General features: G+C 38.8%; 3 protein-coding genes across 8 annotated transcripts in view; 1 reads left to right on the forward strand and 2 right to left on the reverse strand.

The window, feature by feature from the left end:
* The window catches only part of CHST13 (carbohydrate sulfotransferase 13), a 56,921-nt gene extending 53,067 nt beyond the window's left edge, over positions 1–3,854 (forward strand). The window contains exon 3 of the mRNA XM_051983055.1: positions 2,449–3,854. Within this exon, the coding sequence (XP_051839015.1) occupies positions 2,449–3,297 (849 nt within the window). The 3' untranslated portion in view covers positions 3,298–3,854. The remainder of the gene's footprint in view (positions 1–2,448) is intronic.
* Positions 3,855–15,651: 11,797 nt separating this feature from the next.
* On the reverse strand, positions 15,652–57,512 carry C1H3orf22 (chromosome 1 C3orf22 homolog). 5 transcript variants are annotated; one of them, XM_051983058.1, is made up of 9 exons: positions 56,836–57,512; positions 53,876–53,927; positions 48,685–48,808; positions 44,578–44,609; positions 41,927–41,949; positions 35,838–35,980; positions 32,287–32,413; positions 21,499–21,633; positions 15,652–16,150 (listed from the first exon to the last, which is right to left on the reverse strand). In XM_051983058.1, the coding sequence occupies exons 5-9, from the start codon at positions 41,944–41,946 to the stop codon at positions 15,895–15,897; spliced, it is 681 nt and encodes a 226-aa protein (XP_051839018.1). In that variant the 5' UTR covers positions 41,947–41,949; positions 44,578–44,609; positions 48,685–48,808; positions 53,876–53,927; positions 56,836–57,512; the 3' UTR covers positions 15,652–15,894. The 5 variants fall into 5 exon arrangements, 4 of the variants coding, with proteins under 4 accessions (XP_051839018.1, XP_051839016.1, XP_051839017.1 ...); XM_051983056.1 differs by lacking the exon at positions 48,685–48,808; XM_051983057.1 differs by lacking the exons at positions 48,685–48,808; positions 53,876–53,927.
* A 6,908-nt stretch (positions 57,513–64,420) lies between these two features.
* TXNRD3 (thioredoxin reductase 3) lies at positions 64,421–98,403 on the reverse strand. 2 transcript variants are annotated; one of them, XM_051983062.1, is made up of 16 exons: positions 97,570–98,403; positions 93,418–93,478; positions 92,507–92,616; positions 88,855–88,962; positions 88,536–88,608; positions 83,226–83,345; positions 79,775–79,917; positions 78,579–78,694; positions 78,230–78,455; positions 77,856–77,948; positions 75,931–76,007; positions 74,887–75,043; positions 74,024–74,131; positions 69,925–70,020; positions 66,001–66,135; positions 64,421–65,793 (listed from the first exon to the last, which is right to left on the reverse strand). In XM_051983062.1, exons 1-16 carry the CDS (start codon positions 97,696–97,698, stop codon positions 65,731–65,733), a joined length of 1,815 nt encoding a protein of 604 aa, XP_051839022.1. In that variant the 5' UTR covers positions 97,699–98,403; the 3' UTR covers positions 64,421–65,730. The 2 variants fall into 2 exon arrangements, with proteins under 2 accessions (XP_051839022.1, XP_051839030.1); XM_051983070.1 differs by lacking the exon at positions 97,570–98,403 and adding an exon at positions 96,575–97,102.
* Positions 98,404–144,179: the final 45,776 nt, after the last annotated feature.

The following is a 144,179-nucleotide window of genomic DNA, read 5'->3' on the forward strand; positions in this document are numbered from 1 at the left end:
GGGGGGTGTCTACCAGAGCAGGAGGAGGAGTGGACTCAGCCATATCATCCCAAACTTCTGTTTGAAATCCCAGATTCTCTTTTTCCCCTCTATGGTGCTGCTAGAGGAGATAATGATATTAACATCTCCCTAGGTAAGATCAAATTGGAGGGAGATGGTTTTAAAGCCTCATTTAGTGAGATCCTCAGAGTAATGGCCAAGTTTTTCCTTAATCTGGGAAAGGTCTGACATTGAAAAAGGCACATGTACCCTGAGTGTTCCACGCCAAGAGTTTGCTACTTCTCTCAATGGGCAGAATGTTGGAGGGGTGGATGAATCAGGATCCTGAGAGAGACAAAAAGGAGTCCTTCTCCTTGCAGGGAAGGGACTGAGGAGAGGGGGCTGGGAGGTTTCAGAATGCAGCTGAAGAAGTGACGGTCCAGGATCACGGAAAGGGGACTGAGTTGAAAAACCATTGCTGGACCTAAGGTCTGGATCTTGATAAAAGCGTGGTCCTAGAAGGGATTCTTGCACCTCTTGATAAGGACTGCATAAGAGGACAAACAAGGGATCCTGTGTCTCTGGAGGAATGGAAAGGAGTGAGTCATCCAGGAGGTCATTGTCTACTTTCAATTCCCCTCCAATAAATTTTACTAGCAACATCCTGCTGCAGTGCTGTCTTAATTTAGGATATAGGGACAAGGCCATAAGGGCTTGGATTTATGGAACCTCAGTCCACTTCCCTTGTCTGTGGCAAAATAAATGAAGCTGCAGGATAATGTTATAGTTAATGAATCCATTAATGGGCCATTTTCCTTCATCCTCTAAGGTATATTGAGGCCAGACAGTATTGAAAAAGAAAAGTTTCTTAACTTTTAGACTTTTTAAGCCAGATGTGTGTCTATTTTTTAAGACACAGCCTAAAGAAGAATACTTAGGGATAGGGATAGAGGTGGACTATCCCATTTTTGCCATGAGCCTTAGAATTCCTAGTCTTATAGCTCCTCACCTCTTCTGGAGTCCCAGGAAGCATGAAAAGGTAGCAGATATTCTCTAATATCTGTGCCGAGGATTTAAGAAATTCCAAGTACAGTGTCCCCAGTCAAGGAAAGTTTGCTGAGTGTGGAGCTTCTGACACTCCAACAAGCCTTCCTAGGTGCTTGGTGTCCCAGCTATAGGACAGGAGTGAAAAGAGGTTTACCTTAACAAGGAGGACATGAAACTCTGGGTCCCTCAATGGGCCACCAATGTTGAGGCATGACAACCCCAACAATGTTAGGGTCCCCAGGTTGGTGTCACAGATATAGTAAAAGAATTCACAAATTCAGTTTGTCTCCAAGTTAGAGGACAAAGATTTATTATGCTGCTAACACAGGTTAAGTTCCAAAAGCATTGAGCAAAGAACTAGGAGCAAAAAGATAGATTTTGGAGCAAAGAACTAGGAGCAAGAACATAGATTTATAGGAAAAAGTTAGAGAGTGTTTCTTGTCACTGATAAGCTAATTTTATAGCTTAGAGGTAGAATGGAGGAGTGGTTTTAGAGATGGAGTTAAGGAGTGGTCTAGTATGCACCTCATTACTGTCTCAGAAATGGCACAGAATTGGAATGCAAGACTTGAATTCCAGCCCAAAATCATTTACTAACTTATTAGAAATAGGGGTCAGACCCAATTCCACCAAGAAACAAAATGGCACAGTATTCAAAGCACAGAATTGGAAGACAAGATTTGAATTCCAGCCCCAAATCATTTACTGACTAAATGTGTTACTACAACTAGGGATCGGACCCAACTCCACCAAGAAACAATAGGGCATCTTGGTTAAAGCTCAGAAGCACCAAATGAGCAGCCCCTGGCAAGTCTGGGAGTATCATAAAGATAATGGGTGGCACAAGGTGGGAGGAAACCAGATTTCATTGTTGCATTTTGTTTTTCCAAGAACAAACTTTGATTCCCACCCTTCATCCTCTCCCCCTTGGTATACTTAATCCCACTGGGTTAGATTAGGCCTGGAAATAGGTGTTGGACCCAATTCCACCAAGACACATGGTGTAGTGGTTAAAGCACAGAATTGGAAGGCAAGACTTGAATTCCAGACCCGAATCATTTACTAAATGTGTTACCTTGGGCAAGCATCATTTTTGGGGAGGCTCTGAGTCTGTTTCTCCATCTATAAAATAAAGGGATTGGACTAAATCAATGAAAAAAAAATTGGCTTTATTCTGTTTTAGGCACTATGCTTAGCACTAGAGATATAAAAACAAAAATTAAACAGTCTTTAACTTCAAGGAGTTTCCTATCAGAAGGGTTGAGCACATCCAAAACTCCAGAGTTTCCATTCTATCAGAAGGATTGATGATGACATTGAAAATTCCTTTTGTCTTAAAGATGAAGTCTCAGAAAATGGGAGTAATATCCATTCTGGACTTGCGCTGTGGCCACTTTTAACCGTTTCTCTTCCTTTTCATAGCTCCAGCACTCCCCCCTCCACTTGGTCCACCAGAGACGGAGGGAGCTTCTGAGTCAAGTGTGCAACCGCTATACCCGTAAGCGGCGCCTGCTGAGCCCCGAGGATTTGCGCCACCTGGTAGTGGATGACGAACACGGCTTGCTGTATTGCTATGTGCCCAAGGTAGCCTGTACCAACTGGAAGCGAGTAATGATGGTGCTCACAGGAGGTGGCAAGTACAGAGACCCACTGGAGATCCCAGCCCACGAGGCCCACGTGCCAACCAACCTGAAGACACTGGCGGAGTACAGCCCAGCCGAGATCAACAGGCGGCTGCGGACCTACCTCAAGTTCCTATTTGTTCGCGAACCCTTCGAACGGCTCGTCTCGGCTTACCGCAACAAGTTCACCCGTAACTATAACACAGCCTTCCACAGGCGGTACGGCACCAAAATCATTCGGCGCCATCGGCAGCATCCCAGTCCCGAAGCCCTGGCCCGGGGGGACGACGTCCGCTTCGAGGAATTTGTCTATTACCTGATAGACCCCCGCACACGGAAGGAAGAACCTTTCAATGAACACTGGGAGCGGGCCCACTCCCTCTGCCACCCCTGCCTCGTCCACTATGATGTTGTGGGCAAGTATGAAACTCTGGAAGAGGACGCAGCCTATGTGCTGAGCCTCACAGGGGCCGACCAAGCTGGCGTGCACTTCCCATCCTCCTCCAAGGTCACGCGCACCACGGGCAGTGAGACAGCCCACTTCTTCGAGGGGATCAGGCCCTTCTACCAAAGAAGACTCTTTAATTTATACAAGATGGACTACCTCCTGTTTAACTACTCCATCCCTTCCTATCTACAGCTCCAATAACAGCCAAGGAGGTCTCAGGGGCTTGGGGGGAGGTCTCGTTTTTGCCTTTCAGTCCTCACCTAAGACTGCTGGGAACAATTGGTTCCACCATGTTCCCCCTCTCACCTGCTGCTCTTTTCCACTCTTTTCCATGCCCATGCCATGGACTGTGTCCCCACTGACTAAGGGAGACCAAGACAGTTCCTACTGAATGATGGGAGGGAGATCATCACTGGGCCATATCTTTCCTGCATCCTTTTTCCCAGATTGAACATTAGGGATTAAGTAGGCCCATTTCTTCTGTAGCCAATCAGTGACTTTGCTGCAGACTCTAATCATGGAGCCCTCGTTATGGCTACAGAGGGGTTGCTTGGAAGGTGCTCCCAGTCCATCTTCACTCTGACTCCCTGCCATTACCACCTCTGCTAGTAAATGCTCTTCTGGCCTTCTTTCTGTGGTTGGGTTGTAGGTGATGAAACTGAAGAGTGAAATACTGGGGAAGGTTTCTTTTTTTATAAGATATCTTAAGGTGCTGGAGTAACTTTTTTAAACAAAAGTAAATTTATTTCTTTACCATTTGTCTTGTTGGCATTTCTTCAGTCAGTCAATAAGCATTTATTAAGCACTTACTATGTCCCAGACATTGTGCTTAGTATTGGGGTAAATAAAGTAAAAACACAGTTCCTCCCCTACCACATGGTAATGGGAAGAAACATGCAAACAATAATATATATATACAGGATGTGTGTGTTTGTGTGCATATCACACACACATGTATATATAATTTAAATATAACACATGTATATATCATATGTACATGTGTATGAATTTAATGGATGCCACATTAGCATTATGATGTAATAGAATATATTATATATAATAATATAGATTTAATCTCAGAGGAAAGACACTGGAGAGGAACAAGGAGGAGGGGATAGGTCTAGGAAAGGCTCATGCAGAAGATGGATGGAAGGAGAAACAGCATTCCAAGTATGGGAAAGAGCCAGTTCAAAGGCTTGGGGGCTGGAGAGTTGGACTATCTATTCAAAGAACAACAAATAGACTACTTTATCTGGATAATAGAATATGTGGAAAGATGTGAGGAAGGCTGGAAAGGTCAGAGACAAGTTATGAAAGACTTAAGTATCAAACAAAGCACTTTCTTTTTACATCCTGGGGGTTTCTGGGGTCCCTGGAGTTTATGGAATAAGATTGGCAGGTGAAGGGGAAGGTGACACAGTCAGTCTAGTGATTTAATAATGGATGATTAAAATAACTGGACTAAAAAAAAAACAACAGGGAAAGAATACTTCATTTGATAGTTCAGTGAGACGAATGGAATAATACTTTGTTAAAGGATTGTGAATGAACTTGAGGATTTCATTATAATCAATTTGACAGGTGAGTGGAGGATAAAACTTCTTATCATCATGTCTATCTCTGTGACCATCCCTAAACAGCAAGGTAAAAAGGATAGGGAGGAGAATGGAGGTCTAAAGGGTGAAGCATAAGGTTTTGCCTACCATTGAGATATGGATCCAGGTTTAAATCTCAAATTTGTTATTAGCTCTGTATGATCTTAAGCAAGTCCTTTCACTTTTATATGCTTCAATTTCCTCATCTGTAAAGTGAAATTAGACTAAATCGGAGGTGTCAAACTCATTGCACCCTGGCCTCAAATGCCTACAGAAACACACCTACATATATATACCAGATTAAAATTTGAGAAATGTTTAACAAATTGAGTAAAACTGTAATATTATGTTACTTTGTGGTTTTCTAGGTCAATATAACGTGCCTCCACCCATCCCCACCAAGGATCCCTTTCTGAATCTGATGCCACCAGATTATATGACCACTGAAGTCCCTTCTAGAGCTAAGTCTCTGATCCTGTGAGTGGTCAAAAAGGAGGCAGTTTCTCTTTCCTCCTTTCCACTATTCCATTGACTTGACCCAGAACTAGTCAGTTGTCCTTTCTGCACCTCAATTTCCTTGTCTATGACATGGTGATAATCCCAGCAGTATTTAGCTTAAAGGGTGATGAGAAGGATCCAATGGGATGAAAAATGTGAAAGGACCTTGGAAAATTTTTTTAAATACAGCACATATGTAATGGATTATTTTCATATGTAATGTTTCCAGACTTGTGGCAATAACTGGGGGACTTGCAGTGATACAAATAGAGGAAACCATTCAGTCCTAGTCGGACCCATCAAGATCCAGCTGGCAAAATGCCCTTCTTAGTGAAAGGGCAAGGTCTTACATTTGAGTTCATCCATAAATAATAGTAGTTTGCATTTATTTAATGCTTTTTAAGTCTTTTTTCAATGAGTTACTACATCTTTGACTTTAATTTATCTTGTAAATGCTCTGGGGTACATATAGCATACAGTAGCATTCCTATAGGATCCTTGGCAGGTCTGTCAAATGATTTGTCCAGGGTCACAGCTGCCAGAGAGGTATCCTCCCTCATTCAAATCCAATTCACTTGCATATCATGGCATCACTTCCCTGATGTCATGGTGACCTTCAAGAACAAAGGACAAACAGCAACAGAAGAGCTGAATGTATTTCTTTTTTTCTCCTTCTGGGATCCTTCAGTAAATATAATGAAATGCAGATGTGCTACCTAGATGCCCCCAGATACACAAATAGTTAATGAGTAATCAGAATTCCTGTTCTGTTCTTCTGGGGGAGAGTTAAGGTTCAGCTGACCTTCAGTTGACCATTGAATCTATTTTCTATGGGACTAAGACATTGCCCTGGGGCAAGTACCTTGAGACCCTTTCCTCAAATATAGGTCTGTGACTGATATTTGCATATATGTATGTCTTTATGAAAGAAATCTTTATCACTTGTTTAATCACGACTTCATCTAACTATAAAGCTGAAAGGTAATTTCCTTATTCTTCTTATTTATGATTTACTTTTTATATATCATAAATGCATCTGGAGCTTATCTTGCTGTCTGGTATGAAATGTTTGTCTAAATCTATTTTCTGCCAGATTACTTTCCAGTTTTCTTATTCCCCCTCTCCTCCAAATAGTGAGACTTTCTTCTAAGTCTAGGGTCTTTGCATTTATCAAAGACTATTTTACTTAGATTGTTTCCATGTGCTGCAATCCCCTGATTGAACTCTTTTCAACCAGCACCAAATTGTTTTAGTGATTATTCCTTTATAGTTCAGTTTGACATTTTATACTATTAGGTAGAAAGAGACAGAGAAAGAGAGAACACAAGTATTGGAAAGAAGACTAGATAATTTTAAAAAAGAGAGAGAGAAAGAATACTTTATTTTATAGTTCAGTGAGAAGAATGGAATAATACTTTGTTAAAGGACTGTGAATGGACTTGAGGATCTCATTATAAGCATTCTTACTCATGATGAGGGCAGGGTATTGTTATAGGGATAAACTATTTTTAATGCACTTTGTGAACCTTAAAGCACTAGAGAAAAAGAGAGAGAGAGAGAGAGAGAGAGAGAGAGAGAGAGAGAGAGAGAGAGAGAGAGAGAGAGAGAGAGAGAGATGTGTATATAGTACTAGTTGTTATGAATACTGTTACTCGCCACTAATTTCTAGTCCCTCCATTCCTGTTCTTTTGATCTATAACCCATATTCTGGCTTCATTTTTCCTCTCTTATCAGTCTTGATCCTGCAATGGACCAATTGAGTTACATGCTCACAAATTTCCTCTTCTGAATCCCCTATCTCTTATTCTACTGCCATTTGGAATCTATCTCCATACTGGTTCACCCCCATCACCTACCTTTCCTGTTCTTCTCTCTTATCTTGAGAGAAAAATAATCACATCAACAACTCCCCATCTCCATCAGTGTTTAATGATGGCAGATTAACCTTCTGCCTCTGCCTGGCCAAAAGTTATCAAACTCAGCTAACTGCAGAGGAAATGTTTTTCTGTAGTAAGATGCTACAATATATCCAAACTCTGTTCAACTTATTTTCTAATAATTTCATTATTTAAAACTCAGCTTAAAAATATACTCTGAACAAATTAATGAATAATTATTCTAAAATAATTTTGCATTAAAAATGAAATGAAACTTTCTTTGGAAATTCTGAAGCATAATTTAAAGGAGGTGAACCACATAGAACAGGAAGGGCTATCATGGGGAAAGAGGGATTAAAATAGTTGTTCTTGGTTATATAGCTACAGAGTAAAGAAAATTGGCACTAGAGTCAAGATCCAGAGTTTGAATTCTATCTCTGATTCTTATGCTCTGCATGAACTTAGTCAAATCACTTAGTATTGGTGGACCTCAGTTTCCTCATTTGTAGTTGATCTCAGAGATCCCTTCCATATTCAGATCACTGAAATTAGCACTAATCTATCCGATCCTAGACAAGACTTAGTCCTTCTTGTCCTCAATTTCCTCATCTGTTAAATGAGAGATTTTCGCTAAAAGGCCTTTGAGGTCTCTTCTCACTAACTATGCTCCTGTGGAAGATGACTAAATTCCTGATACCAGTTTTCCATCTTTCCCTTCTAATTATTGTCAAGTTGGGGGTTCTGACTAATGATCAGGGTTCATTGATTCAATATTCAACTGCACTTAGAGGTGGTATGCCAATGGATGGAGAGTCTACTTCCAAAGCTATAAGGAGGTTATTTTCCATTCATTGTAAGGATTAACTTTTTAACAATTAGGACTGTACAAAAGGAATGGCTTGTCATGGTAGTGAGCTCCCTATCACAAAAGGTAAGAAAAACACTGAATCCAAGGTTCTGCTGGAAGCCTGGACTACTGCCCTCAGCCAATCCTACCATCTCATGACTTTAGTTAGGACTGCTCCAGAATATTGAGACATACAGGTCTCCTGATAAAGCCAAGAACCCCAAATTAGGGCAGGGTTCCAGGCCATTTACATCTAAGGCAGATGGCAGGCTGGTAAATCATGGTGGATAAGCAGAGAGGGGATTCACTCCTTGCCATCAGGATCAAGCAAGAAGCAGGTTGGTCATCTGTTGCCAATCAGGCAGTATGGAGATCCACTCCTATGTTTATTTTCCTAGGGAATGTCAGAGAAAATCAATGGATTTTGCAATTAGCTATAGCTGGGGCCAGAGTCCAAAGTTAAGGTCCCCATATTGATGGGTCAGATTTAGTTTTCAAGGATATAACTGAGTCAAAAGTCAGTCACTTGACCTCTCTTTCAGCACTGGGCACTTTATCTGTAAAATGGGGGTAAAAGTAGCATCTACTCTCAAATGAGTGTTGTAAGGATCAGATGCAATAACAAGTTAAATACTTTGCATACCATAAAATGCTACATAAATGTTAGCTGCTATTATTCTCAAAAGCTGGATTCAAATCTAGGTCCTCTGATTCTAGAGCTAGAACTCATTCCACTTGGTCATGTTACCTGCCCTCTTTTTCAACTTTTAAAATCTTCCTGGTTCCATCCTTGGGTTTTCTAAACTCAAGCAGGAATCCTGCCCTAACTCCAGACCCTGAAAGAAAAGATTATTAGCTGTGTATGTACAAATGGCACACCTGTTCCACCCATCACCACCATGGACAAATCTGTTTTACAGTCTTATGATTAATTAGAATAAATGATTAAAACCAGATGATTTTTAGAGATCATATAATTCAATCCCACTTCACAATGAGAAACAGACTTTAAAGGGAAATCTCTCACTGAAGATCACACAGCAAAGCCAAAATATGCTTTTTAATACACTACTCGAGGGCAATTTCTTTCTCTATGGCTTCTCACCAAGACAAACAAATGAAAAAAAAATCTCAGGAGAAAATCAGGATTTGAACTCTGGTCTCATCTTCAAAAGACAGATCCTAACAATTATTTCCCTTCCTATACTTTGGGTTTCTATTTTTCCCTTCTGATGAAAGGCAGTCTGATATAATGGACAGAAAGCCAGCCTCAGAATTAGGAATGCCTGTACTCAAGTCACATACATATTGAGCTCAGGAACCCAGGTCAGTCCCCAAATCTCTCAGTGCCCCAAGATCTCTCTAACCAGATTGATAGAGAAAGTATCCACAATGGGAATTATAATCAATCACAGAATCTGGTCCAAAAAGACAGGAATATTACCAATGGCCCCTCCCACTTCCCAGTATGCTGATTAGACTCAGGAGAATCATTTCCCTGCCTCCCTTCAGGAGCATGTGATCGCTGTTGAGTAAAATATATTAAGAATTCTAGTTTCTAAAGGTTCCATAAGAGGTGGTCCATTTGAATAAAGGCAGAAGAAACAAAGCTATAATTAACAATTTACCTTCAATAGTTCCCCACAGCTGGCAACTTAAAATTCTCGATTATTTAATCTGGAACTGAAAGCCTTCCACAACATTTTCCATGATACCTTTCCATCCTTCTCTTTTATTATTCCTCTTTATACGCTCTGTAACCCAGTCAAAATGGACTACCATACTGTTCCATGAACATGTACAGTTGCTTTTTCCAACTCTCTACCTTCTCGGACTTGTACCTGAAATGCTCACCTGCCTCCTCTTCCTCACCCCCTCCAACTATTTAATTTCAGATAATATCTAATATCCCATTCCTCAAGACCTCACTCGAATTTCACCTCCCTTATCTTTCCAGTAAAATATTGACTTCTCCCTTTTCTGATGCCGAGGAACTGTAAAATCTCTCTTTTATTGTGTTGTCACACTTTTTACAAAAATTATGATTAATGTCCTTGTTTTTTCTCTCTTATTGAACTACAAAGTTCCTAAGGTCAGGGCTCTGTATCCCCAAGAAATGTAATGCAGGATCCTCCACAGAAGCAGCATTCATGAATGAATGAGAATCAGACTTCCAGATTCCTTCCCTTAGTTAGGGGAGAACTCAGCAGAGCTAATTCAGTCCTTATTGGAACAGATGCCAAAGGTGGAGCCAACAACAAGGTGTCTCACCAGAGCTCTAAAGGAAGAAGTCTCTCCCTATCTCCCCCTCTACTTTTGCTGGCTCCAGATCCCACTTGGAAAGTGTAATGTTTAATTCAGATCATCAGTCCTCATGATCTCCTTATAAGTTCTGCTCTGGGTAATTGAGATTTTCCCAGAAGATGGAAAATTTCTTCAATTGTTCAGAAAATTCTGGGCTTCCTGAAAGTTTGCATTTCTAACAAAAACTTTCAAACATCATTGGCTTTCCGGCCTACTTGTTGGAGACCATCCAGCTCTAAGACTTGGGGGGATATAAGGAAATTAATGATAAGGGCATCAGGGGAGATGAATGGGGATGGGAGTGAATGAGGGAAGGGAGAAGGAATGGGAAATGGAGATCAAGGAGAACAGCTTTACTGGCCCCTGGTGCTTGAAGATTGGAGAGACAGCCTCTCTTGACACATGGAAATCGTATAGCAGAAAAGCAAGCAAACAGGAAATGCACTCAACCACTAACATCCAACCTGATCTTCCACCTCAGAGTCACTTTACTTAAACCTTTGGGTACTTACATGTCTAATACAAGACAGGCCCCTTGAGACAGGGGTTCTGTTTAGTCATCTTCCACAGGAGCAGATTCTGACTTTTGACTCAGTTATATACTAGGGCTCTCTGGGGATTATTTTTAGACCATCCAACACAAAGTGAATGTTTAATAGACCTGCAAATGTGGGAGATGTGACTATAAAAGACAACATTGGTTGTTGGTGGGGGTTTTACTAATAACTCACACATCCAAATGGCAGCTATTCCTTTCAAATTCATCTTATTTTAATTCACTTATTTGAGGACCATTTGCAGGAATGTTGTCAACAGGATCCGTGGGCTGAGAAGGTGGACGCAAGGTAGTCACCTGGAGAGGCAACTGAACTCATTTCTATCCCAATGACATTGGGGGACCTCCCTCACTGGAAATGAGTCATGTGTTCTTGAGAATCTTTTCAGCATTGAACATCCTCTGAAGATGGATTTAATTTATGGAATGGGAATAATCCCAGGTAATTTAGTGCCAAATCTGATTAGTAAAGTGGATATCACTATTATTAAGAGTAGGAATAGGGACTCATTTATTAAGGGAACTTCAGATGAGGAAACTTCCTTATTTCTCTCAATGCTGGTTGGCATTTTCTTGGCAACCTAGAGAATCCTAGAGCTAAAAGAGGTTGTTAATTAACTTGCCCAGGACCACACACATCCTGTACTGAGACTTAAACGCAAGTCTTCCTATTTCTGAAGGCAGCTAACTATCCACTTTGTCACCCTAATACTACTAGTAAATATACAACACCTTAAGACATGTAATGATATATTCTGTCTCATGTCTTCAGAATAATCCAGTGAGGCAGGTACTTTAAGTAGTATGGCATAATAGATGGAACACTGACCTTGCAGTCAGGAAGCCCGGTGTTCAGATTTACCTTAGATATTATATTCACTGACTCTAGATCCATCTAGATCCACAAGACTGCCAGAGGCTCAAGTACTTAAGAGTACTTAAAGTGCTCTGTGAATTTTAAAGCTATGAAAAATGTGAGTTATTACCTCAACTTTAGTGATGAGGAAACTGAGAAAGTTTCAGAGAAAGTTAGTGGCTTGCTTATGGTTCCATATGAAATCATACAAAGTCTGCATCCAGGTCTCCTGATTTTAAATCCACGTTCTACCCATTCTCCCAAGATGCCTCCTGTCAAGCTGGGAACTAAGAACAAAATTCTTTCTAATGAAACTGGCCAAATTGAGAACACATTTTAAATCCATGTTCTACCCATTCTCCCAAGATGCCTCTTGTCAAGCTAGAAACTAAGAGGAAAGTTCTTTCTAATAAAACTGGCCAAATTGAGAACAGATTGAGGGCAGGAGGATTCCATTCCATGAGTGGCAGGGACAGAGAGAATAATGTCTCACAAGAGGTTCTGCTCTTGGGAAAGTCACATTTCTGGTCAACAACATGATCCTTGGGAAGGGGAAAAGCACTGTCAGGGTTGGGGTTGTGTGTGTCCTCTGGGTCACAGGACTAGGGAGTATTACAACTAATGAGGACTCTCTCATTACAACCTAAACTTCTACATTTCATAATGGAATTTATTCCATTCTTTAGTGAAACTATTTTGGTTAAAAACAACATATGAATACAAAAGAGATTGTTATAGAATCATTCTTTCATAGGTAATGGATATGGAGCTGAATTTACATTAGAGGCCACTGAATCCAATCTCTCATTTTCCAGTTGCAGAAACTGACAAAGAAATTAAGTTGCCCAAGGTAACTAGGACTAGGAAATGTTTTAAGCAGAATTTGAATTCAGGTTTTCAACTCCAAATTTATCACCCAGTTCACTATCCCATTCTCTTGAGCTATTTCTAAATCAGTTTTGAAGGCAGTTTCCAAAGAAGAGTTCCAGCAATAGCAGCCTCACTGAAATAAGTTCATTACCTCCCTAGGGGACTGCTCTGAATGGGTCAGAAATCATTTGGATGTATGAGGTCTGTTCTGTTTTAAAAAAAAAAAAGGAAAAAACAAAGCTGGTCACTTTGTCCTTTTAGTTATTCTCTTCACGCTGTAATTCAAATCTGATTACCAAAGAGTCTCCTTGCAAATATTATTCAGGGACTTGCTTTCCATAAAGAGATACAGATGTTTTATAATCAATGTGGGGAGCAGAATGGATTCAATGCAATGGTTATTTACTAAACATTTACTGTGTGCAAACTGGTTTGATCAATTCATGATGATATAGAGATAAACATAAAGAGTCCTGTCTTCAAAAAGCTTACAATCTTCTAGCAGGAGAATAGAACAATAGCAGCTAAGGGAAGATTGCTAAAGCAATAGCACACTTCAAGGTTGTGGGGGGAGGACCCCGGGATCACAGATTCCAAAGCCGAATACTTTAGAATCACTGGTAGATTGTTAGGTCAAAAGCACCCCAAGGTCAGGGAGATCTCCCTACTACTGTCTTCCCTTGAAGCTATACTCCTTTCCACAATCACTGGAAGTTTGTAGAAGGGAGAATGATTTGTGCTTTAGGAAAATTATTTGGGCAGCTATGAGAGATGAGGAGGGAGACTAGAAGCAGGAAAACAAATTCGGAAGCTTTTATAATAATGAAGTCAAGAGGAAGCAGGGATAAGAACTACAGGGATGTTACTATGAATAGAGAACAAGGGAGGGGTGTGAGATGTTCTGGGAGTGAAACAAAGCTTAGAAATTCTTTTGATGTAGAGATGGAGTGAGGGAGAAGAGTCTGTGAATGATTGAGGTCACAAACATGGGGATTGGAAAGATGGTGGTTGCCTCCAGAGGAATAGTGAAATTGGGAGGAGATGGTGGTTTAGGGGGAAGAGGAATTCAGTCTTGAATGCGTCACATTTGAGATACTGATAGAATATCTCAGAGGCATCAGGCAGGTATTTGGTAGATAAAGACCAGATTGACATGAAATCATCTACACAAACCTAATCACAGGGGAAAGAGAAAAGAATAAAGGTTTGTTGTGAAACTGAAAGTAGATTCATGAGCCAGTAAAGATGAAAGATTAATCAGAGAGGAGAAGGACATCGAAGTCAAGAGAGGAGAAACAATTCGTGAAATGGGTTTGTCAAAGTGTCCCAAACTGCAGAAATGCCAAAGACAAACAAAAGTTTCTGAACTTGAGTAAGAAAGAATCGGTTACCTTTCAGAGTGAAATTTCAATAGAAAGCCAGGGTGGGTAATCAGACTGCACAAGGATGGGAGGAAGTAAATGTAGATCTAGCTTTGTCAATGAAAAGAGATAGGATGATCATTTGAGCAGGTAGTGTGGTCAAAAGAAAGGTTCTGAAGTTTGTATAAGTGGGGATGGAGGAGACCTAAATACAGTTATAGGGAATAGAGAAGGAGCTGCTAGATAGGATGAGGAAAAGGAGGGAATGGTGAGTATTGTAAACTCTTGGAAGAGATGGGAGGAGGAGGGATGGAGAATATAAACAGGTTAGCCTAGGCAAAAATGGCCACCACTCAGGGCTTTGAGGGTTATGACTAGTGTGAATAACTGTCTAATTACAGGTCAAGATTGAGAAGGTGGGAAAATTTTCCAGAACTGAATGGAAAGATCAGAGAAGATTGACGGGATGAGAGGTTACAATGAGAATGATGATTGTTCTTTATCTAGGGAAGAAAAACCACATCACATCATTATTAATATTTAGAGACGGATCTACTATCTAACCACAGAGAGAATATAAAGGTACCATTTGGGAGCCGACCCTTGATTCCAAAAATCCTTGCAAAGAGTATTTCCCACAATGCTTTTAGCCATGTTGGAATAGGGAAATGTGGTTCTTCCCAAAGAGGAGCGCATTCATTTGGAAACCAAAAATTAATAGTGTTTATTAAGCAAATCAGTGACTTGGTAATCCCACCCAGTAAAGAGCTTGCAGGCATCTCCTTCTACACTTCCAGACAAAGCTCCAGGGCCTGAATTAGCCCAAATGCTGGTTTTAGACTTGGGTTTGGCCTCCTTGGCTTGGGATACTTTAGGGAGTCGCTCTACCTCCTAATCTGAGTCTTCTCATGAGTGATGAGGAAAGGAATGGCTAGTCTAGTCTTCTTCCCAAACTTCTGTAAGTGATCTCCAATCAAATAGCTTCTTCTTTATATTTCCAGCACACTGATGATGAAATTCTTTAGATTTTTACAATTAAAAAATACTTCCTGAAGTGCTCTGAAATCCATTTTTTTTCACTTGATTCTTGTATCTTGTAAGGGTAATGACTTATTCAAGAATATGAACTCCTGGCTCCTAGCTTTGGTGATCTTTGTGGGACACTATCCTAAAATACCTGCCCTTAGAGCAGAATCTCTCAACTTCAAGGCCTAGTTCATATGCTTGTTTCCCCCATTAAAGCTTTCCCTGATGACCTCAGCCAGGAGGGGATTCCTCATGATTTTTCCTTATTTATGTGATTGTCTTACTTCCTCCTTACCCCCATCAATCCCCAGCACCATAATTCTTTAAAGGGCAGATTGCTATTTTATTCATTCTATATCCCCCATAATGCATAGCTATCACAGGGCCTCAGTCATAGTACATACTCAGCAAATACTTGAATGGATGGGAGAAGGTTATTAATAAAACAAGACATGGAGGAGAAAACTCCACTACAGAAAATCTGTAGCTGTCTTTGATCTGAATATAGTGTTATAGGTTATATTTGCATAATGCTTCACACAAACTTTTTAAAGAACATATCAAGTAATTATTATCACTTCAGTTTAAAAATGAGTAAACTGATACTTAGAGAGCTAAAAATCATTGGTCCGGTGTCACAAGGCAAATTTTCTCCATTAACAGCTTAACAAATTTAACTGAAGGCATGAACTGATACTTACAGCTGGACATTCTTCGATGAGATTGATTTTTCCCCCATGGAAAGACTAACTCTGGATAAGATAATTGCTTTGGGTCATCAATGTTTATTAGAATCACATAATTTCCAGTGGTTCTTTTAAAGACTGATTCAACAGATTGCTATTAATTGTCAAGGGCTTCAGACCACCAGTCCTCTCAGTTCCACTGGAAGGGAACTATTGGTCCATGATTGATAGTAACTAATATAAAAAGAGTTCTCTTGCCTGGATGGAGAGCTCCATTGTTGAACGCCTAGTGACCATGACTAAGAACTAGCAGAATGAGACATCATGATGAGTGAACAATGGTTGAGGTTGGAAAGTTGATGTCGTTAAATTCCACCACCAAGTGTGGCCCATAGATGCTCGGTGCCTCTGTATTGCCCATAAGCCACCCATACATGTGGTAGCCCAGCAATTCCTGCAGCCGGGCTTTTTGCTTTGGAAAGCGCGTGCTAAGTAACTTGTCCTCTAAAGGGCTTCTCAGAGGAGGGATGTAGGTGGTTCTTGAAGGAGGTATCATGGCAGCCACCAGAACATGATTCCTGGATAAGACAGCAAGCAGGGGAAATTCAGTTACCTTGACCCTCTAGGCCACCAAAGAGCCAGTAAGGGTGGAGATGGAGGTGGGGAAGGGATGACAGTTGGACTCAAGGAGCCCAATCCATTAGAAGTTATTCCAGAGATATAAGGGCTAGAGCATCCTGGTGCCATGGAAAATGTGCTGGATTTGGAATCAAAGGTTCAAATCCTGGCTGTTCCTTAAATATCTATATGGTTGTTAGGCAAATCTCTTAAAATTTCTCTGTACTTTAGTTTCCTCATCTGTGAAATGAGGAGATTAGACTGAGACAATATGGTTTCTAAAGAGCCTCCCAGAACTATGGTTATGGAGCTATGATCCCTCTTGCTTACAGTCGCCAGGGAAATAGGGCACCTATTACCTTGTCAGACAACCTATTCTGTGATGGCACAGAAAGTTGTTCTTTATATTGAACCAAAGTCTATGTCATTTCCCCACCTCCTTGGCTCTAGTTCTTCCCCTTGGGAGATACACAAAATAAAATTCACAATACTTCTGTTAGATGGGGAGCATCAAGATTTGGAGCTAGAAGAGGTGGGTGGGGATCTAGTCTGAAGCCTAGAGAGAAATAAGTGACATAATTCATGACAGAGCCTGGACCCCAGGTCAGTATTCCTCCCACCACATAACCCTATTGCAAATCTCTACTACTTTGTCCCATTCCCTGTCTCTGCACTCAAAATTAAGCAGGACCCATGTTCAGTGACAAAGAGGGAGAAAAGACTCTCCTTACTATGTCCTGACCAACAGAGTTCTATTCAAGGGACCAAGAGTGAGAGGGGCTCAGGCCAAGCATAGAGGGGTTGGACCCATGATGGACACAGAAAAAGGGCAGAGTGGATAAATGACGAAGAATAGGGCACTATTTGGCCGGAGCCAATAAGCTTCCAAAGCCTCTGTGGGGCATCCTACTATGAGAGGCAATCTGTAAAAGGCCACCTTATTTATGCTGGGAGAGCTGGACTTGTGTACTTCCTATAGCACCATGAAATATGTCATCTGACCTCTGGCTAAAGGAGGCTCCTTTGGGTCACTGAGTGACCCTATGAATGGGAGGCTGTCATTTATGTGAGGGCCTTGGGGGACTAATATAATTAGTCCCTTTACCCTTTGTCTCAGTTTCTTCATTTGTAAATGAAGGACTTGGACTAAAATTCAAAGCTTCTTAAACTGTGGGTTTACACAATGGAATGAAGGCCATGGAATTTTGATTTATTATCAATAAATATTTGATTTATATGCCTATTTTACATACCTGTATACCCAGGTTTGCATAGAAATCTCTTGGGAGAAAAGGGGTCATGAACCGAAATGCTTAAGAAGCCCTGATCACTAAATTTCTAAATTTATAGCCATCTCACACACCCTTGAAGAAATTAATACATTTTAGTACAAAGCAGCCTCTGGCACATTGGGACATCATAAGACTCTTTTTTTATTCATCATAGACAAAGAGTCATGGGTCACCACTCTTTGTGATCTCATTTGGGATTATCTATGACAATGGAATGGTTTTGCCATTTCCTTCTCCAATTCATTTTACAGATAAGGAAACTGAGGCAAACAGACTGGAGTGATTTGCCCAGGATCACACAGGTCAGATTTGAACTCAGGAAGATGAGTGAGCCTCCTTGACTGCAGACCTGGTACTCTGTGCACTATGGAGCCACACCTGGCTGCCCTAATAAAACTCAGAATTATCAAAAAGAGTTGATTCCCAGGCTACAGATTTGCTGCTCTTCCCCACAGAAAAGAACTGAACAGAAGGGAGGGGTCCAGCTGGAGGCTACAGCTGTACCTAGCCAACAATTCTTCTCAGAAGACAAGACCAGACAGGATGGGAAGAAGAGACTAAGTGGAAAAAAAGGTGAAATTCTGGGACTTTTGTGTCCTGGCAGTTGAAAATGAGATGGCAAAGGATAGACAGGACTTGGGGAAAGGGGATGGGAGGGAAGAAAGAGGATGGGACTGGGAGGAGAGGTTGGCAGACAGGAGAGAAGAGGAAGGGAAAGAGGTGAGATTGGTGGGGCAGAATGGAAGAGGCAGGGATTAGAGGGTGAGATAGGATGTGATGAAAGAGAGGAACTAACACTCTCAATTGTCCTGCCTCCCCTTGTCAGAAGATCCCATATGCACCCCATCTTTCTTTGCCTTCCACCATCTCAGCTGGAACATCCTGTATCTTCTGAGAGTTGGAGCTCTCTCCCACCATTTCCTTGGGACCCTCCCCCACTGACTCAAAAGGAGACATACACACATATACCTTGCCAAAATAAAACCATGAAGTCAGAGGAAGTCTTAACAGTCACAGTCCCTTCTCAGGAACACTTTGTTCTCTTCCCCTCAACCTCAGGGTTCTCAATCCTTCTCTCCTCTGCCACCTTGTTCCTTTTAGAGCAAATTCAATTCTCTTATTCACACAGTGGTATAAATGACTACCAGCATCTTACAATCTCCCAGGGAGACTGGCATTTTAACAGATGGCAAAGCCTTATTGATGCACCAGGGTTACAATTCCAGCTAGCAGTTACCTCCCATGACCCTTCATAACCACAACTGGGCCCTCCAAGAGTGCGGAACCCTTTCTTCCAGCTATTTGAGGCTTTAGGGACAGAATGCCAGAGGGAGCACTCCTGAGCTGCTCCACTAATGACTTTTCCCAGAACAGATTCCTAATTCAGCCTCCCAGAGAGGAGAATGTGCCAGATTTAAAATCTGAGTTTATCAGAGAGTTCCCTGTGAAGGTACTGAATTTCCCCTTAGATGTCCATACCTTCAGTTTCTTTCATTATTGCTCTTCCCTTCCACAATTTTCATTCCTTTTGAGAAATTTTCTCTTTTAAAATTTCACATCATGGGGTCTTACCTTCTACAGATTTTTCAAGTACAAGACAGTTTCATATAGGTTGAGTAGACATCATCTGAAGGACTAAGTTGAGTGGCTCTGGACTCCAATTCATCTACGAATATCCCTCACTGACTGCCATCAACATTCTTTCATAGATTCATCTGGTTCCATTAAAAATTATCCTCTCCTTTAAAATCTTTTGTAAAACAAGTACTTAGGGAAAGAGGAGTGTCAGGGAGTGAAGATTTTCAACTCCTCAGCACTTTAATTTGAATCAGTTTATAAGGGCGATTTAGAGGGAATTCATACCGAACTGCCGTTACATTTTTGTCTAATTGACCAATGTGAAACTGAACAAGCTTTGAAAGGGATTTTTTTTTTAAACCGAAGCACAGTTTATCAAAAAAGTATAGGCTTTGTAATAAATCTCTCACCCTCGTTCAGATCCCCACAATCTAGTCCCATATTCTGTTTGCCACCTCCCCTTCTTCCCCAACATGCACCTGCTGCTCCAGTCATACTGGTCTTCACTGGCCCCACACATCTCACACTGGCATTAATTTTCCTTTATTCCAAATCCATGTCCATGAAATAGAACTTTGAAGCCAACCTCCTTTCCTTCAGGGGGTATCCTAGAACTAATTCTAACTCAAGCAGAGTCCCCACTTTGAAATTCCCCAACCCTATTGTTTATGGTCCATGCAACCTTATCAAAGACAGCTTTGCTATCAGTTTTCCCTAGCTCTTCCATGTGGGTGAGCCCTTTCTCTTCAAGTACATCATAAATTCTATTACGATTGGGACCTGCATGATACTTTTTTGCCATCCACAATGCCCAGCATGGAGCTAACGCTGTTAGCTTGAATTGAGGACAAAGCAGCTGGGACTGTGTCCTTAACACACCTTGTATTCTCCCAGGAGATCCACATTGAATAGATCTGGACATCAAGTACATACTTAATCTTCCAATACAATTCAACAAATATCAACTGGCAATGTCCTATGCTAGACAACAGAGACACAAAGATAAAATAAAACATCCCCCAGTGTAATATTCTGCTTAGCTTTCTAGAGATCTCGGGACCAGCCTTTGTTTCAGCTGAGTAATCACCACAAGAATAGCCAGGGATAAAGTCCAAATTTTTTATTGTCTCCTTCAAAGTCTGTCTCCTTCACCTGGGGCTCAGCTAGCTTCCTGAAGGGCCTTCAGACGGGGCTTCATCTCAGTGGAGAGGTGAAGGAGGACAGGCCAGCCACCACAGTGGTGGGAGATGGAATGGATGTCTCTCGTCCAGTCCTTGTTGGCTCTGATATACTCTTATTATAATTACATCATCACAGGTGTCAATCTTGTAGAACTATATTGAGTCCTAAGGTCATATAAAACTAGATAGCCATTGCCTTATCAATTCCACTGAGTTAATACCTTGTTGAAGGATTAAATCAATCATACTGAGTCCTAAGTGCACTTTTCTGGAGAGAGAAGGAGGGAGAGGGGGAGAGAGAGAGAAAAAGAGAGAGAGAGAGAGAGAGAAAAAGAGAGAGAGAGAGAGAGAAAGAGAGAGAGAGAGAGAGAAAGAGAGAGAGAGAGAGAGAGAGAGAGAAAGGTAAAATAACAGAGAAAGTAAAAAAGAAAGAAAGAAGAGAGAAAAACAAAGAAAGATAAAGATAAATATCTTTTAGGTAAGAAGTAGGAGGAATGAGGATGGAGACAAAAAGAAGGAAGAGGGTTATCTGTTATGGGCCAGAACTCTGTACTTGAAACAAGGATTCCTACAAGGTGTTAAGTCAGTGGGATTGATGAGACAATGGTTATCTAGTTTAGCATGGTGATCAATAGTTCTTTAGTTCAGTACATGTACTTAGTACTTAATATAGTTCTACACAATTGACACCCATAAGATTCACACCTATGATAATGTAATTATAATAGAGCATATAATCTGGGACAAACTCAGCCAGGGTGGGACTGAGAGACAGATTCATTTCATCTCCCATCTTTGGGGTGGCTGGAGGCTGGAGCATAAGCCCTGGAACTGAGACAGACTTCAAGACAGAGACCCTGGTGGTGGTCCTCCTGTCTCCCCCACAGAAACCAAGACACATTCCGGAGGACCTCAAGAAAGCTGGCCCAGGCCCCAGGAAAAGAAATTAGACTGTGAAGGAGATAATAAAGAATTTGGATTTTATCCCTGGCTATTCTTGTGGTAATTAATCTGCTGAAATGAAGGCTGCTCCAAGACCTCCAGAAAACTAACCAGAACACATAAGTAACAGGAAAAGTTTCTAGGAGGAGGCGATACTAGAGTTGGGCCTTGACGAAAGTGAAAGAGATGCCCTCTAAGTCTAAGGGAAAAGAACAAGGTCTCAGAGATGGAAGAGACAGGAATGGGAGTTTGATGTGAATGAGGCACAGGGTGAAATAAGGCATGGGAAAGTGAAAGGATTTAAAGTGTACATACGCTTTGCCTGGAATTGATCGGGTGGGAAGCAGGTTTTTCTGAAGGGGCAGCTTCTCTCGAAGTTGGCCCAATATTTTCTGAGCGTCCCATGGCTTAGTTCTTGACATCTCAGAGTCTGTTGATAGCCGGGTTAATCTATAACATGACACATTTAGTTTCCAGAGACCCAGAGGAAAGAATTCCCAGAGTTGGGAAGTGGAAGGTTGTCTACACATCAACCAACCCCTCCACTCTTTCCCATGGGCTGCCTCACCAGGGTGAGAAAAGGCCTAGATCTGTGATTTCACTGGTAGTGGGACCCTTCTACTAGTACAGATTGCCACCTTCTCTGAAACAGTTTTTCATAAATTTGCTTAAATAGCAGTAGTGTCAAATTCAAATAGAAATGGGGCCACTCAAACTTTCATAAGGACTCCTGAAATCACACATTGGTTTATAAAACCATTAACATTATCAATCTTCTATTGTATATTTTTTCATTTATTTTTGTTACATATTTCCCAATTAGATTTTGTTCAGGGTCAAGTTGGGAGGAGTGTTGTGGGCCACATAAAGCCGGGGGAGAGATGTTTGACATATCTGCACTACTACATAATATGAAACCCCCCCTTCTTTACCCAGGGTTATTTACACCAAATATAACAAGCATGACCTGGTTCCCAGTTAGATTGGTCCATGTTCTCCCAGAAGATGAACATTTTCAGTTTCAGTAATCAGCAGATGGAATGATCAAATGCCAGTCTCACCTCCACCCCCCATTTCCTTCTCAGCCACCTCACTGACTCTGCCAGCCCACACTCGAGGATGAGTGTCAACCCAGAAAGGATTGTGAGTCAGACTTGCTGATTGACATTCAGTCACTGATCTGACTTCATGGCAAAGTTTTTGGTATAGTGGAAACAGCATCAGGCTGGGGGCTAAGAATCCAAACCAAGCCCTCCCAATAACTAAACGGCTTGTGACCTTGAGCCCCACATCCCTAAGCCTTGGTTGGTCCTAGGTTTCCTTATTCATAAAGTAAAGAATTAGATAACATGACCTTGGGGGTCTAATACAGAATTACCTTCTATACACCTATGAATTCATGGACTAATTTAATTAAATCCAAATCTAAGTACAGAAACTATATAACCAAGGGGAACATTAATTCCATCTGAGAAAACCAACTCTTAAGAGTAAAGGGAAAGATCATTAGATATTTTTCATTTAATTTAATAAACATTAAGTACCTATATTAGGGCTTAATAACATGATTAATATGATATAAGTCAGGTACTGTGTTAGGACTGTGGATACAGAGACAAAGATGAAAAAGTTCCTACCCTCAAAGATCTTAGATTTTACTAGGAGAATATCACCATATTCACATAAGAAAATTCAAAGTATAAATGGCAAAGTAATTTCTGCCAGCCAGGGCACTAACAATTGAGAGTATCAAAAGACGTGGTACTTGAGTTGGGCCTTAAAGGTTTCCAAAAGAAACAAGTAAGGAAGAGGAGAATTCCAAGCATAGAGGAAACCAGTCAAATTTGGAAAATTCAGAATTCCAGTCCCTGACACTCAAACTAGACCCTCATTATCATCATCCTTCTATGTCAGATTTCCCTCAGTCTCATTCATAGCCTTAGTATTGTCCTCAGGATATTACCCTTCCTATCAATTTGGTCCACTCTTGCCATTTCCACACCTCCACTATCTCTCTCATATACAACTCCCCTCCCTTTTCTTCATGGTCACCATCTTATTTCAGACTCTTATAATCTCTCTATTGCCACAAATTTCAGTGGCTCCTCTTACTTTAGATAAAATATAAATTCCTCAGGTTGATTTTTAGAACATTTGATATCCTACCCCAATCTATTTTTATAGCCTCATTGTAGATTACTTTCAGAATTCTATGGTCCACAAGTGAAAGCAATGTGGGATAATGGAAAGAATATTGGATTGGAAGCCAGAGGACTCTACAGGACTCAATTTGTAAAGGTGATGACATGTGCCTCTGTGAGGATGTACCAACATAATGTAAAATGAGAGTGGGGTCCAAGGAGGCTCTCTGTGATCTCATGAACAAATAAGAATCATTTACACTTTTTTTGTAAAAATTGACAAAACAATTAAGAATTCTATGATCCAATTGAACTGCTTCTTTCTGCTTGATGATAAAGTTTGTTTCCTTCCTTCTATCTTCCTTAATCATCCTGAATTCATTTTGTGTGTATGTATTTATATACTTATTGTCTCTCTCCCATAGAATACAAGCTGGAGAGTAGGAACTGGGCTTGGGGGGGGGGGGAGCAGAGTTGGGGAAAGTTTGATCTTTGTATCCCAGCTAGGGACATAGTAGGCACATAGTAGGCCCTTATTAAAGGTTTGTTTTTATCAATTTTTTACACAAACATTATGTTATTAAATGTATGACAAAAGAAGAAGCTGAAATTTGGAAAGATGAACTGATTCACCCAAGATCATATAGCTAGTTGTGGCAGCCAAATCACAAATGTTGACTCATTATCATACTACTATAGAGTCAACAAAAATCTCTACTTTTTTACATAAAAAATTCTGTTTAGCCATATTCTTATTTCCCCACACACATACACACATACATACTCCATCCTATACATACATGTATAATTTTTTTTAAACCTAAGAGTAAAATTTTACATTTATGCCCATTTAATCTTAAATCCATAATAAATTCACTATATCATTCTGGTACTTCAAGACTTTTCAGGGTCTCATTCCACCATCCATTGTATTTGCAGTCCCACTTAACTTCATGTCAGATGTTATAAAAATGCTATCTATGCTTAATTGACAAAAACATTGACTAGCATAAAACCAAAAGTCCATTATCACATGCTTAGTGACATCTCTAAGTTATACTGATACATTCATACTTGCATATAAAACATTATTGTATTAAATTATAAATCTACTTAATTGTATTAGCATCAAATACTATAATTTTCATCTTGTCTACAAATATATCATGGAAACTTGAATTCATGTCATAATTCAATGGTCTGCCATATCAATAAAATATTCCTCTGAACTTTGTTGAACAACATTTTTTAAAAAAATGATTAAATTAGATTATCATCACATTTGCTTTCAGTGAACCTATACTAGCTTCTAAGTGATCATTGCTTTCCTTCTTTAGTTGCTAATTTGTAAATAACTTTAGATTTTTCAGAAATCAATGTCAAAGTAACTAGACCATAGTTTTCACAGGGGTCCTCAAACTACGGCCCACGGGCCAGATACAGCAGCTGAAGACGTTTATCCCCCTCACCCAGGCCTATGAAGTTTCTTTATTTAAAGGCCCACAAAACAAAGTTTTTGTTTTTACTATAGTCTGGCCCTCCAACAGTCTGAGGGACAGTGAACTGGCCCCCTATTTTAAAAGTTTGAGGACCCCTGATAGAATCAATCTCTCCCCCCCCTCTCTCTAATTGGAACATTTTCCATTTTCTGCAACTTTTCTAAGTCTCCAAGAAATCTTTAAATATTATTGACAACCAGAATCTAGTGCTTCTATCTGTCAAATTACTAAGTATAATTCTCCCAGGCTAAAGATGAATTTAATTCCTTTAAATTTTTACAATCTTTTCTCATGTCTCTTGGGCTTCAGTTTCCATTTAACCATGCTCATTCTTCCTTTTCCAGGCTTAGGATTACTTTTATTGATGGATGCAAAATTGCTGAATAGTTCTGCTTTTTTTGCATGGTTAAACTATACTGTCTGTCTCTATTATGTCTCTTCTTTGTTTTGTCCTTGAATCAGCCATATCTTTAAAACCTCTTTTTGCTATCTCCCCCCCCTTCAGTGTTTTTTAAGCTTTGGTTTGTTATGGCTTGCAGTCTTCCTGACTCTTTTTACATGCTCAATCCAGTCTTCTCTATTTTTTCTATGTTTTTTTAAAATTTGAAATCAGAGTCAGGAAGGTTACAACATTGTTTTCTTTAGATGCTCCTACTATTTTTTCTTCTTCAGAATCATTTGTTATTTTGTTCTCTTGTTTTTCAGTTATATCCAATTCTTCATGCTCCCATTTGGGATTTTCTTGGCAAAAATACTGAAATATTTTACTATTTCCTTCTCCAGCTCATTTTGCAAATGATGAAATTGAGGCAAACAGGGTTAAGTGATTTGCCAGAGTCGACACAACTAGTGTCAAGTGTCAGAAGACTGATTTGACAAGTCATTGTCAGAATTTCATTTTGAAGATCTCTCCATCTCTCTCTGAGCAATCTTCTATTCTTTTAACATTTAATCCTTGGAATTTACTTCAAATTTCTTCAAATTGCCCAGATATTATCCTCCTCCCATTCTTGGTCACAATGAATACTAAAATGACATACTTCCTTTGTCTTGCTACTTTTATCATTTCCTCTTCACTCACCTAGTGCATCTTCTTTGATCAAAATCAGATCAGCAAGGGCAATTTCCCCATCACCTATTCTACCTTCTGAAAGATTAAGACAAGTCAAGAACTGGTCATGTGCTCTACGACTAGCAGAATGAAACTTCTGGCAGATATTGATGGGAGCTAAAGCCCCCATCATCAATACTTTTAGGCCTGCACCCAGCCAAGTACTGAAGTCCAATAGGTCACTCAAGCTAATTCTGAACAGTGTGGCTCTTTGAAGCCTTCTTCAATCCAAGTTCTACTCAGCTGACAAAGTGAATTTCCTTACTGGAGTCCAGTGGCTCTAACTTCTAGGATCATATATAAAATTATCTGTTTGGTCTTTAAAACCCTTGAACCCTGGCCCCTACTTTTCTATTCTCTCATATTTTAACCTCCACAAACTCTACAATTTAGTTATACCAGCCTATTCTATTGACTGTTCCCCCTCCCCATATACACATGTACAGCACCTTATGCTTTGGCACTTCTCCCATCTCTGTGCATTTCTACCGACTGCCCCCCTTTTTCTGCAGAAGACCCTTCTGGGTTCCCCTCACCTCTCTTTCCACCCAGCATCTGTCTTTTCTTTTGAGATGGCCTTTTATTTTTCTGCAGAAGACCTTTCCATGTTCCTCTCCCGTCCCCCTCCCCAGCAGCTGTCTTCTCTTTTGAGATCACCTTCCATTTTGGTAGTATTTCTCTTTTAAGTCCTTAGTGATTTGCATGTGATTTCTTCTATTAGAATGTAAATTCCCTGAAGACAAAAAACTGTTTTTGCTCTTTTTTCTTCCTATACTTGTTAAATAATCAGTTAATAAATACAGAGATTTGGTTGGCCAGCAGATTGGCTAAGTTTATCCTTGTACCATTATCAGAAATTTTTGTTTATTAAAAAAGAGGTTTGTGTATCTTGACCTGCCTCCACTCCACGCTCCCCTCCCACTACCTTTAGCAATCTGGTGAAACCTAAAGATTCCTTAGATAACGTTTTTAGATAATTAAAGGAAATGCTAAATTTTAGTTCAAAAAATAAGATGGAATTTTTTTCTCCACGTCCACAGACTCCCTGAAATCTATCCTCAGACTACTAGGAGGTTTCTGGCCCTGTGATGGTAAGAACACCCATTCAATAGTGATGATTTTAGTTCTTCCATTAGCTTTTAACATAAAAATCTGCTCCTCCTTCCCCACCTTGTTCTCTCTTTCTTGCATTTCTCTAAGAATGACCTTTGATTGCCTTGACCTTGATTCTGGATTACCTTCTGTTCTCTTTGAGAATTAAGCCACTAACATCTTGCACATTTCAAAACCCTTCCTCCAAGGAGACTCACTGCCAAATCTTCACTTGCAGGTAGAAGCTGCCACCCTGTGGGAATTCAATACTGCTTTGTGGAAGCAGATGGAGCAAATCTGGCTGGAAAAATGAATTTCTCTGGGCCAGGTGGTGATTTTGGGAGGGCGGGAAAATAGGCGGCTTTGGGAGAAAAGAATCCAAGAGCTCCCTTTCTTTTCCTTCTTCCCACTATCCAGTCCATTTAATCCTCTTAAGAAATTTATCCCAGCTAACTTGAATGAGTTGGAAAATTCAAAGCACAGGGCCAGGTTTACTTAAAACCAAAGGTAGGGATTGTAGAGTGTGGTGATCTATTAGCAAGGGAACTTTGCCAAGTCTGATCCATTGCAGTCCACTGGTCTCTGAGGGAAACTGAGAATACGAAACCCCTTGGACCAATCAAGTCTCAGAAACAACACAACTTCCTTACATTTTAGGAGGGAAAAACATCCTAGCCTACATGGTAGACATGCTGGTAAAAAACACTGCTCCTGCTATATATAAACATGCATTATTGAAAAAGCAGGTGCTAACATTTTCTTCTCTCAGGACAATTCTGAAACCCTACTGTCCCCTGGATGCGGTTAGTGGCAGTGCAGAGAGTTGTGGGAATCCCTCTTTGGTCAGCGCAGGTCCAATGTGAAAGAATTCACAAACCTGAAATGTTAGATTGGCAAAAGGAAGTTTATTGGCACTGAGAAGTCAGCTTTTGCTAGGAGACTGGTTTCTCCGTGGCAAGGACAGTTTCACGGTTCCCTCCATCACACTAGGTAATTTTGCTAGACTAAGACTAAGACTCAGAGCATCTATGAATCGTGGCCTCTACCCTCACTTTATGGCCTACTCCTGCCCTTCACTGTCAGCATGATAGTCACGACTGGATTCCAAATATCTCCTCCTCACTCAGCCATACCAGTAAGTCCATGATTTAAGATGTCATCCTCTCCTCAGGCCTTCTCTCCAACCTTCAAGGCCCCAGCTTATTATAAGGATCAAATGAGGTAATGCAGATAAAATGCATTCCAAATCGACATAAACCTTAAATATGATTATTAATTAAGTTACTAAAGGTACCTTCTGCCTGTAGTGCCCACTAGACAGCTTTGGACTGCTAAAGGAAATTGGTTCCTTAAGAGGGAACTTGGGGAGAAGGCAATATAATAGTATAATAGGAACTAACTGGTACAGGTTTTTCATGGAGATGAAGGTGGAAGGTTCTCCTCCCCACTGCTATGTGCCTACAATCATATATGGATCCATGTGGAATAGCTCTCGGCCTGCTTTGTACCTTTAGAAACTCCATCTCTTCTTTCTTAAATTGACATTTCTCTTGCCTCATATGTCGGTTGGTGATGGCATAAGTACTTGAAGGCAACTCAGAACAAGTTGGTATGCCTGGCAAGATCCCACAACAAACTGGCTGGCAGAATGCTGGAGAGCCCCCCCCCCATGTCGTGCCACAAAAGGCTAGCTTCAGTGGGCACAGAGGTGCTGGCAAGCCAAGACCACCCAAGCTGTTTCATTGAGAGAAGGGTATGGCCAAGACCGCAAAAAACTGATCCCTAAGGACAGGATTATTACATACCAAGTCATGCCTGGGAATCCAAAAGTAGTTTACATCTTCTCCCATAGTCACTTCATCCTAGTGAAGTCAAATCTTCAGATTAATAATCTTGAATCCAAAAGTAATGAGAATAATACCCAGAGCAAGGAAGGTAGAGAGTGATCCCCTCCTGGGGAAAGAAAGTCCTGGGTCCAAATTGGGCTCTAACTGGACATAAATTAAAGGTAAGTCTGAGGCAGAAATGTAGAAAACTGGAATGTCGAGACAAAGGCAGGGTTTCAGGAACAAAGATTCCAAATCAGTCAATAAGAACCAGTAGGCAATATGCAAGAAATACAGTGATTTAGTTCTCTGCCACAATACCTCCCCACACCTCTGGGGATGACATTCTTTCTCTGTCATGTGCTGATAATTTGCCAATATGGTCATCAGCTGCATCAGCCGGAGATCTCTTCCTGCCAGTAGGACCATCAGATTGGATAGATGACCCGGTATCAATTTGACATTCTGATGGTTATGGACATGTCCATAGAAAGGGTACATTGCTCCTCCTCTCCCTGTTCCCCACAACTACAAAGGACATCCACCAGTTGGTCCAGGAAAGTTTTCACCTCCACAGGTTACCTGACTACTGCACATTTTTTCCTTCCATTTTTTTAAAACTCCTTTTTTTTTTTTTTTTTACTACCTGGAACATTAAGATATACTTGTCTATCAATACACTCTAGCTAATGAGTAGGTGGAACGAGCTAATCCAATTTTGAAGCAATAGCACAAGGATTATAATTTCCACCACTAGGACAACCGGTTACTACTATCTTCCACTACTCCATTTTCTTCAATCTGATACATGTCCTTTTTTTTCTGAATTGTGGATTCACAGTGCAATATTCAAGGTTAACTTCAAAGAATTGGAATCCATATGGGCTAGTCTAGAACTTGATCATGATGTGCTCAAAAAGCTGCCTATAAATGGAGAAGAAAAGACCCTTAAATCCCAAGAAACTCTGTCCATTCTCCAAAGGTATCCATGTGCTCATAGGTCCATTATCCAAAGGTATCCCTGTGCTTACCCAACCAACTCACACTTTTTCCAAAAATCAAAGAAGAGATCCATTGAAATCTTCCCAGTTACACAAGTAATAAATTCACTTGTTTTTCAACTGGAACGTCAGTGAAGATCTACCCATCCTTTTTCCAAAAGGCTTATGAAAATTATAAAAAATGACATACACCATAACTTTGTTTCTCTTTGATACAGTAAGAGACCAAGGAGAGTGTGTGGTCTGTAAGAGCCTCCATTCTTATTGGAAATATGAAACCAAGAATTAGCTTTGCTGACCAGAAGGGATGGGGACTAGAAGAACAAACCCAGGGGCCTGTGCAGAACTTCTATGCAGCTCGAAACCTAGTTTGAGATTTTTATATACAATCCCTCACCCTTATAGTCCAATTAGACCACATAAAATGAGGATTATGTTAGGCCTTTGGCCAATGCAAATATAAATATATTCAAGAAAGAGGCAAAGAGTTGATTAAAAAAAAATCTAACTGGCAAAGTGTGGCAAGTCCATAGCATATCCTCATTTTCTTTTCCCTGCCCCACCTCACCCAGCTATGCCTCCCTACAAGAAATAAGATTGTTGAGACCTTAATAATTCCACCAGCTTTTATATTAAATTCAAGCTGGCTTTGGATCCAAGTCTTTTAGTTTATTCATGTTTTGGGTTTGAAAATTGCATTCATTTCTATGAATGACCTATGCTTTCAATAAGAGAGTGTTTAAATCCTAAATCAAGCCCTTCCCAGACTTTGAGAATTAGACTAGTAAATGCCTCTAGGCCTTAACTGCTATAAATGGGTCAGGTCTGGGTATCTGGATCAGAAACACATCATCAGCTTTTGTTTCCCATCTGCTCCTGTGGTCAGTGACATATTCCTACGATTATATTACTTTTCTAATTCTCTCCTTTAATCAAATGCTTTCCATTCAAGGATGTTTTCTTGACAGAGTGCAGAAAACTTCTCTGTCATTCCCACCCTCAAATCCATACTTATTTTATGCATGGACCCATGGCTTTAAATGTATCATACACCATACATAAGATTATGAAGGGAACTGATTATATTGGAATACAATTCTTAAATATATGTAAAATAGAATTATTAAAATAAAGATTTCTTAATCGCCACAATAATTTTCTTTGAATATAGCACACCTTACCATCATTATATTCTAGGAAGGAAAGTTGATGTCTTGTGATTTTTATGAGGTAATACTTATTTCTCCATATTAAATTATCAAGTTTTATTGATTGCCCTTTATACTCTGTGTACATAGTTATACTTTGTACATGGTTATTCTCTGTACATGGTTATACAGATGTCTACATCTTTGATTTTCTCTCAAAAATTTCGAAAGACCTGTTCCATTTTTATTCTTTTTTTTTTTTTTTTTTTGCTGAGGCAATTGGGGTTAAGTGACTTGCCCAGGGTCACACAGCTAGTAAGTGTTAAGTGTCTGAGGCCAGATTTGAACTCGTCTTCCTGACTTCAGGGCTAGTGCCCACCTAGCTGCCCCTTCACTTTTATTTTTATTTCATTATTATACATGAAATCTTAAAAAGTAGTTCAATTTATAATGAGCTGAGCAATTCCCACTTCCATTTCTAATTATGGATCTCTTGATTAGACAAATACTTTCTTCCCAGTCCTAAGAGCTTCTCATTGACATCCTAAATCATGGTTGAGAAAACCAAATCTTGTTTTTAACATCATCTATGTAGACATCTAAGCATTCTCACATTCTCTTTTCTCTAGTAAGTTCCCAAGCTATCACTTGAAGGAGAGAGAAATGCTTCCGTTTCCTGATCAGGATAATTCCTATAGATACTTATCAAGTTTCTTCTGATGGTTATCATGACATTGTTAGTAAGTTGCAGCCAATAAATAGGTTTGAAAAGTATCATCTGGTTCTCTGTCAAATACTGGATACATACTCCAAGAAGTCAACACAGTTCCCAATGGGTCATATTGGGTATATTCCATACCCATTTCTATACCACTCAGAATGGAGTCACCAGTTGCCATGACACCTTTTTCCTCTTCTGAAGCAAGAAATAGATTGTCTTGCATCTGCTGAAACCTATTAATACTCTCAAAATATCACTTCTTCCTCAATTTGTCTAGATTAAAATTTATGGCAAGATTTTCATACCTGTTATGTGATCCCAGCAGTTAAGAATGTCTCTTCTCTTTCTCCTATGTCCCATTCTCTGACTCATCAACATTTAAATCTATTTTGATTACTTGTTACATTTTTTAACTTCCTGAATGCCATCCTTCTCAGTTTATTTCTTAATTAAGTTAATTATCAGCATCTCCACTTTACCCTGTTCAATTACCCCTGTTTTCACATTGTCCACTCATTAGACTGGGAGCTACTTGAGAGTAGGGATTCTCGAGTTTCTCCTTACCTGTATGGAAAACTAAGGGCAAATTCCTCTAAATCCTCTTCCTTCTTGCTTTTGCTGTGCGTTGCAATCTTATTTTGAAGTACGTGAGTCCAAGAGTTAGCATCTTCTTTTGCTTGAATACCAGGATCTGGAAAAATAAGATTCAAAGGTGCAAAGAATTGAGGAAGAGGAAGCATCAATTATATCAGAGAAGGAAGAAATCAGGACACCAAAACGCCAGATCGAGGCACATCCTGCTAGATCTCCAGGTTCCCTTTACCTATTTGTAGATGATAATATTCTCTCTATTCCCCAAGGAATAGGAAGAATGAGAACAGGCAGCTTGGTGGTACTAGGCAAGAAAACAATAGGTTTAGAGTTAGGAAGACCTGAATTCAAATCCAGATTCAGGTCCTAACTAGAGATTTGGCTCTGAGCATGTCACTTTAACCTGTTTGCCTCAGTTTTCCCATCTATAAAATGGGAATAATGGTTCTTGCCAGGATTTTGAGCACCGAATGAGATCATAATTGCAGTACTTGGCACACAGTGAGCATTAAATAAACCTTATCCGGTTAGCTACACGGAGACTATCATTAAAGGATTTTCACACACTTTATCTTTGCTTACCAAACTACTACTCAGTTCCATTCTTCATTTAGATTCACCATTTATGAATTCACTATCACAATCTCAGCTCCATTACTCTGGTCCCCTCACCACCCTCTTCCTTACCACTCTCCTCTCACTCATTCCCATCATTATGGGGGAATACCTTTCTTTCTCTTCCAGTCACTCATCCAACCTCTCCATCCACAAAGATAAGTCCCTTTTTTTTACACACTTTGATTCCCCCCAGAAATCACTTTGTGGAGCCATCAATAGTAGTGAGAAGCACCATTTAATGTGCAAGGCAAAAAAATTTGACAGAATAACCTCAATTTTAATCACTTCTTTAGGTGAACAAGCATCCTGGAAACTGTTCTTTGCCATGTTTGGTTTTGAATTCCTTCATCTATGAACAAATTGTAAAGTGCTTCATCTTGCTCTTTTGAATAACCAAGCAAGTAACCCAGTAGTTCACAAGGTCATTCAATTTTTCTTCTGGTCTCCTTTCCTGAAGGATGGAGCTAAGCTTGGGAAGAGGCATCCCAGTCTCCAAACTATTTGCATTTGCAAACATTTGAGCCTAAAGACGATTCCCTGGGTCCAGCTTTCCCAGTCTACTCCTATTCCCTGGATAACAGCCATCTGTTGTCAAAAACACTTCAGACAAGTAACTTCACCTGATGGGAGCTGACTTATATGTTTTCCAAGATGAATCTCTGTTGTTTTGAGAAATGCACTGAGTGCAAGTCAAAGGGAACTGTCTGATAAATTAATTTTAATAAGCTCATCATAATGTGCCAACTTGTCGAATGCCCATAAGGTAACAAAGCAGAAAAAAATCAAATCTAATCATAAATCAGATCTAATAAAAATACAAACCAACTTACATGATAACTTATATTATAATAGAGAAGTTTTTAGCAACAACCATGTTAAGGACAACTTTCACCATATACTAAAGATTGAGCCCTGGGCCTCTATCCAGGTCCCCATGACATCATCAAGGGAGGAGTAGTTGAAATCACAATTGATGCTGTTTGTCATTTTTCCTGAGGTCATTACCAGGCTACTGGTGGACAAAAATTATTGTATATATAAATATTACCATCCTTTCCTGAAATTTTGCAAATAATGACAAATAATCAGAGGATGTGAAATGGAATGATCATAAATTTAGAATTAGGATGGAGGCTCTCATTCTGCAGATGGGAAAACTAAGGCATATAGTTTATTTAAGGGACTTGCCCAAGGTAATGAGAGAGAGAAAGGTGGGATCTGAATCCAGATCCTCTGACTTGAGTCTAGTAGACCTTTCCACACTCTATCATCATCTCTCTGGAGTATCCTTACTATTCTGATAGAACAGGTTGAAAGTTCTAGGGATAAAGGAAGAGGACTCAGACCCATTCTTTGTGATACCAGAGGGTAAAACTAGAACCAATGAGGGGAAGCTAATTGCATAAAAGCTAGCATTTGTATGATATTTTTCCATATGTCATTACATTCTTACAATAACCTGTGAAGTAGATGCTACTATTCTCATCCCCCCTTTTTACCGATGAAGAAACTGAAGCTGAATGAGATCAAATGACTTGCTCAGGATCATCACACAGTTAGTAAAGTGTATAAACTCAGGCCAGGAATTTATATACACTGTTACCAATTAGCTGCCATAAAGATAGAGGGCTAAAAGATAGATGATGGTAGTCATAAATGGTCAAGGTGAAAGAACCACCATCAGGGATATGGCAAAGGCATTCCCTGCACTGGGTAACTAGATTGCCTCTAAGATCCTTTCCAGTCTTAACATGCAACTTTCTATTCCATTCTATAGATATACATACAAAATTAACTAATGATATCTATAGAAGCTAGAAAAAAGAGAGAGAAAGTGATTCTGATATTTTTTTAATCTCTTAAGAGATTTTATTTTTAAGGCAAATGGTTAAATTGGTCACTTCTCAAAGTGATAGTGGCAAAGGAATAAAACTAGGTGACTTTTTTTTTCCCTGAGACAATTGGGGTTAAGTGATTTGCCCAGGGTCACACAGCTGGGAAGAGTTAAGTATCTAAGGTCAAATTTAAACTCAGGTTCTCCTGACTTCAGGGCTGATGCGCTATCCACTGCGCCACCTAGCTGCCCCTATTAGGTGACTTAAAAGCTTGAGATTTTAATTTTTTGACCCTGTTAAGAAAGATAAATGTGGATACCTACTATTCTGGAGTAGAAGTTCTAATGTAGAAAACTGCTTATTTTGAATTTTCCTGGATACTAAATAAAGATGGTGTAGCAGCAATTGGTAGAGAAGCCTTGGGAGTCAGAAAGACCCTGGAGACCCATAGTGATTGTGTGACCTTTGGGCAATTCACTTTTCATTCTCCTAAACAACTACTAGAGACTATAATTACAGAGGAGTTGTCGATTTTCATAGGTGGGGGAAATCTTTCAAACTAGAAACCATGAGATGGCATTGACAGACAAAGAGAGAAAGAGACAGAAAAACAGAGACAGAGAGACCAAGTGAGCTGGTCAACTTTCTTGGATAGTAAAATTTAAAAGCAAGTCTAAAATAGAAAAACGCATGTATTTGTGCCTTGATAAAAAGAAAGATTTTCTAGCCTTTAATAGTGGAATGGGATGGAGTGGGCTCCTCTCTTCACTGGAAGACTTTGATCAAAGGTTAAGTGAGGTCATTTGCCAGGTGATGAATAAATTGCTTGTTCAGGAGTGGGTTGGGAGAGCCTCTGATTTCCCTCCTAGTTCTGAAATTCTAGAATGTGGGGACTCAGTCCAAGTCCTTGTTCCAACATGTGCTATATAAAATGGAGCTTCATTTGCCTTCCTGCCCCCTTCACTTTGAACAAGGGCTTCTCTTTGGAGGGCAGGTTGTCTGGAGCTAAAGAATCCCATGTTCTTTCTCATCTAGATGAAGGCATTAAGTTACTATCTTAAAAGGTCTTACATATGGGTACAGAAACGGGCAGGCCACAGTTTTTATGTGGTTTCACAACATCTTTGAGCTGGTCTTTCTTGAGATCAACTTCCATTTCTTGCTCCTTGGGGACAATTTTCTGTTCAATATTGCTTTTCACATTAGAATCAGACCTGGTAAATAGGAAGACAAAGAAATATTGAGAACATTTTTCACAATCCCCACATTGGAACCCAGCATAAAATTGCTGGACAGGAGGCTAGGGTAGAAAGATGTTAATCAAAGCAACAGTATTTAAAGAACAAATAAAAGAAAAAAATTAAAAAATACTGAAATCAAGAAAACTACAATTAAATTGAGAAGACAAAATTTACATACATTAAAATCCAAGAACAATAGAGGGCTCAGCATATAATGAAGTAACAAATTAGATGGTATACACTAGAAGTTCTTCACCTTGTTTGTGAAATGGACCCTTTTGGCCATCTGGTGAAACCCTATGGACCCTTCCTCTGAATTAATATTTCAAATGCATGAAATAAAATACTTAGGATTACACTCAAAACCCTATCTTTTAGCAAATAAGTAGAGTCCAGCAAAATAAGTAATATATTGGCAATGTACAAAAACGTATAAATCATTCTGTACCACCTTACCTCTGTATCAATATGCAGGAAGCATGCTTTCCCCCATTGAACCCACTGAAATCCTAATTGGTTATTTGTTTTGGTCAAAATTCTGAAGAAATTTCAATGTTATTTTCCTTTACATTATTGTGGTCAGGCTATATGATTTGCAAATTCTAAAAATGTTGTGGATCTAGGAAGTCATCATAGTAACCTTTGTATAGCTTCCTCTAATTCTACCTGAGTTCTTTCTTATACTGCTTTTCTGATCATTAGGAGGTATTCATGATCATAGAGTTAGAAAATCTAAAACTTGAAAGTCTCAAGGTATCTAGCCTAACCTCTAATAAAATCTCTTCTACAACATTTCCAAGAAGTCATCCAGCCTCTGCTTAAAGACCTTCATTGATGGGGAACTCATTAAGCACTGAGACAGCCCATTTCATTTTGGGACACCTCTCATTGGTAGGAAGTATTGGTAGGAAGTCAGCAAATACTGACTTAGTGAGTTCAAATCTGACTTTAGATACATACTAGCTATATGACCCTGGATAAGACACTTCATTCTGTTTGCCTCAGTTTCCTCATCTGTAAAATAAGCCAGAAAAGGAAATGGCAAGCCACTCCATTATTTTTGCCAAGAAAACTCCAAATGAGGTCATGGGCAAATACTACTGAGAAATAACTAAACTAAATTTGATGATGTAGTAAACCGCAGTCTTCCTCCCTGCAGCTCCTAACCAAACAGTGCTCTTTGTCCTGCTCTCAAGGCTAAACAGAATAAGTCTATTACTATATTTAGCTATACTACTTTCCTTATGAAAAATTTCTCACAAACAGAAAAACAACAATGCAGATAGTTCTATGGTGTCTTACCATCTCCCTAAGTGCTCCCCTGCTCTTCCTCCATCCCCATCCCACCCAGTTTCAGTAAATCTACTGAGGGGAGTCCATATGTGTCCTACTCAAGGCTCCTCAGTTTCTCAATGACCTAAAAGGGGAAAATTTAACTGAATGAGATTTTAAAGTTCTACTGAAATGGAAATGAAAACAACAGATAAAGGTAGGGGCAAATTTTTACCCTGACCATTTCTCAATTGATAACTCCTTTTCCCCAGAATCTACAAAGTCTCCCTATTTCTCAATCTGGATTTCAAAATCCTCTAGAATGCATTTCTTGTTTTGTCATACTATCTAAAAATCATTCTTTTTCAAAAACTTTCCATCCCAAACAGGCTATTTTTAGTACTTTCTGCATTCATTGTTCATTCATTGTCTTGGAATTCCCATCACTATCAATTCAGGCCTTTTCTTCTCTAATTTCAAGCCCTTTTCAAAGCTTGCCCACTCCAGCAAGGCTTTTCCCAGTTAAATTCTATTGCACTCTGATCATTATGTTCCATCTGGATATATGAACAGGTAATTCCCAATTTAAAAGAATAAATTACAAATATTCTATATATTATGTAATCCAAGGACACCACTAATTTCAAGACAGCAACCAAGCTGTCCTAGACTAATAGAGCCATCTAGTAGATGGTGAGGGAAATATTTAACCCAACATTGCTTTCCTATTTTTCTTTCTCCCTCAGAGAGATATGCACACATCACACTTATCCCTTTCCCTATGTCTTCATTGTTAATAGCTGAGTTGATATACACTCAGAGGCATATATATTTATCCTTTTTAATCTTCCCTTCCTCTATCCTTCTTTCTTCTAATTCTTATGCAATTTCTTGAGGAAGAATCTCTCCTCCTCTTCCTCTTCTCTTTTGCTTTTTAAAATCCTTTCTTCTTCTCTCTCTTTCATTTGTCAGGAAAAAAGGAATCAATCCCTAATTCTGCTAAAACAAAACAAAACATTTGCAAAGGTTTGCAAAACATTTCCATAAAAGTCAAGTTTCAAAAAAACAAAAAATAGATCTACCACCCTAATGAAAATTAAAATCAGAGAGCGAGAGCGAGAGCGAGAGCGAGAGCGAGAGAGAGAGAGAGAGAGAGAGAGAGAGAGTTTCAATCTGTATTTGAACAACCATTTTTTCCACTGGTTATGGATAGGATTTTTCATCATAAATCCCTTATAGCAGTCATGGATGATTGCACTACACGGATGATTGAAAACAGCAAAAGTCTTTCACAACTGGCCATCCAAGAACATTGCTATTACTCTGTATACTGTACACTTCACTTTGCTTGAGTTCATGGAGTACTTTCTAGATATTTTTTTCCCTTAGAGCATCCTGCCCATCATTTCCCATAGAGCAATAGTATTCCATCATAAACACACACCATAATTTATTGAGCCATTCCCTAATTGATAGTAATCCTCTCAATTTCCAATTTTTTTTTTTGGTCCAAGAAGAGTCTTGCTATGAATATTTTTTTTACATATAGTTGATTTTCCTTTTTTAAAATCTCATTTGATATTCATACCAAGTAGTAGTAGTGCTAAATCAAAAGATATACATGGATTTATAACCCATTGGGCCCAGATCATATCTTTTAATCATTTATTAAAAATGGATACTTCTAATAAGTCATGAAATGGACATAAGTGCTGACATTGTTCTCTGAGCCCTGTGATAAGCCCTCTCACCTGTAAAGCATACCTCAGTGAAACCCTACTGATGTCGAAGACATCATCCCTGCCCTTATGATCCTGCAGAGGAACGAATGGGGTGCAAAGAAATCTTTTCAATGAACTTCTCTGTTCAAAATGTTCTAGATATGGATTTGGTTGCTTAACATTCTAACTGAAAGTTTCAAAATTAACTTCTTATTGCTCGATAAAGTCCAGGTTTTCAGGACTCCAGTTGTTGCTTTCCTGACAAAGATATTGCTTCTCCAGCTCATTTTACAGGAGCAGAAAGTGGGTCACACAGCTAATAAAGTGCCCGAAGCCAGGTTTGAATTCAGGAAGATGAGTCTTCTTGACTCTAGCTGCTCCTCTGAAGGAATTACAAAGTTATTAAATAAAAGTAACTAGTAACCTATTAGATACAAATCTGAGTAGAGCCATCTTCTAAGAGGAAGGAACTGTTGCACTCAATCTTTATAGAGAGTAGATTAAAAAGAAATTCAGGACAATGAGGGAGCTGCTCAAGCAGGGTTTGTGCTTCCTGAGTACATCTTCACTCACAGATATGGAAGACTTGGGAGAGCCAACCATTTGAAGAGTAATGACTCCTGCACTCTCATCCCTCTGCTCGTCTTTACCTTGTCCCCATTGCCTTGTCCACTAGCTGCCAGACTACACTGACCACCTGGCTTAGCCAGCCCATCTCGTCCAGATCTCAAAGACCCCATTTGCAGTGTGCCGACCTGGACTCTCCTTTCCTTTTGTCTTTCCTCCTCCAAACTGGAAATCTCTGTACAATGATCCCACCTTCCTTCCCTCTGTCCAGCCCCACTTCCCAGGTTGCCTTTTTTATTAGAATTAGAGTCTGAAAGGACCTTAGATATCATCAAATTTAGTATCTGCATTTTACAAATGACAAAAGACTGAATTGAGAGGGATAAAGCTGGTATTTAAAAGGATTTGAACTTAGGGTTTCCAACTCCTAATGTAGCATTCAATCCACTATTCCAGGCTGCCCCTCAAAATTCAGTACCTCATCTGTTTCTGTTCAACTTCAGTTTTATTCCCTGCTACTGCAGGGTCATTCTTATATATTCTTTCCTAGGACTGGTCCTTCACTTAGCCATTTAACATAAATCAACTTATTTCCCTATCCTAGCCCTAGCCTCTTTTCCATTGCTATGTGTCCTACTGCTTCTCTCCAGAACTATAAGTGGACATGTTACAAAGATTTAGTCTAGAGAAGAGGGAGGAGAAAACAGGCCCTGAGACACTGGCATATGGCCATTTCTGGCAAGGTCTCCATATAGGGGGTAGGAAGGAGGCCGCAACTTGGTCTTCTCTCTATGTTAACTAATTATTCCAAATAAGATGGTTCTAAACTCTTTGTTCCTATAACACTGTCAGAACCTTCAAAGTTTGGTACCCCAAGTCACTCTGTTATAAACCCCATTCTGTAAACCACAACCTGACACAAACACTCTTTTCTGCTAAAATTTTCCTGACAAGTAAGAGATAATCTCGGAATGGAGAAAAAGGAAAGGAGAATGTTGAGCTAGAAACCTAGAGAATCCAATAAAAGCCTTGGGAAGGTCTTCACCAATGTTAAAGTTTGAGTAAGTGAAAATCACCAAGGCTGTCTTTCTTTAAAACTGAGAACTGGATAAAAGAAAGAAGCTAGAATGGTAGGCATTACAAGACAGTGAAAAAAGGAAGCTGTTTGTATCTAAAGAGTCTTTTTGCTTTGAAAATGGGATTTGCTTGGATGTACACATAATATCACTAAAATGTAGCTGCTTTATTAATGGCATCTATTTTGGGTAATAAAATGGCATTGAAAATTTGTGCTTATCATTCAATGGAGGATCAAGCAGAATCTCAGGGGAAACAGTGCCTTGTTCACCCAGAGTAAATGGTGGTGGTAGTTTAATCTAAATTTTAGGGGCAACTTCTAGAAAGGTGAGTAAATGCCTTGATAGCTAAACAGGCAAAACCAAAGCCATGAGCTGATAACTGCTGAAGGGGTAGATAAATAATAAAAACAAGATCATAAATCATTCTAAAATAGTTATGTCTTGTTCCCTTCTCCTTCTGGTCTACAGCTGAGCAAGGAGAGAGAGTATGGACCATGAGCTGACTCCTCATGCTATTAAGAAGTAGGACAGCTTATCACTTTCCAATGACCTTAAGTGACAAGGAGCAGTGGTGAATAGCCCACCTAGTAGTTAGGATGGACCGACCCCAATGACAACTGACCAACTTGCCATCATTGGCATATGCTCCAGAATATCATAATAACAAGTCTCCAGAGGGCAAAATGCAATCTAACTAAGGAAGGCACATTTTTCTTCTGTGATCGATTCTAGTGGAGTTGGTTATGGTGATAACAATATCATAGCTCTCTCTTTGCAGCTATAAAATACTTTCAACATATATTCCCTCATTTGATCCTTGTCTCCATCTCAAGAGATAGATAATGTGAGTGTTATCATTTCAATTTTACAGGTGAGGAAAACTGAGCTTCAGAAAATAATGACAACCAATGTCTTGGAACTAGTAGGTGGTAGAACCAGGGTTCAAAAACACAATTGTTCTGGCTTGAAATTCAAGATTTTCCCACTATTTGGTATTATAAGTACCAAAGGAACATCACTGTAAGGAAAGGGATTTGAATAGAGCAAGCCTTCTGAAAAAGTTTGCTCATTAGACATTACCTAGAAAAGTATAGTCCCCAGGGACCCAATTATGTCAAAGCCTCAGTGTGACAAAAATACATGTTCTATAATAGATGGATTACAGCATGGAGTTAGCTAATGCAAGGGATTATGGGAAACTTGTGGCTCCCACCCTGAAATTTTTTGAAAAGGAAAACCAGTCAACATTAAATCTAAAAGCTTTGTGAAGAGTTCCATACCTCTGCTGTTCAGCTTCCATATTCTGAAACAGAAATAAGAAATGAAGAAGCAGTTAAGATTTTTTTTCATTTGTTTTAGAAAAAAAGTTATTTGAAATCTAAGAGTAAATACATTGTTTTTCTAACACTGTCTTTCTACTTAAGGGACTACAATCACTATCACCCCAGTGTCCAGACAAATACTACTTGCTTGAGGAGGGATTTGAGGATGGGGAAGAATCCTCCCTTCTCTATTGATGTTTCCAAGTTATCATGAACTTCGGTTATCTGCGGAGATCAAGATCACCTGCTTTGAATCATAACCTTCTCTTATTTATACAGGTGAGTGAGGAAAGACTTGGCACAGGATAATTCAAAACAATATCTAATTACATATTTAACATGCATACAAATTTCAGGAGTATGCACAATATACAATATTTTCCAACATGTAAGTGATTGGAAATTGGTTTTGGTGCTGTTTCTAAATATAAGAGGAAAATCTTCCCTTGAACATTCTAAAGTTATATGAATTGGGAGGGTTGTTGTTAAATTATCCTCTTCACCCAATGTCTTGACCCACTGAAAGCAAGCCTCTATGCCCTTTTCCCCATTCCAGTAAAGAGAAAAGAAAGAAGGAAAAAACACTGTTGGGACCAAAAATACCATGTCTACTTGGGAAGGTACCTTCTCACATCCTCTCCCATTCTAAAGGTCATTTTTGTGTTGTCTTCCCCCATTAAAATGTATGCTACCTGAGGGCAGGAACTGTCTTGTATTTCCAGTACTCACAATGCCTGGAACACAGTAAGTATTTAATAAATGCTTGATGCTTTGTTGCTCTGCATTAATCCAAGAGTCCCATTACCAGGTATTCTAGGCAAGATAGTGAAAAGCATAGCTGCCCAATCACTCTCTCCCCAATCAACTAAATTCTCATAAGTTATGCTTTCATTGACTTTCCACAAGATCTATGTTAAAAATGCTAACATAGCATCTTAGGATTTAGGATAACATGTTAGCTCAGCAATCCCTTGGCAGGAATTTTTAATCAGATTAGTTCCACATGGGATAGATAATGGAAATTTCAGGGCACGAGATAATACCACAGTATTTTACAGTGACCTCCTTGATGAGAGAGGAACCCCAAAGGTCTTCCAACATGGAAAAGGGGAAGGGGCGGTGCTGTCCAAACATGACCTTCAGCATACCCTGGATAGATTAAACATTAAGACTTTTAGGCATTTCAGACCCAGATCTCTCCTTGCAAGGAACTGTTGAGCAGACTCCACTGCTTTTCTGGAAGCTGACCAGTTCAATTTTGGTGGGGGGGAGAAAACAGAACAATAGCTATGAGACAACTGATTGCCCTGAGAGGGCTAGATCGAAATCATATAAGGGTTCGTGGCTCCTTTTTCTACCCCCAGTTTGGCATGGGCTTGGGGGTATCCATATGATTAATAATGTTAAAGCTTGAAGGGACCCCTTAGAAGTCATTGAGTGCAGTTCCCTCATTTTACACCTGAGACAGTTGAGACACCAAGAAGGTAAATTACTTGCCCAGAATTAAATATCTAGTAAACCCTACCCATTACACCATACTGCTTCTCTAAAGACAAGAGGAGGAGAATGAGTATAGAGTTGTTCCCAAACAGCACACTAGAGGTTGGACATGAGGTATTCAGACACTCAGACCCTTGCTTTCCAAGTCACTGAGGATGCTGAGTCCCCATTTCCAATTAAAGAAGCAAGGCAGAGAAGAATTTGAGCAGAAATCCAGATGATTCTTTCAAGGATATCCTAAGATTACTAAGGTGTAAAAGAATTAACTCCTATTAGTCTGAAAGATTGTCCAAAAAAGCCTTTCTAGGGATTGAATGAGCCTGGACTAATCTCTGGGCAAAATATCACTTCTAGAACTCAGACCATATCTTTGTCAGTCTCTGCAATGACTTTGTTGAGTTTTTCTAAGAAACTAAATTATCCCAAAGAAGTTTGATATCTTGCCCCTCCATACTTTCTTGGCAACAGGTATCATATGCATTTAGTGTTCAATAAAACTAGGCAGGGCCACGAACTAATTGGAGTAAATATAAAATATGTACATAATAGTATAAATTTAAAGCCAGAAGAAACTTTAGAGACTATCTAATCCAAATTTTACAAAAACACTGAGGTTCAGAAAGGTCACATAACTTGCCAACAGTTACACACCCAGTCTGTATCAGAGATGGGATTTTAATAAAGTTTTTCCCAACTCTTAAGTCCAACATTCAATTTACTATATAATAGAGATCCAATTTAAAGTTGGGCCTGTCAGTTCAGCTTGGGTCTTAGGAGGCTGGGGAATGGAGTTTGTTGCTATCACTCCTAAGCACACAGATCTAAATGAAATCTCCTGGGGCTGTCCTGGATCAGTCCAAGGACATATCAAATTCTCCCGGCTTCCCCCAGATTTGGGGGTTGGCTTTCTAAAGCTCATTGTCTATATCGGCATCATTCCCAGCCTTTACTGGGAAGACACTCTTTTCCCAAATACCCCTTGAGTAAGAAGCAGTTAAAAGTACAGGCTAGTATTCTTCCAGGTGTGAATGTACTCCCTGAGAGTACAGAAAATCTCTAGAATGTACCACCTAAGAAAATAGTACTTTTGTTGTTGTCTTATTACATACCTTTTTATTAGACTTCCACTATATACATTTCTCTACGGGAAGAGAAAAAGAAAAAATTAGATACAAGAATAAAACAACTATTTCCCTGTCTCCTAACATTTTCCTGTTTCCCCCCCTTTCTGCCACATTCTCTCATCCTTGCTGATCACCTGCAACGAAAAAAAGGTCCAAGATAGTATATTTTGGTTTTGTTAAAAATAGATGTCCATCAATTGAGAGAGGGGTAAACAAATGAAGATTTGTGAATATTATTAAAAATGTACAGTACTATGATGAATTTGGAGAAGCATTGGAAAACTTCTATAAACTGATGGAAAATGAAATTAGCAAAACCTGGGAAACAATACAAATAGATACTTAAGGGCTAACTCTGCCCATTAAATAGTCAGGGGAGATATAGTTTAAGGAAATGAAGCTCTTATCCCTGTGAAATGGTCACAGTATATCTGCCCTAACTATTTAATGAGATAGTGATGAGAATCAACTTTAGTAAAGAGAGATAAAAGCATCTTGCAAACTACAGAGCAGGTGTAAGACATTATTCTTGAATTCAATTTCACAAGGATTTATTGAATCCCGACTAAAGTTGAATTCTTGGTTAAAATTTGGAAAAATAGGGAGACAATATTGGTATTACAGATTGAACTTAAAAGTGTATCCTGCATACATTTGGGGAGTGAGATGGGCAAGAAGCCAGTTATTAAACATTTATCAGCACATCCTTGCTTCCAGCTATAAATCTATAATCCCCTGATCTAAAAATGTAACACCTCCTTGACCTGATGCTCTAAAATAAAACCCTGTAGCAATACTGTGGGCTGCCAGGATGCTACAGAAGGCACAGATAAAGAATTAGGAGAAGACAGATTGAAAGAAGATGCCCATTGTTAAGAGACTTTGCAGGGCTGGAGCTAGAAACCAGATTTCCTATCTCCCAGAGGTACAGCACTATGTCTCATCTTAACTATCCTTTTTCCAAAGAATCAACACGACTTCAACATCTGATTCAAACTTAGCCTTACTCCATATCTGGATTTCAATCTACTTCATACTTTCCACCCCAATACTTTACAATTCCTCAGAAATTTCTTTTATCACTTGGTCAACTATTATCATCAAACTCTGCCCCTTTCTCTAGTCCACATCTCAAAGACTCAAATTCAAAATAATATCACAAAGAAGAAAGAAAAGAAAGAAACCAATTAAATGGATCAATGTTGATTTTTTTTCTCTTTTCCTTCCCCCTCCCATTCATCTTCTTTTAAAATGTTTTTAAATTATATTTTTTCAATCAATTAAAATTCACCTTCCCTCCCTTCTTATTTTCATTCTCTTTTAGCCAGATGAGAGTTTCTCTGTGTGACTTATCTACCTGCACATACTAGTTTGACTTCATAAATAAAAAATTTAATTCAATTTTTAAAGACCAACTGCATGGGATAGGAATTAAGCATGTGCATGTGCCTAGAATTATTCATCTGGCTGCATTTTTCACTTTTAGATTACTTAGGGTTTGGTTCAGGCAGCCATCCCTGGTAGTGAAGGAAATGTTTCATGTGCTACAGTGGGCATGGAGAACAGACCAGCATGGCATAATGTAAGGTTAAGGAAAACACTTTATTTTTGTGATGGTTCAGTTATTTTCAGTCATGTCCAAATTTTTGTGACTCCATTTATCTTTTGGCCATTTCTTGCCATGAAACTCTACCCTGCCCCCTACGTTTTCTTGACAAGGTCATTGAAATAGTCAGCCATTTCCTTCTCCAGCTCATTTTGCAGATGAGGAAACTGAAGCAAATGATAAAATGACTTGCTCAGTCATACAGCTAGTTAAGTGTCTAAGGGCCAATTTGAACCTAGGAAAATGAGTCTAGGCCCACTGCTCTGGGCACTGTGCATCTTAGCTGCCCATACGGCACTTTATAACCAGCATCAAAATTTCCCTTTCTTTTCACCTCCCCTGACCACCTTGCTTTTTTGGCCTGTCCTTTGTGGGTATGGCCCTCCATCCCTCCATTTCTAGCTGCTGCTTCTTAGAACTTGGATTTTAAGGAAAATGCCTTCATCCTCTGGCTCTGCCAGGGTCCCCCACCTTTTCGGTTCCTTTTGTGTGTTATCTGCTCCTATGGGAAGGGAAGGTGTAAATGAGTAGCAAAATAAATAACTGACCCTGGAATTAGGACAAACTGAGTTCAAATATGGTCCTGAATATGTAGAGCTATATGATCCCAAGGAAGTCACTTTTCCTCTGTCTGACTTAAGTTTCCTTCTCATTAAAGTGAGGATAATAATAATCCCTGCCTTCCATAGTTGTTTTGAGAAGAAAATGAGATAATATTTATGAAGTGCCTTGCAAATAAGTGCTACATAAATGCCAACAGACATTATTACTCTTTTATTATTATCATTTTTATTAATGAGGGCAAGAACTGTTCCTTCTTTTTTTTCGAGGCAGTTGAGGTTAAATGGCATGAACTCAGTCCTCCTGACTTCAGGGCTGTGCTCTATCCATTGTGCTATCTAGCTGCCCCAAAAACTGTTATTTCTAATTATATTTATATTCCCAGTACTTAGCATAGAATCTGGCACATAATAAGCATTTAATAAATGCTTATTGATTTGACTCATGGTACCCAGCACAGTTCTGGGAATATAGTATAGGAAAAGAGACTTGACAAATGTTTTATCTTTGGTTCTCTCTCTCTCTGAGATCGGTCTGGAAAATGTTTCTGCAGAGACAACCTTATGAAGGCTAATTATCTTGCAGGACTTTCTAGATCATACAAGATGCTCAGGAACCTATTCTAAAAAAGTTATCATAAAAAGAAGAGCTTAGGGTGTGTGTGTGTGTGTGTGTGTGTGAGAGAGAGAGAGAGAGAGAGAGACAGAGAGAGAGAGAGACAGAGAGAGACAGAGACAGAGAGAGACAGAGACAGAGAGAGACAGAGACAGAGAGACAGAAAGAGGCAGAGAGTGAAAGAGAGAGAAGAGAGACAGAAAGAGACACACAGAGACACAGAGAAAGAAAAGAGAGATGAAAGAGAGAGACAGAGACAGAGAAAGAGACAGAGAGAAAGAGAGAGACAGAGACACAGAGAGAGAGACAGAGACAGAGAAAGAAAAGAGAGATGAGAGAGAGACAGACAGACAGAGACAGAGAGAGAGAGACAAAAACAGAGAGAAAGAGAGAGAGACAGAGAGAGACAGAGAGAGGCAGAGAGTGAAAGAGAGAAGAAAGAGACAGAAAGAGACACACAGAGAGAGACAGAGAAAGAAAAGAGAGATAAGAGAGACAGAGACAGAGAGAGAAGACAGAGAAAGACAGACAGAGAGTCAATGATAGAGAAAAATAGAGAAAAGAGACAGAGTGAAGAGACAGAGAGAGACAGAGACAGAAACAGAGAGAGAGGAGAGAGCTGAGAAATTATCCATAGATTGTAGGATAATGAATAGAATGCTACACTTTGATCAGAAAATCTGAGTTCAAATGCTGTCTCAAATACTTATACATTCATTTAACTTCTTAGTGATTCTAATATTCCAGAGAAGGTATCAACCTACTTCAGTAGAGAAAGTTCCCTAAATACCATTAAAAGCACAGATGCTATTCAAAAGTAGAACAACACGCTCTAGCAGAAGCCCAGCTTAGGATTCTGGTGGGCAGAACTAGAAAAGCAAATCTTAGTAGACACAAAGAAACCAAACTTCAACCTACCGAGGGACTGGTATTACCCTCTCCCTCACCTCAACTCCCTTAAATTTGCTGGGTTACATTGTTGAACAGAAACTTCCATGCATCACCTCAGACCTATTTTTTTTTTTTTTTTTGCTTATTTGCTTAAGCTTGATTTTGAGCTACCTAGGCACTTGACACTCCCCCTGGTGATGGAAATGTGTATATCGGTCCATGAGTCTGCCTCTGATTGAGGTAAGGGCTCAGATTTTTGCCTGTTCTTCCAATATAGCAAGGAGAGTTGGGAAAGGAGGGCAGTTCTGAAGACAGGATAACGCAACTGTCCGTTTTCTGTCTTAAGAAGATGGAGCACTCCCAGATATCACTAGCTAGTATTTGCTGTAGTACAAAATTCAGACTGAGATGTTAAGTACCATGCCTAGGTGAAGGGGCAGGTCAATTCTCCAAGAGCCTTCACAGCTGTTTCATAACACTTGAAAGAGTTTCAGGGCAGCCTTTGCTGACACAGGTGTTGCTTGTGGACAGGAATGAGATAAACTGGAGGCAGAGGAAGAGGAGAGAGGTCAGACAACACAAGGGCCTCTCAGTGCAGAGGTCAGAGAATAGCAACGGCCTCTCAGTCTCTTTGTATCATCATCATCATCATCTCCATCATCATCATCCATCATCATCTCCATCATCATTATCATCCATCATCATCTCCATCATCATCATCTCCATCATCATCTCCATCATCATTATCATCCATCATCATCATCCATCATCATCATCTCCATCATCATTATCATCCATCATCATCATCCATCATCATCATCTCCATCATCATTATCATCCATCATCATCTCCATCATCATCTCCATCATCATTATCATCCATCATCATCTCCATCATCATCATCTCCATTATCATTATCATCCATCATCATCCATCATCATCATCATCATCTCCATCATCATCATCATCATCACCCATCATCCATCATCATCCATCATCATCATCCTCTCACATGAAAAGCCATTCTACAAGTCTGAGTTAGACTTCCAACAGCCACTGGCAGGTGGCTCTCAGAGCACAACACTGAGGCAGGAACCGTTATTTACTACTGTCCTTTCCAAAGCCCCTCTCTGAGACAGTCTCACCTTGGAACGCTCCTTGCCTGGGTCTACCAAAAATTCTAACTTGAGGATGAACAACAGTAAATGGAAAACTCCACGTGGAAGGGAGAATCACAGACAATTCAATTCAATCTGATCCATTTCAAATAAGTAAGTATTTATTAAGCACTGGAGAAGTTGGGAAAAGGAAAAAATAAAATAATGTAGAGACCTGAATTCTAGTCCTGCCTCAATCAATAATTTTTTGTGGCTTTTCAGAACCATCTGGCTCTTTGTGACCCCATTTGAGTTTTTCTGGTTGCCATTTCCTTCTCCGGCTCATTTTTACTGAGGGGAAATTGAGGAAACAGAATTAAGTGGCTTGTCCAAGATCGCACAGCTAGCAAGCATCTGAGGTCATATTTGAATTCATGAAGATGAGCCTTCCTACTTCCAGGTCTGAGCTCTTTGCACTACGGCACCATTTAGCTGCTCCTAAGGAAATTTCTTTTAATCTTAGGAAATAAAAAAAAATGCCAATACACTTGATAACGATCACTCAAAAGACTTTCCAATGAAACCTTTGCTTCATAACAGATGTTTCCTAATCATCCAATTGAACCAATCCAGGGTGAATCAAACAGAAAACTTCTCCAGAGCAGAGATCATCAGCCTGAGGCCATGATGGAAGGATGCTGGATCTGTAGCATCCTTCCCCTCAACTATTACCCATCTCCCTCTTCCACAACCCTACTGTGTCCAAAGCAAGACACCACTGCCTTCACCACCTGCCCTCCCTGTCATTTCCCTGACTTGTATAGGTCCAATCTTGGGGAACTCTTCCTGTTTATTATTTTATGGACTACTTAGCACTGATGATCTCAATGCCTTGAAAGAAAGGCAACCCCTGGGTGGTCTCCATAAAGTTATCAGTGTGGGGAGCTACCTTAATTTGAACCGTCTTGACGGGAATTTAACAGAGACATTCTCAGCTACAATCCACATCAGTCAATGGCTTAGAAACAACAATCTAAGAATCTTTTGTACTTGCCTTCTGTTACAGAATATTGTTCACAAACAATGTTCTACCAGTAGATGTCATTGTAGGAAGAAAAAAATCCAACAGACAAACCAGTCTGGTTTCTTTGCCCAGAAAACCTTTCCTATTAACACTGATAAGACAGGACAGCTCCGCTCCACTCTGTGTCTTACCCCAAGGTCACACCGGCTGGTAATTGTGTCCTTGAAGGGAGGGACATTTTGTTCTTTCATCTTATATTCCCGGTCAGGTTTTCTAGTTGACTCTTTTCTGTAGTCCTAAATTCCCAACCCTGGACACAGACTTAGTGGATCAAAGAGCAAGAAAGCCCCCCGAAGTTGTCCAGTTTAACGGATGCCTGTCCAAGAAAATTTTTGTTGCTATTCAATTGTGTCCAACTCTTCCCACCCTACTTCCACCATCTTGGAACCCGAGGCTCTTCTTTGAGGTATCTTTCCTAATTCTCCCTACTGGTACCTTCTCCTTCCTCTATCACATTGTATTTTGTATAAACCCTGTATTTTTATCTACTTATCTTTGAATTTGTGATAATCCTTTCTCCCTAGGGGACAGAGACTGTCACCTTTTGTGTTTGAATCCCCAGTGGCTAGCGTAACAACGCCTGGCATATAGTAGATATGGAATGAATATTTACTGTTTAATAAATGCTGACACATAGGAGATATTTTATAATTGCTTGTTGATCAATGGATAGGATTAAGTTTTTCACTATAATGTTTCACTGTTGCCTTGTATAGAACTTTCAGCCCATAAAAACTCCTAGATCATCTTCTGCTGGGATTTCAGTCTAGCTACAGTTTCCCTATCTTAGTTTGTGATGTTGATTTAAAAAAATAAAACATTTCTGGAACTTTATATTTAGCCCTTCTTAAATTTGGTCTGATAGGATCTTTGTGGATTCAGATTCTGTCACCTGATTTTTGCTTAGAATTCTCCGGCTTCAAATTTTGTGTCATTCATAGACATGATAAGCACTCTTTTTCTGCTTTCCTTGAGTCACTGAAAAACAACATCAAACAAGTTTGCTGGGGGGCATTTCATTAGAGACCTGTCTCTAAGGTGACAGTGATCTATTAATGACTGCTCTTGGAGTTTAAACAGAACCAGGTGCAAAATCACTTAACTATACACATCTAGCTCATTTCTTTCCATCTTTTCCATAAGCTTCGCACAAGAAACTGTCAAATGCTTTGCTGAAGTCTAAATATACTATACTTATATTGTATCAACATTCCTCTTATCTACCAGTCTAGTTAACTCGTCAAAAAGGAAATAAATTTATGACCTACTTTGCATGAAGCCACACTGAAGGCTTTCAGGGAACACTGCATCCTTAAGCACTCATAAAGGCACTGGGATATTCGAGAATTTAACCAAGAAGTCTATAGATAGTCTGCAGACTCTGGCTTCTTTCCTTTGGTGAAAATTGAGACAATATTTGCCTTTCTCTAGTTCCGTGGCAGTAACATTCTTGTCATCTCAGATCTTTCAAAGATTACTGACCCAAGTGTGGCGGTCACATGCGTCTGTTCTTTCAATACCCTGCTAGAATGCAGTTTCCTTGGGCCTGTTGAGCTGAACTTGTTAAAGGCTCGAAGATGCTGTGAAACCACCTTTTATTTATAAGATCAAAGATCTTGATAGAGCTGGAAGGTACCTCAGAACACAGCTAGTCCAACCTTTACTCTTCTTGGGAGAAAAAGTCAAGTCAAAACAAAAGTTCAGTAATTTGGTCTGCTTTTTCTTTTCTTTTCTTTTTTCTCTTTCCTTCTCTCTCCCTTTCTTCTCCATCTTTCTGTCTCTGTGTGTCTCTCTTTATCTCTCTCTCCCTCTCTGCCTTTCTGTTTCTCTATCTCTGTCTGATTCTCTCTCTGTCTCTCTCACTGTCTCTGTCTCTCTCTCCCTCCTTTCATCCTCCTTCCATCTGTCTTTCTGTCTCTGTCTGTGTATGTCTCCATTTCTGCCTGTCTGTCTTTGTCTCTCTCCTGGTCTCTCTCCCGATCTCTCTCCCTGTCCCTGCCCCTCTCTCTTTCCTTTTCTCTCTCTCTCTCTCTCTGTCTCTCTCTCTCTCTCTGTCTCTCTCTGTCTCCCTGTCTCTGTCTCTCTCCATCTCTCTCTGTGTCTCTCTCTGTCTCTCTGTGTCTCTGTCTTTCTCTCCCCCCCCCCGCCGTGTGTGTGTCTCCCTTTCTCCTCTCTCTCTCTCTGTCTCTCTCTGTCTCTCTTTCTGTCTCTGTCTCTGTCTCTCTCTGTTTCCCTGTCTCTGTCTCTCTCCATCTCTCTCTGTGTCTCTGTCTCTCTCTCCCCCCGTGTCTGTCTGTCTGTCTGTCTGTCTCTCTCTCTCTCTCTCTCTCCTCTCTCTCTTCTCTCTCTCTCTCCTTTCTTTCCTCTCTCTCTCTCTCTCTCTCTTCTCTCTCTCTCTCTCTCTCTCTCTCTCTCTCTTTCTCTGTCTGTCTCTCTGTCTCTGTCTCTCTCTCTGTCTCTCTGTCTCTCTCTCCTCTCTCTGTCTCTCTCTCTGTCTCTGTCTCTCTCTCTCTCTCTTTCTCTGTCTCTGTCTCTGTCTCTCTGTCTCTCTCTCTCTCTCCTCTCTCTCTCTCTGTCTCTCTCTCTTCTCTCTCTCTCTCTCTCTCTTCTCTCTCTCTCTCTCTCTGTCTCTCTCTGTGTCTCTCTCTCTGTCTCTGTGTCTCTCTCTCTGTCTCTCTCTCTCTCTCTCCTCTCTCTCTCTCTCTCTCTCTCTCTCTCTCTCTCTCTCTCTCTCTCTCTCTCTCCCCTTCCTCCGTCTTTTATCTAGGAATCCCTAATTGGCCGCTAGGTGGCACCATAGTACACAGAGTTAGGTCTGCACCCAGGAAGCTTCATCTTGAGTTCAAATTCAGCCTCAAACACTAGCTGTTTGTCATTGACCAAGCCACTTCACCCTATTTGCCTCCGTTTCCTCATTTGTAAAATGACCTGGGAAAAGAAAAGGCAAGCCAGTCCAGTATCACTGCCAAGAAAACCCAAAAGGGGGTCACAAAGAGCCAGAAAAGACTGAAAAACAGCTAAACAATGACAGGGATTAGCAACTTTTCTGAAATGTATAACCTTAGATAACTGACTCCGGAGGGACTAAGAGCTGGGGACTCTTAGCTAGGGACTCAAGCTGTTCCTTAAGTATTTCAGAGTCTCACTTTGTCTTCTGTTGTCTTTTATCCTCAGTGCATCTGTCCCTTACAGCAATGTTATTCCTTCTTTGACCATCTACTTTACTTAAACATGGCTAAAAATAAAATCCCAGCAACGACGTTTATAGGAGGAGGACACTTCTGGATGCTGAGTGCCTCAGGAATGATGCACCTTGTTATTTGGGAGAACAGGGGATCCTAGACAATGGCAGTCATGCAGGAGGAAGGAAAGAAAGGGCCGTGCAGTCAGATGTGGGAAAGCATTAATATAAATTAACTTAAATATTACCTGAATACCACAGATGATCCTAGTGGCTTCCAAATCAGGACCCAATGAAGCCCTGGAAAAAAAATGTAATATTGGCTGTTCTCCCCTTCTTTTTCTGCGTCCCTTCTTGGTCTGAGGCTCCGAGAGTCCTTATCTTTCTCTGTCTCTCTTTCCCACACAATGCACACAGGTACGCGTACACACACACAGATATGCTCAGACATGCAACACAACTTCCTTCCCTCGTCTTGCTAATTTATGATTACCTCATCTAGGGTTTATGCATTTTAAGGGTGATCGCCTGCTGTCTAAAGAAAGACTATATACCCTAAAAGAGGGATTTCAGGCTTTAAGAAACAGAAATGGGAAAGGCTTTAGTTGAGGCAAAGGAGGAGGAGGAAGAAGGACATTTATTTTCCCACTGTCCATGAATGACAAATCATATCACTAACAGTGTCTCCTTTCTCTGCTGTACATCAACCCAAGCCTATTTCTGCTAAAGATTCTTTGATTTGTAATGGTTTCTAGAGATCTTATCTCAGACATTTTTGGAAATGTATACAGTGAAGAATCTATAAATAATGTAAAAAAAATTATCTTAATTCACTTGTTTTGTAACTTCAGATTTGCATATACTGTCCTGATTTTGATTCTATAAAATCAAGAATGCTTGAGTAAAAATCATTACCCATTAATTGCAACTGTAACAAGGAAAGTGATTTTCAAATTGGAAAGTTAAGGTAACATACATACATACACATATACACTGTGCATATGTTCTTTATTCTTGAATGCAATTTTCAGGTAATTCTCAATCATATGTGCTAATAGAATAGCCTTGTGTTTAATAAGCATAATCGTATTAGCTAACATTTATATAGTCTTCTAAGTGCCAGGCTATGCCAAGGGCTTTATAATTATCTTATTTGTACCTTACAACAACCCTGGAAGAATACCTTATTGTGTTTTCTACTTATAGAAGAGGAAACTGATGCAGAAATTGAGTCACTGGCCCAAGATCAAGTGTTCTAAGTACCTAGTAAAGTGTCTGAGGCTACATTTGAACTTGGGTCTTCCTGATTCCAGTCCCAGTGCTCCATCCCCTAGACCACCTAGTTCTCATGAGCAGATCTGTAAATTAATACTTTTTGGATTCTTCCCATCCTTCTTCTCTCCATGTAAATCAAGTGGGTAGTCACTAATGTGGTAGGACTTGAAAGTCATTAAAAGATTCTCCTCCCTGCCAGGTGATTTGAAGTTATGACATAAAAAGCTCTTGGCAAAAGTGAAATTTGACCCAGTCTCTCAGGCTATTCTCCTATGCATGATAAAGAGCTACACAACAGGAGTTAGGGAGCCTGAAACTGATCACATGGCCAAATTCAAGGTCAGGAACGGTTTTGATTATTCACTTCTCTAGTGAAGAGTCTCAGCGTTCTGTGCTTTGTTTTCATTGTTTTTTAAATCAGTAATATGGGCTAAAGGCATATATGATACACATCAAATTTATAGAAGGTATATAAAAGTAGGAGGGGCTACAGATTGGATGACAGATTCAGGATTCAAAGGCAGAAACAACAGAAACTAAGATGACAAAATATAATATGAATATATATATATAGTCTTATACTGGGGTTCAAAAACACAATTTCGCAACACAAGATGGAAAAAGTGGGCTTGTGAACAGCAATTCATCTGATGAGGATCTTGGGATTTTAGAGGCTCAAGCTCCATAAGTCAACAATGTGATGATATAGCATCCAAAAAAGCTAATTATTTTAAGATGAATTGAGAGGCAGTATTCAAGTTGGGGGAGACGACATAATCCTATATATCTCTCCGAACTGGCCAGACAACATCAGCAGTATTGTGTTTAGCTCTGACCACAATATTTTAGGAAAAATATTAATAATCTGGAAAACATCCGGAAGGCAATCAGAATCAAGAATATTAAGATCATAAAATATAAGGATCAGTTGAAGGAATAGATTTATCTTGGGAAAGAAAAGATCTGGAGTGGGAATCCAGGGGAAGGACACGATGAACTATTCCAATTTGTTCTCCTTAGGACTTGAGGAGCAATGGGTAGGAGTTTGTAAACAGACAGAATTTCGCCTTGATATAAGAGAAACTTCCTAATGATTCAGAAGATCCCAAAGAGTAAAGGCTGCCTCGGGAAGAAAGCAAAGATTTGAAACCACTTGTGAGCATGTTTCAAAGGGGTCCTTTTTCCCACGTGGGGTGCACTAGGTGCCTTGTTAGGGCCCTTCCACATTAGAGACTAAGACTAATTCTGAGTGAAATGCAAGTAAGTTAGCTCAGAGGGATGTGGTGCCGAAGAGTAAGTTCTGCACCAGAGAATCAGGACACGCCTGCATTCTGGAACTAATGGTACCATTTCACAGGCCATGTCATGAACCAAGAACTTGCCTTTCTGTTTACACAACTTTGAGTTTCTGTCTTTTGCTGCCTTTTGTATCTCCAAGTGCTTAACACAGTGCCTGGCACACAGTAGGTGCTTAGCAAATGTTTATTGATTTATATAGACAGATATACATATATGTATCTACACACACACATTTATACCCAGTAACACTGTATTAACAAATGCATAGACAGACATATATATACTATGCCAGTATTAACCTAAGTACATATTTATCAGCCTATGCACATTTAACATTCAGAGTGGTGATTCTATTTTTGTTAGCTCTTGTCTCTCCCATTCGAATACCGGCTTCATTCTGCGTATTTATTTATATGCTCGGTCTTACCTAGGGCGATCCCAGCCTATGGCACAGACTTACTGTTTGTCAGACTTGTAAAGTCCCTCCCAGCCTTGCCCAAACTTGTGGACAGACTTTTTCATCGGAGCAGTTTGAAAGGGAGGGGTAGAGGCCAGACGGGTGAGACACACCGAAGTGGAGAAGGGCCAGGGGTCAGAGTATGAAGAGGAAGGGGGGCTGCTTGGGAGCACTCACCCAGGGAACACCGGGGGTATCAAAACCAGCAAACACTGGACACGCTGTTCAGCCCGGCCTGAGCTCCTTGCGGCTTCTTGTCAGTACTTAGTGTTCGGTGGTTCTCTGACACTGTCCCCCCAGGGGTCACTGCTGGCTCACTAAGCAACCTTCAGGAACAGTGCTGGTCAGCGCCTACCTCTTCACTGGCCCGGATCCTCGCAGCTTCCCAAGCACACTGCCTGGGCACTGCTATTTCTGGGATTGCCTTCTCCTGTCCTCCCGGGATTCTCTCCTCCTTCCAGAGATTACTGATCTAGGCCTCTCAGCCAGGCCCCAATGTACTGGTGTCTTACATCTGTCCATCCATTGACCTCCAAAGGTCCATGAACCCAAATTTCTCTTCCAAATGCTGGTACAGAGGAGACCTGGAAGGGGCTATGGAGGTCTGGAAGAAGAGGTTTGGCCTGGCGGAGTCATCTTGAGGGTTTGGCAAATTGGGGCCCACGCTTGGGCTGGAAGGTAGGAAAGTCTTGCACTGGGTCTTGCACTGATGAGAATTTGGCTCTTGGATTGACTCAAGAGAATTCCTTAAGGAAGGGGAGCTACACTAATTTATACTAAAGGAGGGAGGAACCCCTGAAGGGCTTAGCACATAAAGTCTGCCCACCTGTCATCAACCTAAGGGTGGGGCTCGAACCTGGCTGCCTAGTAACAGCACCCCTCCCTGTTTTCCATAATTCCCCCCCAGAGTGCAGTGTACCTCTGTGACATTTCCCTCCCTCCCCCAAAGGCTGCTTGTCATACCCAGCTTGATCCAATGTTACACAGCCAGATGGGAAAAGGGACCACTTTTTAGACCCACCCCTACAACCTTCATCTTTAGTATCCTTCCTCTAGAAAAGTAATTCTCAGTGGCCTAATAATAAAACTCTATGTGTGCTACCTGTTCAGTCTCAATCGTTTTCTATTAGCAGAAATTAGTTGAGACCTTGGGAACTGAGGGAAAATGCTTTTCTGGGTATTCAAAGGCAGGAACTGGGAAAGTTGACTTGGGAAGGGAGTCACTGAATCTATCATGATTATGCTCAATAAATATTTTATTGAATGAACTGGAAGGAACCTTAGAAGCTGAAGCCTGCTTGTTTTATGGATGGAAAGACAGAGGCCCACTGTGATGAATTCCACAAGGCTACACTGCTAGTGTATGGCAAAGCAGGGACCCAGGTCTTCCGAGTCAGCATTGCAGGGTATTAATGCTGGAAGGTGTCTTCAGAGATCACTGGAGTCCAGACTCTTCATTTTAGAGATGAAATAAACCAAAACTCAGAGAAGTGATTTGACCTGTGTTCACACTGCTCCTAAGAAACAAAGGATACAAGCCCATGTCTTTTGATCCCACATCCTGTGCTCTGCTCACTATGCCCCTGCCTCCAAACCCAGCAACACCGTAAGGGTCTGGCTTGGCTGAGGAAGCTGGGAATATGGTTTAGTTCTAAATAGCCCATCTTGGAAATGCAGGAGGACAGCTGCAAGAAGAGTCTTTTCCTTCCTCCATTCAGGCCATTTTGCTAATATCTTCCCAGTGAAGGAGAAAAAACGGGCTTGTGGAGAGGGCACCCTCAAACTTAACAGTTCAACGTCCTACATTACAAGCCGTGGAACAAAGACATATACAAAAGTGGTTCCTATTTGCATGAAGAGCCTGGTCCCTAACTGGGGAAAAAATTCTCCATAGAAAAAAGATCTTTACAAACACATGTCAATTTTTACAATAGCTAGTAATTATGTTATCTAACTTGATCTTACTAAGTTTGTGAGGTCCTATTATCCTAATTTCAGTGGGGTCAGACTGAGAAATTAGACTTGCCTAATTAAGGCAGAATTTGAATTTGGATCTTCCCGAGTCCTCACAACCTATCCACTATGGCACCTGACTGCCATTATAATAATCTCATAGGGGAGATGATGAGGGCTGATTTCATCAGGAAAGGTTCATTGAGAAGATGGTACCTGAGATTACAAGAATAGTGGAGAATGGAAGAAAAGGGAACGAAACTTTCAAGGCAGAGCTGGAAAGCCAGCCTATTCAGGGCACGTGCCTGATTAAGACACTGGACTCAAGGAGTGTCAGCAGAAAAAGTGCCCACAGAAATGACTTGGGGTCATTACTGAGGCTACAGGTTTAAAGCAGATTTTTCTGGCAGCCAGGATTGTGCAGAGGTGTAGAAGTCCATAATAACTCCAGTTACAAGTCAATACTTGTAGCTAGAAGGTGGCAGGGGTACAATGGAGAGTGCTATATTTAGAATAGTGAATGAGTCCCAAGACCCAAGTTCAAATCCCATCTCAACACTGAAGAGCCACCTCTTCCCTGTGTCTGTCCTCTGCAAAACGAGGACACTGACCTAGATGACCTTTCTGGTTCTTCCCAACTATAACTCTTTGATCCTATGAACACTACAGGCTCTGAGAAAAGGTTGGAAGCTGGTTATGGAAAGGAATGTGATAACAAGTTTTCTATGGAATCATCATAATCCACTTAAGCTTTTCTGAAGATTAAAAGTTCTTTTCAAAATGTGCCTTTCTTTGAAGCAGTCAGAAGATGCAGTGTTGAACTGTGTGAGCCTGGTATCACTTAACCTCTTACTCAGTTTCTTCTTCTGTAAAGTGTGGATAAGAGTATCTATCTCCCAGGGTGGTTGTGATAATTAAATGAGATAGTTAAGTGCAAACCTTAACAGGGGTCCTCAAACTATGGCCTTCGGGCCAGATGCAGCAGCTGAGGACGTTTATCCCCCTCACCCAGGGCTGTGAAATTTCTTTATTTAAAGGCCACAAAACAAAGTTTTTTGTTTTCACTATAGTCCAGTCCTCCACCAGTCTGAGGGACAGTGAACTGGCCCCCTATTTTAAAAGTTTGAGGATCCCTGCATCTTAAAGCAGCATGTAACTGAAAGCTCTATTATCAGGACATACTGAAAACCCCACTTATACATGTTAAATTTTGTGTATTACTGATGCATTATTGGTGAAGTTGTGAACTGATACAGTCATTCTGGAAAGCAATCTGGAACTATGCCCAAAGAGCTATAAAACTGCATACTCTTTGATTCAGCAATACCACTGCTAAGTCTGTATCCCAAGGAGATCATAAAAGAGGGAAAAGGACCCACATGTGCAAAAATGTTTGTAGCAGCTCCTTTGCTGAATAAATTATGGCATAATGAAAGTGATGGAATATTATTGTTCTATAAAAAATGAACACTGATTTCAGAAAAGCCTGTAAGGATTTACATGAATTGATGCTGAGTGAAACAAACAGAACCAAGAAAACATTGTTTTTACACAACAGCAAGATCAACTATGATAGACTGGGTTCTCAGTGAGCCAAGACAATTCCAATAAATTCTGGATGGAAAATGTCATCTTCCATCTAGAGAAGGAATATGGGGACTGAATGTGGATCAATGCATATTATTTCCACTTTTTTTTTTGTCTTGTGGTTTTTCTCTTTGGATTTTTCTTTCCCATCATGACTCACAAAGAATATTTTAAAATGTACCTAAAAAATATTAACTAAGAATTTAAGTGAATGTTCACTCTACATTTTCCTTCTGTGGTGAAAGCAATATTCTAAGTTCTTGCCCTGTGCAAGATAGATGTTTTCCTTTAACAGTATTAAAATTATCTTTGAGAATTAATTGGCTCAGGGGACAAAGGCTCATGACATTGATGCAGTTTCCTGGTCACCTGAATGCAGAAAACAGGCTGGACAGTAGGGGCCAGCAGCATGACCATCACTGGCACAAGAAATCTGGGTTTGGCTGAAACAAGCCCCTATCCTTCCCCTGCTGTGGCTAAATAAACATCCTTTCGTTAATGTTAGAAGGCAAGAGGATGTCTCATTCCATTTCAATCTCAGACCTGAAGTAACAGCTTGGAGCTCCGCAAGAAGTCATTCCTTATCGTCTCCTAATGCTGATGCCTTCTTTTAGCTATCTCCAATTCATTCTGCATATATTGTTTGTATATGGCTAGTTGCATGTTGTCTCTCCCAGGAGACTGAAGTCCTTAAAGAATGGTTTTTGGCTTTATATCTCATGTACTTAACAGTGCCTGGAACTTAGAAAGCGATTAATAATGGCTCGTTGACTTGGCTTGATCTATTATTCCCTTTTCTAGACCCTGACTCAGTAGTAGGTATCTCAAATAAATCTCTTCAAGTTGAGGAGGGGTATACTTACTCATCTGGGCCATTTCTCATGGCAGTTTTTACCAAGGTTCAGAGAACCTGAAGCTCTAACACAGGATGATGCAGTAACAAAAAGATAGGTGAATTTATTTTAAAAGAGACATCTATGTTTCTTTTATGACAAAGACACTTGAATTGCTACAATGAAACAGTCCCAGGTTCTCTTCTAAGAAAACCAAAACAACTGCAAATTTTGGAGTACCAAGGGAGAGTTTAAACTCAACCTATGAAAATGTTTTGATCAAAACCTGAATAAGAGCTATTGCTGATCATTTACATATCTAAGTTTCTATAGAAACCCATCTGTGTTTGGCATCCATCAGATATATTCTTTAGGTAATGGTTGCCACAGCAACTGATACTCTGCAGTCTCTTCCTCAGTAATAAATGCCAGAGATGAATGTTTAAGATGTCTGCAATATATATGGACCAATGGGGTTGCCTCAGACATTTCCAAGCCTTTACTCCCAGAGGGTTTCTAGAACCTACTTGGGCTTTTCCCTAAAGGATTTGGCTCAGAAATTAGGAGACTGGGGGGGGGGGGAGGGGCAGATATGGCTAAGAATTATTCAACCATTTAGGCAAGATGAACAGTAGAGGTCATGGTTTAATTGCTATAACCATAAGCATATAAGAGAAATGTGGAGATAATACAACTGAATCCCTTTATGTCTCTAATTTCCTCTTTAGTCCCCCCTTTCCTGTTCAATACTTAATCTTATTTGGGATATTGACCATTTTCCACTAAAAAGATCAAGTCCCAAATTAGCTTCTTTTTGTAACCCAATCTATTTTCCTCCTCCCTTTGTACATTGGTAAGAAATAACCCAACCCACAGATATCCTAACCCTTTAATGAGGAGATATAATGTTAGAGAAGACTGAGCAGGAATCTACAGATTTAACAGAGATGCCAGGATACCCAGACACACATGTACCCACCCATGTAAGAATCACCAACACCCTTAGATATGGCATCTTTACAGATTTATTCTCATAATCTTTTAAGTATGTCAATTGTTATCTCTATTTTACTACTGAGAATTGAAACCAATTTGGCTTGTCTGGTACAAGCTTTTGTTTGCTTGTCAGGGTAAACAACCAGATCTCAGCTAGATAGAAACTCATTGAAGGCAGGATGGGGGGGGGGAGAGAAACTTTCATTTTTGTTTTCATATTTTCAATGCATGGCACCTCATAGCTACTTAAATGCTTGTTGACTGGTTTCTTAGCACAACCATCCTAATAGTCATAAGGACCAACGGGTGCAAGAGGGGAATGGCTCCAACAGGAAAACAGCTCCAATTAGTTCATATTCAACACCTAGAAATCATTTCAGTGTTATCACCTCAGCAACTCATGATTATTACTACTCTATACCTCTTGTGTACCTGGTTATAGAATCTAAATTTCAAGGAAATATTGGAATATATTTCAGTAAACAACGTGGATAGAGAATGGAACCAAAAATACAAAGTGGCCAGGATAATTTTCAGTCACATCTTTACAATAATGACAATGACTGCAAATATTAGGACCACAAAATATGCTGTCACCCCCTGGGTAGTGGTTCAAATAATGTGCTCAATTTCCTTATGAGAACCATGTGACCAACAAAAACCATGTGGTAGGCCCAGTCTGGGGAAGATGCACTGGAAGCAGTCCCTCATATGAATCAGGTAATAAAGCAGAAATTACAGTAAATGAAAGCCACCTATCGTACAGGCTATAGCCCATAGAATCACCAACGGCTAAATGGAAAAACAAAAAAACAAAAAAAAAATCTGTGGAATAGACCAATGGCCTGCTTGGTTGCAGAAATGGAAACAGCAAAGACAGGATCAATTTTGGCACATGGGAATCTGTCCTCTTGATATGTGGTACAGAAGTCAGAACAGAATGTGTATGGGGCGAGACGAGAAGGTATGTAGGCTCATGAGCCCATTATAGGGAAAATCAGTTCAAAATTAAAGTCTTGGTCTTCCCTATGCCTGGGCTAATCAGCTTTAGTAAAATCCAAAGATCTGATTACTCCACCAAGTATCAATGATGAAGGAAGACAGGAGGCATCTGTGAACTGGGAAATTCAAACACATCACCTCTCCCATATGAGTAGTAACAGCTTCAATGAAAGAATAACGGATTTAAAGTAAATATTCTAGAATAGTGAAATGTAAATACAGCTCTGTTTTGTAAATATGCCAATTCTTCTCCAATGCCCCAAACCAAAAATAACCTGTTCCTTTATATTTTATCTACTTCATTCTTATGAATGAAGATTTTACTACTAGATTGTAAAGTCATTGAAGATGGAGACAAAAAATTAAAATCCTTTTAAATGCACCCAGCTGTAGTATCATGGCTCAGTGAATGTGTCCTCATTGTGAGTTGAATAAGTCAAGGTGATCTCACTCTGTTTATCAGGGATTAGAGCTAAACTCCCCCCACCCTTTTATCTAGTACATCTTCCAGAGCATTAAGGCTTAGAGTCACAGTCTGATTCTGTTGCAAGTTAAACAGGTCATGTACACACTTTTTAAAATCAACCCAGGTTTCTAGTGAACATACTGCCTAAGGTCATACCACTTAAAGCAGAAATCACAAGCCAAGCAAGGCCTAGATCAGTACTGCTCAGAGACCTCCAAGGATGATCTAATTTAATAGCCTGTGCTCATTAATACCATGCAGAGGGAATGTAGAGCTGAGAGATGTGTGCTTTCCTTCAGATGACAATTCAGGGTAAGATGTCCCAGCATGCTGCAGTGAGCAGGTGCACTGACTGCAATTCATGAGCTCCATTCCATGTGCAATACCTACCTCATGTTACTTCTTATTTGAAGATAAAGATTTACATCAACTTTGAAAATAAGTATACATTTATGTATACGCTACATTTCTTTCTCCGAGAGGCTTCTTTCCCAGTAAAGTATTATAAATAAAAATAAAAAAAAAAAACATGTCAGAGATGAGGAATTAGTCCCCCATCATATTCCATACTAATCTGAACAAGAAGAAGGGAGAAGGAAGAAAAGGGGGAAAGCTTGAAAGGGCACTGAACCACTTGTAAGTGGGAGTGCAGGGCTAAGATTTCCAAAAGAGACCATAATTTAAAATGTTTCTCCCTCTCTACCCTTCTCTTATTCACTTCTTGAAGACAAAATCCACCAGGCCTTTTCCTGAGGGGAAACAGTCCATATATATGAATGTTATATGCTCTGCTAAAGAACTAAATTCAAACATATATAATCTCTTTTCTAGCCTCTTACCCGACAGTTCTGATGTGCCAACAGACCAGAATTTATTAAGTTTCATGCATATTTACTTTTAGATGTAGAATTAAGGCATCCACACGGACAGTCTACTAATTTATTGACCACTAATGCACTTTTGCCACAGATCTAAATTCAGTTCCATACCTATCCACCTATATATAAAAAGCTGTCTAACCCTCCCTCGAAAATAATGGTACCAGACTAATTGGCTATTGTAGTCATTAAAAGTCCAGTTGCATCCAGATCAGTGGTAATAAAATCATTTAGAATCTGAAATCCACATCAATGTTTTCGACAATCCAAATGAAATTTCATACCACTTATAGCTGTTCATTTATTGAACCTAGATTTCATAATACATTGTGGATTAAACAGTTAAAAACCATTTGAAATTACTTAAATTTCACATAATACAAAATTGGAAACAGTCTTGTAATTTTATTCTTTGGACCAGAGTGAAAAAAAATGCAAGCATTTCCCCCCCTGAGGTGAGAAACTTTCTCTTACTAGAGAGAATACCATAGGGAAAAATAGCCTCAGGTGTGTTAATGATAGAAGGAAATGCATGAGTGAGAGAAAATCATGAGTCAAGCCTCTAAAAGGGTGGGAGATAAAATGCACTCCCAGAGAAAATGGTTTATTGAGAACATTACCTAGACAATGTGGAGCATTGTCTGAGGCTACAGCCTAGCTCAATCTCTGTTGTGCCAAAGGGCAAACAAACAAGAATGAGAAGCATTCGTATGCTACTTAACAATTTGATCACAAACCGCCAGGCAAAAAATCCTCTGAGTAGTACAGAATTTTTATGGCAACCCACGCACTCAAGCAAACCTACTGTATATCTGAACACCTTATCAGAAATATTTCCATTTCCAAGTCCAATTCATAAGAGACCCGCTGTGAATTCTAGGTTGATCTGTTAAAATAGTGCAGTTTGACAATCAACTTTACTTCTGGGTAAAGTTTTTATACAAATAACAAAGTAGAGGGACAAACATGTTGGTAACTGGGGCAAGTTAACTGTGGCTAATTGTGCAACTCACGAGTTCCTTCAGGACTTCGGTCATCTAAACTGGAAAGGGAGGAGTCCTGACTTGCAAGGGAATCATCAGTCGTAGCTCACCTCACAATAGGGTTCTGAGCTAGGACGTCAAGAAAGCAGAATCACTGCTTTTCCAAGAAAGTCAAGATTTCTTAGGCAAATACCCTGCTGCTATGCCATTTTCCTTGTTGATGATCTTTCCTATAACAACCAAAGAAAAGGTTTGTATCTTTTCTGAGCACTAACAAATTTGCTCTGTGTCTCTTTTACCTGAGCATATTTAGTTTTTTAAGTCTGAGAAAAGTATACATAACAAGGAAAACTATAAAGCAGCAGGGTCTAAGCTCAGCAACCTTTCTGAGAGATACTCAGACCTGATGACTTTGTAATTTCCATAGTTGTGAAGATCTGTTAAAAGAAAGAAAGAAAATAAGATATGGGTATTGTTGGTATTTTAACTTTGACAATAAAAATTACATTTGTTGTGTCTCTCAAAAAACACCTGCTGCTAGCAGATAAAGCAATTATTCTATTTTTTTGATATTTAATCAGCTAGCTTTTTAGACCATTTTTCAAACTGCCAAGGAAGTCAGCACAATACTCTTGGTTTCTTACCTCACCACAGGTAGGATGGATGCCAATAGTATCATCAAGCAACTGCTTGGTGAGGCCACATTTCATTGCAGCTGCAAAGCCCTGGGTAATCTCACCAGCATTGGGGCCAAGAACATGAAATCCTATCACCCGATTCTTTATGTAAAAAAAAACAAAACAAAACAAAAAATCCCCAGGTTAAAAGTGTAACTAGCAACGCCTTAACCATGATTTCAAAGCTGGAATATATATAAAGCTTCTACTACAGAACAATAATCCTATTTTGGAACTGTGTCTAGGACATTATCATGAAACGGAGCTGCTGTAAGAATCAGTTAAATGAGGCAGTAAATGCACATCTAGAGTTAATTTGCTCTCAAATTTACCAGAACAAGCAATTTAACAACTGCATGAAGGAGTTCATTAGTATGATGTAAATTTTAGAATTATGCTCAAGTGCTACTAAACATCAACATAACAAATCAGAATTAAAGTCCAACATCAGAATATTCCTAAGAGGCTGATGTTACAGTAAATTCAGGGTGTTACTGGCCAAGGCTTCTGACATAAAATACACAGTGCTCAGAACAGTGACTCCAGAAGAATTTTACCTAATCCTCCATCCAGGTGTTTGGAGGCCACAGGTGCAGTTGTATTCACAAAAATTCTATCTACATTCTGCTCTCAGAGAATTTTCAACTGAAAGTGTTGTTAACTTTCAGGTTACTTATCTTTTGATTATTTTCAGATTCCATTCATCCATTACTAAATTAGATGACTAAATACTCATTACTAAACTAGATTTCTAGGCAGAGAAAGATACATAAAAGTGTGTAAAGTAGAACAATAAGAGCAGAGACAACAGAAATCTGGGCTGGGCTCCATTGTGGAGAAGATCTGCTTAAATGATACATCCTGTTCTACAGAAGCAAGTCTATTTAACATATAGATTACATAGTATGCTGTTATGTCAAGCACTGACTGAACTGCAAACTTCTAAAAGATAAAGATTGTTCTTTTTTTCCCCCTTTTTAGAGTTCGTGAAAATCTCAGCAATTGGATAGAAACTCAAGACTTTTTGCAACTTAAAAAAAAAGGAAATGAAAATGATCCCAAGTTCCAGTATCAGTTCTGCCCTAGATCAGCGGTAACAGCTTGGGCAAGGTCCTTTAACTTTCTAGTCCTCACTTTCCTCCTCCATAACAACAACAAAAAAAAAGGGGGAGGGGTACAAAATGAGGCATCTCTAAGAACCCTTTCCCTCCTAAGCTCCCTAAGCAAGAATGATTCACTTTAAAATGGAGAAGAGACAAATTATCAGGTAACTTTTTCCCTAACAGTCAGAATCCACAAAAAAAATGCCTTTTAAGGCACTGCACCCCAGATGTTTGGATATGATTGCTTAGAAGAAATCATTTGTATCCTTTAATTTAAACTGTGTTCCTTCACAAAACTGAAATTATAGAAAACTAACATTTATAATAATCTCACACTCCAGCAATTCCAGGAGAAACTGAGGCAGAGAGAAGGTTAAGTGACTTAGCTAAGCATCACAGAGCTACTAAATTTCAAGACCCAGTGTTCTAAACACTCGGGCAACTGAGGTTTTTGTTAAGCAGAATTTAATTTCCTGATTTTGAAGCAGGAATTTTATAGAAAAATAGAAAATATTTTAATAGAAAAAGAAAAAAGGAGGATGTAAAACATAAATGCAAGTAGCTGTCATGTAAAAATATAAGGTATTATAAAATATCTTGTATTATAAAAGACTATGAAGATATAAAATAAAAATGTAATAAAACTTTTTTTTAATGGAGAAAAAGAAACTGACTACATGTTTGGTGAAGAAAGTTCTCCCCAAAAATATAATGTCATTTAATTATACTCAATTTTCATCACTTGTTATTACCCACTATAGATGAGTTTTACATTGAAAATATAAAATGGGGCCAAAGATATTATTTTACCATAAATGCCAGTACTGACAATCAGCCAGGAAGTCCTTCTACTTTCTTTACCTGACAATGGAATCTTATTACTGAAATTATAAGTAACCTTTGAGTCAGCTCTCAAAAGTCTGTATGCTTCTTGGATTAGACAGTTAATTTTTAAGCCTGATCTTTTTATTATGCATTATTTTCCAACTTCTAAGTATCCAACAATCATGAAACAATGGTGTCTGGTTATGCAATATTATCACATTAGAAGGCTCTAAGAACATTGAAAAAGAGACTTCAGATACTAGCTAGAGATATCTAGTGTTTAATGACCCCTTTGTTTTACCTGTAAAGAGGAAGCAGAGTTTGGAGGGGAAAGTGTTGAGAATGCATTGCTAATTAATGTTCATTTCATGTTCTCAGGCAATGTGAGCAAAGGAGAGGAATCCCAGAGTTGCAAGTGATGGCCAGAGTAAATACACACAGGCTCAAATGATCCTCCCTTCACAGTGCTCCAATTAGAGATCCATTTCCTGTTTTAGCCTTCAAATGCCACCAAGGGAAGGCTAAACTTTACACATGCTTCAGTGTAAATCATTTCAATCAGATAAGCAGATTTCCAAGCCCCAATATTCCACAAATTTACAAGTTCATTACTTATATAGGACAGCACACTAGCTAGGAGAACTTTGATTGGCACAGTTAAGGAGACCAGGCCTAAGAAAAAAATTATGGCCAGAGGGCACTGTGAGGCAACGGCACAGGCATCAGGAGCTGTTCAGGAGTAAGGTGTTAAGACAAAGACCAATTTTGCAATTTTGCCTACATAGCATTTTTGCCTGGGGGCTTGGAAGCACTTGGTATACACCAATGCCAGTTAAAATGTCAGGACGAGTTTGGAAATTGCAAGCCTCAGCTTCTCCCAATTTATCCTGGTCTTCCCAATCCGGACGACTCCAGTTCTGCCTCTCTAGTTAAACAGGTATCTTTCCAACCCATCCCTGAAGAAAAAGCAGAAAGTCAACTAGTCTCCTTTCCTTTTACTATTAGTATGATGGAGGTTAAATGGCATAGGGACTGTTATATTACGTGTTCAATGGGAACTAACAAGTTAAAAAAAATTTTAATCAGAACAATAAAATACACAACAACACAAATATGAACACAATTTTCATCTCTTCTTCATTCAGAAAGTATTTCATAATGTTGCAGGATCTCAGAACTGTCATCAAGGATATACTTTGTCATAGTACTGAAAAGACACACAGGGATAGTCAGAAGAGAATTCTGATTTATGAATGCTATAGCACTTACTGTCTAAACTGCTCATTTAGGAAGTATTATACACCTGCTTATTGTTTTAGTTATCTTTTACATGTGTCTTTTAAGAGACAGTGACTATGTAGCTCTTCTCTGTATCTCCAATGTCTGTAGATTAGATGGCTCCATAAATTTTTGTTGGTGGAAAGAGTGTTAACAGTTTCCTTTAACTTTACTATTGGTGTAGGCAAAAATAGTAGGTAAAACTACAGCAAGAGAAGAACTTAGTATGAAATAAATCTTTGTTCTTGTTAGATTCTTTCAAATTCTTTCAAAATTCTTCAGGACATTAGAAACCTTCATTTTTACATCTTGTGCAAATAATACCCTTTTCAAAGTCCTTTTGCAAGAACTAAGAACAAAAATCTACTTAAAAGCAAAACAAAAACAAAATTCAAAACCATGAGTGATACTAGATGATGACTAAATGTTTCAAAATTTATGTCTAATTTTAAAATGCAAGAATACCTTTAAAATGGAAAACAATTACAAGCATACAATGTTATTAAGCTTCAATTATATAACTTGTAATTTTCTCAATCAGCCAGATAAACATTAATTGGATAATTATCTGAATAATAATGTGTTCTGCAATCAAACCTCTTTGAGATTCATCACTAAAATTCAGATTTCATGAATGAAAGTTACCCTCTCAAGGTTATTATTCATTTCCACTTCCAATACATACGTTGTCATGTTTATTGCAAATTATCTTTCCAAAACAAGCATTGTTTTCTCTGCCGGCTATTGTCCATTCAACAGGCCAGAAAAAGGTATGATATACCTAGAAGAGAAATGGGGAAAAATTTTTACTTGGAGCAGGAAATTGTTTACTGAAATTCAGTCTTCCTGTACATCTCCAAGAAAGACAATATTCTTTTGGGGGAAAATATGTTACAAGTTTAAATGCCATGATCTAAATCATTTAATTTGAGATTTAGGCCTGTATCCTTCCTGAAATAACAGATTCACAATTTTTCCAACTTTTGTTTTTTGGTTTCTTACCTAGGTTTGAATACTCAAAAAAAATGTTAGATTTGAAAATAAGCTTTGGAAAAATTAAGGAAAGTAATTGTATTTTTAATATAACCAGTGGCTAGGAAACATTTAAAATCTTTCACATCATACTCTAACCTCTACTGTATAAATATTAAGAAGTTTATATAGTGGTCAAAGTCAAACAACCATGATTTCTGTAGAGCCTTCAAACAACCCAGATTTTCTCAAAGCTGTCAGTTGTTTGCTAAGAGTTATGCTGACTGAAGGAAAAAAGTTGGACATTTGGGAAGAAGAAAGGCATCACTTAGTTCACCTCTTTAGCTGGTCTTCTAAACAGCCATGTCAGAAACATAAAGCCATTACTGGGTGGTGAGCAAATGCAACATGTACAGCAATAGGAAGAGGTGAAGTATTGATCTTACCCTGACTAGTTGGACGATGTATGATTATAGTGGTAAACCAAGAGTGAAAGTTTTAGTTTGATGCAGTCTTTTAGGAAAGAAATTTGAGATTAATATGAGCAATGATAACAGAATTCAATGACTACAGTACATATTTATATAATGTATTCATTTATATGCTGCATTTAAACATGGTTACACAAAAGATTCTTAAAAATAAACAATAGGAGAATTCTTTCAGAAAAGTTACGTTTTACATTTTTTTTAAAAAGGGAGGAGGAATTGATCTGTACAACAAACTTTAAAAACTTCAAACCTTTCAGAACCCTAGAGTTGAGGCGCCCACTATCTACAAAGGCACACCTGCTCTTCAGGTATTGCCTGACAAACTCACCTTTCTCATACCTACATTTTTACCTTCTTTTCCCTCCTTTAATTTTCAAAAGCTTAAGAGCTAAGTCAAATATGAGATAACTTTTTAACAAAATTTCTAAGACTCAGTTAAAATTCTATCCCAGTAAACTTAGTTCATTTAATATAAATACAAATCACATGCTCTACAAAAAGGATCTCTAAATGGAGGTGCACAAGACAGTATATTAGAAAGTGGAAAGAAGCAGGTCGAGTCTGGAATAAGTCCTTGGAAAGACTCTGACACTACTGGAAGAGCAAGGCCAGAAGTCAAAGGATGCTCCGGTCTCCAACATTTTCCACGTAACATAATAAAAAAAAAAAAAGGCTTACAGAATGGGGCTCTCCTCTTTCAAGAGAACTTGAACCATTTCCCCATATTAGTGAGGTGGACTCTGGTAGAAATGAATATCACTCACTTCCTAATCCACCACCCAAGAATGGAACTTGGGGAAGGGTGAAATCAATGGTATCCAAAAACTAGGCTTTCTTTGAACCCCATCACTCATGAACTACTAAGGATTACCAGTTGGGGACCTGTTTCAATTGGGAAGTGTTGGAATCCTTACTAACTGCTAACTAATTAGAGTTGATCTAATCTTACAAGAAGATGTTTTGGGCAGAACCTGAAACAAGGTACTAAGTAGAACTAATTAATACAAGGCTTGTGTTCACACCTTTACTCATTGGAGTTCAATGAGTTCACACCTCCCTTGAAGCTCTTTGGGAGCATAAATAGAGCTTCAATGGGCCAGTCAAGGAAGTTCTTCAGAGGAAGAAGCTACAAGTTGAGATTTCACCGGAATGACACGAAGAGCGGTGCTGGCTCTGGAGGCTGAAGAAAGCAGAGGCAGAAGCAAAGGACAAAGCGGCAAGAGCTCTTGGAACCAAGCAGAGAGATAGGCCTCTAAGCTAACCGGGCTATATTGGAGATAATAAAAGATCTGAACTTTTATCACCTGGCTGCTTTTTGAGAAGAAAAAGCTCACCACAGGGAAGCACAAGCTACAGAGGGGAGAGAGCCAGCCCATGCATAAAACATCAGGGAGCAACTATGGAAAAGAGGGTCAGGCACAGATTTATGTGCTTTTGTACTGTTAACAAATAAATTTAAAAAACTACATTAAATACTTTTTAATGTCATCATCTTAAAATACCTTTTTTGTACAAGCTTTACAATGATAATATAGCAACACAGTGGTATACATACAGAATCTGTTAATAGTGGTTACCTCAAACCTCAATACCTGTGTATTTAAAAATCTTCACTGAGAGGGGCATACCATTTTGGAAAACACTGTTGTAAACTTAACTCCACATCAACACACATTCCCTACTTCTCCCCTATACAATGGCAAATCAATTGAATTTTAATCCTCTAAACCAACCTTTAAACTATCAAAATGTGACAGCACCACAACACCAGAATCCAAATAATATATCTCAGGAAATGGCTAAAAATTATAGTGCTTGGCAGGTTGGTCTACACCAGAAATTACATTGTTGGATTTTTAAAAAAGATCTTTTAAATTTTATTGATGTCTTTTGTTTTTATGTCAATCATATTTAAACATGCCCTTCCTTCTTCCTCACCCAATGACCTTTCCTCAAAAAAAACAACAATGGGGGGGAATGGGGAACCCAACCCCACTACCTAAGCAAAATCAACCCACATAAGAACCACATGTGTACCACATCCCACAGCCCTAGTTCCCCAGGAAGGGAAGTACATTTTCCTACCCCATTTGTGGAGTAAAATTTGGTCATTATAAATTACAAAATGCCAAAATCATTTTGTATTCATTGTGTAAATGTTATGTATTTGAGGGAAGGGAAGAAAAAGGAGGGACCAAGCATTTATATAGTGCCTCCTATGTGCCAGGTATGGTGCTTAGCACTTTACAACTATTATCTCATTTGATTCTCACAACACCCAGTAAGATTTTATTATTATTAATATATTATTAATATTATTACCCCTACTTTAAAGATGAGGAAACCAAGGCAAATAGAGAATAACAAAGATGTTAACAGCCTTAATCAGAATGTGGATGTGAATTTGACTCCAGGTCCAGCCTGTCCATTCCTGTACCACTAAGATGCCTACTTACTTCTCTGTGTAAAGTGGAATATAAACTCTTTGAAGGCAGGACTGTTTAATTTTGTCTTATGTCCAGAGTACTCCCCACAGTCTAGACACATTAGGTGCTTAAGAAATGTTTGAATTAAACTGAATACTTCCTGAATAGAGCACTGAGATTTAACTATTCTATCTTCTGTTATATCATCAAACAGTAATTATTCTTTAAGTCTTCTGATCCCACATATCTTCATTAGAGAAGGCAGCTCTTCAGTACAGCCCAAGTTCCTTGAGAATAGGGTATATCAATATACAGAACACTACTGTGCTATAAGAAATGGAGAAAGGGATAGTTCAAAGAAACACAGGAAGATCTGAAAGTACTGATGCTAAGTGACAGGAGCAGAACTAGGAGTATGTCAGAGTAGTAATCCTGTAAAAACAAATATCTGAAAGACTGAAGAGTTCTGATCAAGGCAATGATCAAACATGACTCCAGAGAAATAATGATGAACAACATTTTTGGCCATGACTAATACAGGAATTTGTTTTGCTTAAATAGGCATATTTGTTAAAGGTTTTGTTTTCTATTCTTTTCTCCTCAAGGGACAGATGGAGAGAGGTGGGGAGAAAGAGGAAAAATATCCTGTTAATTGAAAAAAAAAAGTAAAATTTAATTTTTAAAAAGTCCTTTTCATTTACTAAACAAAGGATGCTGTGTTTCTAGTTTTTTTGAGGGGGAATATGATTTATAGTAAAGCATTGGTAATAATAAAACATTACAAAGCAACAGAACATTTGGGAACTATTATGAGCTTTAAAGTACAAAGAGGGAGGGTGCTGACTAATTACAAATAAGATGTCCTTCAAAAGCTAATGTAATTAAACAGCCATACCTCTACATTATCTTTTTTATATAATTCCATGGCTTTCTCTTCAGACAATCCACAGCAACCATATTCCAAAGGAGTAAACACTGTAGTTGGCACATTAACGTAATCACACTAAAAGATACACAAAACACACGCCTTTATTTTATAATCCTTTAAATAGCAACAGAATCTACATGTATTTACATTTTAAGTAAAAGTATTATTTTAATTCAATTTAAAAAATATTTAGCTCAGTGCCTCCTACGTATCTAACAATTATGATCCATACTGTGAGGGATATAGGGAACCATATGATATGATCTGTCTTTTTTATTTTTTAGGAATGACAGTCTCAAAAATGGGATGAAATTATAAAACACTATTAAGATATAATTTGAAAAATAGAATAAATTACTAGGGCATAGCTCCCCAAATTCAACTTGGGATGAAGTAGTCTGCAGTTTCTTTTTCTTCAACAAACTTTCTTTTTTATGGAAAATAACAAATTAATCATTAGTATAAAAAAGACTTCTGGGAAAATAAGTTACTTGAAAATAAATACTTTTCAAGCATCTCAATTCTCTACCCTGAATTAAATAAAAATTGGGAGATTAATAGCAAAGTACCAGTCATTTTGAAGGAGGTTCTCTTAGGCTCTCTACTTGCTTGTGTCGAATTGTACATATATGGTACCCACACAAAATTGAGTTGTCTCCAATCTACTGAAGTATAATGTCTGGGTTCTCAACATAAATTATAGTTCAAAACACTTTGCCTATCAAAAAGTTCCTCTACATTTGCAACAATTACCAATGTGATACAGATACTAGTGAAATAATTTTGATCTAAAGCGTTAACTTAAACTAAAAGAATATATATGCAATCACCTTTTCTAATCGGCCCCCAAAAAGTCTTCGTGCCAACAGCTTTCCTGCCTGTATAGCAACAGGGGTGAGCTCTAGCTTATCCTCTAATACATCCCCAATAGCATAAACATAGGGCACGTTGGTTTGTTCTTCATCATTTACTGGTATTTTTCCAGTCCTAAATTAAAATGGATAAAATAAAAAAAATTATGATTGAGCTCATGTTAATGGAATAAAAATATATACTGTACTTTATAGATTAATTGGGCACTTCACACATCCCATCTTCTTGGCAATCTTCCCACAAAGAGTTTAATGCCCATTAGGCACTAACAAGAATGGAAATTACATTTCCTAAGCCACCTGCCTACCTCTGAGTGTACCAATTCCCCAGCCAATAAACCCCAAATGGGAAGGGATGGGGGAGTCAGAAAGAGAAAAAGATAATAGAAAATGAATTAAATCCCCTATCCATAGGAACAGGGTATCTGAATCTGGTCCCACAAACCACCTCTGCCTGGTTAATTTTCCAGTACTCAGACACCAGCACTATCCACAATATCTGTCAGCTATTAGTCATATACATAACTTAAAAATGACTTAAGCTCCTCTAAAGCCTCAACAAATATTGATTCACTGATGATCAAACAAATGGCACACCAATCCTATTTCCAGTGTTTCCAGTACTATCTCTAGAATCTCTCTAGAATCTAGACCTGTGAGTCATGTTGACCACATAGGATCCCATCACATTACAGATGGATTATTGTTTGGCTATCTCCTATAAACCACAGTTAGTAAGTAATTGTACTTCTATAACTGGTTTAATATGCAAGACTACAAATAATAAACACTGGATACGCTCAATAAAGACTTAGTGACTATATAAGTATACTGATTATCAATAATGATGTGATAACACCATGTTTTTTGAAAGACAAACTTATAAGATTAACATTTCATGGTAATTTCACACCTTGCAAGTTAAGTGCTAATTTCCAAGCAGCTATCTGTAATGAAAATGTTTTGCGCCAGTAAAATATCAGTAAGGTCATATACACTTACTTCTCATTGATTTTGACACCAATCTTCTCCAAGCCAATTTTCCTTGTACAGGAGTCTCGACCAATGGCTAACAAAACCTATATATTAGACGGATATAATAGCTACTATGTATAAACCACATAGATTTTAACTTATAATCTATTCCCTCTGTTACTCATTACCAATAGTTCCATTAGCTATTAAAGCTAATTTCCCCTAAATAACTTGAGATTGTCAAGACTAAGAATTCAAAGATGCTAACAGAACAAAAATACAATATTGAAAATAAACTTTGCCTGGTCTGCATATCATGGTAATAATGTGGAAGCAACATCCAAATAGTTATTCAAAATAACATTTCATAAGCATAATATGAAAGAAGGACGGACAATTAGAACAGCTCTGAGAGCTATAAGTTGGAGTTATGATACACTTTAAAAGAAAAGCAGGCTGTCCATAACAGACATCTACAGTTTCACATATAATCCATTTGTGTTCTTCTATGAGTAAAGAAGTGAAAATTTTATTTGGTGTTTAAGTCCAGAAAAAAAATGTTTAAGAAATATTTCATACTAATATTTGGGTTTGCAATATCTGCTTTTCCTCTCTAATGAATTTAAATGTTTTTAGCTTAAAAGACATTTACAATTTAAAATCAAATAGCTGCTTAACCAAAACACAAAACTGCATATTATAGCCTAAGAAATAAATTCTGTTAAGTTAAGAAAATGGGAAGAAAAAGAAAAGAAGGGGATGGGAAAAAGCAGGAGGAGGCATGAAAGTAGAGATGTCAAATGGTGAATATTATACAGAACAAAATAGAACAATTTAAATAATATATTGTCCTACTCCTCCTTAGCTTTTAGCCTTTCTCAATCCAAAATGTGGCTGCAAAAATTATCTTCTTTATCTGCCACTTTAAACAAATCACTTCCTTCCAAAAATTCTTCATTGTTATGTCAGCTTCTAAGTACCCACTGTCCTTTATAAGGCTTAACCCATTCACAATTAATTATAAGTCCTTCAACTAGTCGATTCTTACTATCTTTTCTTCTTGTTTTGTTCACTTCTTTAGCTTCAATCAAGTAAACCTGCTCTCAAGTCCACTTTATTTTCTTCACTCTGATTCTATGCCTTCTTCATACCAGCTCAATTTCCTTGAATAGCCTTCTATTTTGTATCTGTCAGACCTACTATCTTTCCTCTAATTTGAAACTAGTGGTCAAATCTTATTAACCCAAGAATCCTTTTTATGAAGGTCAGAAAACAGAAAAATGTTCATCCCAATAAGTGGTCAAGCCACTATTATTCTCTGAACCAAATGGTTTCAGAAGCAGGCTATTTATTTATATGATCACCACTGGGTACAAAGAACCAAGAATAGGTCTTCATCTCTGTTATAAACAGCTCCAGCTACACTTGTGATAAAAGAAACCTTTTTAAAATAATGTCTTGTAAAACAGATTCAAAGCCATCTTTTGGCCTACAAACATTATAGCACACAAGATATTTCACTAGTTCTCTTCATGATTCTTCCTATCACAGGTAGAGTAATGTCATTAATAGTAATACTGAGAGGCCTTAAGTCCTGATCTTAACATCACAGGGATTTACGTATTTTAATGGAATTTGAGAAGGACCTCCCAGAGTGAAAATTCCTTCCACCTATTCAGAGCAGCAACTTACCTAAACCTACCACCTTGAGAGTTGCTTGTACCACTGAGAGACTAAGGACCCTGCCTATAGTTATACAGCTGGCACATGTCAGAAGCTGAACTTGAAAGGTCCTCCTGACCCCAAAGCTAGATTTCTAGCCACTACACCACTGCTTCTCTCATAAATTATTACCCAGAATATATTCCTAACCCAGATTTAATTTTGTTTTTTTTTTTTCCCCAGGCTCTTAACCCTGGAAAACATACAAGGATATTACACTGCAAACTTACTGTGTTATATTCTTCTTCGATAGTTTCTGACCCTTCTGTAGATTTGGCTTCCACTTTCAGTTTTCCAGGTGTGCCTTCTTCTAACTGCTCAATCTAACAAGAATAAAATATATGTTTATACCAAAAAAAAAGGAATAAATTTTGAATCAACATTTTATACAACTTTCAACTACCCAGAAGAATATTTGCAATGAAAAAACTCAGAAACTATCACCTCTTCTTTGGACTTATGAATTTAGATGGAAAATCTGCAACTGCTATTCAGAATGAGATTTCCACCCTGAGGTACTAATTGATTTGAGGAAGGTAGAATAAAGAAAATGAAAGGTACAGGAGAATATTTTTTGAAAGAATGTCCAAACTCCCAAACTCACCTTCACAGGTATGTATTTCCTGAGGAACTTCACCCCATTCATTTCCATATAAGCACCTATTTTCTCCGCTATTTCCTGATCAAAGCCACGAAGAAGGATGGACCGTACCATAACTGTGACTTTTAGCCCAATACCAGCAAGGAATCCTGCACACTCCAGAGCAACATAAGAAGCCCCCACAATTAAAGTATTTCCAGGGCAATAAGGCAGGGAAAAAAGATCATCACTAGATGGGAAAAAAACAAAACCAAATACCTAAACAATTCATTCAAATTTAGATGGGATTTCCCCCCCTAATTATGAAGACAATATGATTTAAAGTAAAGGTACCCTATCAATTGCTCCTTACCTAGTGATACAATATTCTTTATCTCCCGGGATTCCTAAATACCGGGGTCTTTCACCTGTTGCTATGACAAACTTCCCTGCAGTATGAAAAGTTTCCTCTCCTTTTTTGTTGGTTGCCTGGAAAAACAGAATGGGAAACAATTGAAGGCAGGTGTATTTTCTTGGAAATATAAATATAATAAGACAATATCAGATTCTGTAAACTACATTACATATACTGCAAAGAGAAATCCAATGATGTAGTAACCCCCCCCATACACACACAAAGTTACAGCCTAAGCTAGCAACCACAATACATATGTATATATGCATAGACACACACACACACACACACACACACACACACACACACACAAATATCAGGATTATAAACAGATTTAAAAGTTAGAAGAGACCTTGGGGTACTGAAAATAATCTGATATATAGTAGGCCTCAATAAGAATTTGCTAAATAGTTTTTGTATTAATTCAGTGCAAATATAAGAGCACGTATAGAATGTGAACAAAAAATTTAAATGGTTGGTAGCAGGGCTTTGTTGGAGCAAGCTCAAACCGAGTGTATTCACACCTTGGTAATAACGAATGTTGCAAATCAGAACCTGATTTGTTTTGGTAATTATCTAGATTTAAAGTGATAGAAGAGATATTAATAATGCAAATTAAACCTAAAAGTGTAACATATGCACATTTTTCCTCCAGAGAGCTTGTTGTTAAATATTTACCAGTACACCTGTTTATGGTGAATTTGATATTATTAAGTTAGCCTACTTAATGGTATTAAAGGAGATCATTTAAAGAACCATCCCATGGGTGCTGATAACTAATGTCTAAAAAACATTTTGAAATCTTAAATTATAAGGCATCACTGATAAAACTATTTTCTCTGTAGTCTCTCTTTGTAGTCTTGTCTTTTCCAGACAAAACATGCTCTGTTATTTAAGACAACAATCTAATTTAGAAATAGAAATAAGCTTTTAAGTTAGAAAAAAGGTTTCTTTAAAATGAAATTCATTCAATTTGCCAAAAGGACGCAAGACCTTAAGTAGCAAGAAGACTAAAAATCAACATTCTGATTCTGAAACAGGTCAACCATGTGAAAACAATTAACTTAATTCATACTTATAGCAAAAAATTTTAATTAAAATAACACAAGCAATAATAGCAAAGAAAAACAAGAGATTAAAAATGGAAACTGTACCTTTATTTTATGGTCTTCAACAAATTCAGCATAGGCATTGGAGTATGTTACAGCTCTTTCTCTCAAAGACACCCTATAACTCCAATTTAAAGAGCCTATGTGGTTCTGAATTGCTTCTTTCATGGTCTCCCAGTTGTGCTTAACTAAAAGTAAATAGTAAGGTTGAGATTTAAAATCAAACTTAGTTTAACGATGCCATTCATGACATACAGGGAAAAACAAGTATTAAGAAGCTCCAAAGACATGAAGGACAAAAGCCCTAGCTATGTTAATTCCCCTTTCCTTTTTATGTATTTCACTCTTCTTTCAGAAAGCAAGATAGCCATGTGCAAAAATGTTTGTAGCAGTCCTTTTTATAGTGGCAAGGAATTGAAAACTGAGTGGATGCCCATCAGATGGAGAATAGCTGAATAAATTATAGTATATGAATGTTATGGAATATTAGTGTTCTGTAACAAATGATCAGCAGGATGATTTTAGAGAGGTCTGGAGAGACTTACATGAACTGATGCTGAGTGAAGTGAGTAGAACCAAGAGATACACAGTACAAGAGAGTATACAGCAACAAGAAGATTATGTGATGATCAATTGTGATGGACTTGGCTCTTTTCAACAATGAAATGACTCGCGTCAATTCCAATAGACTTGTGATAGAAAGAGCCATCTGCATCCAGAGAGAGAACCAGGAAGACTAATTGTGGACCACAACATAGTTATCTGCATCTTTTTTAAATTGTTTGCTTGCTTTTTTTTTTTTCTTTCTCATTTTTTCCCTTTTTGATCTGATTTTTCTTATGCAGTAAGGTCAATGTGGAAATGTGTTTAGAAGAATTGCACCATGCTTAACTTATATTGGATTACTTGCTATCTAGGGGAGGGGACTGGGGAAAAGGAAGGGAGAAAAATTTGGAACACAAGATTTGCAAGGGTGAATGTTGAAAACTATCTTTGTATTTTAAAAGTAAAAAAGCTATTATTAAAACTTTTTTTAAAGTGACTGTTTTGGGCAGCTAGGTGGTACACTGGATAGAGCAGCAGCCCTGAAGTCAGAAGGACCTGAGTTCAAATGTGACCTCAAGACACAACACTTCTAGCTGTGTGATTCTGGGTAAATCACTTAACCCAAATTGCCTCAGGCAAAAAAAAGTAACTTTTTTTTTTTATTACTTTCTGAGTAGTGATGAATCCCCACATCAGGTACACACCTGTAATCCCAACTAAGGAGGAAGCTGAAGTTTGCAGATGCCCTTGAGCTCCAAGAGCCCTGAGCTGTAGATTGAGTGTCTACACTAAGTTAAGTTTCAGAAATGGTAAGCCTTCAGAAAGGAAGGCCTACCAGGTTGCTTAAGGAGGAGAAAACTGGCCAAGATTATAAAATAGAGAAAATCAAAAGTCCCATACTGATCAGCAGAGGCATTAAGCCCATAGAAGCCTCTATTTTTCAGTCTGAATGAGATGGGGAGATCGTCTTTAAAAATAACAACAACAAAAAGAATCCACAAATGTTCAAGTCACTACCCTTTCCTAACTAACACTTCCTAAACAAGTTCCCCCAAAGAGTTAAGATTTAGGACAAACTGTGGTAGAAGTTTTCACCTTAGTTAAAACCACCACTACCAGCCACAACTCCAGGAACTTGTTCAGTTTGGGCCTTTAAAATAAGTGTGTTCATGAACCTGCAGGCACTGTTACAATAGAACTTGGAGATATGGTATCCCAAGATTGGGAAGAAAAGCCTGGAGATAAATTGTGGACCAAATTTAGGGAATGGGGGTGGGATGTGTCTAAGCAATAAGCATGGGGAAAGAAAGGGGGAAAAAAGTTGTATTTCATCAATGAGAGAGGTGCCACTAATTGACAAAATAAGACTCATGTCGAATAACTAATTTTAAATATTGTCCTTCTTGTTCTTAATAAACCCTATCAACCAATAGAATATAAGCTCTTTGAAGGCAGAGATGTGCTTTTGAGCCTCCACTTGCACAATAAGGTACTGAATAGATGTGTGCTGAAGGGACCTGCCCAGAGGATTCTGACTAGCCCCTAGTCGCAGTCCCTTAGTCAGCAGCAAAGCCCAAACTAGTGCCCAAGCCTCTGAATTCCTGCCCTGGGATATTTCCACAGCATTGCTCTGCTTCCTGAACCCCATCAGTTATTATGTCACCATTAATTTAAATTAAAAGACTCATTCTTCACCAGATCCTTAAGTTGGAGATGAAAGGGATCCTTTTTACTAATTTACAAATGAGGAAGCTGTGGTGCAAGGGGGCTTTGAGTGTCAGTCAGAAAGCTCTCACACTGCTCAGCCAGCTCTCTTCCCCATGGTGCTGCTCCAATACCTGTTCCCAACATAGTCTGGTTAGCCCCAGCCCCCCCACCCCCCAACCCTCCTCCTCTCTGAATCTTTCACATCCTCTAAACTGTGAAGCTCAGAAAGCACCAACTCAAGTTGGTGTGAGAATGTGTCTGTGTGAGAATGGGGCTACACATAAAGGAAATGGACTATGCAGGGCTTCTGATGTGTTTTTTTTTCTTTTTCTTTCAAATCCTGAAACAACATAATTTAAAAAACATAATAAACATAATAAAAAAAATTATGTTCCCTGAGAACTTAGCAAATCCTTTCCTAGTCAAAGAAGTAAAACATTTTCTTTTCATAAACATCTCTGTCAAATCTGGCTGTATTTTCACTTTTTGTTTGTTTCTCATGGTCTTTCCCTTTTGTTCTTGCACATGACAAATATGGAAATGTTTAAAAGAATTGCACATATTTAACCTATATCAGAGTGCTTGCTGTCTGTCTTGGGGGAGGGGAAGGAAAGAGAAAGAGAAAAGATTATAATACAAAGTCTTACAAAAATGAATATTGAAAACTATCTTTACAGATGTTTGGAAAATAAAATACTATTGACATTTAAAAAGGGGGAAGGGGGACGTCCTTTGCTAGGCAGTCCATAGCTCAGCTCTGTTAGAAATCATCATCTCTCCTAGAATCATTCTCCATCAATTCTCATTATGTCTCACTGGGCAACAATGAAAGGCAGCCCCCCAATTCTTGCCTTAAAGACCCTTGCTGACTAAGGACAGGTCTCAGGTTCCTTTCTAAGTGGTCTTTTATCTAAGGGAAGAAGCTCTAGCTTTCTGGCTTTTTTCTGAAATTTGATGCCTGGCTTCTTCAAGCTTACGGGGCCTTCTCTGGATAGGTTCTGCTCTCTCTGGATATCTTTTTTCAAGTGTGGCTCCCAGAACTTCATTTGTAGTCTAACAAGGTACAGAACAAGAAGTTGGGCTGAATCGCCTAATACAACCCACTTTCACTCTCTATGGATGGACTTCATAATTCTCACCTGCAAATATTATGCATAGTAAAGGCAATTTCACACTTAGATAAAAAAGGGTAAGTGATTCACTCTCTACTTCTTTCCTAGTTTTTTGATAACTCATTACCTACCATTTTCCTCATACTCCCAGCCAAAATTCCTGGAGTCTTGTAAGGCTTGCCCCAAAAGGGCAGCTTGATGCATCAACTTTTTAGGAATACAGCCAACATTTACACAAGTGCCACCAAGACCTAAGAAAAGAGAATCATAATTTAGATGTTTTCATTGGATTATGTGTTTACTGAATGGCTAGTGTTATGCTGCTGCCAGGGGAGAAATTTAAGGTGTTCCAGAAGTCTTAGTGTGATTTTAAGCAGTTGAAAGATAACTGCCCTAAAGAACAATACCAACCTAGCTATCACTCTTAACAATTCTGAAGCTTTTTTGAAGTCACCGGTCCCTTTTAGCAGTAAAGTAAAACCTATGGACACCTTTCTACTGCTCCCATTACTGTCCAAGGCACTGAGATTCTTCCCATAAGCTGAACTCCTCATTCTCTCTTACTCCCACACCCCTTCTATTGCCAAGTCCTGTCAATTTTCCCTTCAAAATCAGTCTTGTGTGTGTCCCCTTTTCTCCACTGACAGTGCTGGCCCCCTGGGGCAGACCATCCTCATTTCACACTTGGGATTGGTCTGCCTGTCTCCTCCCACTGTAGTCTATTCTCCATTTCAACTGCCTGACCTTCCTAAAGGGTCTCACAACCGCGCGCGCGCGCGTACACACACACATCCACACACACCAATCATCAGTGGTTATTACTGCTGGGATCAAATCTAAAATTCTGCTTCTCATTCAAAGCCCTTTCCAGTCTTTTTACATCTTAGTCCCTTCCAAAAAGTCTAGGAACCAGTAACAATGACTTCCTTGCTGTTTCTCATACACGACTCTGCATTCTCACCAACTTTCTCCCCACAGCCTGAGTCCTCTCCTCTCTCATCTTTACCTCCATCTTTTGGCCTCCTAGCTTCCTTCAGATCTCAGCTAAAATTCTACTTTCTACAAGAAGCCTTTCCCCATCCCCTTTAATGCCAGGGCCTTCTGGCTTGACCTCCAGTTTATCCTGCCTATATTGTTTGGGCCTAGCTGTTTGTATGTTGTTTCCTCCATTAGACTATGAGCTTCTTGAAAACAGGGACTCTTGCTTTCTTTGTATCCTCAGAATCTAGCAGAGTCAGAATGTCTGGAACACTAGGCCCTAAAATGCTTGATGACTTGCCTTCTCAGAAGCATGTTTCTAAATACATAGGATTACAAAAGACACCAACTATCTTGAAATACAATTAGCAAAAAGGAAATGAGCAGAACCAGGAGAGCATCATATGTGGCCTCAAGATTATACAATGATCAATTCTGAGGGGCATGGCTCTTCTTAACAATGAGATGATTCAGGCTAGTTCCAATGATCTTGTGATGAAGAAAGCCATCTACACCCAGAGAGAGGATCATGGGAACTGAATGTGCACCACAACATAGCCTTTTCACTCTTTTTGTTGTTTGCTTACACTTTGTTTTCTTTCTCATTTTTTTCCAATTTGATTTGATTTTTCTTGTGCAGCAAGATAACTATATGAATATGTATGCATATATTTGGATTTAACATATATTTTAACATGTTTAACATATATTGGACTACTTGCCATCTAAGGGGGAAGGGGGGAAATTAGAACATATGGTTTTGCAAAGGTTAATGTCAAAGAATTATCCATGCATATATTTTGAAAAAGCTTTAAATTAAAAAAAGAAATACAATTAGCAAGATATTAAAACAACAAAAAAACAAATTTATAGATCCCTGGTCTCAAAGAAAGGACTAATCAATTACTGAGTTTTTCTAGACAGAATAAGATCAAACTTATAAAAGATAATAAAATCATGGGGATTTTATTGGGGAAAAGAAAGTTATAGTCTGAGATAAATGAACTTCATGACGAATACCCCATGCTACATTCAATTAGAAGAAAGAAGACAGAAAAAGGTAGAGTTGCTCTGTCATCTATTTATACTAAAGGCATATGACAACTGCATTGTCAATAAGGCTTTCGAATTTAAAAGTAAAATACCAACCTTACAAAAGATTCAATCAAGTTCACTCTAAGACAAAGAATAGGGCATACTAAGGCAACAAGGCATTATTATTTACATTCAAATTATCCCAGAGGATCCCTACATAACAGTAAATATCAGAAACAAGTTAAAGAAGGCATGTTTCTATCTGCTCCATCAAGTTTAATATGATATACTATGACATGATTTCTTTATCAAGTTAAGAGTATGAATTTTTTGTTTATAAAAACAGAAAATCAGAAAAATCAAGCTGTGTGATAATACTGAATCCTCAGAAAGTCATAAAAGAAAATTAATGACTTGGATTCACTATTCTTCTGAAAAAAGAAATTTGAAAAATCACTGTTCTGGTGGCCATCAGGTCAAAGATGGAAGGCTTCCTTAGCACTATATCATACCAAATCTAAGGGAGAATGCCCACGGAAACTGATTCAGTGTCAGAAATGGGAGGACGGGGGAGGAAGATGGGCCTAGGATCTCCTTGGGGAAGGTATATTTTGACAATGAATTAAGGTCGGCAAAGCCCTTGGCATATGTTCTCATGTGAGTTTCACAACAACATGGTGAAGCACTACAGATATATCTGCAAATGAAGGAAATGAACTGTGGAGAGGTTACTTGATTTGCTAAAGGTTAAGGGTCAGGATTCAAACAGCGGCCTTTCTAACTCCAGGTCCAATGACCTTACCCACTATCCTGCAGCACTGTAGTCTGCTTATGGATCAGTAATTTCATCACTGCTGATGCCTCTTCAACTAAAACAGATCACCTCCTATCTATAGGTTTTAGCAGATGGTATTCTAACCTATGCTGCACTAAAAAATTCAACATAGCTCACAAGGCTGGCCTTGACAAAAGGCCCAGTCTCAAACTTTTTCCAGTTTGGGAAGATCAGAGTTGTAACTCTGCTTTGTTACAGCTTTTGTAAGCCCAGGTTTCATCTCTATACCTCAGTGAAATATAGTAGGATTTATGGCTCAAACTTATATTGATGTTGGCATATAAATAGTATAGTATCAATGTTCAGCTGGGTTTGAGTCTTAAAAGTAGTAGGGTAGCAACCTGAGAGGTTTATTCTATTTGTGGTGTGGATTAGATACTGTATATGGAGGAACTGGGGGAGAGGAAGAAAATGAAAAAACAAAAGTTGAGGGAACAATGGTGATTAAAAAAAGAAAACAGTAAAAGTCACTGAAGCATTTTTAAAAGTGCCCAGATAAGAATAGAAAGAAGAAAGCTCAAAAAGAAGCAGAAAAATGAGAACAACTTTGAAAGAAACATGTTAAGTTTGTTACTTATTTAAAAGCAAATCAATATGGAAACGAGATTCATAGTTTCACATGTGATCCTCACTTTATCAATTAGTGTGGATAGATAAGCATTTATGAAGCAGCTATTATAATCTAGGCACTATTCTAAGCACTAAGGATGTAAAGAAGGGCAGAAACAGGGACTGTTTCAAGAAGGTCAAAATCTAATGGGGAAGACTATACACAAACAACCAGGTAAAAACAGAAAGTTACAGACAAGATTAATTGGAAATAATTACAAAGAAAAAAAAAAACACTACAATTAGGGAGATGAGAAAAGGCTTCTTATAGAAGGTGGGAGTTTAGTTGAGATCTGAAGGAAGCCAAGGAGGCTTGAAGATGGAGACCAAAATAAGGAAGAAAGAATTCAAAGTATGGGGAGAAAGGGAATGAAAATGTTGTACAAGAAACAGCAAGAAGGCCACTGTCCTCCTGGCTCACAGACTATGTGGAGGGGAAGATGGTGTCAAAAGCCTGCAAAGACAGAAAGGAGCCCAGTTTTGAAGAACTCAATGCCAGAGGACTTTCTATTTGCTCCTATCAGTGATATAGAACCACTGGAGATGAATGGATGGGGTGTGTGTGTGTGTGTGTGTGTGTGTGTTTGTGTGTTTGTGAAACACAACCAGACCCACCCTTTAGGAAGGTCAACTAGGCTGTGAAGTGGAGGATGGAGGAGGGGAGACTTGAGGCAGGGACATTAACCAAAAAGCTCCTACAAAAGTCTAGGAGTGAAGTAAAGGGCATCTGGGCCACGACAGTAGTGATAGCAAAAGAGAAAGAGAGAGAGGCTGCGAGGATAGACTCAGCATGTCATGGCAACTGAATGGATGGGGGCGGTGAAAGAGCAAGAATTAAGGCGGACCCTAGCATGGTGGTACCTTCCACAGTAATAAGAAGAGGGGAGAGATGTAGGACAAAGTTAATGAGCTCAGTTTTGAGATTGAACCAGATGCCAATGGGACATCTGGTTCTAATATCCAATAGGCAACTGAAGATACAAGGTTGGGAGATAATTTAATGTTTGGATAATAAAATCTGGGAATCATCAGCCTAGAGATGATAATTGTGAATCCATGGGATTACCAAGTAAAATAGAGTTCTATTTTGTATATATAAATACTCTTATGAGAGATATTTAAGTTCAAAAGAAATATAGATTTAGAAAGAAATTTACAATCCTGAATTTATTTTTGCAGATTGGTAAAGAAATATATGAGAAAAAAAAATCAAATCAAAAGAAAATCCTGTACTATAAATTCTGAAACAATTAAAAGATATTCTTGTTTTCTTTGTAATTTTTATCCTACAAGGAAAAGTTCATTCAATTAAGGACATATAGAACAACAACAGAAACAAACAAAAACCTAATCTATTTTAAGTAATGTCCAGGCCAGCTTTCTGGAGGGCCTTGAGACTAGTTTTGGTCTTAGCAGAATAATCACCATGAGAATAATCAGGAATAAAGTCCAAAGTTTTTATTGTCTCCTTCAGTCTCTCAGTCTGAACCAGTCTGCTCCATAGTCTCTTCCAGCAGTTTAACTCACAGTCTGACTGACTGTCCCCAGTTTCTCCCAGCAGTCTGCCAGTCTCCCCCACAGTTCAGGAGGCAGGAAAGCTACCACTAGGATAGTCAAAGATAGAATGTCTCTCTTCCAGTCCTTGTTGGCCCTTATATACCTTATTGTAATTACATCATTACAGCATACTGATTATGTGTGAACGCAGAGAAACATTACATCACCATGCTAAGTACTAAGTATATATGTGAACTAGAGAACAATCATCTCCTCAACTGCATGAGTTAACACCTTGTTTCAAGTATACTATTTCAAGCATACTTCTCCAAAGTTCCGCCTTCTACAATTTTATATTAAGACAGCCAACAATATCAGAGAAATTACTATTCAGGAGTATTGACAATGATAATACAAGGAATTCAGACATCACTATGGTGACAGTGAGATTTTAAACACAAACAAAAAAAGAGTCAAAACAGCTTACCCCATGTTGTACCCAAAGGAGATGGCTTAACAAAATCTAGTACCATAACCTTCTTCCCCAAAACTGCTGCTTCCTACAAAAAGAAAAGCTAGATATTAAAAATCTTAAGCTTTTTCAAAATATTTCCTTCTGTTCAAACACGAGACAAAACTATGTATATTATCACATCACAAAAAAAGACAAACTTCTATCTTATCAAGGTTGATTATTAAAACAGAAATTTCACAGGAAAGCTTACAAAGAAAAAAAGAAAGTTCCAAGAAACGGCTTCTAACAATTAGTAAGGGAAGCATCCATTTATTCCTTTAGGTTCTCTTACCTTAGAGCACGCCAGTCCACCAGAACCACCACCAATTACAATAAGATCATATTCATAAGTCGCTGACTCATCCTGTAGAAGTCTCTGTAGTAAACCACTCTGGTGAGCCTATAATTTATATAGAATGTCTAATATGAATATGAGAGCAAGTGACATTCATTTTTAAAAAATCTTAGTCATTTTCACTCTCTTCAATCAATGTTTGTTTTCTAAATATTTTAGGAAACAACCAATTTGGAAGCTTTATGAGCGGGATTCCCTAGATGGCTATTAATCAGCATCTAGTTTGTCAGAAACTATATCAGACTATATCATCACCTGACAGCAAATGCCACCTACCTAGAGACTACATCTTTGTTCCCACTTCAACTATAGAAGATTAATAAGGCATTTCCCTTGGAATGGTTACCAAAATTTTATAACTATTGTTAACCAATTGGAAAGGATCATTTTCCAAGACCTCTGTATAGTTAAAATAAAGTGCCATTATTTTTTATTTATGAGGATAATAATGTCCAGTAGATCATGTGTTTTCAGCTGTTTATTCAACAGCAATCACAGACTATACTAGGCCATTTTGTCATTAAGTATACCCCCTTATGATCAATGCTTTATAGTTAACTACAAGAGAACTAGTTGAGACTAGAATCTGTGGCCCTGAAAAAGTCTTACTGATGTAAAATCAATGAATGAAACCCATGGTTATGGCGTTGCAGGCACCATGTTCTAACCAATTGAAATTACTGTCTTTTTCACATCAGCTCCCAATCCTGACTTGATTAATTAAATCATAAATATTATATCTAAAATTTTTTAAATATTTTACTTAGTTTAATAATCACTAATTGCTAACATCATATATTTTAAAGTACACAAAAAAGAATAATATTTAAAGAACCACAAATATCTATACATAAAGGGTCTCTTTGATTAAACTTAAGCTATTTTCTACTACTATTTAATTTTGATTGAATTTCAATAATCTATCATTATTTAAATGAATTGGGATTTTTTAAATTTGGATTTAAGAAGAGCCCTTCTTTTCCATTCATTTCTTGTTCTTTATGTGTTAAAAAAAAAAAGAAAGAAAGAAAGAAAGAAAGAAACTTGTTAATTCTGCACAACTTTCTAGTTGCTTACCATGTGCAGCTTTTTAAACTCCAATTTCACACATTTTTCATTCCAGTCAAACTGACCTACTTGCTGCAACTTGTCCACAACATTCCATCTCCCACCTCCATGCCTTTGCTCAGATTGTTCCCCATGACTAGCATGCACACTCTCGTGACCTCTTTTCTTTGGATTATCTAATTCCTTAAAAGTGCAGTTTAAGTGTCATTTCCTACATATGCCTTTACTTATCCCTTCAAATTACTTTACATTTGCCTTGTATACATTTTTTTTTAATTTACTGTAAGGGAATGTGTTATTTCTTTCAATAAGATGTAAGCTCTTTGAAGGCAAGAACTGTTCTATATTTGACTTTATATCCTCAGCACCTGGCATAGTACAGTACACATAACTGTTGTTTAATAAATGCTTGCTTACTGATTCTGTTAAATGCCTTAACAGATCACTTTTGTGGTGATAGAAAACTTTGAATAATAGATGTTCATCAACTAGGAAATGGTAGAACTTCTCATATATTATAATCTGTCAAAAACTACTGAACTAATATAAACTATTTCTTTAAAAAATACATAACATTTTGCCCCAACTCCCTTTGAACATTTAAAAACATTGAAATATGGAGTATAAACTATCTTCACCTGGCTAAAATTTAACTACCATCTATCACTATTTGATCTAACTTATTTTATTCTTATTTTGCCTTTAAACAGAATTCTGATTTCCTTATTCACTTTTTAAACCGATTTATTAGTCAGTCATAACGACTTTCTTGAAACACTGGGAATATAACCAGTACTCCCCTAAGTACTCACATGAAGCTGTCCAATTACCTTCCTACATTACTGCCATCACTACTGTTGTCTTCGCCATTCTAAGCAAGTGTCAGTTTTTGAGTTTTTGTTTGTTTTGTTTTGGGGCTCAGCATCCCCTTTTTCCTAAAAAGCATTCTTTTTTTTTTTAAACATACATTGCTTCATGAATCTTGTTGGGAGAGAAAAATCAGAACAAAAGGAAAAAACCAAGGGAGAGAAAAAAACAGAAAAAAGAAGTGAACATAGCATGTGTTGATTTATATTCAATCTCTCTAGTTATTTTTCTGGATGCAGATGGCATTTTCTCTGCAAAGTCTACTAGTATTGCTTTGGATCAGTGAACCACTGAGAACAACCAAGTCTGTCATAGTTGATCATGACACATTCTTGTTGTTATTGGATACAATACATTCCTGGCTCTCTTATTTGGCTCAGCATTCAGCATCTAAAGTTCCCCCACTGTCTGTGGTCCTCTACACATCTCTTAAATTTATCATTATCTCTTCCTGTCATTTTAGACAATATGAGAGGTGAAATGGTACTTCAGGATTGTTTTAATTAGCATTTCTCTAATCATTAAGTGATTTAGAGCATTTTCTCATATGACTATAGATAGCTTTAATTTTGCCATCTGAAAATTGTCTGATCATATCCTTTGACCATTTCTCAATTGGGGAGTAACTTGTATTCTTATAAATTTGACACAGTTCTTTATATATTTTAAAAATGAGAAACACTGGATGTAAAGATTTTTTCCCCAGCTTTGTACTGTACTTCCCTTTTAGTCTTGTTTCTTTTTTTTGTTTGTGCAAAACCTTTTTGATTCAATATAATCAAAATTGTCCATTTTACCTTTTATAATGTTCTCCAGTTCTTCTTTGGTCATAAATTCATCCCTTCTCCAAAAATCTTATAAATTATCCCTTGCTCTTCTATTTTGTTTATGGTATCATTCTTTATGCCCAAATCATGTAGCCATTTTGACATTCTTTTATATGGAATGTGAGATGTAGGTCTATGTCAAGTTTCTTACGTATTATTTTCCAATTTTCTCAGCAATTTTTGTCAAATAGTGAGTTCTTATTCTAGAAACTGAAGTTTGGGGCTTTATCAAATACTAGCTTACTATAGGCTTCGATTATTGTGTCATGTGTATCTAATCTATTCCCTAATCCCCATTCTATTTCTTAGTCAGTGGTTCTGATGATTGCTGCTTTATAATGTAGTTTTAGATTTGGTACTGGCTAAGCCACCATCCTTTTTATTTTTATTTTTCCATTAATTCCCTTGATAATCTTGACCTTTTGTTCTTCCAGATGAGTTATTATTATTTTTTATAGTTCTATAAAATAATTTTTTGCAGTTTGCTTGATATGACACTGAACAAGTAGATCAATTTAAGCAGAATTGTCATTTTTATTATATTAGCTTGGCCCACCCATGAGCAATTGATATCTTTCCAATTGTTTATTTCTTAATTTGTGTGAAGTATTTTGTAATTGTGTTCATATAGTTCTTGGGTTTGTCTTGGCAGGTAAACACCCAAATATTTTATTTTGTTTATAGTTATTTTAAATAGAATTTCTCTTTCTATCTCTTGCTGATGGACTTTGCCTGACAAGCATTCTTAAATTACAGTATTATTGATGTTAAGGATTATTATCTCAATTCATTCACTTCAGTTCAAGCTTCAAAGTAAACCACACTACCTGCAGAGTTTTGTCACATCCACCCATGTGGATTTTATTCACAAATATATTAGGTACTGTCTTCTGACTAGTTATCTCCAATAACAGGTCTTGAACCCTGGGTCCATCATCTAAGGAATAAAAAGTTAAAAGACACTGAGAAAATTTTCAAAGATTTTATGAAATGAACTGAAGTCTTTTTATACAAGTTTAAGTTCAGACTACATACTTAAAATAAAAAATAAAAAATTAAGATTCTGAATGGAGGTGATTCTGCCTTAAAAAAAAAAAAAACATATAAATGAAGAAATGAGGGTTAACAGCTTTTGCTTTTCTTCTAAAATCCACTAATTATACTAATATAAATAAATTTTTCTGGTAAAAGCCAATTAACAAAATTTCAACCAAATCAGTATTAACTAGCAAAATGCTTCTATGATACTATGTTTGAAAAAAGCAAAGCAAAGTCAAAAATAGAATTTTCTTCTCCTAAACCCTACTTCCCCCACACTCTATCTGAGATTCCAAGAGCTGAAAATTATTTCACTTCTTAAATTTATATAAATATTGTCTCAAACCTTATCTCTTATAGGAATCCTCAAGGGTAATTTAGAAAGAGATGAATGAGTATTGAAGGGCTGGCAACAAGGGTGATTTCTTTCCATTTTCTTTGCCTTATCTAGGCTTATGAATAAAAGAATTTCTTTAAAAGACATTGCTATCAAATTAAAAGCTTATGTCATTCTGCATCCTTCTCCATCCTAAAAATGTAAATCCAAACCAAATATTCTGCATTCTAGCCCATGCTGATTCACTGCCTTTAAAATACATTGCTAAAGGTTGACCAGAATTGTCTGCTTTACTTGTAATAAGTGGATAATACATTTTAGAAAAATTTCATATAAACACTACATGCTAAATATTTTACTTACCAACTAGATCAAGTTCCAAGATTTTACATTCTACTCCCAAAGTAGTAAAGAGTTCTTTTACCTATAACAAAAATTTGCTGAATAAATTTCAGGATCAATTTATGATAGACTCTAATTAAAATGTGAATTACTAAAATAAAACATTGAAAATAGACCAATTTTTCTTTTAAAGAGCTTTTACCTGTATATTCTTATTGTCTTTTGAATAATAATTTTGAGCAGGATGAACTTGGATGGAAGGGAAAATTGGATAGAAGGGATAGATCAATGTTTTGCACGTAAGAAGCATTTAATGAATATTTGGTAAATTTGACTGGACTTTAAATTATTCTAAAAGAATTGAGAATTTGAAACAGAACATAATTTAACAAAAAGTCAATAAAGGTACCTTCTACGTGCCAAGTACTGTTAAGCTTTGGGGATACATTCCCAAAAGTGATACCCCTTCTTCAAGATGATTACAATTTACTGAAAGATATTATATGTTCATAGATATGTAAATGTAGTATATGTACAAAATAGATACAGGATATAATCAACATAAATACATAATGACTTGATAGGGGAGGGGGAGGGATGACTAATAAGAAGTTAGAAATTTTTCATTTACCTCCTTAAAAAATTCCAAACCAATTTAATTTTTGCCATAAACTGGTATATCTGAATTAACTAGTGATTTTGTTGGTTTTTAGTATTATGTAGGCAACTAGACAGGATAGGAATTGGAGTCTTTCTTTGGAAGGGATTTGGATTCAAGGAGACTTGAATCTGAATCCTACCTCAGGCACTAACACAGTGAATCCTGGAAAAATCAATTAACCTCTGATAGCCTCAGTTTATTCATCTGCAAAATGAGGGTTAACAGTACCTAGCTCACAAGACCACCAGAGTCAAATGAGATAATAAATATAATGTACTTTGTAAATCTTAAAGCATTATATAAATGCTAGCTGTTAGATTTTCTGATTATTTTTATTACTCCCACCCACAAATATAGCAACTCCATTGTATTTTAGAAAACATGACCTTTGAAAAACTAAATTTTATTTCTGTAACATGATATTTTATCAGAGTAGGGCTTTAGTAGAATACACCTATTTTTTTTTTTAGCACATTCAATTTATAAACATGTTTATTAAGTTACTTGTAACCCACAATTATTATGACTCTCTCAAGAAAAGAATTGGATCTATCTCACTGAAAAGCAGATTTTGAAGCTCAGAAAAATCTACGAGGCATTCTGCATTGGCTATAAACAGGAATGTACTTCATATGGCAAAACAAATACTGGTTCCTTATTCCTGAAAAGTTGGCTATGAAAATTAATACCTGCAAAAATGAATGATTTTCCCCAATGACTTTCAAAGTAAATACAGCCATGTTCCCAGAGAACACGTTTCATCTATTGAACACAACAAAATATTCTGCAAAATGCAGCCAATACTTTTTTTCAAAATTTGTAAATAACACATAGTTGAGAAGAACAGACAGCTAATACTTTAGATAACAGTATTCAAAAAAACCTCTGTGGGGGAATACCAAAATTAAGTGTGGAAGAATGGGAAAGGTGCTAATTTGGGAGTTAAAAATCTCAGTTAAATCTAAGATCTATCACTTAATAGGTAGTATGCAATAATAATTGCATAATTATTAATAGGTAGTATGCAATAATAATTAATAGTAATGCAGTAATAGGTAATATGCAATAATATGTAGTATCATTTAATCTTTGGGTTTCAGCTTCCTCACCTGTAAATAATACTCCACAACCTATATCTAACAGAGCTGTTAGAATATCAACTGAGATAATGGACAGCAAATGTTTTGTAAGGGTACTATACTTCTATAAATGTTAGCAAAGGCTACTAAGCACTTAAACAAAATCAAATTCTCCCCAGACACTTCAATATCTATTTCCAACTGCCTGTTGGCTTATTCTTACCTGGATAATCACTTCTTTGGTTTTAAAATCAAATAAATAAAAATAGAACAAACAGAACCCCTTGTCTTGTCTCCAAATCTCCTGTTTCCTTCTGCTTCTCTAAGAGTGGTTATACTATCGCTCAAAATCTTAGAATTGTTTTACATCCTCCCTCTCAGTTGCCCTATACATCCAGTCAGACACCATTTTGCAGTGAAAAGACCTGGATTCAAATCTTACTTCAAACATCATCTTTGGAACCCCAGACAGGTCACTAAGCATCCTCAAGATTGTTTGCTTGTCTGTGTAGGGCAGACACCAACATTACCAACTTCACAAGATTGTCAGGACCAAATGTAGGTTGTGAACCTTTAAACTTTATAAAAATATGAGCTAACATTATGAGACTTCTGTAGTTTCTCTATCCCAAGGCAATCACTCTAGTTTCGAGCCTTATTTCTTCTCCCCAAGGTTCCTTAACTGTCGTTCCTTGCTCCAGTCCATCCCTTTCCTCCCTCTGTGATCATGGTGCCCCTTTCACTAGTTCTCTGGCGCTCAGAAAGCTAACATATACACAAATCTTTAATCCTGTGGTTCATCTGCTGTCTAGCCACCCCAAGCCACCCTTGCAGACGGAATTCCTATTTCTCCATTAACACATCCTACAAGCAGGCCTGACAGGTGCTTCTCTCTTGTTCTCCTTTGTGCGAGCCATGCCTATGCTTAGAATTGATCTCTAAACTTTTCATCTCTACCACTTGTCCCCCGTGGAAGTCATTCTCTCCATGACCAAGTGCCTCACTTGCCTAGCCTCTCCTTGGTACACCTGCCCGCTTCTGGAACACGCTCATTTGCAGACATGACAATACCTCTTATTAGACTGTGACCTGTTGGAGAGCAGGTTACGGTCCCAGTGCTCAGCACCCACAACAGGTACTTATTACGAAGCTGAATGCAGAGTTTGAGGGAAAATCAGGAACAAGTCTTCCAGAATATACTAGATAAGATCTAACTTAAGCAGAGATGAGAGTGTAGACCCAACATATGGGAGAAGGGTATATATACTACACAATCATTATGAGCAAGGAGGCAGGAAATTCGTATTTCCTGGTTAAGTTCTGAGCCATCAATCATCCTGAAAGCCCCAGCCCACCCAGAAAAATCTCAGCAGATTCCGTTTTTAGTCCCAAGAACTCTGCTCTAAGGCATAACTGGCATGACCAGGACAGTCTTTACCTCTTGGTTGCCTATTTTCTTCTCCGGCGGCTGGACAGATCTGGGAAATGGCTTGAGGTCACCCCCTTCCCAGAGAACGGAGGGTGTTTAATGGGGCCTAAAAATTAAGCTGGTCTGGAAGCCCCTCCAAGAGACTCAGGCTGAAGGAGCCGGGACCGATCTCATTTATACCTTCGTGCCATCCTGGGTGCTCCTTCTTCCCCCCCGGGCATCCAGCCTTACGGCCCCCAAGGGCCAATCCTCACCACAGTTCACTGCCTGGCACCCCCATCCAGCCCGGGGTTCTCAACGCGCATCCCCTCCCCCGTCCGGCCGTAGGACGCCAGAGGGCAAAGTCCTTCTCTCTTGGAGTCCCCCTTCTTTCCTCCAGCCAGAGTCCACATGCCCGCCGGTCCTTTAGCCTATCCAGCTCCAGGAACCACGTGCTCCACCACATCTGCCGAGGTCTCTCCGACCCCCAACTCTGTCCCGCCCGGGTCTTCACCTCCCGACCCCCAACTCCGTCCTGCCCAGGTCCTCACCCTTCGCCCTCTACCCCGTCTGACTCGGGTTCTCACCACGCCCCAAACCCCTAGCTGGTCCCTGATCCTTACTCCCCACCCCCTACATCGTCTAGTTCGGCACCTTGGCACCCCAGCCCCCAGCTGGTCCCCACTCCCTAGCCCTTCTCGGCCTCGGACTGAAACCGAGGAGCCCCTAGCCCAACCAGCCCGGGTCCTCACCCCCCCGGTCCCGCCCCCTCCCAGCCATCCAAGGCCCCCTAACCCAGCCAGCCCGGGTCCTCACCCCGCCAACCCCCTCCCGGCCCTCCGTGGTCCCCCAGCCCAGGCAGCCCGGGTCCTTACACCCCCCCCCCTCCCCCCCAGTCCCCAGTCCCCAGTCCCCAGTCCCGCTCCCCCAGCCCCGGCCCCGCCCCCTCCCGGCCGTTCGCGGTCCCCTAGCGCAGCCAGCCCGGGTCCTCCCTCGGCCCCGCCCCCGGCCCGCGCCGCTGTCACCTTGGTGCTATAGGGGCAGTAGCTTTTGCTGAAGATCATCACGCGGTTGGTCTCTATGAGGCGCCACAGCCGTCGCCGCAGATCTTCGCGCGGCTCCGGGTTCAGGCGGCTATGGCCGGTGGGCTGCATTGGGCCCAGGAACGAGAACGAGTCGCTGTTGTCTGAGTCCTCCGCGTCCGACCCCTCCTCGGATGCCGGCAAGGGCCGCGGCGCTGTCTGGACAGCGGAGGCGACGCGGAACAGTATCGCCCCCACCTTCGCGGCCGGAGGCGGAGGCCACGGCCAGGCCTCCCTCTCACTCCCGGGGACCCCTGCCCGAGCGACCAAAAAAACTCCAACGGGATTGCTGCACCCCCGGGTCGCTGAAGAAGGGGCCGCACCTGACGGACTCGGGAGCGGAGTGGAGGGGACCACAGCGAGGACGCTAATAAGTGCGCGTGCGCGTGCGCGCTGACAACCTCCTAGCCTCTCAGCCTCTCTGGGCAGAAAGTCCCGCAAGCCGAGAGAGCCGAGCCCGGAGATGTCAACTCCCAACCTCAGCGCCCGCGTCCGCGCCTGCGCCAAGCGCAGCAGCCCTTGAGCGCGCCTTCTAGTTCAGACGGAGCCGAGGAAACCAAACTATATAACAGGGGTGTGTGGAGTCTTGGATAGGAAACCCTCTTTTCCGAATCTCCACATAAGGCCCTCAGAAAATGGCCAATTTCTGAAAAAAAAATAACATTTAGGAAGTAATACAATGATATTATCAATGACGGAGAATTCAGGATTTCGTCTTCCCAGATTTTTCCCCCTTACAATCGGCCTCATTCTTGAAAGAACCCAATCTGGAGCATGCGCAGAAGCCGTCTGTCCTGTAAGGCGCCGAGGAGACAGCGTGGGTGGCTCCTGGAGCCAGCTGGGCTGGAGGCGAGCAATAATGGGCGCTGTTTGGGAGGCGCCTTGAGTTCTGCGGTGCGCTGTTTATCTTCGGCCTCTAACGTCCTCCACTGCGATCCTGTGAGGGAGACTAGGCGGAAAGGTCTATGCTTTTAATATGAGGAAACGTACCGAGATTCAGCCAAGGATTTGCGCAAGCGGCGAAGGCCGAGCTGGCATCGTAGCCTGAAGAGCTGAAAACAACCTTCGGGATTATTCTGGGCCAACCCCTTCGTTTAAAAAAAGAAACACTAAGTCGCTTATTTGCTGTGCGGAGCCCCCGACAAGGAAAATCCCCCCCCACCCTTGAATTGCGCTTCTCTGCAGTTTATCCAGTCACGCAATATGTCATCTATTAAGCACCTACTGTGTGCCTGCTGCGGTTGCGGGAGAGCACCTCTTAAGTTCCTCGATCTATCATCTGAATCAATATGAATATGTACAACGTAGTAGCAGTAATACTCATAGGCTTCACACAGTACCTGCTCAGTGCCAGACTTAGAATTGAGTCATTGGGAAGGAACTGACTCGGCCAGGATCACCCAGCAAGTCCAAATCTGAGACGGGACTTGAACTCAGCATCCCGGACTCCTACCCCAGCGTTCCGTCCACCCCATCGCTTTGTTGCAATGTCCCGAGACTTACGGATCGAGCAGTTTGAGAAGATTCTGGAAGAAGCATGAGTGAGTTCCGGCCAGGGCAAAGGCAGGAGTCGAGAGGCGCAGCCCTGTGTGTCCTAGGTGGGGCTTCGTTCGATAAATAAGGAAACTGAGACTCAGAGAAAAGGGGCAAAATCAGGCCAACCAACTGGGCCCCAGATGGAGGATTCGGAGGCAAAATCAAAAACCTCAGGGTGTCCAGCCAAGTGCTTACATTCCATTGTGTTTGGATGCATATATGCCCACGTTTCTAGGTCCAGGAAAGCAGTAGGGAAGGAAAGGCCGGTAGGAGACTGGTAGGTGTCATATTCAAAGAAGATCTTAACTCCACAGTCACTTTTCTTTCCTCTAGGCCTTTCTCCTTAATCAGAAAGATAAGATAAAAATCTGAACTCATTATCCTAATACTGGAGAAGGCTCTGTTTGCATTCCTGCCTCTTTATCTCCTTTGGCAGCACGGTTACTTAGTGAATAGAGCCACAGGGCAGAAGTCAAGAAGAACTTATCTCGCCTTAACAGTTACTAGCTAGGGGACTTCACTCGGTTTGCTTCGGTTTTCTCATCTGTAAAATGAGCTGGGCAAGAAAATGACAAATCACTACAGTATCTGCCATGAAGAGTCAAGCACAACTGAACAATAATTTATATTTCTCAATTCCATCTTGAGATGTGTAAAGGGAAATTAGGAGTGTGTGGGGAGCTGGTTTGTTACCTGTTATTTCTTAATGATTTTGGAAATTTTTTTTTTCTTAAACCAACTCCTTCTTGGTTAAAGGGGGATAGGGTTTTCATTCTCCTTAAAACCATAAAAGTTGGGAGATCTGGTTACCACAGGGAGAAGCCAGGGAATTGCCCTCCCCAACCAGGAAATCTGGGGAATGCCCATCTATCTATTAGATAAAAAGGAAATCCTTAAAAGAGTAGAACTACTGTCAGTCAATCAATGAGATTCAAACAACTACTCTGCCCAGCACTGCCAAACGTTAAAGATGCAAAGAAAGGTAAAAGACAGTTCCTGTTCTCAAGAGAACTCACAATCTAATGGGGAAGACAGTGTGCAAATAACTACAAATGATCTACAAAGGAAAAAAATGGACATAATAGGGGAAAGTCACTAAAATTAAAAAAGACTAAAAGGCTTTCTTTGGAAGGTAGAATTTTAGTTGGGACTTAAAGGAAGCCAGAAGGCAGAAATGAAGAACATTCTAGGCATGTGGACAACCAGTGAAAATCTCTGGAATTGGGAAATGAATGTTTCTTGAGGAACAACAAAAACCAGTGCCATTGGATCAAAAAGTAGATGAGGGAAGTTGGGAGAGATGGTGTGAATATAAGGTGTAAAAAAAAACTGGAGAAATGATGAGGGGTAGATTATGAAGATCTTTAATCTCCAAAAAAGATTTTAGATTTGATCCCGAAGGTAATAGATAGCCTTTGGGGATGGGAAGGGTATTAATGTGGTTACATCTTCAATTTTGGATAGCTTTTTTTCCTTAAAAAAAAAAAGACAGCAAAAGATGAAGGCGATAGAAAAGAAATGTAGAAGAGGTAGACTTCAGGGAGTACTAAGAAGTCTGTCAATAATCAATCAATAAACATTTATTTATAGGGTGTTTACTGTGTGCCAGTGCTGGTGATACAAAAGAGGCAAAAGACAGTCTCTGCCTCAAGAAGTTTACAATCTAATAGGGAAGACAACATGTAAACAAGAATATACAAAGTAACCTATATACAGGATAAATAAGAAATACTTTAACAGGGAAGGCACTGGAATTGAGAAGGTTTAGGGAAGGCTTCTTATAGAAGTTGGAATTTTAGGTGGGAACTTAAGGAAAACTAGGGAGAGAAGTAAGTGGAGTTGAGAAAAGAGTATTCTGGGCATGAGAACCAGCCAGAGAAAGTGCCTGGAGCTGAGCAATGGAGTGTCTAGTTGTGGAATACCCAAGAAGCCATTGTCACTGGATCAGAGAGAACATGATGGGGACTAAGTGTAAGAAGACTAGAAAGGGAGAAAGAGGCTGGTTATGCTCGGAAGCATTTTATATTTGCCCCTGGAGGCCAATAGGGACCAAGCAACTAGAAATTATTGAGTGGGGAGTTGATGTGGTCACATCGGCACTTTGGGAAAATCATTTTCATGGCCAAAGGTGCTCAGTAAAGGTCAGAATTTCAAAGGACTGAGATGAAAATAGGCTTCAGTAATACATTTTTGCTTTTCATTTTCTTTCCGTAGATTTTAAGATTACTTGTCAATTAGTAAATGTTGATCATAGTGAATCATTCTAGAGAGTAGGAGAAGGGGTTAAATCATTTTCTGTATCCTGAGTTTAACTAAGGCGGTAAAGTGTCCCTTCAGAAATCTGAAACACAAGTTCTGGTATGTAAATTGTTACTATGACATCAAATTTACCATTTACCTAGAACACCTTCCTCCCCAAATAGAACAATAATGTACAAGGTGTTCTTTAAAATCTCCCTCCAATTAATTAACTCTCTCCCATGAAGGCTGTCCATTGGGCCCTGAGGAATAAGGAAGAGAGGGTCGTGAATCAGTAGAAAGATGACAAAGGAGAATTTGCCAAAGATGGAGCTTGTGGGCCACCTTAAAGTAGGATGCAGGACTTATCCTGGTTGTACCACTTCTTACTTTGTAATCTTAGAAGTCATGTCCTCTCCTTGGCTTCAGTTTTCTCAGTAAAATGAGGAAATGAAGCTAGATGATGTGTTTTAGTTCTCTTCTGGCTCTAAATGTTACTGCTAAATGAAGTTTGCAAGGAGCAGATGGAATTTTAAGAGTCCCCCCCGCCCCGGGGCAATTGGGGTTAAGTGACTTGCCCAGGGTCACAGATCTAAGAAGTTTTAAGTTTGTGAGATCAAATTTGAATTCAGTTCCTCCTGACTTCGGCGCTAGTGCTCTATCCACTGCACCAACTAGCTGTCCCAATTTTAAGAGTTCTTAAAAAGAAATGAGAAAATGCTTGATCAATGAAGAATTTATATGCTCATTAGATGTAGGTATATTTGGTGGAGAGGCCTATCAGTCAATATACTTTTTGAGAGCATATCATCTCTACTTTCTTCCCCCAAGATAGTGTTTTGTACTTATGTTATTGAATAAAGATATTTGACAAATATTTGTGAAACATCTGTTTCATAGCGAACAAGTCATTTAACCTCAGTGGGTTTCAGTTGCATCATCTGTAACACACACAGACAGCACTACCTGCATCATGGGGTTTTAAGAAAGCTGTTTTGTAAATTGTAAGTAAAACATTAGATATATGTCATTATTTAAAATAATTTAAAACTTTAAAAAATGTAATCAATTTAATTTTAAAAGGTGAAGAAATCTGCAAAATGCCCAAGCAAGAAAGGGAAACGGGTTAGGGACTATTGCCAGGCAAATTAAATGACCAATGTTCTGCCTAAAGTTCAAAGGGAGGAGAAATCACTGTTTGAAAAAGTAGGGAAACTCTTGAAGTGATAATTCAGGAAGAATTCATCCTTAAATGTACAGATTAATAGAAATTTAGCTTTGAGACGTTAAAGATGACTTAGTTCAATAAGCCTAATTTGATAAAGAAAAAGAAATCCAAAGAGCTGAGATTTCTGTTCACATAGCATACTATTTATTGGATTATTCAGAGGAAAGTGTTTTTAAATGTGACGTCATTGAACTTTCAGAGTGTACCCTTGTCCAATCCCACAGGATATTTCTGTGAGCAAAGGCACGATTCATTTCATTTGAGGAGCACACCTTATTCCCATGTCCTTATTCTTGTTCTTCACACATTTCCTTATCCAATTCCCTAAGACTTATCAAACACCACAATCTCCAAATAATGTAAATTTTTCTACTTTTGGATAAGTCATTTTGTGTGTCCTAGAAAATAAGTGTAGAATTGGGAAGGATTGATAGATTAATTATAACCATGAGAAGGACAATTAATCCTGATATAAGATAAGACTGGATAAATAAGAGAAAGCAAACAATCTATGTCATCTCACATGCAGAAAAAGTCTCAAGTTGGACATAAATTATCATTTAGAACTTTTCACTCAATATTTTCACCTGACCGCAGTAGAAATCTGGGTAAAGTGAGGGAATAAGTTAACTAGTACTTATTAAGCACTTACTAGGTGCCACTCTAAGTTAAGGAATATAAATATAAACCGAAAGGAGCTTACCCTCAAGAAGCTTACATTCTAATAAGGGAAGACTGCTGAGAAAGGGGAGAGTAAGGAGTGAAGGTCCATAGTTTAGGGACGTTGTAGAGAAAGTCTGAAGGAGTCAGGAATTAGCATGGAAAGGAATCTAAGACAATTCTGTTCTGGGTCTCGTTAAAATGGAGGTTCTCAGAGGAAGCTTAATTACAGTGAGAGGCTGAGAATACTTCAGTGTGTGAAGTCTAGGGTAGTGAGCATCCAGGATAAAGAAGTTCCCGGGTCTTTGAAAAGAAAAATTGAAAGGGTAGAAGTGCTACTTGGAAAGGAACAATTGTCACTCATCTCATACTGGATAGCCAGCGGCGCCCTCCCTCCTCTGACTCTCTTTATTCCCCCTGGGGTAAAGGTAAATGAAGTGACCAAATACATTCCAGTGACATTATCAAAATATTTGAGCCAGTTTTCATGGAGCTTGATGGTCATGGCAGGAATTAGCTTTGTCCTTTCTGACACCGCCATTAGCAAGTGCAGGCTAGGAGGTAATTCCCACAAGTCTAGGAGAAATTCCCTCAAGGATTTCTCCAGTCTGGGGTGGGTTTTCAAGACCACTTTTAAGTAAGTGTCAGACCTATAGAATTCTTCACTCTGTAGTTCTAAAATCAGCCACCAGGTGGCAATGCAGCTTCTTGGGAAAAAACCGATTACCCGGTAGTACCTTTTTTTATCTACAGCCACCCCTCTCTTTAAATGCAGATTATTGGGTTTTTGGATTATTCAGGCATCACTTCTTCCATTTCATTGCTTGCAAACATCTCCACCGGGCCAAAAGAAGAGAAAGGGGGAGAGATCCAGTCAAATTTGATACTTGTTAACAGCTCTGGTAAAAGGTTTGATATAAGGAGAAAGCTGAAACATGACTAAAATTCGGGTTTAAAATCATCTGGCAATGTCAGGAATGCTGAAGCCCAGAACAGGCTGAGGCTTGCAGTGAATACTAAGGATAACCAGGAGCCGGCTAGATAAGTCAGGCAGCCAACAACATTCACTGATTACTGGCTTATGTGTGCCCAGCCTTGTACAGCAAAGAGATAAAAATAAAAAAAAAAAATCTCAGCTAATCTAGATATGTTTGTTAGAGGTCTTTATTTTTTGCTAGAGCAACTGAAAATTTCTTACTTTGTTTTAATGAAAATTTCATTTTTCAGAAGATGGTGGCAGCAACCAACAGAATTGTTATTTGGGACCTAATTCTGACCATTAAAAACCATAGCAGTAGAGCAAAAAGAACCCTTAAATTATTAACTCCCCCTTTTTACCAGCAAGGCCAAGAATTGAAGTGACTTGCCTACATTCACACAGCAAATAAGTAATATCACACCAATTTGGGAATCCAAGTCTTTTGACTGCAAATTCCTCTCTGCCACATTGCCTCTCAGATGGTTCATAGTCAAAATGATGAAAATCTTGAGAGTAAGTGACCGTGTCATCTTCATGTATGAGACTTCAGGGAATAGTGTAGCCGTACCTTAAATTTGGGGAGAGTAAGTTTCATGGAGTTCAGAGGAAGCACACATAAAATATGGCAGTCTAAGATTCCATAGAGCCAGCTTAAGAGGAATCAGATGTTCTCAGGAACAAAACTGGGATATTAACGTACAGGAGCAAGCCTAAGAAGAAAACGAGGAACTAACTGTCTGAAAATCCAATGGGACTGTGCTGATCACCTCAGGTTTTGAAAACAAGAGAGAAGACAGAAGCAGGGACAAATAACTAAACATGAATACAGAAAAGTAATACAGTCTTAGAAGAATAACACCAGAAGCCCTGAAGTCCAGGAGCAACAAAGACAAAATAAGTACAAAGGACAACAAAAATGCACTTTTTAAAAGCTATATTGAAAATAGTCAAAAAAGGAATGTGGATTCTTTTGGTTTGTCCAATCTGGTGTACCTCTGATTTGGACCGTTTGGGAACTCTTGATTAGGAATTTCCTTTTATCAGCACTCGTTGTAAACTGACCTATAATTTATAGTTTTAGAGTTGCTCAAAACAGAATTAATATGTATCCCAGGCAAGACTTGAACGTGGTCTTCTTGCCCAAGATGGTTCTGTTATCTATAACTCACCATCTCTTCTGAAGGTAAAGAGAAAAGGCAGGCTTATTCAACTACTTTTCCATACTACAGAGAGTTTTTCTTATGTAGAGGAATTATAACTAGTTCAATTTGCAGGGAGATATAGAGTGCTATTATAACTGCTTAATTTAAAAGAGTAGGTTTTAGGTAAGGACTTTGGATTTTGTTTGTGGGTGGTAGGATCCACTAAAGGTTTAGCAGTAGAACCCTTCGACTTGTCAGTGGTTCTTCGAACTTAAATGACAACTCAGCAAGTGGGGTGGGGATGTGAGGGCAGAGGGTAGAGGGAAAATCTGCATGTTTCTGACCTTTACGCAGAACAGGATTTACTTTATTGAAGCCAAGTGGTGAAACGGGAGTTTAAGAGCCCAAACTGGTGATAAATCTCTGACAAGAGACATTGTATAAATTGGGGCTTCCGGAATTTATCATTCACACTGCCTGCTGTGCATTCTTGTGCTGCTGCAGGATAAAATAAATTGGTCTCGCTAAGGGAACGGCAGGAAGCATTTGAATATTCCCTACTCTGAAATGGTAACCTTTTTTAACTCTGCAGACCTCCTCTCCCTGGAGTGGTGAGGGGCATATGCATGGAGGATAGATCTTAGAAATCAGAAGTGATGTGCACAAATGGGAGTCAAAGTTGGGGCTAAGGCCCCTGCACAAGTGTTCCAATGATCTCTCTTGGTAGAACTGACTAGAATTTTAAAAAAACCAAAAAACCAACACCTTCATTTGAATACTAGAAAACTGCCTATCTCACTTCTTAAAGTGAGTAGATGATGACTTAGATAAACCCCTGAGTTCCTCTATTCTGGGGTACGTTAGCAGGTTGCTTTCTCCCCATTGGAAATCACTGATACTATATAGAATAGATTAGTAATAGAATGGATTTGTGATATAAATATATAAATATGTAATGTATACATATATTCGCGTTTGTGTGTATATATGTGTGTATATATACCCTCACACACACATATAATTTGCTCTGGTTTTACAATAGACGATTTGAGGGATCCAAGCCCCTTGGTGAGCAGCTTAGGCTAGCTCAAGTAGGAAATATCTTTGAAATTCTGGACATAATCTTTTGAGCTTTAAGATAAGAGTTAATGGTTTGAGGTTCTCAAAGTACTTAATTAATTAAAAAAAAACCTTCTCTCTAAACTGGATATTAATAAAGCCAATTTTCACTTATCTGTGGTAATGGGGGGAAAGACAAGTGTTAGAAATGGAATCCAAAGATAATCCTAAAATCGTATTTTGGTCAATAATTTCAATCTTCTTCCCCATTAAACCTTTTTATTTCCAAGAGAGACTATAAGAAATTCAATTGAATGGTTTGAATCTAAGCTCCTCCAGTTTCCCTTGTCCTTCTTAGTAAAGGTTCAAGTTGTTCCTAGAATGGTAGAAAAGCATGGGCAAGGGGGAGGGGGAAAAGGGGAAGAAGGGGAGAAGAAAGAAACAGGATATTCATAGTATTCATTCTTATGGCTTTTTAATGTTTGGCTGTCTTATGTCTGCAATCAGATTCCAAGTTCCTCAAAAATAAAAGATCTTCCATTTTATAGATTTTATAGAATTTTAGAATCATAGAATATCACTGCTAGAAAGTCTCATAGAGGTCATCTAACTCAATCTAAAATGAAGAAGACAGCTCTCTATGACATCTCTGACAAATGGTCATCTAATCAACTACCTCTTAAGATCTGCCGGTGATAGGAAAGGCATCACATCCTGAGTCAGCCCGTTTCACTTTTAGACCTTTCTGTTGGCAAATTTTTCCTTATATTGAGTAGAAATCTATCATCATCTTTCCCTTGTGCTCCTAGTTTTCCCCTTCAAAGCTAAACAAAACAAATGTATTATCTGTTCCACAGGACAAGTGTAATTCCTTTCAAATACTCAGGACAGAAGATTATGTCTCCCCTCTGTCTTCTATTTTCCAGGTTAAATAATTCTACTGATATTAATAATTCAACTGATTCTTATATAGTATGATTTCTACTCTCTCCAACCATCCCAGTTGGGGATATGCTTTAGATAAGTTTCCCCACTGTAAACATTAGACACTAGACGTTCTTTCACTGGAAACTATGATACCTATACTTTTTTTTTTTTTTTAACAAAAGAAACCAATCATTCTGAAACACATTTATCAATTTTTTAAGTCCACAGACCACAAGTTAAAATCTCCTATTCTACTGTACCTCCAACTATTGTTGCATGGTATTTAGCTCAACCAGGCAGCTGTGTATCATGTATGATATCCATAAGTGAATGCAGTACATCTGATATGATATATCTAAATCACAATGTAATAGAACCATCACATTATTCACTCTAAGCACCATTATTCTATTGTTATTATTTATAGTCTAAAATTACATTAGGATTTTTTTGTTGTTATATTGTGCTTTTAACTTATATATGGGTTTCAATTATATAACCTTGCCTCCTCTGCTTTATATTTAAATAGTAGATTGTTTGAACCCAAGTATAAAGTTTTACATTTATCTGCAATAAATACTACATTTGGCCCATTGTTCTAACCTGTTAAAGTCTTTTTTGACTCCTGATTATGTAAACCAAAGTAATTCTTTTTTATAGTGGGTAAGTTTATCCCTCCCAGCTTGATATTCATTTGTATATTTCATAGTTAATATCTTCAGTATTTTCATCTGAGACACTTAAAAAGTGAACATATCAGGGCAGATCCCTGGGGCACCTGACTAGAGACCTACTTATACTGATAATGTTGTTATTTATAAGGGTATTTTGAGAGATTTTTTCAAATGTCTCAGTGTAGATGTATACAAATATCTTTTACCTTTCCCTAATCACTAGTTTAAAAACCCTCTTTTTAACTGAGGAAATTTGAGTTAGTCTAGTATAACTTGGGTTTTTGTTCATTTGTTTTTTTTATAGCATAACATATTTACAAGGGATGTAACTAATTAAGAAGTATAGAGAAGACATAATCATATATATGTCATATTTATGAATAAATATTTATTGCAGATAAATGTAAAGTCCTGTTTTGGGGTTAAGAAAATCAACTGCCTAAGTATAAAATAGAGGAGAAATATATATACATGTCTATATGTATATGTCTATTCTCTTGGTTTTATATTACTCTACTTTGGTTATGCAAGTCTTCATATTTATCTTCGCTTATTGTATGTAATTTAATCACACATATATCAATTTTTGAGCCTTTTCCCAATTAATGATTATTCATTTTATTTCTAGATTTTTCAGTTGCTCTGTTGTTGTTGTTGTTTACTACCAGAAAAAGTGCTGCTATGAATATTTTGGTAAATATAAGATCTGTCTTTTTCCTCCATAGGATATCTACTCTGGAGTAGGATCATGGGATCAAAAAGAAATAATTTAGAGACTTTCTTTTTAGTTTAAAGATATTGTTTCCAAAATGGTTAAACTAATTCTCACCATCAGAATATTAATTTATATTACAGATGCCTAGATCTGACCATGTCATTCCTTTATTCGAAAACCTTAAGTAGCTTAAGGTTCTTGTTTGTTAATAGGCTATTGTTAATATTGTTAATAGGAGAATGTACAAACTCTTCCAAACATTTATATTTATCCAGATTAGCCTACTTGTTCTTTATACAATTTCCCACTGTTGCACTTTTGCACATGTTCTTTCCCACATCTAGAATGCATTACCTCCCATACTCAACTCTAAGATTCACTAGTTTACTTCAAGGATCAGCTTAATGCTACTTCCTAAACAAGATCTTTCTTCATCTTTTCTATCATTAGTGACGCCCCAATTAATTTGTATTTACTTTGTATATATTTTGCATATATTCATATTTATATTTCCCCTCCATAGAATGTAATTTTCCTGAGTACAGAAACTATTTCATTTTTGTCTTTGTATTCTCAATGCTGAGTAACCGGTACTTTATAAAAACTTGTCAAAGTGAATTGAATTGCCTGATGTGATCCATTCCTAACTCACCCATGTAGTTATGTAGTAACTGTTACTTTCCCTTTCTTAGTTCTTATAAACTATTTCTTTATTAATAATGATTCTGGGAATAGTATTACAAAGTAGTAATCACCAAAACTATTTGGTATTGGTTTTAAAAAGAGAGTACATGAGTGGAAAATTTTAAAGGAGAATGAAAAACAATCAAAGTCAACAGCCAGGATTTGATAAACTTGAGAACATAAGTTACTTGAGTCAAAACTCATTTGATAAGAAATTTCTGGGGGAAACTAGAAAACAGCTTGGCAGAAATTAAGTTTAAACAAGTATCTGACATTGTAGAACACAGTGTGCTCAGAATAAATACATGACTTGAATATAAAAAGTCATTCCATAAAAATAGAAGAGAACAATATAAGGTAGCTTACCAACCAAATAAGAGGTAGAGGATATCACAATTTTGATTACATGAAATTAAGCACTTTTTATTAGCAAAATCAATGCAGCTAATATGAGAAGAAAAATTTGATTGGGAAAAATATCTTTGTATCAAAAATCTTCGCTAGGTATATGATAGCTAAGATATATTGGAAATTGACACAAATGTGTAAAACCAAGTACCATTCTCCAAGGATTAATAGTCAAAAGATATGAATAATCACCTTTCTAAAAATAATTACAAAGTGCAATCATCAGAAAGCTTGCTCCAGATCATTAATAGTAAGAGAAATGCAAACTAAAACAACTCTAAGATTTCACTTCATAACCAATAAATTGGCCAAGGTAAGAGAAGATGAAAATGGTCAATGTTGGAACTGATGTGGAAAGACCTACACTTTAATACTCTGGAAGGAACTATTCATTGGTCCAACAACAACAAACCTTAAATTCTATGTAATTATAACCAAGAAGTTTGATCCTGGAGAAGTACTGAGAAAATGCACTCACTTTCCTTGCAGAGATAGAAGACTATGCAAAATATCACATTTATGGTAGATACAGCTCATGTACTGATTAGTTTTATATAACTGCTTTTCTTATATTTCTTTAAAAATCTTTGTTATAAAGCATATACAGATCAGAGGAGGAATATATTAAGAAATGAATGTGATGTAAAAGCAAAAGGCATCAACATTAATCCATAAAATCCATCTGGAGCCAGATTGTTAAGGGTATTAAAGGCAAAAGAACTTTTTGTTTTATCCGAGAGGGAACAGGGAACCACCAAAACTTCTTGAATAGGGAAGAAGCATGTTAAGACCTGTATTTTAGGAACATCCATTTGACAGCTATGTAGAATGTGGTTTGGAAGGGAGAGGCTAGAAACAAGAAAAACAGTTGTTTCAAAAGTCTAGGTGAAAAGTGATATGAGCCTGTGGCTCTATGAATAGAGAAAAAGGAGAAAATGGGAGTGATGGTGTAGACTCTCATAAAACTAATAGGATATTGGTGGTGAGCGAGAGTGAAAAGTTGGGGAAAACTCCAAGTTTTCAAATCTGAATGACTGGAATAATGGTAGAGCCCTAAGCAGAATTAGCCAAGTTAGGACAAAGATAGGTTTAAGAAATACACTGAGTTCTAATTGGGTATATTGAGTTTGAGATGTCCTGAATGTCCACATGGAGAGAGCTAGCAAGCAATTAGTAATATAATATACAGATGGCTATTTGGAAGTCAACTGCATAGAGATAATTATTGAGTACATGGGATGAGATCACCTAAAAAGACAAAGAGAAGAGGATTTATGATGGAACTGTGGTGGGCACTGAAAGAAAGAAGAGAGAGCAGTGTCATGGAAACCGAAGGATAAGATAATATTCAGGGGGAGAAGAGTGTCAGGAAAAGAAGATTGAGAAAAGGACATTGGATTTAACAGTTTAAAGATCATTGGTAAATTTGGAAAGAACAGTTTTAGTCAAATGATGGATTGGAAAGCCAGATTGCAAGGGGTTGAAGAGGGAATGGAAGGTGAGAAAGGGATAACAAAGATGACATTTTTTAGCAATTTCTCTGTGAAATGGAAAAGAAATATAGAACAGTATCTTGAGAAGATGGTAAGTTCAAGTGAATATTTTTGGTGTTTTTGTTTTTGTTTTGTTCAAAGAATGGAGAATAGCTGGGCATTTGTTGGCCACGGAGAAGGAACCAGCAGATGAGAGATTAATAATTAGCAAGGAGAGATAATCAAAAGGCTACCAGAAGATAAAAAAAGACATAACGTAACATATAAGGACACAAGTAGAATGATAGGTCTTGGCAAAAAAGCCACCTTTTTTTCTCAGCGATTAAAGAAAAGAGAATGTAGCACAGTAATATTCCATTATATTCCTATACCATTATTTTTCAATCATTCTCCAGTTGATCATTACTCCCTTAGTTTCAAGTTCTCTGCCATTAGAAAGAGTTGCAATGAATATTTGTGTGTTTATATAGGTCTACAATTATAGAAATTCTTCTGTTGTGGCTGCATGGTATGCCTTGAAATGAACTGCTATTACATTGTAAGAAATGCAAAAGGGATAATGCCAAAGAAACCTGGGAAAAGTTGTGTGAACCAATGCAACATTTAATGAACAAAACCAGGGAAACAATTTAAACAATTACAACAATATTGCAAAAATATAGAACATTGAAAGTCATAAGAACTCTGATTAATGCAATGATGATTTCATTACAGAAGACCACTGATGAATCTATGGACAGAGAGGTGATAGACTCACAATGTAGAATGACACATGCATTTCTGGATATGATCAAGATGGGAATTTGCTTTAACTATGCATATAACTGAAAGATTTTGTTTTTCTTTTTTTTTCCTTCTAATGGTAGGGAAGGAAGGGAGGAAAGAAAATAAATATTTATTGGTTTGAAAAAAAATTTATATGTCATTCAACATTTATTAAGCATTTCCTATGTGCTAAGCACTATGCTAAGGTCTTGGGACATAAATACAAGCAAAAAGAAAGCCTTTTCCTGCCTTTAAGATGTTTATATTCTAATGGGAAACTGTAAAGGGTGGGAGAGAGGGGAAGATAGCCTATTGAGAATGGCCTCTGGAGAAGAGACAGCATTGACACTTGAAGAAGAATGAAGGTATGACTGATCTGGGTTTCTTTCTTAAACTCAAGATTCTGGGCAGAGCCAGCCAATCAGAAAGTGAGGCCTCAGGAGAAAGATTTGAAAAATAGTCCAGAGGTGTAATGAACTTCCAGAATGAAGAGTTTTTTATAGCATGGTAGACGAAAAAATCTGATAGATATAAATAAGCAGTACAGCATGGAAAGTGAGAGAATTATGCTGAAATAAGCAGACCTAGGAAAATAATTTCTACAATGACTACAATATTGTAAAAGAAAAAACTATGAAAGATTTAATACAGATGATCAATCCAGTGGCCAAATATGACTCCAAAAGATTTGTGATAAATCATGCTTCTCATCTCTTGGAAGACAAATGATACACTAGAGGTGCAGAATGAGACATTTTCAAACAGCTAGTATGTGAATTTGTTTTGTATGGCTATACTTATTTGTTAAAAGGGAGGATTTTTATTTTGGAGTGGGTAGTGAGGAATAATGATATTAAAATGGGAGGGGGAGGAAAAGTATTGATCATTTTTTAAAAACCCTGAAAATATTCAGTGTCATAAACAAGCAGGGTAATTTTGGAACTACTATGTTAAAGTTGAAACATACAAAAATTAAAAGGGAAGATTCCTTTAAAAAAAGAAGAGACTGAGAAGAAGGAGGAGTTCAAGAAAGGAAAGAAAGGGATAATGACTTCTTGTGAGGATTTTTTTAAGCGTATGAGAGATTTGGTATCAAGTAAGATTGGCAGTTATCTCCCCTCTTAGGGCCATACCTTTTAAAAAGTTTTAATAATAGCTTTTTATTTTCAAAATACAAGCAAAAATAATTTTTAATATTCACTCTTGCAAAACATTGTGTTCCAAATTTTTCTCCATCCCTTCCCTTTCCCTCCTCTAGACAGCAAGTAATCCAATATAGGTTAAACATGTGCAATTCTTCTAAACTTATTTCTACATTTATCATGCTACACAAGAAAAATCAAATTAAAAATGAGAAAGAAAAAAAAGCAAAAAAAAAAACAATAACAAAAAAGGTGAAAATACTATGTTGTGATCCACATTCAATCTCCATATTTCTCTTTCTGGATACAAATGGCTCTCTTCATCACAAGGCTATTAGAATTAGCCTGAAACACTTCATTGTTGAAAAGAGCCAAGTCCATCAGAGTTGATCATAATCTTTTTCTTGTTTGCATGATGCTCTCTTGGTTCTCTTCACTTCATTTAGCTTCCGTTCATATAAGTCTCTTCAGGCTTTTTGAAATTCCCCTGCTGATTGTTTCTTATAGGACAATAATATTCCATAACATTCATATACTATGATTTATTCCACTATTCCCCAACTGATGGGCATCCACTCAATTTCCAGTTCCTTGCTATTACAAAAAGAGGGCCAAACCTTTGATGGATTAGGAAAGTCTTTAATGCTATCATTTCTGGACCCTATTCTACTATCTACTTCTCATTGTTATCCACGAGTAATTGGTACCCCAGATTTACTTAGCCAATTAATATCAATTAGCTTTTCAAAGGGATAGTTATTTTGAATATATAGAAGAATAGAATTACATTTTCCCCTAATATATAGGAGCATCTATACCACCCTGGCTTCTGGGGAAAGTGGGATCAAATTTAAGGGGCTTTCTTCATAGCATTTACCCCCATCAAATTCATTTCCAAATTTATCACTAAATGAGTCCTCATCTCAATTTCCCTTGCTCCAGGTCTTTTTCGGAGTTCTTTAGGATCTTGCTGATAGGTTGACTGCCCATAGAACAGCAGAGAGTCCAGCTCATGGACCATTAATGGGTCACTTTTTAACCTGTGAAAATGTATAAGGTCAAAGCTGTATTCAGTATTTCTTCACCTAAAATAAGAAAAGAAACCAATACAAAAAGACAAAGAAGAGAGGCTAATATTCATATATTACATGTTGTCCTTGGATAATGAAAGTGCAAGGTCTCTCTCATTCAGAAGCTTACAGCATTTTTTTCCCTTCAAATATAGAAAGGGAGAAAAAAATCAAGAATGCTTTGACTGTTTAGTGCCTTTGGAATATTCCCACTTCCAGCTCAATAGTCAAACAAAAAAGCTTCTCTCTACCACATAGTGAGCAGAATGTTATAGTGTCTGTACATATTCCCAGGTCCACATGAGTAATGTATCAACAAAGCATGCTGTACAAATTCATAAGGACTATATTTGTTTGCAGAAAGGAAGGGGAGAAATTGATGATCAGAAGTAGGAGATGATAGTGGAAGCAAATTTGTGGAGAGGATAGGCCGGAATAGGATCAAACAGGTATGTGGATAAATCCATAAAAGCCAAAAAGGGCTACTTTTTCATCAAAGACTAGTGCAAAGGAGATGGTAAAAGATGTTTTCAAGGTATTGTGGAGAGAAAAAAAGAGACAAATGACCTTGCTTTCCTGGCTAACATATAAAGGGTAATTAGTACTTCTTTGAGCAAAAGGTTAAGTGGGCACTAAAAAAGAATTGGGAAGAAAAAAGAAGGTTTGGAATAGCTTCTATAGTCTGGAGAATTGGGTGAGAAGCAGGATTTAAAAGGCACTAATAACCAGGAAAAGTAAATCTTCTTTTTTCTTCCCTGGCTTCATTTGAAGAAAAGAGGTTACCTTGCTACATTGAAAACTCAATTGAAATTGTTGTTTTTCAATTTTTTCTGACAATGACACAATTTGGGATTTTCTTGACAACGATATTTGCAAGGCTTCCCATTTCCTTCTTCAACTTCACTTTACTGATGAGGAAACTGAGGTAAACAGGGTGAAGTGACTTGCCCAGAGTCACATAGCTAGTAAGTGTCTGAATCCAGTTTTGAACTCTTAAGTCAGGAACCCTATCTATTGTCTCCCCCAGTTAAGGTTATATAATCTTATATTGTAGCCTACTTATTAGCATGGTTATAAGACTACCTCCAGCTCCATTCAGCAATACCTAAGTAAGAACAGAAAAGGCAGTTATTAGCATTATTCCAGTTACAACCTCCTGGGATCTCAAATTTCACATCTATAAAATGAGGGGATAAGACCAGAAGACTGAAGATTTCTTCTGGTTCTATATCTATGATCCTGTCATCAAGTGTTATTCTTAAAATCATAAAATATTCATGTTAGAAAGGATCTAGAAGAAGGCTAAGTACAGCACCTTATTTTACCATTGTGGAAACTGAGTTCAGAAAGTGACTTGGCCAAGGATTCAGGGGTGGCAAGCCTGTTCTTCTGACTCCAAAGCTCTTTCTTCTATATCATGCTTTCTCACTTTGACATATTCACATACAAAGGGACATTCCTCAATTCACAATCATTTTAGGAGAGAGTCTTTTAATGACATGTCCAGCTCTCTATAATTACTCTTCTTTCTCCCTCTTTACTTTCCTTTTCTGTTTCTGTCTCATTGATAAAAATTTGACTACAGATGATCCCTTGTGTTAGCATCCTTGAGGCTTTCATGGTTCTGTACAGCTAAAGGATCTCTTTGATATTTCCTCAAAATGCTTTCCAAAGCTCGACAGTTCAGTGGCTGAGTTGGATACACTGACATCAGTGGAGTTTATTTAATATCAGAGTACCACTTATTAAATCCATAGCTCCATTTCAATTGTACTTTTTTCTCAAAAATTGGTTAATGGTCTCATAAAACTGAGTTCTAGTACTTTAGCCTCTAAAATTTAGTTATATCTGTTCCAATGTGCTCAGGGGAACCATTTTATACACACACACACACACACACACACACACACACACACTTTCCTTGTTCATAATCATCCAAAACTTTTTTCTCTCTTTTTTAGAGATTCTGTGTGAGATAGGACACTGCCAGTGGGCTTTTAAATGTTCAGAATTCTATTACATTGATGATTATTGATTATTAAAATCCTCATGGCTTTCATTTGTTGTTATTGTTCAGTTGTTTCAATAATGTTTGACTCTTCATTTGGGGTTTGCTTAATAAGGATAGAATGGTTTTCCATTTCTTTTTTCTTAAAGGAAATTTTACAGATTTTCCATTTTACAGATGAGGAAACTGAGACAAGCAGAGTTAAGTGACTTGCCTATTGTCATGCAGCTAATAAGTATTTTAAGGCAGATTGAACTCAGAAAAATGAGACTTTTTAACTTCAAGTCTGGAGTTCTATCCATTGTACCCCATTGGTTATCATAGTGTTATTTATTTTTATAGTAAGAATAAACATGTCTTTCATAAACTATCATGCATGAAGCTGCTAGAAATGTCTTGAGAGAAGAGTCTAGAATTGGTTTCTTTTTCTTCAATTAAAGAATACCAGAACGATGGAGCCAAAAGGGACCTTAGAAATCATCTGAGACAACCCTGCTTCATTTGACAGATGATGGAATGAGCCCCAAATGGGGAATTGATTCTCCCAAGTTCACAGAAGTACTTAGTGACTGGGGAAGAAGAGATTTCTTGATTCCCAGTCTGCTTTACTTTCCACTATGCTATGTTGCTCTCTCTCTCTTTAAAACAACTTCAAGAATTAGTATATAAATAACACTTACAAACAAAAAAGCTTGTATACTACTTGCTTGTAGGTTTGACATATGGTGGTAATGTGCTAGAAACCTGCAAAATGTAAAAAACGATAAAGTAGGCTTCATCGCTCCCTTCATTTATCAGGTTACAATGAATGATGGATACAAGATGCTAAAGGAAGAAAATCCACACAGTCTGAGAGTGGGTATGAATTTTTTAGCTTCCAGAAAAAGATACTTTCATAGCACATACATGATTTGAATTCTGAATTATAAGAATGCATAAGGCTAGATGCGAGAAAAACTCAAAAGTTTTGTTCATATTTTTAAAAATCCAAGATGTGAGCACTCTCAGGTTATTACTTCAAGAAAATAGGAGAGACTCTTTCCCCAGCAGAGATGAGAACAGAATTGTTGTGGCTTCCCTTACAGAGGGAATGTCAAGTGTGGATTATGGGTCCCTTCTGATAATAATCCCTCACTCATAGAACACTATATGTAAAATACTTTCATATTCGTTATCTGTTTGAGCCTCATAACAGCCCTTTGAGATAAGTAGTACAAGTATTGTTATTGTATTTCAGGAATGAGAAAATAGCTCAGAAAGATTGAGTGACTTGTCCTGAATTATAGACCTATCTCAGAGCTAGAACTCAAACTCACATCTCCTGACATTTCTGTTCAGTGCCTTTATATCATTTGGTATTAACCCCATGTTACCCCTTGAAGGGCTAGATTTGGCCATTTTAGGTATTATTATCATTGTGTTTGGGGCAGTCAGAGACAAGAGGCAAGGTGGACCAAGAGGAGGGAGAATGTTAAGAATGTAATTCTGCCCTGGGTTTGGGGATATTGAGATACAGCTGAAGAGTCTCCCATACCTCTTTTGCATCTAGTGGTTTTATTGGACTGATACTTGCTCTGTTTCCACATCATCAGAAGAGAAAATGAATAGGGCTTGTGGAGACTGGGTAATGTTCTTTTTGCTTTATTCCATGTCTGACTTATGGTTTCCATAGACTTCCATCATTCAGTCAGCTACTATTCATTGTGGATCTACTATGGGCTATTTAGAGAAACCAATCACATAGAAATAAATAATAAACAGTAGAAGACCATATATAACAAAACACTATATTCTGTGCTCCAGACTCAGGGCTGTAAGAGTCAGAAGGAGGTCAAAGGCTGGGGAAAACAGGGAAGGTCTTGTGGAAGATGTAATCTTAGCCTTATTGCAGAGACAGGAATCAACAGGAAAAGAGTATGCATGGGGGAAAAACCCAACAGAACAACTAATGAGCATGGCACGCTCACAGATCCACAGTTGGACCAATGAAATTCAGGACATGAGTCTTATTGGAGAATCAATGAGTTGGAAAAAGATCAAACTGTAGTATTGATCTTATAGGTATTATTTATTCAGTGGGGTCTCTCTATTTTCTAAATGATCTAAGTAGTTTCAAGGAGGAAGATCTCTTTCTAACTCTAGAAACAGGATGGTTAATTTTGTGGGCACCACTATTCCCAAGAATACAAACACAACTACCCACAAGGAGACACAAACCCATGAAAATTAGGTGACTTATCCAATATTACACAGCTGGTAAGCAGTGGAGAGCTGGGATTTGATCCCAGATCCTTTGAATTTAAAATCTGGTACTCTATTCAGTGCACCACATTGACATCTGTTTGTCAAGCTGATGTCTTCTTAGTGTATATGGATCTCATTTAGGAAGGCCTCTAGACTTCAAGGGCACAATTCAATGAACACAATGTTATTCACAAATATAATTATTCACAAATAATATTTGGAGAGTTCCTCTCTATAAGGAAACATTCTTTGAATTTTCACAGAATATCCTCTAAATCATGACTGAACATCTTTGGTGAACATATGTCTCAGTTTTATTACTCAGAATTGGTATCTAGACTTTTAAAAAAAGGTATTTTAATTGGGGTCATTCTTAGCAAAGAATCTTATGTAATCTTAATATATGCATAAAAGCTTCTTCTAAGAGATCCATATTAATTTATTGGAGATTAGCCTAACTGTGCACAATGGATTCCTTTTTAAAAGAGGAACCTTTAATGCTATGTTTTGTTCAAATAAGTAAAATATTTTTATGGCAAACCGTGAAAAATAAATAACAATGAGATGTGGCAATCTTTAAACTTTTCTGTCAATTTGTGACTTTAGGCATCGGTTTTGTAGAAATTTTCTGTGAAAACCGGTCTGTTTTAGATGTATATATGTCATGTCTATAAAGATTTTATAGGTACGAGGAAGGAATAATTGCCTATATTTTGTTCTTTCTGGTAATACTAACATTCACAATTTCTTCCCATTTGTTTGATATCTTGCTTTCTTTGAGACTGAGAAACTAATCCCTGAGTGCTTTCAAAATTGTCAACTTCAGTAGGATTTCTTCTGAATGCATTTGGTCTAATACAGCTGCTCTTCCCAACTTCATCTTCCTAAATACCATTTATACTTTTTCATATGGTACTGAAGCATTAAAAGTCCAAATGTGGTCATTCTGATGCCAGTAATGATAAGAACAGATCACTTTAGATATGCTGGCACATCTGTCCCATTTTGCATCCATTTGTTGTCCTTCCAGTTTCATCTATTAATGTTCTCAGGATAACATGACTTTGTTGGGTCTCGCGCCCAGCTTTCTATAGGCTCATTTTCTCCTCAATTACTTTCCATTATTTGGCAAGGTGATCTTCCTCCTAATCTTTCATCATTCTCATCCATATTTTTTTATTCAGATGTACTCATTGCCTCACACTGAAAGCATTTGCAATTCCCATGACTCAACTTGTTTAAAGTAATACAAATAATCTATTGATATCATAATGATTTGGAAAGAACTTTACACTTTAAAAAAGTGTTGCTCTTGGCTGATATGTCTCTCAGCTTGACAGAATCAAATATTTCGGTGGCTGCAGCATTTATGGTCTCTTTTGTGACTTCCTCATTGTGGCAAATGTTTCATGTCTCTATATATATATATATATATATATATATATATATATATATATATATATATACACACACACACATACATATATATGTATACACATACATACATGTATATATACACAACACATGTTTATGTAAAGGAAGCTAGATTCAGTGGATGGAGCCAAGAATCAGAAGGACCTGAGTGGAAATACGACCTCCCCCACTTACTAGCTGTGGGATCCTGGGCAAGTCACTTAATCCTGTTTGCCCCAGTTTCCTCATCTGTAAAATGACCTGGAGAAGGAAATGGCAATGAATGCTCAAAAATTTTTGCCAAGAAAATTCCACATGGGTCATGAAGAGTTAGAAATGACTGCAATGATTGAACAATAACAAATGTTTGCCAGCAAAATTCAGAAAATAGTTTTCTAGATGTGACCAATTTGCCGCTTTGCCAAATAGTCGAATACAACTGAACTTAAAAGTTGTACTAAAACATGGTTACCAAGCAGCATAAATGAGCTTATTTTGAACAATTTCCATTAAACAACTTGTTTATGTTGATATAGAACTATTGTGATTTTTAAATATGTATATATAGATATCGTTTGTTTTCATATCAACTTCATTTCTCAATAGATTCTCCCTTTATCCCTGATAGAGTGTTCATATATATTCTCATGTTTCTTTTTATTCTTCATATTCATAATTTCTTATCATTTAGTAATATTTCATGGTATTCATATATCACATTTTGTTTGGGCATTCCCTAACTGATTTCATTTCTAATTCTTTGCTGCACAAGAAGTTCTACTGTATTTTGGGGTGTATATATGTGTGTATGACTTTATATACATATACACATCTATGTGAATATTATATACATATATATATATAACTTTTCTTTCTATTTTTGACCTTTATAAATACAGTTGCATATTTTGTCTTATCTTTATCATCATTGATTTTCCCAGTCTCTGCAACTTATAATGTCTATTGGTCCACCCAAAATTAAATCAAATTTATTTTGTATATATTTATATGTATACATTTTGTTTACACCAATAGATAATAAACTTGTGAGGGCAAGGGTTACATATTGAAGGAGAGGTGTCTACCCCCTACCACAATTTTTGGCAAATAGTAAATACTTAATGAATACTTGTTGACATTGATTTGAACTTTCCCCTCAGACCAGTAAAAGATCTAACACCTATATTAAGACAACTGCTTTTAAAATATCTCTCATCTCAGTAACTGGTCTTTTATCTGTTAGTATATAGTACATTTCATTTTTTGTGATATTTCTAAGTTCTCAGATATTCGACATCTTCTGAATTTTTTTCCCCTAAGTTTTCTTAATGCCTTTCATTTTTACCTTACTGTCATATCTAGGAATCCTCTCTGCTCCAGCCTACTGGGTAATCCTTCTCTTGGAACAAAGAAAAACAATTAAGCAAACAGTTAACATAAGGACTTCTGACAATTTCTATATCGTTTTATAGCCGTAGGCCCCTGCCTTTCCAACAAAAGATATAAAGTGAATTTCTTTATCTCTTTTGTTGATCATTACCATCATACACCATGGCTTAATTTTAGTGTCATTTCATTTACATTGTTGTAGGTACTGTGTATACTGTTCTCCTGATTTTGCTTACTTCATATTGCTTGAATTCATACCAGTCTAATCATGTTTCTTGAATTCTTCATATTTATCATTCCTATTGGTACTATAATTCTCCATTGTGTTCACATACCATAATTTGTTTAGTTATTCCTCACTAATAGTCAATCACTGTTTGTTAGCCCAAAAAAGTGCAGTTATTAATATTTTGATTTATTGAAAACCTTTCCTTCTGTCATTGCCTTTTTTTAGGGCAATTGCTCAACAGTGGGGCCTCTGGTTCACAAATATGAGCAAGAAAGTGACTTTTCTTAAAGATTGTTTTCTAGATGTGACCAATTTGCCACTTCGCCAACAGGCTATTATTGTCTTGTCTTCACCAGGTTCCTTTATCATTAACTATTTCCATCCCTTTCCATCTTTACTAGTTGCTGAGTATACAAGGCACAGGCTTATTTTAGTTTATATTTTTCTTATTTTTAGCGACTTGGAGCAATCTCTTATGGTTATTTACAACTCCCAGCTACTGACTACTAGTAGTAAAATATCCATGATATTTAGAAGTGAGGCTTTTGGTTTTTCAATTCTAAAACCCATTTTTCACCAACTTGTCCTGAGTTCGTTTTTGCATGATTATCATTCAATATCAAAGTATTTGTAGATTTGGTTCTTCCCATGATTTCTGTCCTTCTTAATCCTCTGTAACAGATGCTGATATGTAGGCTATACTTATCTCCATAATAATAATAATGAGTACTGTAAAGTGAGGTGACCGAGCCATGAAATGTTTCTTTTGGTGTATGAAACAACTAACTCCATCAATATCTGTATTTATCTCTCTAAGAAGAATCTCTTTGTCACTCTGCTATTTATCTATAACTGGTTTTTGCCTTCCACCTTCATTTTTTTGTCTCTCTTCACAAGGCTCCATTCACTGAGTTGGGTTATCATGTCATTAGTCACTGAACAAAAATCATACATTTTAACATTAATAGTGAAATTAGTGTATTTAGACAAAATAGGAATGCTTGTTGAGTTGAGAAAGCTAGATGGTGATTGGATAGAGCATCAGCCCTGAAGTCCAAGAGGACCTGAGATCAAATCTGTCCTCAGACACCTAATAAACTGGGTGACCCTGAACAAATCACTTAACCCTAATTACCTCGCAAAACAAACAAAACACTCTGTTGATTCTTAGTGTTCTGCTCCTTTTTCTGTCATTGTCATTCAACAAGCATTTATTAAGTATCTACTACATTCCATGTACTGTATTGGACAGTGGGGTTGCAAAGATAAAAATTAATCAGCCTATGCCCTCAAGAAGCTTATATCTTCTTGGATACAAGTAAAATATACATTAAAAAATAAATCCAAGTGGAATAGAAACATGGAGTAGAATAGGACTTGTACTGTGAGTGTGAGGAGAAGAGGGTAATGATCAAGACTCTGAATCAGATTCTAAGGAGATCCCTAGAACAACAGATTGCCACATCCTTCATAAAAGCGATGGTAGTCATTCTCTGGGCAAGAGGTGAAGAAACAGGCAGCTGGTGAATAAGGGATTGTGTGAGCCACAACAGGGAAGTTAGAAAGTTCTCTGACCTTGCCTAAAGAGCAAAGGCAAAAGCAGTTGGTTGGTTATGAGAGACGACAAGTGGATGAGCTACTCAACCCTCCAAACATCTGCCAACTATTGAATCATCCTATTTCTCAGGTGTGAATCCAACTTGGTCATTCATAATGGATTTTGTTCTAGGTATATTGCTGTACCCTTTTTGCAACTGACCATAGAAAAGTATATTACATTATACAAAAATAGTTGTAATTTACTTTGTTATATATATATATATATATATATATGTATATATATATATATAACAAAGTAAATTACAACTATTTTTTGGGAATTTTCCTTCTGGGATCCAGGACATTCCCCCTAATTTCAACTAATTGAACATATCCTGTTTAGAAACAAGAGCAAGTTCCTATTATCTCCTATAATCACATTTCTGTGCAACTCTTTCTGAGTTTAAATGATTCCTTTCTACTTGAGCAAAGACTACAGCCACATCCTCAAATGACATTGACTCCTGATAGCCCCTGACACACTGATAATTTAGATCCCCAGCAACGCTCACTCCTTTAAAGAAAGGATAAATGCATCAGAAATCAGTGATGACCCTCTCCTTCACTGACAATATATAGATAGAGGCAATCAGTGTGCATTTATTAAGCACTTATGGTGTGCTAGGGGAAAATTAGATACTATATACATATAATTATATACTATACTCTGTGTTATATATATATATATATATATATATATATATACTTAATTATATATATACTGCACAGAGTATATTTAATATACTATATGTGTAATATAGAATATAATAATATAGTTATAGTATATGATCTAATCAATGCAAAATATATAAAAAGTAAATGGAAGGAAATCTCAGAAGGATGGCATCAGCAGTGGGGAAGCCAGGAAAAATCCTCTTGCAGGCAGTGGGGTAGGGCAAACTGAGGAGCAGAACATTCATGGGCTCTTATTAAGTCACATTTTAAAAAATGAAGCTGAGTCTACCAAGCATTAGGAACAGCTCCATGAAAGCATGGAGATGGGAGATGGGATGTTATGACTGAGGATGAGGAAATCATCCAGTGTTACTGGATCACAGAAAAATAGAAGGAAGTAAGATATAAAATGCTTGAGCAGGTAGGAAGAGATGAGCTTGTAAAGGGCTTTAAATTCCAGAGATAAGAGGAGCCACTCAAATTTAAAAGTAATGAGGAGAGATGTTCATACCTGTGTTCGGGGATATCACTTTGCTTGAACAGACTGGAGTGGGGGGACTTGAAGTGGGAAGACCCACCATAAAACTCACAAAATGTAGTGATGGCAAGTCAAGAGATAGAGTCTATATTAAAGTAGTGGCTGAGTGAGTGAAAGGAGGGATGGCTGTGGGAGACTGAGAAGGCTTGCCTGGAAGTGATGGGAGGGGGATGAGTGTGTGGGACTGAAAACTTTTCTATAATTTTGATTCATGGTTTGCCATGGCCGAAGTATCCGGCAGCAACTTGCTGGTGATGAACCTCTCCATCGTCGTCCAGCTGGTCTTCAGCTATCAGTCTTTCACCTTACGCCAAGTCCTTCCAGCCCCAGGGAGCCTGCCAGCAGGACCTTCAGGACGGCAGAGCCAGCTGCAGGTACCCGGGGAGCATCATCAGTAAACTATCCTAGATCAAAGTCCGGCAGCCTTCCCCGGCCTCTAGGAGGATGCTTGCTGGCTGCACGATGAGTGCAAAGAGCCCCGCTGTGGGGGACTTGGCTTCTTGCCTCTCAGGCTTACCGCCTCTGGGACCTCACTCGCATCTCAATTTCCTCAGACTACAGTTTTCTCAACTGTAAAAAGCAGGTGGACATTAACCCAAATGATCTCTGAGATCCCTTTCAGTTCTAGACTGGTGATGGAGCTACGACCTTCACAATGTCCACTGAGCATTCATCATCGTTCACTCTTTTGGGATGGAAAAAGAAGCTGGAAAAAATGACCTTCAAGGTCTCTTAATTAAAACACTAAAGTTCTAGAATTGATGACCAGCAGCATCCCCCTTCATCAAAGGGGACCATGGGCACTTATTAAGTCACATTTAAAAAATGAAGCTGGGTCTATCTAACAACTATGTGCCAGTAGATCAGGGACCCTTGATGTCTCAGGGAACTCCCTCTGTTATTTGTAACCTATAATTCCTGATAGCCGCCAGAAGTTCACAGGAGGTGAATGACTTATCTGTGGTCATAGAGTGATTGGCCAGACCAGGTCTTCCTGATTCTGAGTGCATTATTCTCCCCACTTCTCTGGGCTGTGGATATAGCCTGCATTGTGCTTGTCAGACAGAGTGCTTTTTAAAAATTTATTATTAAAGCTTTTTATTTTCAAAACACATGCATAGATAATTTTCAGCATTCACCCTTGCAAAGCCTTGTGTTCCAAAATTTTTCCTCCCTTCCCTCCACCCCCTCCTCTAGACAGCAAGTAATCCAATATATGTTGAACATGTGCAATTCATATATATATGTTTCCACATTTATCATTCTGCACAAGAGAAATTAGATCAAAAAGGGAAAAATGAAAGAGAAAACAAAAAGCAAGCAAATAACAATGAAAAAAGTAAAACTACTATGTTGTGATCCACCCTCAGTCCCCACAGACCTGTCTCTGGGTGCGGATGGCTCTCTCCATCACAAGACCATTGGATCTGGCTTGAATCACCTTGCAGTTGAAAGGATCCACTTCTGTCAGAATTGATCATCTGATAATCTTGTTGTTGTTGTGGACAATGATCTCCTGGTTCTACTCACTCAGACCCAGAGTGCTTAACCTGATGCATCCTAGATAAAAGGAGCCCCTTCCCCTTCTTATTCCCGGCCCCCAGCTCAGATTCTGCAGTGGGCACTGGTGAATAATACACATCACAGTAAAATTCCAATAGAGCCAGAGAAGCTGTCTAACCTTCATTTGACCTATGAAACAGATGAGTTTACCCCAGAGACCAGTAAACCTCCCAGCATAAAACAAATGTTTCTACAGTTAATTGAAATAAGGTTTTCCTAGCACTCTTGTTAATGTGATTTGGGAGAGGGGGGAGAGAGAGCAGAGAAGAGGAATTAATGGGGCTTGATCTGCATCATTACTTGATATTTCTATAAAAATCAATGCAAAGGATATATTATGGGTCGTGTTTGAAATTTGGCTCTTCCAGAAATGGCTGGGCTTTTCCCCAATTTCCTCATCAACTCTAGAGCAGATGGAAATATTAAAAAAAAAAAAAAACTCACTATTTTCACTTCTAAACAAACCTGTATAAACATTTTATTATTTTATCAGCAAGTAGCAACATGATTATGTTGTAATAAATTGTTACTACATCAAGCAATTTGCTCTTTTAATCCTGGAGAAGGGGAAAGGAGAGGTTGTATCTGTTTAAACTGATAACAGCATTACTTGGTACTTTTATCAATAGGTGCTCTTTCCTGTAGGTTTATTTAGAAGTAAAAGCAATTCAGGTTTTCAAAGATGTTCCCGGCATCCACTGAAAAGGCTTCAGATGATTTTGGCTTCTCTCCCCACAAATGGCTCCTCCAAAGCTTCAAACTAAGGTCACAAAGGCTTCCGACTACTTAAGATCATGGGTCTCCTTCCTGGTTCTAATTTTTTTTTTTTTTTTGCTGAGGCAGTTGGGGTTAAGTGACTTGCCCAGGGTCACACAGCCAGGAAGTGTTAAGTGTCTGGAGCAGATTTGAACCCAGGTCCTCCTGACTTCAGGGCATGGTTCTTGGACCTGCATCCTTTGGGGGACTTCCCCCTTCTCTTCTTCCCTTTGCTCCAGAGGCCGCTTGCTCCACACCAATGCCAAATCTGACTGCTTATGTTAGTTTGGGAACCCGCCTCAACAAGACATGGAAACGCTCCGGGACAGTCCAGGGCAGAGAATTATCTCAGACAGAGTGCTTTTTAAAACTTTATTATTAAAGCTTTTTATTTTCAAAACACACGCATAGATAATTTTCAACATTCGCCCTCTGACTTTTGGCATTCCCATTGGATAAGCTCCTGTGTGTTGTACCTTCTCATGGGACCGTCACATATCGAGTATTCTCCCTGTAGGAGAGGTTGGAGCTCTCGTCCCCTCCCAGGATTCCAGGGGAACCCCTGAAGCACTGTAGGGATGTCAGTTTGAGCCCCCATGCCAGTGGGTCCCTCCTACAGAGAGTGACCTTCCGGAGAGCTGCCGGCCGTGGGGAGGAGCGCCTCAGTCACATCTGGCCCATCGACATCAATTAGTTTTTCCAAAGGGATATCTACTTTTAAGATAGGGCAAGACTGTTTCTCCCCAACCCCCTGGGAACATGTTTTGCCCATGTGACCTCGGTATGGAAAGAATGCACTCAGACTGAATGCAGTTTATTTGTCGCATTGGTCCCAACGACTTCATGTCCAAATGTTGCGATGAGTCCTTATCTTAGCTACCGCTGGGCTTGGTCCGGAAGATAGAGTGTTTGACCTTGGACCATCGATGTTGGTCTGAAACCCAGCAGGAGTTTTACAAAGCTCAACTTCTGAATTCCTGGATTTCTAATGATTTGATCTCCTGATCTCTTGAAGTTTATAAGGATAAAATCATCTCCAGTTCCTTGCCCAAAATGAAATGACACATAAATGCTAAGACTTGGATTGATGGGTCACAAGATTGCCTCAGATGGAGAGGAGCCTAAAAATCCTTTTTACAATATTCTGTGTCTCTGTCTGTCTCTCTCACTGTCTCTCCCTCTCTTCTCTTCTCTTCTCTTCTCTTCTCTTCTCTTCTCTTCTCTTCTCTTCTCTCTCTCTCTCTCTCTCTCTCTCTCTCTCTCTCTCTCTCTCTCTCTGTCTCTCTCTCTCTCTTCCTCTCTCTCCCCCCCTCTGTCTCTCTCTCCCTCCCTCTCTCTGTCTCTCTCTCTGTCTCTCTCTCTCTCTCTCTCTCTCTCTCTCTCTCTCTCTCTCTCACACACACACACACACACACACACACTGTTTTTAGACTCTCGGTTCTTGGTCTCTCTGTCTCTGCTTCTGTCTCTGCCTCTTTGTCTCTGTCTCTCTCCTTCCTCACCCGAATGCTGAGAGCAGGAAGAAGTCAGCCAAAATGAGAGGTTCTAGTTGACTGGTGCCTCCCGAGTGCACCGGCAGTTCGGCCTCCATGGCCAATCAAAGGGAGTCCTCCTCCCCATGCATTTGGTGCTCAGTTCCAGAATGTCTGAGCAAACTCCGAATTTCTCCAATGTGCTTCCATTGCATATCAGCATGACTCCCCTGGAAGCAAGCTTTGCAGCCTCCTCCATGTGGGAAATTGCATTAGCTGAGCCCACTGATGCCTATTTATAAGGTCTGGGCTCGGTGCCAGGCCTCTGTCACAATAGAATTATAGAGTTAGAGTCAGAAGGACCCTCAGCGGTCAGCTAGTCTAGGCCACTCAATTTACAGGTGAGGAAACTGAGGTCTGGAGGGGTTAATTGACTTACAGGAAATCACACAGATAATAAGAGGGAGAAGTAGCATCTGACAACTCTGCAGGTCTCAGTTTTCTTAGCTGTAAAATGATAGGGTTGGAATAGGTGAGTTCCAAAGATCTCTCATGTTCTGCATCCTCTAATCCCCTGATCTGTCTGCTCTCCATCTTGCCTTTTCCGTTTCTGTAGATTCCCTAGTAAGACTATACTAAGGTTGTCCCCCGAATCCCAAGTCTGACCCCAGGTGTTTGCCTGACCCTCCCTGGGCTACCTGGCTGCTGACCTGGTTGACCTGACCCTAGCAACGCAGGTTTCTGCCTTCTGCTTATAGACTAAGGTCTTGGCTTCCCACTTGCCTATTTTAAAAATAAATCACTTATCTCAGCGCAGACCCTTAGATTTCGATTCTATATCTTGTATACCTTCTTTTTCATTGCTGCAACTCCGTAGCATCTATTTTGTCAGCACCCTAGGGATTTGGGTTCAGCTAAAAGGATAAAACCAGAGCATAGGAAATAATTCTCGGCAGAGCCAGGAGTTCTGCAGTGTGGCTGGGCTATGGAAATTCACCTTTTAGAAAGCTGTATTATTTGGAAATAGCCCCAAGGCTTGTAAACACTTTCTACCCTCTCCCCATAGACTCAAAAGAGGAGGGATAGCTCCATTGCTTTGCATTTGGGGCACTATGTAGAACTGAGACCGAGGCCAGTCAGCTTTTAGCTGAGGGAAAGGGAGTTTTCCTTTTTCCAGCAGTGACAAAGGCCTTCCTAGTGTCGGGGTAGGCAAGCCTGAGAATCCAGAATGGATGGACGGTGTTCACTAAACATCCCTTAAAAGATGGGCTTTTTGTGACTATATGAAACAGGGATGGGTCTTCATGGTATTACTTTTTTAAAAATCTACTCTAATCAAAATTCAAAGGATAAGCAAGGATGCCAACTGGGAAAGCTAGGGGCTAAATGGAACTCCCAGCTGAGGTTAGGAGAGGGCTAGTCTGTGAAGAAACAAGCTGCCTTATCAGAAGGGAAGGGACAGAAAGCAAAAAGGCTAAAGGAGAAAGCTTGGACATCTGTTGAGCTGCCGGGCAGAAAAGCCAGCAGGAAAATTCATAAAGAAAGGAGGAACAATGAGTAGGGGGACCAGGAAAGGTCATGGTACAATGTAGAAATTTTATCGTGTAGCAGAAAACGATCTGAAAAAATCCAATGAAAAAGAAAGCAAGGCAACAAATCCTATAGACTCCCTAGAAATCATGAATCAACATTAAGAACTGAAAGGGTAGCTTGCTGTAGGCAAAGGAATGTGGGTAAAGAATGAGACGTGGAGCTGTCTTCAGTGTTTGTTGGAGAAGGGATATGTACCTAAGGAAACACTGTCTGCAAAATTGTCCAAACTGAGACAAAGGTTTCCGACCAAAGGGGTCCATAGCCTCCAAAAGGTCCATGGATAGATTTCAGGAGGTTTATGCATTTAGAAGGGAGGAAACTGACAATCCTTATTTTTATTAACTCACTAATTGAAGTTTAGCAATCCCTTAAATTATTTAACATTATTCTGGGAAATAGTCCAGAGGCTGCCAACAGGGTCAATGTCCCCTGGTTTAAGGACAGAAAACTAATAATTGGAGTCAACCTTCTGTGGGCCCCTTCCTGGCCCTGATTTCCAGACACTCCTCCAAATAACTCTCTGGTCCCAATACAAGGAGACATTGCATGCAGACAACTTCTCATATGGTTTCCTCTGGTGAAATAAGGGAATTCTCATTATAAATTATTAAATTTCCTTTTTTTAATACTGATTAAGCTTCCCTGAGCTGGGATGGCCTGAGCCAGTTTGGTTGAGTTCTCAGAGCAGTAGTTCTCAAACATGTTTTTGCTTGAGGAATCCCAGCACACTGGACAGATACATTGGCAAAGTTATTGGACAGGTGGGCGATGCACACAGGTGGTTTCCAGACAAGCCATTTTTATTGCTTTCCCTGGCTTCCTGCAAGACTCAGGTCAAATCCCACTCTTTGCAGAAAGGATGCTAATATTTTCCCCTCTGGGATTACCTTCCATCCACTCTGCATATGTCTTTTATGTTTGATGAGAAATTTGAAAATGGACTAGCATCTTTGGATTTGTAGTTCAGAAGGATGAAACACAGCAGGACAAACATTCTCTATTAGTCCTCAGAATCAATTTGAGTTTATCATCTTCTTTAGACCAGAAGGTAGAACCGAGTCATACCCCAGTGTTTTGTTTTTTAAGAGACATATACTTAGTTTGGGGGACAAAGACTGGGCACTAAATGGAAATCACTGACTGAGAGGAAATGATGAGGACCTCAAAACTTAAATAGCAGAAGGGGCAATGGGGTCAGTTCCCAATCCTATTAGGATTTAATGAGCCATGCTGGAAAGAATATGAGGCACAGATGGAATTGGAGAAAGGAGAAAGCAAAAGTTGAATGAATTGGAATATATGTAGAAGAGAAGGGAGTGATAAAAGAGGGCATTTTGTCCTTGCAGGCATCATGGAACAGAAGTATTTAGTCAAAGCCCCCAGTTTTGCCTCCCACTGTAAGGACTAAAAGGAAGTTCTGAGAAAAGTTTTACTGTTCTTTCCCCAACTTTTTTCCAATGTCTGTCCATTAACAGGCACTAGAACATACTCTGTTTCTTTCTTTGCCCAAATGTTTCTGGTAACCTGAATTTTGCTTCAAACAAAAAAGAACAAGAATAGCTAGAGATAAACATAAATTTAAATTAAATTTGAAATAAGACAGGCATCCAGATCTCTGCCGAAATGCTCAGAATTTTCCTTTCTGGAGGCTCTTAGTCAGGGTTATTTTAGTCATAACTTTTAATTTCATATACATTTCATAAAGCAGCAGGTGAGGAAACTATAATGAATTAAGGGACCGTTATATCGTAACTGGGCTAAAAAAAACCCAAACCTGAGCTAAGTGATGATAGAATAGGCTCTAGTTTAATAAATCTCCAGAGACATAAAGGATAGAGAGGAAAGGCTTAGGGTTGTGGCCAAGTGAGTACTATTATAGCACCCATATACCCAGTAAAATGTGAGTTCCTCTAGGATAAGAACAATGTGTTTGCCTTTCTTCATATTTCTAGGACTTTTCATAGAGCTAGGGCCTAATAGATGTTTGATGGTTTTATGAATTCAAGGGAGGATATGTTATGGGAGTAGCACAGATATAAAGTAGGAAGGAAATGAGCATTTATTAAATGTACTCACTATATGCCAGAGACTGTGCTAAGTAAGTACTTTACAAATATTTCAGGTGATCTTCACGACAATCCTATGAACTATTATTATCCCATTTTACAGTTAAGGAAACTGAGGCAAATAGATTAAATGGCTTGCCCAGGGTCATAAAGCTGAGTAAGTGTGGAAGTTTTGCTTATTTTGTGAATAGTATGCTTAGCCTACATAATTAAAAGCTAATTAAAATCGTTTATATTAAAATTTTCTTTCATCCATAGTAGCATCCAAAATGTCATGGAACATCATTTGAGATCCACCGTGTTAGATATTCTCTATCTGGAGACTTCGAAGCACAGACCATGACTCATGCCCAAATATCAAGCTTGATTCATCATTATATGCATGCGCTAGAAGGGCCACATGCTAACTCCACAGAACCACCTGTTTATGCCTCCGCATCTCCAGAATGTTGAGCAGGTTGCAATTAAAACACTCTGGCTACAAGTCTCCTTGCCAATGGTGTAATTCGAGACTCTTTGGTTCCTGCCAATCCCACCATTTCCTTAAGAAGCTGACCCTCAAAATCTCCACCCTCGTCAGAATGAATCCTGGCAGATGCCGAGAAGTGTGATCCTGGCCAAGTCACATAACCCTTCTTCCCTGTCTGCTTCAGTTTTCTCCTTATTTTAAAAATGAGGATAATATTGCACTCCCCCTTCCCAGGATTCTGGTAAAGAGAAAGTGAGATAACATTTGTAAAGCACTTTGCAAACTTTAAAGCGCTTATTTTATCATCATCATTAAAATAGAGAAATATTTCTCCGGTGATACCTTAGCTTTGAAAGCCTTCCAGTTACCAGATGGAAAAACCTATGCATGCAGAATGAAGAGATTGGCCCAAGTTTATGGACATCAGCTCCACGATCTTGCCTCTGCTTCTGTTTTCCTGGTAAGTAGCTACAGAAAGAAACATTTTCTTTTTTTAAAAAAGCTTTTTATTTTCAAAATATATGCAAAGATAGTTTTCAACATTCACCCTTGCAAAATCTTATGTTCCAGATTTTTTTCTCCCTCTCTTTCCCCCATCCCCTCCCTTTGACAGCAAGTAATCCAATATAAGTTAAACATGTGCAATTCTTCTATACATATTTCCACAATTATGCTGCACAAGAGAAACCAGATCAAAAGGAAAAAAAATGAGAAAGAAAACAAAAAGCAAACAAACAACAACAAAAAAGTGAAAATACTTATGTTGTGCTCTATCCTCAGTTCCCCCAGTTCTATAGATGGATCTATTCATCATGAGATCATTGGAACTGGCCTGAATCATCTCATAGTTGAAAAGAGCCACATGCGTCAGGATTGATCATCGTATAATCCTGTTGTGTGCAGAGATCTCTTGGTTAATTAATCATTAAACTTAGTATTAGGTCATGTAAGTCTTTCCACGACTTTCTGAATCATCCTGCTGATCATTAGAAAGAAACATTTTCTACTGATTACACTTGACATAGATCCCATGATTCATAAGTCTATCTGCTGCCTTTTAGAGTCATCAGGAACTTTTCTTCAGGCAATAGGAGAGCGACTTACCCCGCAGCAGTCCCCTCTCCTTGGCCACAGTCAACCTTTCTCCATAATATAATTACAATAATAAATAACATTTACATGGCATTTAGATTTCTTTTTTTTTTAAAGCTTTTTATGACAAGAAACTGGAAACTGAGTGGATGGGGGAGAATGGCTGAATAAATTATGGTACATGAATGTTATGGAATATTACTGTTCTGTAAGAAACGATCAAGAGGATGATTTCAGAAAGTCCTGGAGAGACTTACACGAACTGATGCTGAGTGAAATGAGCAGGGCCAGGAGATCATTATATACTTCAACAACAATACTATATGATGATCAATTCTGATGGACGTGGCAGTGAGATGATTCAGGCCATTCCAATGGTCTTGCGATGGAGAGAGCCATCTGGACCCAGAGACAGGACTGTGGGAACTAAGTATGGATCACAACATATTATTTTCATCTTTTTTGTTATTGTTTGTTTGCATTTTGATTTCTTTCTCATTTTTTTCCTTTTTGATATGATTTTTCTTGTGCAGCGTGATTTTTTGAACATGTTTAACATATATTGGATCACTTGCTGTCTAGGGGAGAGGGAAAAGGAGAGGAAAAAATTAGAACACAAGGCTTTGTAAGGATGAACATTGAAAATTATCCATGTATATATATTGAAAATAAAAAGCTTTAATTTAAAAGAAAAAAGCACTTTACAGTCCCTCAGCAGTTAGCACAGTGCCTGGCACACAGTAAGTGCTTAGCAAGTGCTTTTTGCCAGGAGCTGGGGGGAGAGAAAGGTGAGTAGAGCTCTGGACCTGGAGTCAGGAAGAGCTGAGTCTTATCAATTCATTAAACCTCTTCTTCTTTCAGTTTCTTCTTTTATATGGGCTGGGCAGGGGAAGCTAGGGGGTACAGTGGATAGAAATAAGGAGGGCCTGATTCAAATGTGGCCTCCGACACCTACTAGCTGTGTGACTCTGGGCAAGTCACTTAGCCCCAAGAAGGAAAGAATTCACCTGCATGTATACAGTATATAGTCGGGATAAGAACAGTGCCCATCCCCAGGATGGTTGTGAGAATTAAATGAGACAATATTTATAAAGTGCTTTGCAAACATCAGAATATTTTATAAATGCTTGCTATTATCATTGCTTCCATACATTTCATCTATTGTGTAAAACAGCCCTATGAAATAAATACTACCCGTATTATCCTCATTTTATAGATGAGACAGGGCCAGGTAACTATTAAGTCCTTCCCTTTCCATGCTAAACTCCAGCTTATTTATCAATTCCTGACCAGAAACAGAGGATATAATTACTCATTTCCAAGGACTCTTTTCCGTGGATCTCTCCAAGGATCTTAGAAGACCTCAATGTTTCTGGCTGTCCACAAAGTGCTTTGTGTTCTTCCCCAAATACATTCCCCACGACCACGTCTAGCCCTCTAACACAGGGTTATCTGTCCGTTTCTTTCTTTTGAGACTGATTCTAACCTTTTCACTTGGGACCAGTCCCAATACTGATTGCACAGAAGCTTTGCCTTGTACCACCTCTGATCCGAGCCAGCCCGTCCCTCCTTGGGTATCCGAAGCAAACATCTGGACTGACTTAATCTACCCCAGCTCAGCTCCAGAGTTTGGAAGATCTACTAGCCTCAGTCTTCCTGTAGCAGGGATTACTTTGTCCGATAGGTACGTGTTTTCTTAAGTTTTACAAAGAATCCAAAGATTTTAGCTTCCTGAAAACTGCCTAGGGATCATCGGAATAATTGTATGTCAAAGCATAACAATGATATGTGTCACCTCCCAGGGCTTAAAGCAGAAATAAGGAACCTGGAGTCCATGAACTTATTTTTGAAAGAATAGCTTGATAACTGTATTTCCATATAATTGATTTCCTTTTGTGATCCAGTGTATTTTATTTTAGCATTTAAAAGCATTACTCAGAGAAGGCATCTATGGGCTTCCCCAGATTGTCAAAGAAATCAATAATAGAAACAAGGGTAAAAACTCCTGTTCTAAAGGATCTATTGCAGAGTTTGAAGTCCCTTGCCTGGTGCCTTTGTCATGGAAAATAGACATTTCTAAAGCCAACAGGCCTTAATGAGGGCATACATCACTATTAAGAACTTGTTCTTCCTGGTTAGAAAGTCATAGTGCTTACTCACCCCCAACATACAATTATGTAATACTTCTTTGGTTTACCGAATTTATCTCTGACTAGAATAATATTAGTGCTCTTCCTTAGGAAACCCTCACTTGTATTTTTTTGTAAATTAAAAAATTAATTTTGAACTTAGATACAAAACAAGAAAAGAAAAAAATAATATTTCTTTATATATTGCAGAACAAAGGCTCCCTCCAAAAAATTTCCCCAAAGTATCATTAGATCTCAGATGAACCCTCAAAATGTAATCCATCACCCAGAAATAAAAGCCCAGACTGGCACAGACTCAAGTTCAATCTTGAAGACTTATTAATAATCATATTCTCTAAAGTTTATACCCTGACATCCTTGGAAAAAAACATAACTACGGTTCATTTGACATCTCTTTTAGGGGTATTAGACTGCATTACTACAAATAAATTGAGACTTTCATTATGAACATGGAAGGGGTAGTTAATCCAACCCTTTTAATGAAGCAAGGAGAAAGATAGATCACCTTCTGATGAATGCTATTTCTTAGTCTTCTCTTTCAGTTGGTTTGGTCTCACTCAAGCCCTTTTAAAAGGACTTCAGATTCAAAAGGGCAAAGTTTTGGTTCCCCTTAACAAAAATCTCACACTCCAAATAGGAAAGTCTCGGTTCCTAGAATGCACAGTCAAATGGGCCCTTTGCTTTACATTAGCCCCTCACACATACCCACTTTACCACTTCTTATTATGGAACAGCATGTCCAGCACGCACTGGCACCCATTCCTAGGGGCGGCTGCTTTCCAGTCACTCCTGCTCAGTGTTTTCTGTTCTGAGTTTGGGCTCCCAACATCCTGAGAAAGCAGGATCTTTTTTATTTGTGTCATGTCTTCTGCAGCAAGTACATACCTCCCTCCTATTGGTGAGAAGGGAAAAGGAAGAAAAGGCTTGATGGCAGCATGGCTACCATACAACAAGACATCACATACATTTTTACTGATAAATTTGTTTTCTCTACAGACCAAACTCCCACTCCTAGTTACCTTCCTATAAAACTGTTGTAAGTGAAATCACTTTAGAGAGTGATTTCAGCTAACAAGACATGTCACTTTCCATTTTTGTAGTTTATCATTTGTTAATAGAATGGAAGGACATTGGTTTTCACATTAATAATTTAGAAGCAATATTGATCATTGTATCTGATTGAGTTTTATTGCTTTGCAGAACATCAAATGTTTACAAAATGCCTACTTTGTGCAGAGCACTATATTACTTTCTTGAGGAGATGGAATATTGAGTTAAAACTCAGGCCTTGCCCACAATATAGTCTAAAGAAGGAAAAAGTACCCACACTATAGCTGTAACCAGGAGTGTGCTGTACGGTGTTTAATGACTGGCTCCCCACCCCCCAAATGTACATATGACACACTTAACAGTTAAAGCCATATTATTAACATTTCTTCACGGCTTTTTTAATCACCAAAACAATAAATCAAGCCCTGATTTATAACATTTGCCAGTTGCCATGATATAAATATTCACACTGAAAAATCTAACAATTGGAAACACTGACATAATACCTAACATGGATGATTAATGCATTAAAGAATGATGAATCAAAGTCCCAAGAGGCAGCTATGGCAAAGAATTGAGAGCCAGTCTCAGAGTGGGAAAGAGTTGGGTTCAAGTCCTGCTTCTGACAAATACTGACTGAGTAGCCCTAAATAAGTCACTTATCATCTCATTGCCCCCAGATGACTCTAAGAGTACATTCAGCAAAAACTAACCTGGATTCCTAGAGGAAATTTTCTTACAAAGGGGCCTCTAGACAAATGAAATCATAGGTCCAATATCCCTTGAAAAGAAGAAAGAGAGAAAGGAGGAAAGAAAAGAAGGAAGGAATGAGGGAGTTAAGGGAAAGGGGGGGAAGGAGGGAGGGAAATGGAGGGAAGGAAAGAAAGGGAGGGAAATTGAAGAAGGGAAGGGAGGGAAAGGAAGGGGAGGAAGAAGGGAGGGAAGGATGGAAGGGAAAAAGGGAGGGAGGGAAATGAAGGAAGGGAGGAAGGGAGGAAAGGGAGGAAGGAAGAAAGGGAGGAAGGGAAGAAGGAAAGGAGGGAGGGACGGAGGGAGGGAGGAAGGAAGGAAGGAAGAAAGGAAGGAAGGAAGGAAAGGAAAGAAAGAAGGAAGGAAGGAAGGAAGAGGAAAGAAGTCTTATATGATCTCTGAATGGGAGTGGGAAGAAATTATTATCATTTTGGGGAATGGAATTAGGCTTCCCAGAAAGGTTGCATTTTAGGAATTTAATAAGTGAAAGAAAGGAACATAGGCACCTATATGAGTAAAGATATATAAGGATGAGTATGATACATATTTAGTAGGCAAAGAATAATCCAGTTTGTTTGGAACATAAAGTGTTTATTGAGGAGATAAATGTAAGATCAAGTTAGAAAGATTTATGGAGTAGGGGAAGAGCCAGATTGTGGATGACCTTGAGTGCCAGACAGGGAACCTGAAACTTGACTAGCTAGTACTGAAAAACCACTGAATATTTTTTGATCCTAGGAGTAACCATTCTATGTAAGAAATCTCCAGGCAGTAACATGAAGGATGGATTCTAGGTGTCTGCCCTCTCCCAGGTAAGCTTCCAATTGACATCAGAATCACAGAAAGAGACTTTACAATCAGAATTTTCTCCTCTAGCACTTTATCCTGTAGAAAAGAATCCTGAAACCTCCTGGGCCGGGAGAAGGCAGCGAGAGGGATTCCGCCTGGGTGACTTGTGTTAGTAGCAGAGCCAAGGCTGGTGGTGCAGGAGCCTGGCCATCGGCCACCAGGACAATCAGCCACCACGTCCATCTGCTTTGAGGCCATCCCTACTGAGGTGCCAAAGGGGTGGAGGGCCCGGTTCAGAGCCTCACACACAGCAGGCAGCCGGCTTGTCCTGCTGTAGCAGCCGAGATCATCCTGGGGTTCTTCTGGGGGAGATTCCCAGTACGAGAAGTCTCCTCCTCTTCTCTGCTCAGCAAGGGTGTGTGTGTGTGTGTGTGTGTGTGTGCACCCATGTGCCATAGACTCCTTGGGCAAGCCGGTGAAGGCTATGGACCTCTTCTTAGAATGCTGCACATAAAATACGTAGGATTACAAAGAAAAAAATACAATTAACCAAAAAAAATTTTTTTTCATCCATTCACAGACCCCAGGTGAAGACCCCACAATGTAAAGGAACTAAAGATGTATCTAGCAACTCCACAAATGGCCCAACCCACACACGCTAGGGATGTGCCACAGAGGAGGGGCATTCTGGGAAGATGGCAGAGTAGGGTGGTAAAATTCAAGCTCTCCCGATTTCCCCCACAAACAGAAAAATGTGTGTCTGAGGACAAACACAGACTGGTGAAAAATCAAGAAGGCTTGGGGCAGAACTGGTGCAACGGGTGCTAGAAGAGCTGAAGAAATCCCCAAGCTGGGGCTTAACCTGCTAAGTGCAGACTCCTCTGGGCTAGCTCCTCAGAAACACCTAGTAGGGAGCTCCGGGGTAGCTGAGTGTGGCTGGAGCCTCAGTAGAAACTTGGACCTTCCCGCCTGCTTGAGGAGTCAGGAGTCTGAGTCTGGGCAGACTGAGGGAACCTTCACTGATTAGGAGGCCCAGGCCCAGGTGTGCTGCAGAGACCTGGCCCTGGGTGGGGAGGAACCAGCACACCTGGAGTGCAGAAGCAGCAGGGCAGGGATGCTGCAGCCTGGGGTCACTTGCAGGAGCGGGGAGCTCTTGGTTTGGGGTTCCAGGTCAGAGGGGAGAGATGAGGTATTCACACTAATATCTCATTTTTAAAAATGAACCAGCAAAGAAGAAAGAACCCCGCTATAGAAACCTACTATGAGAACAGGGAAGATTGGGATTCATCTTCAGAGGAGGACACTGAAGTAAAAAAAAAAAAAGATTCTACCCCAAAAAGTAATATGAAATGGCTCCCTGCCCAGAGAGAATTTATAGAAGACTCAAAAAAGAATTTAAAAATCAAATGAGAGACTTTGAAAAAAAACTAAAAACTAAAAAGTCCAAAATAAAAACCATCCAAGAATATACCATATATAGTCCGGTTAGGAATGGGAGGCAGCAGAGTGCACTGAAAGAGCCAGATGTAGAGGGCTTTATTCTCATCTCCATGGTGGCCTTTCTCGTCATCTTGGGCAAGTCACATCACCTTTAGAAATCTCATTTCTTCATCTTCAGGACCTCGAAATTCTCATTTTGATTATTCTAAGACATTTGTCACTTCCATTTTTAAATCTATGTTTTTGGTTATCCTAAGACAATTGTTACTTCCATTTTTAAATCTATGGTTTTTGCTTATTCTAAGACAGTTGTCACTTCCATTAAAAAAAAAAAAGCACCTACTACGAGCAAGGCTAGGTGTGATGGACAGCCACAGCAGAAACAAAGAAAGCAGATTTAGAACAGTCTGGGGTTCCCAAGGGAGTGGCTGAGAGGAGGCGGGTGCCTGCAGGTGGGGAAGAGTCGAAGGTCTGCGGGTGGGCTTTATTATCAACTAGAGGAAGGATCTAGTTACTGGGATTCTGGGAGGCTCTTCCAGGGCCGTGGCTCATCACGAGATCTTCATTTGCGTTCCATGCCTTCTAGGTAACATTACATCAGGGCAGCTGGGTGGTACAGTGCACAGAGCGCCAGACCTGGAGTCAGAAGACCTTTTACTACCTTTGTGACCCGGGGCAAGTTACTTTACCCTGTCTGCCTCAGTTTCCTATTTTGTAAAATGAGTTGGACAAGGAAATGGAAAAACACTCCAATAGCTTTGACCAGAAAACCAGAAAAAAAAAAATGGTGTCACAAAGAGTTGGATGGGACTGAATGACAACAAAATCACAGTTTATTAACAGCCAATAATTATGGAGCACTTTAAGCTTTACAGAACACTAGCAGCTAGATGGTGCCATGGTACCACAGAGCACTGGACTAGCAATCAGGAAGGCCTGTATTCAAATCTAACCTGAGACATTTATTGATTCTGGGCAAACCACCCAACCTGTCTGCCTCAGTTTCCTCATCAATAAAATGGGAATAATAAAAAAAATGCTTTTAGTTGCTGGGGGGTCTTGAATGAGATCATTGTAAAGCTCTTAGCCGCTCTCTGTCCAACTGCCTATTAAATATCTCAAATGAGAATGTCCTATAAATAGCTTAAACTCAGTATGTCCACAATCGAAATAATTATGTTGAGGGTACCACCACCCTTTTGGTCCCCCAGGCTCACAGCCTAGATACCATCCTCCATTGGGCACTCTCTAATCCCTATAGCCAGTCTGTGCTCCTCCCTCTGTTGGTTATCTTTAATTTATCTTGTCTGTATTTTCTTTGTATATAGATTTTTACACGTTGTCTTTCCATCAGACTGTGAGTTCCTTGTCAGTAGGGGCTGCTTTACACCTTTCTTTGTGTCCTATGCACTCAGCATAGTGCCCGGCACATAGTAGGCACTTGGTAAATGTTTATTGACTATTGATCTTATTTTACCTCACAATCATCCCATGAGGGCGGTATTAGGATTATCATGATTTTAAAGATGGGGAAACTGAGGCAGAAAGTGCTTAAGTGACTGGACCACACAATTGGTAAATGTCTGAGGCAGGACTCAAACTCAGTTTTTTCTCATTCCAAGATCCACACTGGGTACATATCTAGCTCCTTATTATTATAGGAGAATTCAGGGAGGATGCAGCTCTGCTATGGAGGCTTGTCGGGGCTGTTCCTGCACCTCTAGGGGCCACCTGGCCCTTAGCTCTTCCCTGTGGCTCTTACCTGCACGTGCAGCGGCCACATCCTGGTAAAACGGTCTCAGCTAAACCAGATTGTGGGGAACCAACAGGCCTTAAACCCGTTGGTGAGTCAGGGGGAAGTCTATCCCAAGAGAAGGGACTGAAACAGAGCCATGGAAGGCTATCAAAGATGCCAAGGTCATTCATTGCAGCCCAGGCCGTTGCCAGTCACCTGGCTCCTGCACTGCAGGAAGCCGGTGAAGTACAACATAGGAGCTACAAATAACCATTGGCAGAACAATTTCAACAATGATTCCATAGACCTGTGATGGAGAGACTGGACTTCTATGATTCTGGGAAAGACAGTGACAGTGATGATCTTGTATAGCTCTGCCTAATCTAGAGTCAAAACATTGTCCCATAATGTCATAGTCCCCTCCAAAAGTGAAGGATGAACAACAACAATTAATGGAGCTATCTTGGAGCCTACAGGAGGACAAGTTTCAGCACTGACCACTGAGCTCTCTGGTAATGGTACAGCAGAACAGATCAGCATCTTTACTTTGGTAGAATGGAACGATCAATGGAGACTCTGGAGAAGGGATGGAGCAGGGTGGAGTAGCAGCCTGTCTTAAAAAGGAAGCCTGGAGGAGCTGGAAATGGAGTGGGTGCCATCAGTTGGGGAATGGATGAATAAGTTATAGTATATGAGTGATGGGATATTGCTGCTCTATAAGAAATGATGAGCAGGATGATTTCAGAAAAGCCTGGAGAGACGTACAGGAACTGATGCTGAGTGAAGTAAATAGGAGCAATAGAACTGTGCAACAACAAGATTATGTGATGATCGAGTCTCATGGACGTGGCTCTTTTCAACAATGATTCCATAGACCTGTGATGGAGATCTGCAACCAGAGAGAGAATTATCAGGGTATGAATGTGGCTCACAACATAGAATTTTCACCTTTTTGTTTGCTTCTTTGTCATGTTTTTTTTTTCCTTTTTGCTCTTTTTTCTTGCACAACATGGCAAATATAGAAATACGTTTTTTAAAAAAAGGAAGCCGGTTAAGTACAACATAGGAGCTACAAATAACCATTGGCAGAAGCAGTCCGGGGCTCAGTGTATGAGTAATGGGATATCACCCAGCAAGATGAGAGATAGCAAGATGGAGACACTGCAGAGATGCTCATTGATCAGGGAAGTTCTGCTGACCAACCCCTTTGCTTGGGGCCCACTCCCCAGCAATATTGTGCCGGAAGGGTCCGGCTCAGGGGCTCAGCCACACCCATTAGCACCATTCCTGCCACGTCAGCATTCGGAAGGATGAATGATGCTCAGGGTCCTTTTCCTGGCCCCCCTGTCATTCTGGACCACAGCCCTCATGCCCAATAAAAGCACTTCTCCTACCCCCGCAAAGCCCACCAGCATTGTTACCGGGTGTTTTAGCCCAAGTCCCATCGGGGCTTCAGCCTGGCTCTGTGCCCTCCCAAGTGGATTAAACTTTTGTCAATGCTGGACCTGGAATCAGGAGGACCTGAATTCAAATCTTCTGATGCTTATTAGCTACGTAAACTCAGGCAAGTCACTTAACCACTATTTGCCTCAGTTTCTTCTTCTGTAAAGTGAGGATAATAATAGCATCTACCTCTCAAGATTGTTATAAGGCTCAAATAAGATAATAATCCTAGTGAATATTACAAATATAGATAGATATTCATTCAATTAAATTTAATAAGCACTTCCTATGTGCCAAGCACTGTGCTAAAAATACTGGAACTACCTAATTGCTTTGGAGGAGGGAGAGATAGAGAGGAAGTAGGGAGTAGTGATACTAGTATACCCTTCCCCCAAAGAAAAGGAATAACAGAGACTCAGTGAAACATTTTTTGAAAATGTACAGAAGGAAATACAGAAGGGGATGCAGACAAGCAGGCAATGTTGGAACTACCTTGTTAAATTTAACATATACTTAAAAAAAAACAACCAAGCTGTACTTAAAAGAGATAGAGCATGTGATATTCAATCTTCCTTTTATGTTTTTATTTGTATAAGGATATGTTTGTGTTTGTTGTTTATCAGTTTCATAATAAGCAAGTTCATAATAATTATCACAGTGCCTGGCACATAATAAGTGCTATGTAAATGTTAGCCATTATTGTGATTATTAATCAAAAAAATTTAAAGAGCTCCCTAGAAGTTCATATAATGTCCCAACTCTCCTCACATCATTTTGCCTTAGTGCCTGCCTACTCTCTACGAGTAAGGAGTCCTCTGTATATGGAAAAGTATATAACGAGTCCAGACACAGACTGAAGATGAAGGAGACATTTTGTTACCTAATTGAGTAGGCAGGACATTGGAACTCTGAGAATAGTAAGGCTGCGGATCTTAGTGTTGATGGGAGAGAGAGAAAGGGGGCCAAGTGAGATCTTGGAGAAAGAGAACAGGATGACTTTGGTGACTATTTACCCTTTTTGTTTTCATATTCTTTTAAGAACAGTACAAGGTGTGCTCATGGTAGAACAAACACCAAAGGGTTAGATTGTCTCCACAATGGTTGCACTACCCCAATCATCAGTGGTTCTGGGACCCTGATGTCCTTCAGAGAAAGAATGGAGCAAAGCTCTCCTTTCCTGGACTCCTTTAATCCACCTTCACAAGAAAGCACATGTTTGTTATTTGGATGGTACCCAGCCCTGCCATCCCAGAGAGCAACTTTCTCAGAGAGAGAGAGAGAGAGAGAGAGAGAGAGAGAGAGAGAGAGAGAGAGAGAGAGAGAGAGAGGAGAGAGAGAGAGAGAGAGAGAGAGAGAGAGAGAGAGAGAGA

Source organism: Antechinus flavipes, chromosome 1, assembly GCF_016432865.1.
Source record: "Antechinus flavipes isolate AdamAnt ecotype Samford, QLD, Australia chromosome 1, AdamAnt_v2, whole genome shotgun sequence".
NCBI classification, from domain to species: Eukaryota; Metazoa; Chordata; class Mammalia; order Dasyuromorphia; family Dasyuridae; genus Antechinus; species Antechinus flavipes.

Coding starts and splice junctions, on each gene's coding strand:
- TXNRD3 (XM_051983062.1), bottom strand. CDS start 97,698: ATGCAGCCCACCGGCCATAGCCGCCTGAACCCGGAGCCGCGCGAAGAT. Junction 75,044..75,930: donor GGTGTCAAAATCAATGAGAA/GTAAGTGTATAT, acceptor ATTTTAATTTAG/GACTGGAAAAATACCAGTAA. Junction 70,021..74,023: donor ATAAAAAAGATAATGTAGAG/GTATGGCTGTTT, acceptor TTTCTCTTCTAG/GTATATCATACCTTTTTCTG.
- C1H3orf22 (XM_051983057.1), bottom strand. CDS start 41,946: ATGGAAGCTGAACAGCAGAG. Junction 35,981..41,926: donor ATGGAAGCTGAACAGCAGAG/GTATGGAACTCT, acceptor CCTATTTACCAG/GTCTGATTCTAATGTGAAAA. Junction 32,414..35,837: donor GCCCGTTTCTGTACCCATAT/GTAAGACCTTTT, acceptor TTATTTTTCCAG/ATCCTGGTATTCAAGCAAAA.